The following is a 144179-nucleotide window of genomic DNA, read 5'->3' as shown; positions in this document are numbered from 1 at the left end:
GAACAGCGGGAACAGACAGATGTGCGACACAGTCTACAGAGGAAGAGGAGGAGGAGGACTCTATGATCTCACATATGTCACAAAAGATGCTAACAGGAAAAAAAATCTTGTCACTGATAGGTGTGAAAGCAAAGTGTTTTAGTACATCTAAAGCGACCAAGGGGGAGCTTTTTAATGGTTACACGCTCATCTTCTCTCCACACTAATCTCAACTGCTGTTTCCTCCCAATTAACAGACTTTGTGTTGCTGAAGAGGCCTCTGAACACCAACTCCACACATAGATGACTACTACTACTACTAATGTGATAAAAAGGAATGACTTATCGATTTTAGGAAAACCTGTTTTAAACCCAAAGCCAGCTCAATTCATGGAAAAGATGCCATAAGCAACATTGTGTAACAATCTTTGACCTTCAACTGAAGTTTTGTGAAAACAGAGTCCTATTTAGTCAAACATCTCAAGTTGTGAAGGTTTGAAATGTTTATGGCAACAGCAGAACACTGCTTGTGTTTGGCCTCAAAGCCCTACCCTCATCAGTCTTTGCACTTCTGATTTACATGTTGGTGTCTGAGGAGTGATGAGGTAATGCCAGGAGCCCAATGCAGGTGGATGCTGGGTTGGTGGCGAAGCTCAAAGTTTGAGCTCAGTAGTGGTGCAGGGCAGCAGTGGCAAAGAGAGCAAAGGAGGAATCCTGGAATCTGTCAGAGTAAAGCCTTGTTTTCAGGAGAACAGCCTCTTGGGAATGTCTGTCCTTTGAATTAAAAAAAATAATCTGCATGCATTTGACAACGCAAAAACGCTGGAGCATGCCAGACAGGTAGTTGGCAGTATAACCTTGTAATGAAACACCACTGAAGAACACTACATGCCTGTGCATAAAGCAAGCGGCAACCTCCAGTCTAAAAATATGAGTCCATTGCGGAAGTGCTAAAAACTGCAGTTCATCAAGGATCCGCTTGAGGCTGGCTCCGGAAGTACCGGAAACCACATACACACCAATTCAAAAAAGCAGATCTTTACAGCAGAAATAAACATGTTTACAGCCTGGTACAAAAGACGAGTGAAGTCTGGATAGCTCATTTCTCAATCGGCATTCACTGTACGGGGGTGAATTTTTTTCTAACTCTGCAATTTCAAAGATATTAACATTAAGAGTCTTCCAATGAGAGGCACAGCTGACTTGATTGACTAGCGGGAACACTGTAGCTGTTGGCGAGGAGGCTCAAAGCCCGCCTCTTACATCACAATTGCTCGACAGCAGCAATATGGCCGCAGCCGCCGATTGGCCTCAAAACAGCGCTTCAGAAACAGATGGGTGACGTCACGGATCCTACGTCCATATTTTATACAGTCTATGGTAGTCCCCCATTGTTGTTATTATCCTCCTACTCGCACATGGCTATTTGACTGGGACCGTAGTATGTATGTATGAATGAGGCTGTAACATCACTGCTTTGTGTAGCGCTTGTTTACATGGCAATGGAGCGATTCCAAAAACTTCCAAATCTGGAATCCCTTCTTTTCCTAAAGTGAACAGCCGAAACACAACAATAGTTTCAAAAGAGAGGAACGTGAGAGTGTCAAGTGTGGGGTCAGTACAGCACAAGTTGCCTGCCTGAAATAGCTTGAAGGCATGGCTCCATGTATTGATGTTTCACTGTGTTTCAGCCAACATTTGTTTCTATGTATAATCTGCATCTCTTTATTATCTGCTTTATTCCATGCTTTATTTTTGATATCACTGGTGTTCTTTTGTTGTTCTTGTTGTTACAGGAAGCACTTTGTGCGTGTGTGTTTTTTTAAACCAATGTACAAATAAAGCTAATGTTAAGATGGTGTGCATATCTTTTGTACTGGAGAGGGTTTATTGGTTATCCAGGCTCTTCTTGGCTGCTAACATTGTTTATACATGCAGATTGAAGAAGCAACTTTGAGATGCTGCTCTGTGCCGGCACCCTGGGTGGACTTGCATAATTAAATGAATTGACTAAAAGGGATGCAATGAATATCCCAACACAGTGTCAGGTCAGACTTGCACGCAAAATTAAAGCCAGGGGCCAAAGAGGGTAAACATTAATTTATCTGAAGAGGGAAAGCAGAGGAAAGCATTCAGGACGATGTTTCCCTTCATGTGTACATTATTTTCATCCTTGTTCGGTGCAGAATAACTTGATTTGATCGTTTATACACGAGCTGCTTTATTTAATTACGTGCTTGTGTTAGCTTGAAACGAGATATGTTAGCAGTGTTGTGTTGCTGCTTTTCCTTTTTACATGTGGGAATATGCTGTATAAACAAATATAAACACAACAATTACAGTTTACCAAACAAACGACTCTTGCTTTTTCTCGTTTTCTGCTGCTTCTGCACACAAACACAAACAAACCTACCTGAGGAGCATGTGGTGCTAAACTGGAGGCTAATTAAGTGACAGACAACAGCCCGCGGGGGAGGCATTCTGGGAATCATTTCACCAACTGCATCACAACAGCAACTGCAGCAACAGCATCATACAACCCTGCTCCAAAAAAAAGTTAGAACTCTGTGAAATGTTGATCAAAACACAGATTGGTGGTTTGTAAAATCACTTAAATCGCATGTAATTGAAAGTATTGAAAAGACAACACAGCTAATATTGAAACTGAAAATATTTTGTTTATGAAAATATATGCACCTAATACAGATATAAATGTTTCCTCTTTGCATGATTCAGTTTTAAACTGTGTTTGTTGATGCAGTGATTTTAAGCCCATTCAGTGATTCACACTATAGAGTCATTTCTGGTTTTAATGCCTGAAGGTCACAGCCATCTTGGAATTCTTTGCAAATTATTATTATTATTTTTTTAACAGAAGAACAGTAGTCAGGATTTGTTGAACTATTTACTCACACAGTTTCTTACAGAGTGGTGAACCTCTTCCTATGTTTACTTTATTGAAAGACAGCCCTTTCTCTACCCAGTCATGTTACTAACCTGTTAAAAATTTACTTTATGGGGCGCTGGTGGCCTAGCAGTCTAAGCGCCCGGAGAGGCTATAGTCCTCATCACAGAGGTCGCCGGTTTGACTCCCAGCTGCGACCATTTGCTGGATGTCTTCCCCCACTCTATACTCCCCACATTTCCTGTCTCTCTTCAGCTGTCCTATAAATAAAGGCAAAAAAAAGCCCAAAAATAACTTTGGCAATAACTGATGGCATCCAATTCAAAATGTTTTACTTTCAAATATTTCATATCGTGCCCTTGCACAATTTTTATTTAAATTTGGGGTTTAAATGGTTTGCAAACAGTGTTACAATGTTACAATGTTACAATATCATTTAGCAGATGCTTTTATCCAAAGCGACGTACATACGAGAACAAGAACAACACAAGCCAAGATCTAGACAAGAGGAAACAAGGTCAGTAAGAGTAACAAAGTGCTTCAAGTCAATTTGGGTGCAGGTCTGCCAAGCAGTGTAAAGGCAATGCACATTTTTTTTTTTTTTGTAAAATAAGGAACATCTACAATGAAGCAACCAAACAATTTAAAACCTTCCATTATCATCATCAACAATTAACTTGTCATCACCATAACAAATACCAAAGTACCAAGTAACCACCTAAAACTGTTTTTATTCCCATACTCATAGCATGATTTAATTTTTAAACATATTTTGAAGAAACCATTCTCAAATTCCTGCTCTTCTCTGGGAATCTGTGTTCAGCTCTGGAGTGACCCAGCACTTTGTACTTTGGTAATTATTGTGGTGATGTTAATTGTTGATGATGATAACGGAAAGTCTTAAATGGTTTGGTTGCTTCATTGTAGATGTTCCTTATTTTACAAAAAAAAAAAAAATTTAAATCCTTATTTACTTTTGTGCATTGCCTTTACACTGCTTGGCAGTACCTGCACCCAAATGGACTTGAAGCACTTTGTTCCTCTTACTGATCTTGTTTCCTCGTCTAGATCTTGCCTTGTTTTATTCTTGTTCTCGTATGTGCGTCGCTTTGGATAAAAGCGTCTGCTAAATTACATTGTAACATTGTAAATATCAGGTATTGTGTGAGACAAAGTCACCTTTACCTTTATGTTTCTTCTAATTACTGTTATCTGAGTATAAAAAAGTGAGCTATTGTCCAGTGAGACAAAGACAGAAACCAGAAGCACAGCAGAATGCGACAAACTGCATCCTGGGTGCTTGACTAATTTTCATGCTATCTGAAGAGTTCCTTGATTCAGTCCGGTCTAATGTATTCACTTCATTAAATCAAATGTGGTCCAGTCAATATGAGCAGGTTTGCATAAAAGATGTGATTAACTTGCAGATGACACCTTGCGCCTTGACACCATGCCAGCTACACATTTCATCCTCCGTGTTTGTGTATCTAAAATGACCCAAACACTGCAGTATGTTCTGGGCTGTGATTGATAATGACCCCTTCTGTGGGGGTAACATGGTGCTCCATCTGTAGCTGGAAGCAATAGTTGCCAACATGTTCTAAAAGGCTTGTTTCTCAGAGCTCTACAAGAAGGTACATTTGCATTGTTGGCCTGAGGATGCCTGTGCATTGTCATGTAAATTATCTTTTGTAAAGGTGTAAATCTGAATAAAGAAACAGGAAAATCAACCAGATCCAGAGCTCTTACTTTTGCAGAGCCATTGACTTGAGGAGCATCTGCATAAGAAATGTGTGGAGGTTAAGAAAACTTCTGGATCACCATCTATTGTTAAAGTCACACCCTATACACCATATTCACCACGGCCATACAGATCAGGAGAGAGGTGTCGAACTTGCTATTGCGCATCTCCATCTCCGATTTCGAAGCCCCCATACTGTAAGTGTCCCATTAACAGTCACTCTAGGAGATTGGCAAGATTGACTCTCTAAAGCTTTTCCCTTTGTGTTTTTAATGTATAGCACTATTGTTGGCTTTGTAAGAAGCTATGAAAAAAAGACAAGCCATCCAAACCATGCAGCATTTAAATTAGGAAAAAGTGAATGCATCATCAGAAGTCAAATTCAATCACAGAGGATGTAAAAAATAATAACAATGCACATGCAGGTCCAAATGGAAGGTTGTTGTTTTTGACGCTAAACTGAAGAGGCTCTATTGTGAATGAGGCATGCCTCTTATTGCTGAGCAGAGCCCCTGCGTGTCAGGCAGAGGTGGGGCACTGTCCCTAGAGTCCACTATCACAGCAGGTTAACCGGGCACTGCTTTTCTAAGGACTGATTGCTCGGCCCCCCACAGCTCGAGGTAAACTGACAATTTTCCATCAGCAGGGAACACAGCTTTATTAGTAAAATCAGGGGGGAGGGCGGGAGGTAAGAGAGAAAAGTGAAATCAAGTTTACAGAAAAGTGCACCTGTAAGGTAGAGGAGAAATGCACAGGGAGGTAGACTATAATCTGTAAATTAATTGTTGGTTAGTATTGAATACACCAGAATTTATTCCAATGACTCATATAATCATGCAAGCACTTAAAAGCATTCATGCACGATTTATTTTTTACAAGCTCTAAAAACCAGTGATGTAGATGGCTTCAGAGGCTAAAGTCATTGTAGTAACAGTCTCTGGTCTGACTCACGGCCTCAACACTTAACTGACTGCTTCCCCTGCTCTCTATTCACCACATGTTCCGTCTCTCTTTAGCTGTTCTATCTTCTAAAAGCAAAATGACGAATAAACAAGGACATGTAAAGCTGTCAAAAGGGGGATGTTTATGGAATAGCCACATATGAGATTGAGGATATAGAGTTGTTATACTGGAACCCTTACAAGAAAAAAGGAGGAGGGGTTTGACCTCACAAAACCAAGTAACTGTTGAGAAATTCAGTTCATGATTTTGACTCATTTTCATACAAAATATATGATGGCCAACAGGGGAAGACCTTCCCCACTGGCCTCAGTGATCTTCAGATAGATTTAAGAGAGGTACTCACTACAAGATAGTCAGGTTGATTTTGGGCCCCTTTCAACAAAAGTTAGTTAAATCCAGATATTTTGGTGGTGCCAAAGATCCACCCCAGCCATACTCATTTGAGATCTTAAACATTAAACATGTTCAAGAATTTTAATTAGACGTCTTTTTTTGTGGAGGGAACCCAGAGGACTGCTGAACTTTGTGTATGGTCATGTGAAAAAGCCAATCTGGAAGCAAGCTAACTGAAGGAGGACGCACAATCAAGGGGCAACCTCCGGTCTAAAAATATGAGTCGAATGCAGAAGTGCTAAAAACTGCAGTTCATTGAGGATCCGCTTGAGGCTGGCTCTGGAAGTACCGGAAACCACATACACACCAATTCAAAGAAGCCGATCTTTACAGCAGAAATAAACATGTTTACAGCCTGGTACAAAAGATGAGTGTTGTCTGGATAGCTCATTTCTCGATCGGCACACACTGTAGGGTGGTGAATTTTTTTCTAACCTGGCAGTTTTGAAGATATTGAGATTACTAGTCTTCCAATGAGAGGCACAGCTGACTGCAGAAACACTGTAGCTGTTGGCTAGGAGGCTCAAAGCCCGCCTCTTTACATCACAAGTGCAAGACAGCAGCAATATGGTTATCGCCGACGATTGGCCTCAAAACAACGTTTCAGAAACAGATGGGTGACGTCACGGATACTACGTCCATATTTTATACAGTCTATGAGCACAATCAACGCAGTCATGGCAACGACAATAAACATAAAGCTAGATGTACGTCAGAAACGGAGGACCAACTTGTTGATTTTTGGCAACCTCACAAGTGTTTATACAGTGTGTTCTGTAAAACACACAACAGTCAAAGTGACAAGGAGAGACAGAATTTGCTTCCACAATTGATGTACCAGATTGGTAAGCAGCTAGCAACATTTAGCTTGACAATCATCCCCTTGTCCAACATGTTTGTTTACTGTAATATCACATTTGAAAGCAAAATATTTTGCAAGATTTCCAGTTTTGGAGCTGGGACTTGCTGGTGAAAGAATCAGTTAGCTGTGATGGTTATATTATGGCTGTCAACACTATAAGAACAAAACAGTTAAATCTTGAGATATCACACATTTTCAAAATTCTGTCAGGATTTTAAAAGTCTTTCAGTGTGGGCAAGGCTTGAGAGAAACATGCTGCAATTGCTCAAATCCGTGCAAATAGAACACATTCAGAAGTCAGTAACACACAATGTTGGTAACTGATTGCAAACAAATATCATCTTATGTAAAGCCAAACGTGTAGCTAACATGCTGCAAAAACACAAACAATTCAAAAAGAAACAAGAAATCGACTGCAGAAATAAAACGGTCAACGTTAGTCCTCCAGGCCTGTAGGGGGCACTTGAGTAAAAACACTGTTTTTTAATGGGACAAATATAAAGATCAGACACTGAATTTATCACAAAAAAATTGCGATGATTAGCCGTTTTGTTGATATGACATCCATTGTGAGCCTCAGACAAAGGATCTATTGAAGTTTTTTGGACAAGTTTTCCTCAGGAGCTCTTGGGTAACTTACAAAGTAGCCAGACAAGACTTTGAGAGACATGTTTGAATCCAGAGACGTGCTTGAATGTCACACAGGAGAAGACTTCCTGACAGGTGGGGAAAACATTCACCTGAATAAAAAACTGCAACCCTTAGCTGTATCAGAGATGAGACAGACTCTCCAAACAGCAAATCAATATCATCCCAGGGCTGCATTTGAATTTCCAATAGCCAACTCCGCCAAATATATTACATTTCTAAACAAAACACAAGCTAAAGCTATCAGAGCACCAAAAAAAACAAAGAGAGAGAAAAACTTAGAGGGCAAACAAGCAGCACCTTATGGTTTTCAAGGTCTCCATTTGTTTTTCCATGTACCTCTGTCAGGTTCGGAGAGAGGAGCGAGCAGTGGAGAGGATGGTGAGCTGGAGAGGGTTAAAAGGCCATGGCTGGGATTATAGCACAAGTAAGGACCCCATACTGTGGCCTGACATGCCGACCAGCTTACAGTGCATTTTTCTCTGACAATGCAGGGTCACACACGGTCAGAAAGCATGACATGTTTTCACACACATGTTGAAAGACGAGGGAGATGCATGATGTCAAATTGTCTCTTTTCATTGAGGTTACTTGTTAGCATTATAAATATGCTTTTTTAAGACTAAAGTCATGCTGCAAGGTCAGAATCTGGTTGTGGAAAAAGGGGTTTTATTTGGTCCATTCTTGTGACATGTGACCTTAAAAGACAGTTAACATTCAAACAGTTTAATGTGAATGACTTTGTTCACTATAGGACACCCCAGAGACGGTCTGTCACATGCATCGCAGCCAATCAGAGCAACAAAACATATGACGTGGTCGGCATGCCGCCACTAAGGAGTAAACAGCAAAACGCAAGCAGGATAGCCAGCTGTTGCAATATCAATACACGATTCTTGCTCTTGTTTGTGCAGCATGAATATCAGCAGTGACCAGCTGCACATAACTTTTTAACAGCTATACGAGGTGCCTCATATATGACACAACGTCACATCTCAAGCACTGCATTAACAGGAGAGAGGAACGGAAGGGCCTCTCTCTCTTTCTCTCGCTCTCTGATTGGCGGCAGGTTATCAGATCAGAAAGGAAGAGAGTGAAAAGAGATTGTCTAGTTCATCGATCGCAGATGACAATCTAATGTAGCTTATATAAATAGAGAAAAAAGAGAATGAAGAAATGATTGAAAATATACTTGGGTTTGAAGTGGTGGCACCAACATTGTGGAACGCTCTTCCTGTAAATATTCGTTCAGCTGTCTCTGTTGTCGCCTTTAAAAAACTCTTAAAGACACATTTATTTAAACAGGCCTTCGACTCACCTTGTACAGACTAATGTTTTAATTATGCTATTGTCTGTTTTCTTTTACTGTTTTATGATTTCATTTTAATGTTCATGATTTCATTTTAAATTGAATATTTTTCCAGCACTTTGTGATTTTAGTCTATGAAAGGTGCTATACTAAATAGAATTTACTTTCTTACTTACCTACCTACCTACCTACTCACTCACTCACTCACCTACCTACCTACCTACCTACCTACCTACCTACCTACCCACTCACTCACTCACTCACTCACTCACTCACTCACTCACCTACCTACCTACCTACTCACTCACTCACTCACTCACTCACCTACCTACCTACCTACCTACCTACTCACTCACTCACTTAATTACTTACCTACCTACCTACCTACCTACCTACTCACTCACTCACTCACCTACCTACCTACCTACCTACCTACCTACCTACTCACTCACTCACCTACCTACCTACCTACCTACCTACCTACCTACCTACCTACCTACCTACCTACCTACCTACTCACTCACTCACTCACTCACTCACTCACTCACTCACTCACTCACTCACTCACTCACTCACTCACTCACTCACTCACTCACTCACTCACTCACTCACCTACCTACCTACCTACCTACCTACCTACCTACCTACTTACTTACTTACTTACTTACTTACTTACTTACTTACTCACTTAATTACTTACCTACCTACCTACCTACCTACCTACCTACTCACTCACTCACTCACCTACCTACCTACCTACCTACCTACCTACTCACTCACTCACCTACCTACCTACCTACCTACCTACCTACCTACCTACCTACTCACTCACTCACCTACCTACCTACCTACCTACCTACCTACCTACCTACCTACCCACTCACTCACTCACTCACTCACTCACTCACTCACTCACTCACTCACTCACTCACTCACTCACTCACTCACTCACTCACTCACTCACTCACTCACTCACTCACTCACTCACTCACTCACTCACTCACTCACTCACTCACTCACCCACCCACCCACCCACCCACTTACTTACTTACTTACTTACTTACTTACTTACTTACTTACTTACTTACTTACTTACTTACTTACTTACTTACTTACTTACTTACTTACTTACTTACTTACTTACTTACTTACATCATAATGGCTATGTTTACTTGAGACTTTTAATTCCTCTTTAATTCAGAATAAAAATTACATCCTCTTTAAAAATATTAAAAATGACCTTGTAAACACCTAATTCCGAATTAAACTTAAATCCGATGTAAGTGTCTGGTTTATTCTGATTTTAAATCCGAATTGAATAATTCCTGTCCTGTCGCGATGACGCACATATTCCACGCTGGTGGGCACATATTCCAGGATGGCTGCCCGAAGCAAGCGTTGGACTCGAGCCAAGACTATTTATTTAATAGGAGCTTTAGAAGAAATGGATATCATGAAAAGAGTTGATGGACGGAAGCATAAAAATGTTAATCGAGGGACTTGTCACTTGAGTGGTCTTCCATGTTGTAACCGATAATAAAAGAAGCAGGAACTGGAGTTTGTTTTCTGCCGGTAAACGTAAATACGTCACGCCTGCCCCTGTCCAATCAGAACCCTTCCCAACCCTCAGACCTTGAGCGGAATTGAATAAAGACGATTTAACGTGTTTTCCATGTACACCTCAATTCGGAATGACTATTTCCATGTAAACGCGAAGGAGAATACTTTAATTCCGAATTATTTAATTCTGAATAATTAATTCTGAATTTAAAAAAAACATGTAACCATGGCCATTGTCTATATTTGTGGGAAACAGTGCAATACTCGGCCCGTGGGCGATGCTAATACAGGATGTAAACAGGTGAAGAGCCGCTGTTTGACTATTTCTAGGATTGGCAGCTTAGAATCGAGTATGTAATAAAAAGCCAGCCAAAGTAGCTGGAAATGTAAAACTGAAATGACAGAGGCTTATAGACATTTAGATCACAATATGATCATGTCAATGCAATACCGGGAAGTGTGAAAACTTTTCATATAATGTGCAATATCCTATATTATTACTGTATTTATATTATCTTTTATACATATTTTATACCTGTTTTTATTTTATTTTTATTTATCACATGCACCTTCACGAGCAGCGCTTCTAATTTCATTGTACACCTGACAATGACAAATAAAGGCTATTATATTCTATATCAAGAATTTAGCCGGATACTTAGAAAACACAGTAACACTATTTGGATGATTACTGTTTCATGTATATGACTCAATGATACAGTTGGAAGGCCGTTTTGGATTTAGGTTCAAAGGCTTCAGAGGTCAGTGTGACATGCCAGCCTCTTGTCTACAAACTTTGTGGTTCAATGTGGAACACTTTAAATCAGAAAACGTCCTAAGATGTCACATCCATAGTGTGAGGAGATAAACATAAAAATGCAGCATTCACCAATCATACCTTAGTGCCTTTAAAATGATCCTTCAGTGTACATTGAGCACGACACTCCCTAGTCTGTTAATGAGAGGCCACTGTGCATGAGGACATGGCGAGGGCCGGGTGGTAGTTAGCGATCAGCATGGGAGCTAGCTAATCCTGCCACTGATGAACTCATCTGTCTGTCTGTCCACTCCACGCTCAGACATGTGCTAACATGCCATAATCGTCATAATTCTACTCCAACTCCAGGGTCTGCCGCCTCTGCCACCTGATTAGGGCCTAAGTCCCGAAGGTATCAGTGTTAAAGCTTTGGTAATTCCACCCTTAGCTTCACACCCGCCTGTCAATAGCCTTTCCATTAAGAATGGTAAATCTGAGGCAGAGAGAGAGGAGTGTAGTGTGAAAGCAAACAGAGGGGAGAGGGGCTGTTATTTCAGACAGGCTCTGATAAAATCAGGGATTTTTTTTTTCAAAAACATGTCATCTACATTTCTGCCACATGCAGCATAGGATTGTCTTTTAACAACAGCCAGCAATGACACTTTCCAAATATTCAACACAAGGGGGAATTTCTCATTCAATCTGAGTGAACTGTTTTCCTTTAAAAAAAAAAAAAAAAAAAGGAAAGAAGCCCCCCTGAAAGTCTATTTTTTTTCCACCAGGCGTGAAAATATCGGTCATGAAAACCACTCTTTTCATGTAATTCCCCATCCTCCTGCTTTACTGTAATCGCCTGTCAGCAGTATGTCTGATTTATTTCTCAGGTGTTGGTGGGACAGGGGCTCCCGCACGGCACTCCTGGACCCATAGAGAGGGTGTTCCAGAGGGGAGAGCCAAGCCTCAGTTCCCTCAGCTCAGGAGACTGTAGGTGGGAAATAAACTTAGCCAACACCGCTGAAACGGGGCACAGCGCACCCATCAACGCCTTCTTTGCAGGTGAGCGGAGAAAAACAGGAGACAGGAGGGGATGTCAGCCTGCAGCGGAGCGCTGAGAGGAGCCACGTGTGATGCAGCTTTTTGGAGTCATGTTTATATTCATGTTGTGTGAGACAAATATGGATCCTTCAAAAATATATGCAGAAGCCTGACACTGAGAGGAGTAAAAGCACACTGACGAATGTGTCACTTTTTTACATTTTCCTACACTGTGACAGACACGAGACACACTATCTGTCAGTGTTACAGTGCATCTCATTGTTTAACCTCAGACTTAGGAACTGTCCTTCCTGTAACAAACAGAGAGATAAAATAGACCCGCCAAACTTTTACTTAATACATTTGCATTATTTTGGGGTCTATATCCAACTCTGAAATGTGCAACACAGTTTCAACAAATTACAGTCATTCGCTCTTTTAATCAGTTTAGCACCAAATTAAACTCCCATATCACATCAGCTCAGCCTGACTTCATTGATTTTACTCCTGGGTTGTCAGGGACTTTTCTAGACTTCATCCTGGTGCAGCCCACCTAGAAAAAGCCCTGACATTTTCAGGAGCTTTGTGCATGTGTGAACAGAGCTTTGGCTTGTAAAGCTTGGAACTGTCACTGTGAACAGTGGCGAAGCTTGAAATTATAAGTGCAGAGATTTGACTTACAAAATGTAACCCAACTTGGCGCCCCTTCACAGATGGTTACTTTTTTAGGGAGAGCTCTAATTATTTACTTTGCAGGTTAAATACCTCACACCCAAAGACAAGATCAAAATTAATGCATTTGCATTTTTAAATGTCTGCTCAAAGAAAACGTGTCAACACTATTGTTTGCTTTCCTGGGGTGAAAGAGGAGGTCCTTTGACTTTGTTTGGTTAACTTATCAGGGCCAAATGGCAGAGATTAAATCAGAGGTTGTTTAAAAAGATGCTTAATTCAACAAAACACCCCTCTTTATTTTGTCATTTGTTGTTTTGTCTTCTGCAACTTGTTGGCTGCCGTCTACTGACTTAAAAAAACATAAAGCAACCCATGTATGAGTTGCCTCTTCACAATGCTCTGAGAGCACCATCTAAGGAGTGTTGCACCCTGTATAACAAGGCCTTATTGTGTTATATTGCTGTCAAATGAATCAATGCGAAGAAAAACACAGACACACTGTGAACCTAACTGTATAGACCGGTCTGGGCATTGACATGTCAAGTGCTAACTGACTGCCTGCCAATACACTCACTGACCAGAAAGGTCTCGTACTGTCAGGGGACTTGGAGGTATAAGGGAGGAGAGTGAGGGAGAGAAAAAAATGGAAGTGAAAGTCAATCAAATTAGCTCCTTCCAGTCCACTCGAGTGAAGAAGAAGAAGGAGAAGAAGAAGGAGAAGAGGAGGAGGAGGCTGGAGAATAGAGCGCTCTTCATACAGAACTGACAATGTCTATGGGGTGCAATCTGAGCAGCACCCCGCAGAGAAAGGCTAGCAAAGATAAACCTGGAACAACTGCATGAACTCTTTGGATTTCCAGAGACATAAAGCACATTAAGTAGTAGAATATATAGTTTGTGACAGTCTGGATACTGGATAAGATGGAGATGGGAGATAAAAAAGTTTGTCAGAGCTGATTTGCATGTGACAAACCCTACACTGGCGCGTTATTTGTTTGTCTCCCCCAGTGAATGGAACCCTCTGGAGAGACGCAGACAGAGAAAATGCTGTTAAGATCAGAGTGATAATGACTTACAGAATGAGAGTCTGCATCACGGGGACCGCGACTGGTTTTGATCCCTGTCCTCTTTCATTTCTGTCTCATTAGACAAAACCTGTGGAAGTCAGACAGCCTTTTACCACCGATGTGCTTTAAGACATTAAACATTCAACACAGTCACGTCACAACACATCACAAATTAAATCATCTCAAAGTGACGGGAGATCTTTTTTTTTTTCTGAAAACTCGCCGTTTTTCCTTTAGATTGAGCTCATGTCAAAGGGTTGTCTTGTAAGATTTTAGAAGAAAATCAATAAACAGTGTGTGAAAAGAGGAGAAAACAGAGCAGGTGACAGATGGCTGGGAGGCTAGTGTGTGTGTGTGTGTGTGTGTGTGTGTGTGTGTGTATGTGTGTAACAGGAGTAGTAGGGGACATATTCAACTCATTCTGGTGTCATGTCATATAAATCTTTTTGAATATGAGCGCTGACTTTTGTCGTCAGATCACTCCTGAAGTGAATTTGAGTGACAGCTGAGGGGGGCGGGAACAACGTGCTAGCACCTAGGTTCACTAGCATGAATAGTTATGCAAAAAAAGGTACTTCTGAAACTTTCTAATGTGTCACAATGAATATTCAGACACAAAGATCAATGACTGGAAGCTTACTTGCAGTGATCGCTTTTTTTCATCTTCCTAACTTTTAAACAGTGACTTTGAAGTTTGTTCTCACTGTCGGGAGCTAATCAAAAACACAATGAAAAGCACAAATGTGCAATTTAATCGGTTGTCATGTTAGCTGTTTAAATAAAGAGTTAGATTGTCTACTATGATCATTTTTAAAAAAGATGGTTGAATGAGAAAAAGTGATGTCAAAACAAGACATTCGTATACAACAGGGACCAGTGGGGGAAAAAATTGAACTAAGCCAGAGGGGAAGAGCAATATGTGACATTACAGTAACACATTTGTGAGAATAAAGCAGCACATTTTAGTGATTATAAGATAAAAAATGTGTGAGGAAAAACTCAGAAAAGGTTTGTCAGAGAATCTCATTTTCGCACATCAGATGCCACTGCCGTGCATGTTGCCTGCCTTGCTCAACCTCATTAAAATGTACTTTTCAATTTAGTACTTTTTAATGAAAATTAATCAAAAACTAACTTCATCATTAATTTCACTTTAAGAAGACCTACCACATGACGCCTCACTTCGTGTGCATCCCATTTACTGCCTGTGTTAGTGATGTCACTAGGATGCCCCAAAGTGAAGCAGCGTGGTTTGTACTGAATCTACTTCACAAGTTTGTTTTTTTCATACATTTTCAGCTTTGGAATCTCACAAACATCCTTGTTTTTCCTGCAGAAGTTATTCAACCTTGTATCATTATAATTAATGGAAATGTTCAGTTTAATGTGAATTATAAAAAATAAACTGGCTAATGTTTTAACTATGTTCCGTCTAATGTTATTCTATCTTCCATGGGATTGGTGTGACTATTTTCTTTTCAGCTGTATATATGTCTGTGAAGGTTCCCAGTCATCCAGGTCATGGTAATTCAAAGCTTGATCCATACCAGTCCAGTTGCCTTACGGATCAAGCTTTGAATTTCAGCTGTATAATTAATGGTAGATGTATTTTCCAATCTTTTCCGTACACTCAAAGTGCGTTCTCACTGCTCATCACATTCACCCATTCACCCCACATTCATACACTGATAGCAAAGGCTGCTATAGTATGGTGGTATTAACTTGTTACACTCACATGCATTCAAATATGTCACCAGGAGCAATTTGGGGTTCCTGGTCTTATCTAAGGACAAGTCAACATAAAGGATAAACCCACTTTTGAGCCACAGCCGCCCCTCATTATTAAAACAATAACATCATCTTTCAATCACTATTTCATGTCAAATTGTTTATGCATGGTAGAGAAGTTATGAGCGGGATAATGTATAGTGAACGGGTTGTTATATGGATTAGAATTCTGACATGGCGAGCAGGACCCTGATGAGTTCGGAAGGGGTCTTGTCCCACCCTGAATGCTTGGCATCGTGCACGCCCTGTTGGGATTCTGGTTTGCATAACCACCCGTTCACTATACATTATCCTTTACTTACTTTAAGGTACAAAAACATCAGAAGGGCCAGACATAATTATCTGACTATTGCCTTTATTTTTAGCCAGGTCCCACTGTTAAAGCAAGGCTGATTTAAAGGGGACAAAGCTGCTTAAATATTTAAGTAGATAAAGTTATATGAATAACAATAATAATAACAATGGCAAAGAGGTCTAACAGAGCTAAGTGCCGTGTTTTTTCTTTGATTTCTATGGTAGACCAGAATAATGTGGTGCTAATTGGCCTCCTGCTCTTGAACATGACTCTGTCTTAGGAAGTTATCCTTATTGGACGTGGCCTTAATGATGTTGATTGTACCCTGGATGCTTTTTTTCCCAGCTTTAAATATGAAACACAAAATGGCCATGAGGAATGTTCCAAGACTTGCCGGCATTCCTATAAAACAGAGAACACACACCACCCAGTCACCTCTCTGCACTGAAGGTGTCCCTTAGGGCATGGTTCTGGTCTGTTTGAAGATCAAAGCGGCTGAGGTAAAACAGCATGTTTACAGGTGTTAGGAAATTGAAAATTTCCTCGGCTGAGTGTGGTTTTCAATGGAGGAGGAAGTCGAGCTTCTTATGTGTGTGGTGGTGTCTGTGTTAGAGGGTTGCTATGCTTTTTTTTTTTTTTTTACTGTATTTACCTTCTGCAATCTCAGGTCACCTTCCCAAATGTTGCAGATGCTGTATGCATGGACAATATGTGCAGGATTCTTTCCAAAAGGTGACGATATTTGAATCTTTGTGCATAGTATCTATTTGTGTTGTGCTTGCATACAGTAGGTCTAGCATGGTACACCTGCACCTGCGTGGAGGAGCAGAAAAGACTCACCTGAAAACACCTTTTTTGGGAGCACATTACCCTTTGTGACAAACAAACAACATTTGGCATGCTGTTGTTTAGGAGGCATAATGAGAACCTCCCTGCAAAAGCAACAACACAGGTGGATGCTGAGTTTGAGAGATTATTTGAACACTTTCGGGGAGGAGACAACAACAACAATGAGCGCACCTCAGTCAAACTGGAGTATGTCATTTACTCTGCACCTCTCCACTTTTGTGCTTCTCTGTGTGCATGAGACGAGCAGCCATGCCAAGCTTTTCTGCATGAAAGGGAGAGTGTTTAGCTTTTGAGGCTATTTGTGCGTCTGACTCTGTGGTGTTTGTGTCCGATGGGAGGTGCCTGAGCCAGCTTCCTTAAAGGAGTAGGGGGTTTTGTTTGTTTCTGCGCCTTGCCAGGAGAAGTGACAGCCATTCCGGCTTCTTTCACAGAAAACACATTCATCTGTGTGAGAAAGGCGGCCGCTCAGCTCACATGAAAGGCCAACAGGGGCTGAGCTGCACAGGAAGGCAGACTGTACATGGACTTCAGTGCAAACACAACACAGGGCAGGTCACAGACAGACAGACAGAGATAAGGGAGGGGGGGACAGAAAGAAAGAAAGAAAGAAAGAAAGAAAGAAAGAAAGAAAGAAAGAAAGAAAGAAAGAGAGTCTGACAAACAGTATATTGAAATAAAACTGCTATTAAAACATAAACATAAGGTTAAAATGTTGGTGTTTTTGTGTTTTTATTTAAATAACATCATTTTTATAATATATCTTTACTAACTACATAAACTATATCTGTCTTCATCCTGTGCTTACTTCTGTGAATGGGTAAAAGTCCTTCTAGCAGCCTCTTTTGTGCGTAAATTAAGAAAATAATCACGTGACATATTGGTGGCATATAGATACAATATTTTACTCGATACTTTTAATTGATATCTAATTATATCGACATTTTCTTTTAAGTTTTTATCAAGAAAATATGCTGGATTATTCTTGTGTTTACTTGTTTATGTAAGTAATACTTCGTTTAATGTTTATAATCAGTTTTTTAAGGGGTGGACATCATAGACACGCTGTGTGAGGTGACGCTGAGTTTCTATTAATAACACAGGGCGGTAGGTAAAGGGCCTCATTCATTTCATTAGGGCAGCTCAAATTCAATTAGAGGATGTGGCGTTTGTTTTAAAAGTTTTCTTTCAAAACATGGCCGCGGACAAACTCCTTAAGAGTGACTCTGTTATTTCTGTTCCTACTGAGGGGGTCCGGTTGGGAAGTATCACGGACAAAAATGACTACAAAAGATAAGATTATGAGGTTTTCAAATAAAGGTAAATATTTTTTAACGTCAGTGATAAATGTGAGTGAGTGGCATATTTCTTAATATCGCGGTGATTCGTGGTGAGATAGGCAGAACGAGAAAAAACAGTTTAAAACACTTCATCTAACTTAATCTGTACTTCGTGTGTCAATACAACAAATAAGTGCGTTCAGGTAAACTGGGAAACTTTACATCACATTTATTAATATGACGCTCTTACTAAATACATTTAAATAAAGTGCAACAATTCAAGTAGGCTAATACAAACGAGATTACTGCAACTCAGTCAAGTTTTAAATCTACGGAACTCTCATCTGTGCTGTTTCACATTTAATTTTTTAATATTTTAAATCTCTTGAATATTAAGATTTCATTATTCAGGTAAGTTAAAAAATTAAGTTATGTCATTTATGAAGGCTTTTCAGTATATTTTTTTAGAAAAAGTTATGAATTTGGATTTTATAGTTTTCTATGTTTGCGTAAAAAAGGATCAAAAAGTTTTAAATATTCTCAGCACGTAAATTGTTACGTAAAACGTTATTGATTTATCTTACTAAGCCTAATTGCGCTGTGGTAATACTTCTCCTGTGTAGTTACTCCTGCATATTCTTCTCCATTCATTTTTTTCTACTCCTCTCTTTTGATGTGTTTCATTTCGCAGCTCAGTGGGCCACCTGTCCCTCCTCAAATGCGGCCTGCGTCATTACAACCCTCACTTTGTGCCATATGACCCATCAAAGACAGTTTAATTTGACCCGTGACGCAGCTGTGAAGAAAAGGTAAAAACAGGTGAAGGAAGCTCCGTCACCTGGCTTCATATAAATAAAGAACAGATATGAATTAAACTAGAGTTTGCCTTTAAGGCCTTTCGGGAACACATGCGTAAAAACAACAACACTGCATATTTAATGACTGACTGAGGAGGTAACTTAGGCCTGAAGCGTTCCTTGTGTTTAAAACGCATTTGTAAAAAGGTGAAGTATGACAAAATACACATTTTACAAAAAGTAATAAAAAATGAATGTATAGGGTTTAGTGTGTCAGGGAAAATAAAACGATACGTGTGCATGAGTGCGCACGCTTGTGTAGTCAGGAGCAAGACAGGGAGAGAGAGTATGTGTGTATGAGGAAGTCAATTCTTAATCAATAATTATCGAAACACAAAGAAATCGCACTAATCACACACTGATCTGACTCAGTGCAGCACCTCACTTGACCTGGAATGATTGACAGCTGTCCTGTTGCTGCGGTTACACACTAACAAGTCCAACCACGTACACACTCGCGCACTGCTTTCATTCCCCCGGAGGCCTCCGATCATCTCTGTTTCCTCAACTTCCGCCTAATCAAATCAACACAGAAAAAAAAATATCAACGTGTAAAGAAGACCACGACGAAGCTATATTTACACACGTATGTCCTCAATATGGACACGACGGAAACTGTCAAGTGGTGTTGATCAAAAATGTGTCCCCTATTATACTGCCCTCCTCCCCCTCCTCTCCCTCTCTCTCATACTTACACTCACAAACACACACAAGCGGGGGCGCAACACTCATCTTTCCTGACTCAGTGGTAAATATAGGTGGGTGCCATAACACATCCAGTCACCCTACAATGTTATACAAATAAATGTTGGTCATCTCCTTCTTCGCTGAAGTTTTCTTGAAGCATCCTGACATGCATCCAGGTTCAAGTTAAAAGCTGCTGTTTCCCTGGTGATCTTCTCTTGCACCCTAGATAAAGGGATGCGAGTATAAAGAAAGGAGAGGTGGTGTGATTTGTGCAAAAAGAGGTATTTGGCGTTTAATGTTCAGAGGCTCTGATGTGGTCGAATGTGACAAATTAAACACGCACTGAAAATGGTGTACAAGCATTGTTTTGCTAATGTGAGCAGGTTTTACGCACGTGTTCTGCAGCCCGCGCGCGAAAACGCCACTCTGATTGTACTGATACAGTACAAGTCCAATTGCGCAGTGATTGAACTTATTCAATGACCTTTAAGATTTCCCTCTGGCCTTAAGAGACCAAGTGTGACCCCGGAAAAAACATCCACTCTAACCTGCCTCACAGGCCCATAGAGGCAGACAGGAGGAGTGTATAAAGCTTCCTTACGGTACAGACAACACTGTAGCCTACAAGGAGCTGGAAGGAGAAAAAAGAAGAAGGAGAAAAAAAACTCTTCCTCCTTCTTCTTCGCGGATCAATATCAGCGCAGCTGGAGCCGAACAGGAACCGGCATCGACGCACTGTGGAGCTGACCTTTCCCACTCCCCACAACTCATCCCTTCCTTCGCCGGAGAGGTCAGCGGGCCGGCCAACGCAGGGGCCTTTAAGACGCGATTTCTAATATTCATTAAAGGTGTAAACAGAACAGTTTTACGTACATGGAATTTAAACAATGAACCTCTCATTGTTCGCTTTTTTTTTACTTTTGTCATAAAATATTTCATGCTGCCGTCTTTAGATGTCAGTGTGTGAGAGGAAGGGCCAAACAAAGCTGGAAAAGAAAACAGACATCATGTTTTAGTAGGTTCTAATAGATTTCACTTTCAAATATTACTGCCTGGTTGTAATCAGCATCGCCTCCCTGGAGATTAACATTTTATTTACATCCTTCTGTCAGCCAACTAATGTGAGCAGCTTTCGGACCAGGAGACGACGTTGCTCACACACACATACACACACGCACACACACACACACACACACACACACTCACTCACAAAGTGCCACTTGCTGCTGCACAGTGCAGACCCGGCCTGCAGCGGATTTTCACCATCACAAAGTAGTCCCCCTACGTGATTTTCAATGTTCCTCTTCTCATACAACAATTATAACAGCAACTTAGTGATGCAGGAGATTGCACACTTATTGCAGCGGCAATACCTTACAGACACAACAAATACTCAGCTGTTAAAAGTTGTATCTTCAGTATGTGTCATTTAGTGCTTTTACTCACTCTGCCCACTCGGACTGTGATATTCAACAAACAGCCACAGTTTTGGAAATCTATATGACGGCAATCTCCACCATCTCCCCTCTCAAAACGTCCGATCAAAATCACAAAATAAGAAAGAAGAACGCCTCCAGCGTCTTTACAACAACCGAAAGGAAAAATACAAACACATGGCCTCCTCAGAGAGGATCTCACAAAGTATAAGCCGAGTCAAGTTCAAGTTCACCAACTCCTGAGCACTGGAGTGTCCAGGCCGTGTGTGTGTGTGTGTGTGTGTGTGTGTGTGTATGGAGGGGGAGGGGAGGGGATGCGTTCACGGGCTGCAGATACACTCAGCACTGAGCTGTGGAAATATAAAGTGACAGGATATGATAAAGTGGAAAAGAAGAAGTTGCTGTTCTATGTGAGAAAACACGTTTGCAGGCTTGCAAGTAGCGAGCTTGCATGCTATGGGGAATAGAAATGCATTGTTTGTTGAGATTTTCATTGAAACTCTCAGGTTCAAGCTGAAAATTATGATATTTAACTAGTTAGAGCTTTTATTTTCCTTTGAGTGTTTTTTCACTGTAAGATAAAATTATTCTTATGTTCGCAATGTTGGCATAACTCCCCAAATGTCTCATATTCTCAGCACCACAGCAGCCATATTTTCTTTACAGCCTGTATGCTTTGCAAAGTGTAAAAGTAAAACACCACCAAGTCCCTCAGCCGAAAAATACAACAATTCAGTTTTAATAATGTATCTGAGGTTTTGCATTAGAAATTGAGCCTGATATATAACAGGCATCCCTGAAATTACCTCTTACTTAAAAAAAATATGCCTCAAAAACCAACCAAACTGCAACCAGCATCCACCAAAATAAGAGCATGAGAAATCAAAGCAATCTGTAGCACTTGCAACACCTTTTATTATATTTGTATGCAGTAAAATTCTTATCACAATAAGGAAGAAAACACCTCTGAAAACTTTGAACAAAAGCACAGAACGAAACAACTGCCCATGTTTAGCTCATCATTGTACATATTTATAGTAAAGAAACATTCTTTATAAATACTGTTTCATCTGTAGCAAGTAAATACCATAATTTAATTACAAATGGATAAATATGGCAGTTGATATTTACAAAAAAAAGGAAGGAAGGGTGTAGTTACAGGAAAAAAAAATCCAACGGCACAATGTTTATTTCCTCACAATCTTCCAGATAGTATTTCACAAACTTGCAAAGCACGAAAACATCACAAGTTAAGCCCAGCAAACTAAAAATATACATTCACAAGCATAATATTGTGGTGTGTTGGAGTTAAATGTTAACTTTGGCACTCTTTCCAGTTTATAGATGTTTAGTATAGTACAATCAGTTTGCCTTAGGATCACAATATTCAACTTTATAGTACAATTTTTATGGTAATATGTGCACTAAGAGTCCAGTTAGAGAAATAGCTACCATTGAAGGAACATCTATACACCAAAGACTGACAAACTAGCACGACCAATGGGAATGTGGGCTTTTAGGAATTATATACAATATGAAACACACCTCACTATTTTACATACTCTCCTCTGTTGGTAATCGCCTTCCTCCCCGGTGAGCAAAAAAAAAAGAAAAGGTTTGTGTGTCTTCTGTCCCCCCACCCTACCCAAAAAAAGCATCTCCTGCTGGATGGTCCAGTGCTGTGAAATGAGTGTGTGTGGCTTCAATTCAGCTCAGTCCTACACATACCATTCACTGAAATTGGAAGATAGGCCACTGTGGCTGGTGGTGTTGTGCACAGCTGAGGCAGGGGACAGGGTGGTGTTGCTTTGGGTCTCGGTGGTGGGAGACACCAGGCCCGGAGGTGTGGAGGACTCGTAGCCGGAGCTGGCTGCTGGTGAGGAGTCTGATGCTGGTGGAGTGGCTTCATGGACCTGGGAAGAAAATAAACACAATTAATAATCACAATTAAATATAAAGCTTTTTTTTAAACAAAGATAGAAATAATCCTATATGTGCAGCACAGAGGCCTCTACACACAGAACAATTCCTGGATAACAATATTTACCTTCATGTGTTTCCGTAGGGAGCTGGGATGTGTGTAGGACTTGTCACACATTTTGCAAAGATATGGCTTGTCCGACGTGTGCACGTGCATGTGTTTCTTTCGGTCGCTGCTGTTTGCAAACCTCCTGTCACAGCCTTCAAACTCGCACTGGAACGGCTTCTCTCCTGCAGGAAAAAAAATCCAAGAAGAAGAGGAAGAGTCAGATTTTGTAGAGAGACGCTGCCTCAGGCAGTAAGAGCAAGGAGCTGTGCACGTTATTGAATACGTTATATTGAAATATTAAAGTTAACTCTGGTGCTATAATTCCTGGAAAATCACAGCAACAAATTTAAAACAATGAATTCTGGTATTTATAATGTATGATTCAAACTTTAAGTCGTATTTTGATGCAGCACAGGGGGGTTGCTACGTCTTCTTTAGCCTATATAAATAATGCGCATAGTGATTTGGAGGGGGCAGGGACAGAGAGGGGACACAGGCCGTCCTCAGTAGGCCCACAGAAGGCGAGCCATTTGCTGGGAGACAATAAAAATCTAATTAGCACCTGACCAATTTCATGGCACGGCACCAGAATGTATCTCCCAAGAAAGTAGGTCCAAATGTGAAAGGCTGGTGATGGCCCTGTCTAGCACCTTAGATTCTATCAAAGGGGACGCATCAGATAACAAAAGGCATTCTTTACGCATAAACACCAGTGCTTGTGCTGGTGATTTGCTGGGCTAAACCTAAGCAAACAACTCCAAAACAAACTGGTTTTACAAATCGATCAGAAAATAATCCTACAAAGGCCAAAGGAGGGAAATATGAATGAAAATAAAAAAGCTAAAGTGGGTTGTTAAAACGCACTATCACGATCGTGCATCATTAAACCGTTTGATAAGATTTACTACCACCCTGTCTACTCCACGGTGCACGCAACGCGCTCTAACTCTCCTCTTTGGCACGTTTTAAAAGTTTATTCTGCAAAATAAAACACCAACGGGCCTTGTGAAATTGTTTTCTAGCCATTCGGAGAGTGTTTTACGCAAAAGGAATTCTGAAAATGTTTCCAGTGTGGGCGAAATAATTCCGTCTATCCAAACTGGTTTCCTGTTCGTGCTGCATGTTATCCTAATTCTACTTTGTTTCCACAAATACTTCTCTGCTTTAGCAGCCTGAAATAGCATCTGATAATTAGATCCTTATTTGTGTTTGCTCTTGGCAAAGCGCATGTTTACAGCAGCGAAGTAAACGAACATGTAGGCTTAGTAACAACAATGCCAGCCCTCTTACTATTTAAAGAAAAATTAATCAAAGGTTTAACAGGGTTTTTATAATTACCTGTGTGTGTTCTTTTGTGGATCTTCAAGTTTTCTGACCGTGCGAACACCTTCCCGCAGCCGGGGAACGGGCACGGAAAAGGCTTCTCCCCGGTGTGCACCCGAATGTGATTCACCAGTTTGTATTTTGCCTTGAACGGTTTGCTCTCCCGGGCGCAGTCCTCCCAGAAGCAGACGTGGTTGGTCTGCTCCGGTCCGCCGACGTGCTCCACGGAGACGTGCGTGACCAGCTCGTGCATGGTGCTAAAAGTTTTGTTGCAGCACTTCTTGGGGTTGCTGAGCTGCTCGGGGTCGATCCACTTGCAGATGAGCTCCTGCTTGATGCACTGTTGCCTCATGTAGCGGAAAAAGGCACCGGGGTGGTGGTGGGCTGCCATATTCATTCCCATATTCATATTCATGGAGCCGTACTGGTTGTGCAGCTGCGCGGCCGAGTAGGGGTCGGTCCTCGGGCTGGAGACCTGGTGGTACTGGTCGGAGCGTCCGAAAACTTCTCCCGGTAGTCCGAGCCTCATTTGGCCGTTCAGGACGTTTGGGGAGCCGTGGGAGCCATGCTGGTCGTGGATCCCCGGGAACAAAATGTGGCCTTGCGTGTCTGTGTGGGAGTGATGAAGGGATCCCGCCGTGGGGCCAAAAATAGTATGTTGGCCGCTCGCCGGAGAGGATTCTCCGAAGCCACGGCTGCGAAAGAGAAAGTCCCTGGTTGAGTTAAAAGGAGAACTCGCATACGACGTGACATGGGCGGCATGAGCCCCCAGAGCCGCAGCGGGGTAGCCCGGCGCCTGTGTGGTGAAGGCAGAGCTCTGTCCCGGGGAGAGATCATGGTTGAGCTTAAACGCACCCATGTGTGCGGAGTCCACAAAGCTGTTCTGTGCCAAACTCAAGTCTCTGTCCTGCATCTCGCTCGCTGAGTGATGCCTGGCGAAGGACCCCACTCCCAGTCCGGGGAACTGGTGACCAGCATCCAGTAACATATTGTCAGTCAGGGGAAAATGTTTGTTTCAAATCAGTTGTAGTGAGCAAGTTAAAAAGAGCAAAAAAATCAAATGTTGTTGCTGGTGGGCAGCGGTTCAACTTCCAGCCTTGGAAACACCATATCAGGCGGGATTCAAAACGCAGCTCCGCTCATCAGGAAAGACAAAATCAGCTCGGATTATCGAATATACTTCTATTAACTTGTGCGTAAAAAAAATCCAAATGTGACGAAGTGAAGAGTTTCCCTCTGCTCTCCTCTCTCAAATTCGTTCAAATGCACCCAAAGAATTAAATAATTATCTTACTGGGTGTCCTCTGCGCGCATAGAGCGAGAGTTCGTTGGAGCATCTCAGAAATCGCTGCTCCGATTGGGTATGTATTTATGTCTCTGGCTCGCCTGTGTTTATCGCGGAGGGTCCCTGTTTCTCCGTGGACTGGCTCTACCTCTTCTTCCGCCCCCTTTAACTGGAGTCCGTGCATTCATTGCGCGCAGTCTCATTGGCCACTGCGCCTCATCAATCCCAGGTGCCCCTCCAATAGCAGGTAGCGCTCGGGCGACTTAATAGTCCAACGCCATTTTCCACTAATAATTACCGCCTACTTTTAGGAGAAGATTTAGGGGGGGTGTACGAGCGAGAGGATCACGACGAAAGAGGAGAGGACGTGGTTTTGTTGTTTATATTCCGTGGGTGCCAAGTTGTAGTGGGTATAAAAGATAAATATGTGGAATTTGATGTGAAGTTAAGAGATTTTTTAGATCAGGAAGGGAAGATAAAGTAGATTAGGATGGAGGACTGTAGTGGTGGTTTTGGGTGTTTACGTAATGCAAATATAAAACAACAGCTTTGTGTGTTTTACGTGTAAAAAAAAAGAGGACTCTCCTTCCCTAAACACAGAGCCATGCTTTTCCAAATCAACCAAAATGGTGCCCAAAATGGCACCAAAAGCGTAAAATGTTTTTTACGCACAGCTTCAGAAAGGACGAGTTTAAAATGGATTGTGGTCACCCTCATTCTTTTAAACCATTATACATTTGTTGAATATTTCTGCATATTTTAACGTAATAGAGTTAAAAAGAAAAATCTTAAATCTTTTTGGCAAAAACATGCCAAGAGGATTTGATGCACTCTGCCAAACAGAATGTCTCATTTTCAGGACACAATGTCCTGAAGGAACAACTCTCCTATTTCATTTTTTACATTAATTTTAAGTACAAAATAAAAAGTCATATAAAAAAATTAAATGAAATAAAATAAATCATACGTATCCTTAATTGTGCTCTATGGGAGAATCCATAACATACTGAATATATCAATAAATTAAAGAATCACCAGATCTGTCCAAACTGATTCCCCACAGCTGAAACAGCATTTGTGGCTCCATATGGACTCCAGCGGTTTGTTCACTGCAGTGTAGAGCCACAACTGGGCCTTTAGTGGTGCCCACACACACACACACACACACACACACACACACACACACACACACACACACACACACACCACACACACGCCATACACACGAGTACTTGAACACACACATGCACACACATGCTGGTAACCGCTGCAGTGGCTGCTGTTGGTTCTCTTTTTTAATGGTTCCATATGTTGCTGGTTCTGCTTCTTCCTCGGTGGTTCTCACGTTCACCACAGCAAATTAGGCGACATGTTCTGGTGGCGGAGTGCGCTTAAGTTAACCATGAGTGACCCGTGAGGTCGAGGTCTCCTCGACTGAGAATCATGAAGGTTTTTGCGCACTATAAGTTGTTTATATGAGGTTTGATTAAGACGTTATGCTGCTGTCCGTACTAAAGGTTGTTTCATCCTACAAGAAAACAAAAGACTACCACCATATTTTTACACAGTTCTCTTCGTGGTAATTCATTTTTGCACAATACTTGCAACCACACGTACAACTGCAAGAGGGAACCCGTTTTTAACAAAGATTTGCCTCACTTACTGGCAATTTTCCATGACAAGCATGCACTCAATCTGCGTTTCGAATGGGGACATACAGGCCACACTCCACAGCTGCTCACTCACGCTCAAGTCAAAAGAAGTTTACTCACATTTCCACCAAATCAGACTCCCAAAAGTCCTGCTCCCAAACACGATTCATGGTCTGTCTCAACTCTCCGGTGCTCTCTATGAAGTGAAAAATATCTTTGTCAAAGCGAGGGAAACGTTTTAACAAACTTTTTTCTTTCTTGTAATAGTGCGTCTCTTAGCCCAGAGTGGGACAGGCTGTGCGTTGTGTGTGCCATTCTTCCAAGTCCTATTTCAACCCGCACCACAGGAAACTGCAGGAGCTGATCCAAGTTCAAAGTCACGTCTGCCGACCCCTATAAGAAGTTCTTTATTTCTGTGGAAAAGCACAAAACCTTCCCCAGATAGGGAGGAAAGAGAAAGAAAATTAAAAAGAGGGGAAAATCTACCGGGTATAGAGGCACATGGCTGCGAGTTTTTTCCTCCTGAAAGGGGGTCTAGGCTATTGAAAATCCCCCAAAGACCACGATTTCAACAGGTTCTAGGAGCAGATATGCACACAGGGACCAAGCCAACAGATGTTCAATATAAATAACAGAAATAAAATGTGATCTGAAGTTGTGAATGTGACATAAAGATGATCAGTTAAGTCATACAGGAGGCATTCCCAGTGCGTAATAAGGGCCCCAAAGGCGTATTTCTCCTCTCTGTTATCTGACAGTATCAATATGTTGACGCACTGGAAGGTTACTTGTGTGGCTTCCGTGACCTTGTGTTTCATGGATGTTTGACCTCTGACCCGTTAAGACCACATATGTTGGCCCCTTGACTCCTTTTGGTAAAATAACCCTGTTTATGACAAAGCGTCTTTGTTTTAAAGAGAGAGAGAGAGAGAGGGGGGGGGGGGGGGGGGGGGGGGGGGGAGAGAGAGAGAGAGAGAGAGAGAGAGGAGAGAGAGAGAGAGAGAGAGAGAGAGAGAGAGGTTTAAGATGTCCCCCTCTTCCGTTTGAGGCATCGACAGCTTTGATATCATTTGGAAGATATAAGTCAATAAAAATTAACCCTTTCCTTCCAGAAAGTCAATCTCAAGCTCCTTTCATAAGAATAAAAAATGCGTAAATTTGGCAGCCACGGTGACCACGTGGTATAACTTTTTTGGCAAATATTGCACGTGCATGAGGTGGACATATTTTCTAAAATGATAACACTTCACTAATTGTGTAAAAGTTCTCTTCTAAGGTTGCGTGTAATTTAATGTGTTCGAATCAGGGGCCCCTGAACAAATCATAAACAATGCTCCCACTGCTGCTCAGTGCTGGTTTATGGCTTCCCAGAAGCTTCCATTGGAGCACAATTTATTGAACTAAATCCCGAGCCTATAAACGCTGCACACACGTGGCCAAAGGTGATTTTCCCTCCTCTTTTTTTTTTTTTTTTTTTTTACTTTTCAGTAACTTTTAAATTCTTATGGAGATAATAAAACGTCACTTCTTGCGCACAGAGGTGAAAAAGAAGCTGCTGTTATTCAAACAAGTCAACTTGAATGCACCAAAATGCATTTAAGTCAAATAATATCTTCCAACTTAATACTCACACACCTAAATTACCTTTTTATTATTTACTTTTTAGACGTGACAGGTATTTTCTTTACATTTTTAGATCGTGTTGATTAAACAGCCTCTGTTACTGATTGTGACATGCTCATAAATCATCTGAGGGGCACGTGCAACAGGCCTATAACATGTACAGCCTTTCTCTGTAACATGATGGAAATCAATTATAAACCTGTACATGAGTTTTTTATGTTTACTGATAAATATTTTTATATTCAGAGGTCAGCTCATGTTAAAGTCACACTAACTTCACGCACAGGTTTTGGTGTCGTGATGCATTGCTGTCAGATCGATTGTGAAGGTGGGTGAATGAAGACATATCAGTGACAGATTCACGTCCTGCTGTCAACAGGAGGGACTCCTCAGATGGCGTGATCCGTCACACTGAACTTACACACACTTTGACGACCCCAAGTTTGAACCAAGGTTAGAGAAAAGGTGGGAAGAAAATCCATGACACTTTTTTTTAAAAGACCTGCCAAAATATTTAATTTAATATAATTTTACGCTCCGCTGTTACGCACGTCTCAGGGAACTATAACACAATTAATGTCAGCATACACTTTATCGTATTTAATCTAAGGGAAGTTATTTTAATTTGAATTTTTATTGGGGTATAGTAAGATTTTTCTGAGCAAGTTAAATTTCAGATATTTTTATTGGTTTTCCCAAACTTAGACTGTCAGGACAAAACTGCAATTTAAATTACGAAAACAATGCATGTTATTTTTTACAAACATGGAAAAAATGAAGTAAGCCTTAACATAAATTGATATCAATAATGAAAAGGAAAAAACAGGTAAGAAATAAGGAAATAAAAAATAATAATAACATTGAAACGTAGACGCAAATCAGCTTTACTTTTTTGACTAGTTCAGTTTTTTTTCATAATTTTTTTAGAAAAACATTTTTTAACTGAGCAATGTAGCTTTTTACATGTGTGCTATTTTTTTTTAAATGTATTTAATTTTTTCAAACACTGTTGCCCTGTCTTTTGGAGCTGCATTTTTTCCAAAGGATTCATATGAATGAAAATGCTTCCCTCACCAAATAAATAAACTCTACGCATCTGTTTTTGTGTCCTAATACATGATCACACTGTCCACATCTTTCCGTCACATCATCCATCCAACGGACCCCGTTTTTATTTCCTTCATCTAAGTGTCTGCATCAAATCAGCATTGCGACACCTGGGCGAATCAAAGCAGAGGCGCAGTTCTGTGTCCGTCTCACAAACCGACATGTCGGTCATCCACATGGACCCGCACCGGTCAGCACAGAGCCGCACAAACAGATCCGCCGCTAACTTTGTGAGTACAACTTTTTGGAGTCAACAGCGATAAAGAGAGTGAGGGGGCGGAACCCTGCTGAGCCCCTGCGCTGAACGACAGCCAATCGCTTCGTTCTCCTAACTGCCAGTCACCGAAATCCGTCCAATACCCGCAGTGCCATTTCTAAACTGTATTCCCCACTGTGTCCTCCAACTGTTGTATGTTCTGCCAATCGCTTGAGGACAGAGTGGGAAAAGGAGCAAGCAGAGTTAGAAGCCGGACAAAAGAACTTATAGAGCCCTTATATACATATTTTCCTAATGTTTTAGAGCGCGTGGTGTGGTGAAAAAGTAGTACGCTGAGTGCGGATGGACTTGTCAGTGTAGTTATGGAGCCCCCTTTAAGCAAGAGGAACCCGGCGATAAGATTAGCGGATTTGGCAGCGACTCAACCCCTTCCTCATCAGAATATGACAGGCTTCCCGGGGCTAGGGGGGCATCACCCTCTCTCCCACCATGCCCACCTCCACCCTGGGGAGCTGGGCAACGACCCCGGAGTGGCACTCACTCCATTTGGACCAGAGCACATGGCACAGACAAATGCTCTCAAACTTAGCCCATCTCAGCACATTCAGAGCCATCCCGAAGCCCAGACCGCGGCATCTTTCACTTCTGCTCAGACCACAGTTGGTTTCCCCGTGGCTCACCCCCACTCAGGCTACTCAAGCAGCAGGGACTTCATCCTCAGGAGAGAACTCTCAGCCTCTGCTATGCATGCACTTGGCGACCAGCATAGTTCCGCCTCCTCCCCTCATCACCATGGCATGTTCATCTCCCCAACAGGTGCTTATGGGCACGCGGAAAGTGGGGCCCATTCACTTTTCACTGGACTTCACGACCAAGCGTCCCCAGGTGCCCACCACCACCATGCCCTCAACGGGCAGATGCGCCTGGGTATACCGGGGGACATCTACGGCAGGCCGGAGCACTTCGGGCACAGGCCAGAGCACTATGGACCCTCTTCTCTCCACAGCTATAACTCCATGAACCTCAATGTGAACATCGCTTCTGCTCCTCACGGAGCGGCGGGGGCGTTTTTGAGATACATGCGGCAGCCCATAAAGCAAGAGCTAATCTGCAAATGGATCGACCAGGAGCTGAATCAGAAGAAGCCCTGCTCGAAAACTTACAGCACCATGCACGAGCTGGTCAACCACGTCACGGTGGAGCATGTCGGGGGACCGGAGCAGAGCGTCCACGTCTGTTATTGGGAGGAATGTCCGCGGGAAGGGAAGGCTTTCAAAGCGAAGTACAAACTGATAAACCATATCAGAGTTCACACGGGAGAAAAGCCCTTCCCGTGTCCTTTCCCGGGCTGTGGAAAAGTGTTCGCTCGCTCGGAGAATTTAAAGATTCACAAGAGGACTCACACAGGTCAGTACTTCGCAATGTGTCAAACTTTTACAACGCCATGTGAAAAATATCACGCCATCAATCAGAGAGCATTATAATCTGTCCGAGTAGATCTTGTTTGCTGTCAAACAGACACAGAGCGATCGTGCGTAATTGCGCATACAAGCTGGCAAAAAAAGTTTTATTCAGTGACGCATTGGCACAGTGAGGAAACGTGTTTCATTTCCTTTCTGAAATTCAAACTGTTTTACTCGCTGAGACGGCTGCAGTAGGCGTGAGAGGATTAAGGCATATGATTTGTAAAACGTGCTTACGTACGTGCAGGACAGCGCTGGCACACGCGTAAATGTAATTATCCTCAGGCGTAGGACGGTTAGAAGCCGAATATCAGTTTCTGTACCCGCGAGGCAATACTTGTAGTTTTGTTTGTATATGCACGAGCCACAATTGTTGGTTTTAAACATTTGTTTCCGGTGAAACGTCCAGGGGTTGAGATTTAGACGAAAACTTCTGTCTGTGAGGAAAAGAAACCCTGTCCAAAAATACCGTGCAGGCAAAACAAGTGCAACGAGCTGGCATGCTGGTGAGAGCTGCAGTGTGGAAAGGTCGAGACAGCGAGTTTAGCAAGCAAACTTTCGACCGTGTTGCACTTTCATGAGTGTTGAGTGTTTTTGGGTTGTTTTGCATACATTATGAGACGTGTTTTGGCTGAGAGAGGGCTTCATTTTGGCCTCGTGCCATTTGTATCAATAGGCCTCTACACCTCAGCGATGATGTAAAATCCCCGGGGAAATTAAATAAGTCATCTTATAAACTTTAAGTTCCCAGAAAGTCCACCTGTTTATTATTTCTTATTTATAAAGCACTTCACAATCAGATTTAAAGTTATTATGCACAACTGCAGGCTTTAATTGTTAAAAATCAGCATTTTTTTCTATCTAACGTCACAAAAAGTGTTTGTGTATGATGAGCTGTAACCACCACGGTGCATAAACTGCTCCCGGTGGTCTCCAGAGAACCTCCCCTCCTTCCTCTCTCTCGCTCCCAACATACACACATACATGTAGCCATAAGGCCTTAAGGCATGTTACACGTGTTCACACAGGAAAATGCTTTGGACAAGTGGGTGTGGAGGAGTGTGGCTCTGTGGTGCATGTTTGGTGAGTAAGCTGTGGCGGAGAGGAAGCCCCAGAGGAGAGGTGCAGACTCCTGCTCTGAGAAGTTAATGAGAAATCCCCTCTTATGTGAGGAAGTTGTTTATGGTGGAAGAAGTTCTTAAATGGTTTTGGGAGGTAGATTAATTTCAACTCTTTTATTTTGAAAGGTTGAAGTGTAAATTATGTCCATGAGCGTTTTAATGACATTTGTGTAAGGCGGTGACATTTTTGCACGTGACACTAACTGCATCTGTTTCTCATTTCTTCAAAGGGGAGAAACCTTTCAAGTGCGAGTTCGACGGCTGCGACAGAAAATTCGCCAACAGCAGCGACCGAAAGAAGCACTCCCACGTGCACACCAGCGACAAGCCTTACTACTGCAAAGTGCGCGGCTGTGACAAGTCCTACACACACCCGAGCTCGCTGCGAAAGCACATGAAGGTGCACTGCAAGTCCCCGCCACCCCCATCCACCAACGTCACCTACATCTCCTCCACGAACCCCCTCGGAGACCCCCTTTCGCCCAACTCGGAGCCGCATAGGAACCGCTCCTCCAACCTCTCCCCCCAGGTCACCAACCTGAACGAGTGGTACGTGTGCCAGGGGAGCGGGGGCCCCAACCACCTCCACACCCCCTCCAGCGATGTGCCAACGTCAGAGTCAGACGACGAGGACTCTTACAGGAACTCAGACCCGAGGACGATGCTCTGATAACCCTGTTTACAACCACGTGACTGTCAGACTTGTAGTTGACCCGGTAAAGTGTGCAGATCCATCCTGGCCCGAGCGCCTGGGGTATTGATCGGTTATTTTCACTGTAGTAATAATGAACGACTGTGCTAAACGCAGAGCATTTACTATTGTAGTTGATGCAAAGCAGGCCTAATTACAGGAGGAAGAATTTTTAAAAGGGTGACCCCTTGACCCCCTTAAACTGTGGCTGAAAACCACCAAAATAAAACCCCTTTCTCAGAGTGTGGCTAGAAACTATCAATATAAAAATCACATTAGAGCCAAAATTAGATAACTTTGTATTTTGTGGATGCAATGCAGGTCTAATTATGAGAGACAGAATTTTTAAGAGGTGACCCCTGACCCTCTTAAGCTTTGTCTGAAAACTGCCAAAACAAATATTAAACTATGGCCAAAAACTTGCAATGTAAAAAGTCACAAGTACGGAAGCCCTGAGCAGACATGCAGCCAGACATATTACATACTGACAAGTTTTCCCCTGATAAAAAAGTTCATTTCAGTTGTTTTCAATTCAATTTTCTTATCTTGTGATTTCAGAGCTAATTTCTCCCATTATTACTATTATCATCTCCAAGGCTCGAGATGACCAAGCATCATTTCTTATGAAAATAGTAGTTTTCTACAGATCTAGAAAAAAAAAAATCTCTTCACAGTGATGGGCCTGACTATGATATACCGTGCTGCCTATTTCTGTTTGTTTTGTGCTTTTGCATCTCTGAGATCACAGGCTATGACCATCTGATGTCAAAGTGCAAAAACTAATGAAATGAACTCATTATCACAGGAAACAGAGTAAATATTATGCAGGGATACTTGTCCGCTTAGCTTCCGTAGAAAGGGCGAAAATTAGAAAATTCAGAGTTCAAGTGGGTGCAATGCAGGCCTAATTACAGGATGGCAATTTTTTTCAAGGTGACACCTGTCCTTTAACAAAATGGTGTTAAAGTCTGCCAAAATAAAACACCTTTCGCTAAATGTGGCCGAGAAGTGTCAAAATAAAAACCACATAGAGCGAAAATTAGATCCATCAGTATTTTTACGGTGAATGCAGGCCTAATTTATGGGAGGGAAAAAAAATATCAGAATTGACAAATGTTCTTTCTTAAAATGTTTTTAAAAAACTGCCAAAACCCCACCCACTCAAGTCAAACATTTCTGGAAACTGTCAAAATAAAACTCACATCTGAGGTAAATATAAATAAACTTTTCTTGTAGGTGACAAGCAGGCCTGATTTTAGGATGAAGAAATACAAGAGGTGATCCATGACCTTTTTTTTAATATTGGGCAAGAAAAACGCTAAACTAAAACCGCTTTCCTGATTTTTTGCAGGATGTTCTTTCAAAACAAAACTCATATTAGTAGAAAAATAAAACAACTGTTCTTGTTGGCTCACTATAGGCCTGAGGAGTTATAAGAGGCGACCACACACATCTCATAAAGTGTGGATGAAAAACAGTAGAAAATAAGCTTTTTAAATAAATTTGGGCTTAAATATCAAAATAAAAGCCCCATCAGGGCTGTTAATAGATTTTTTGCTCTTTACATGGTTGAAATTCAGGCCTGATTACACAAATAGGGATAAACAAGACGTGACCCTTGACCTTTACAAAAATTGTGATCTTTTTGGAAATATGACCACTACAATGAAATACTTTCTTTTAAAATGTGGCTGAAAAAATGTTCAAATAAAACTCAAATTAGAGCTTGAAATTTATGGCGAAAAATCCAAATGACCAAAAAATGTTTAAAGTGAGACTCCTTCGAATCAAACTCCTGAAAATGAAAAATGTTTTCCTACAGGAGCAATATGCAGGCTTTAATTACCTGCATGACTTAAGGCTGAAATGACATATTTCATGTGACCTCCCATCATCCCCTTTGCAGTTTAATAACCTGCCTGCTATCAATCTCTGTCATATTCCAGACATTTAAGGAAACAAATGGTACCGCTTTAACCCCATGAATGGCAACAAATGTTAGAGGACAGAATGTGGATTTTTTTTTTCTTAATAATTTTGATGAGAATTTTTTTTTGTTAAGTTGTGGTACAAACTTTGATAAGGAAAACAGAAAAAAATGAGGAGGCAAACATTTTAGTGTCTTAAGGGTTCTCTTCAACCTTTTCAGATTTATACAATACATGTGTTGGGATGGAATTTTGTAATATTTAAGAACTATTTAAGACTATATTTTATGCAAAATACACAAGTGTAATGCTCGTTACAGAGTACGAGTACGTCCCCCGAGACCCTAAATGTCTACACTGACAGGCTTTGACCCTGGACCATTTGTATATATGTAATTGTACTGATGCTTGTGAATGTTGTGTAGTTTTAATTACGAGGAAAAAAATGTTGTTTTGTACATTGTAATTTATTTGCTGGTATCAGTGTTGTACTGGAATTACAGGAACACCAAAGAATAATAATATCAGTTTTGGTGATGCATAATACCCTGCTGATGTTTTTTTTCTAATTAATGTTAATTTTTTTCACATTTTTTTATTTTGTAATCGTGGTCTGTAAAAGAAGCAAACATTGACTTGAATAGGCTGTGTAATGTGAAAAGTCCTTTTCTCGCATGCCTTTTTGTAGTGATCTGTCTTTCTGTTTCTGAGATGCATGGTGCCGTTACATGATGGATAAAAAAAGGAGACTCAGTTATGATTGTGCAGACCCTTGATGTTCAAAATTAAATTTGCAATATAAATTTCATGCTAAAATTAATAAAAAAAAAACAGGACTTATATGGTTAATAATTCAAATGTGTCACATTTTGATGATTTATGGGTGAATTTAATGGAACGGGAGTTTTGAAAGGACAAGAATGCTGGTCACAGAAATTTAAATAGACTTAGGTGGCTTGTAGTTGGACATGATTTGTGAAATTATTCATGTTTTTGACGGGAAATGCAACAAAACATCAATGTCATTCCCTCTTCAGATGAGAAAGCAGATGAGTTCACTTCCTGTGCAGACATTAGCAGAAAATATCAGCCTGTTATCTCAGAAATAGGCCTGTCGGGCCAAGGAGGCTTCTATAAACTAATCAGCGAGCTAATGGGAAAACTTATAGCCCCCTGATGGCGCAACCTCTGAAAGGCTCGACAGCACAAAGCAGCCGAGGCATGAATCATTCATGGGAAAAATAAAAGATAAAAAGATATGTGACAATGCGCAGGGCCTTGTATGGAGTGTAGAAAACAAGTTCCCCCTCTTATTTCCTCCATTAAAACGCACAATCTCACTTTCAAAGAGTTGCCTGTCCAGTCTATAGAATTAAAATTGACCAACGCGAGTCTTGCACCACTTCAAAGGCTGCAGCTTCACAGAGGAAGGCCGGCCGCTTTGACAGTCTTCATGGTGCGTTAGGATTTCTATGGCGATTGGAGAGCGAGACGCGCACATTTGAATGTGTCTGCTTGGAAAAACACTAACTGCCACTAAATGAAGTCTAATCAAAGATCAGGATGCACCTTCTGCTGGAAGTGTGTGTTTGCAACAAACACACCGCTGGCAGGTAGATGACACACAAGTTGCAGATTCTTTAGCTGCACCTGTCTTGCATTAAGTGCGCAAATCCAAAAGAGAGAAAAAATACAAGTTGTGCCCTTGCAAAATAAAAAAAGGGGAGGAAGAAAACACAGAATAGAAAAAATATGGGGCTGTTTTTTGCTGAATCAATTCAGACACTTGACTCAGGAGGATGTTGAGACATTGGCCATAAAATGCAAACACAAAATCACCACAGGAGTGTAAAAAATCTCATTTTTAAACATAATTTACAGCCCCAAAAAAAGCACTTCAGCAGTATTTAGAGGCTTTAAAAGGAGGCAACAACTGCCCGTTTGTTCAGCTGTATTTTATGGGTTTTATCAATTTAACAGCTGTCCTTTAAACATTTCTAAAAACACTTTCTGCTTCATTCAGAGTGGGCCTCCTCTCCTTGTATACGCAGACTTTTACAGGATAAAGAGCTGAAGAGTAGCCTGCTCTTGTAAGGTCCTGTTTGGCAACAAGAGCTCAATGAATGTTACAAAATAAACACGATGAAAAATCACCAGAGACAGTTCCTCGGGTATTAAAAGGGAGGGAGACTTAATAAAAAGGAGTGAAGCAGTCACCCTTCAGTGAGAAACGCTTTGAAGTCCAACTTATTATCTGAGAAATACTTTTGGGTTGTCCTAACGACGCTGCTGAATGGGAAAGGCGCTCCTTTGTCAGCGATTTGTTCTCCTTTAGTGGGATGCCCGTGGAAATCACTTACATGGGCCACCTTAACACACTGCCTGCAAATCAGTAACCGGCGGAGTCAGACATGCAGACGCCACTTTGGAGAGGACAAAGCGAGAAGTCGCAGTGAAAACGCCGCAGCTTCTCAATTGCGCCCTTTAAAGGGGTTGAAAGATAATTTCTCAGACGAGCGTAGAGGCAAAACAAACGCACCCTTGTCAGACTTTACAAGCATTATCCATCTCCTGAATGCTGCGGGCACAATGCGCACGAAGATGGCTTGTGAAGTGATCATTTTGGGCACAAAAGTTAAGAGGCTCTGGGAGAAATGCAGGTCACTTGATCCGAGCACCTGCGCCCGGAGACGGCGGTGACTGCGCATGGATCTCTGGAGCAGGAAAATGTGCAGTTTTTGGTGTCAGTAAGAAATTAAACACCCTTCAGAAATACATATATTTTTTTCCAAATACTTGACTTTGGTTTTAAATGTTTATGGGCAAGGTAGCAGGTGTGTAGGAAAAAAAAAATCAGAACCCCCACTACCCTCCAGATATGAAATGTAGCAGAACAGCAGCACCTTGTGACAGCTTTCTCGCTCAGGTCCAACATTTAATCCCACTTCTCTTATTCCAAAAAAAATGGGAAGTGAATACTAAAAAGTGGGTGACACACTAAAGCAGAGACCTTAGAATAGAAAAGAGGAGTACAGCAGACGCACTTGGTGTATTTTTCTACCATTTAAGTAAAGTTATGTCTCAATATGATGAGCACTGTACTCATACAGGGGCCATGTTTCCGATGAAAAAAAGTAGTTCATTTTATTATCAAGGGAAAACCAGTTAGTCTTAATTTTATGATACACAATTTGGTATTTTTTAATCAGCTGCATCTTTCCTTCCTAATCATCTGAATGAATACCGTTAACATGAAGGAAGCTTTTAATTTGGTGAGAAATAATCAGTAAACTGTAAAACTAAGCTCTTTGAGGAGTTGAATTTTTCAGGACTGATTAGCCAGTGTTTCGCAAAATTATGAGTCCAATAACTTGAATGTGTACACACCTGTTTCTAAACTTTCTCACAGTGTGAAGTCTCTGTTCTCAACATTCTTCCTCGTCTTACAAACACACTCCTTTAACAGCCACATATTTGCAAGCCAGGCATTGTGCCAACTTTGTCCCTCCATACTCTCCCTACCTGACTTGACTACTGTCTTAAGTTCATGACCAAGACAGAAAACTAGAGTCCGGCTCTTCTTGCAGCCTCTCGAGTCTTTACTCCAGGAAAGGCTGCTTCCTGAGCTGGGTTTTTTTGCGAGCGCACACCCTGTGCTTTTATTCCGTTTTGTGCAATACATGCTCTTCAGCCTGTAAGAGGAAACTCGGTAGAAAGTTACAGCATCGACACAAAACTTTGGAATTTTTCAAGGACGGGTTTTTTCCTCACTGGTTCATGGATTGTGGAAGCTGAGACGGGGAAGCTGAACATTCTTTACCCGGGTTTGACGCTCGGACTCTCGGACATGAGCAGAGGGGAACGCCGCTCCTCTCCAGCCCAACTTCAGCAGCTGTGGTTTCACCTATTAGCCCCGGTGTCTCTCCCCAAGGAGCGCGAGAGTTCAACATCTGACAGTTAGCTCGCTGGGGGGTTCATCAACTGACCTGTACTTGGTTTTACTTTCATAGCAACTTCATTAAATCAATTACCTACTGGGCACGTCAGGGTTTTTGTATTTTTAATGACAAAATATGTTTTTTAATCCACATTCTCAGCCTCTCTTCTAGGGAAACCTGAAGACATGATGGTGTCTTGCTGGTTTGGATGCTTCTATAATTAAATATAATCATAACCTGTGCAGCACACTGTGGGAATAGGTCTATTCTACTTTGACATTTGGACAGTGTTGTTTCTCACCTCCTATTTCAAGCTAAGTGGCATTGAGACAGAATGTCAGCAGACACACAATCACTGTTTTTCCATCTTCTGACAAAGTTTAATCTTTCCAGGTTTCACTAAGTAAAAAAAATAGTGAAGTATATACTTTGTTGTAAGTTAAAGCACTACTAAAAAATGTTCACCCCAAAAGATCTGAACTACTTTTAAATAAATCTAAAATATATTTATGCTTTTAATTTGAAAACAATGACAGTGAAGAGGCAGAAAAGAAAGAAAAGAGCATTTGAGAATAGAAAAAAATGTGAAAAGAGGAAAATTAAGTCAAATAATCTGGAACATTACAAAAAGTAGGTGCCAAAAGGATGGCCTCCTTCAGGAATAAATATCTGCAGAATAAAAAAATCATGCTTGAAAACTTTGCATTATTTTACATGGCAGAAGACGACACCGATATGTAAAGGTTTGGATCATACAACTTAAATCCTGCAGTGAATGGTTTCTATAATCAAATTTTAATGTAGGAGTGGTTCATTACATTCAATTGGAAGAATTTCCTCTTTGAGAAATAGTGGATATTTGAATCAGCTGAAACTCTCCATGAACCATATTTATAACATGTTAAACAACCTGGTTACTCTCCTTGTTTGTCCCTCTGTTGTCACGAGTATCACAGCTCCTCTGCAGTCTCGCTCTGCTGTTCAGAGGAGCAGCCTGATACATCACTCAGAACCTGACATAATATCTAGTGGCTCAGTAACATCTGTGGGGGTAGAGACTTGGTGCCGGTCCAAAAAGCCCCATCCCAGGACTGGGAGCCACTCCAAGGCAGTAGGTGAGGAGAGCAAGGTCGTCCACGGACAACCGCATGAGCCGGGCCCTGCTACCTGGCCCTCGCACAGCCCAGCGGCCAGAGAAGTAGAAAGTAAAAAACGCAGATAAGCGTGCAAAGCATGCTGCCCCGGTTGTCTCTTAGTGAATGACAGGGCTTTCCTAAAAGGCTCTAAATGCAGGATGTAGGCTTCAGCGTACTTGGAAAGTGGGGCTGGAGAGGTGGAGGTGGAGGTGGAGGGAAATGGTGAACTGTATACTCTATCAAAGAGAAGCAGATGGACTTTTTAGTGTAGGATATTTCTGATTTGTGCCCAGGGATGAGGCTGCTTACAAGGTATTTTAGGGTGGACTAACAGAAACAGAATCATCCCTGGCACATGAAAATTTTCCGCCATGACTCTGAATCTGTCTCAGTTATTCTAAAAGACTTGTTTTCCTTAGTTAAGGGCTGTGTTGGGAGTACATGAGCCAACAAAAACACCTCAACATCAGATTTAAACTACATAATTTAGTCTACTTAACATATACCACTGAAGATAAGTTGATTTATACTAACCTGGGATTAAAATGCTGGGCTGTATATAAGCGATTATCTTCCCCACAACCATCACCATAAATTCAAATCCATGAATCTCCCTTACATTTCAGCCCAACATATCTCAAAACCTATCAATTATTGGTCAAAATGGTTCAAAAGCATGGTCCCAATCCACAGTTTTAATCCACTACCACAAGCCTTTGGCTCGTCCTTCTCTACACCACCTCCTCCATTGTGGGCAAAGATTGGTATCAGTGCCAGATTTGTGCAGAACTATCACGCCTACAACATCAGAGGGGTGGGCCTTGAATGTTTCTGGTTTTATTGCAGTAAAGGTCAGCATTAAGAGGAGGGAATCACTCTATCACAGCTGGAGAGAAGGGGGTGGAGGAAAGGAAAGTGTCCAGGTGAGGAGAGATGGGACTCAAGAGTCAGTCTTGGTAATAGAAAAAGACAAGACGTGCCAACAAGAGATAAAGGGTTGACTCGTGCTCGGGCTTTCTCCTCATGGTTTGGCCTCTAATGTCCATCTTGGGTGAACTGGTGAAGCTGGTTACCAATCATCCTGAGCTTCCAGACTCCCTGTAGGAGCTCTAATCCAATGTGATAAGCCAATGCACAGTAGAAGTCTCCAGTGTGGAGACCACCACTGCCTTCTCAGCCATGCAGCGCCAAGACCTCCCTCTGACTTCATGGAGGTGTCTGCGAACATCACAAGCCCCACACCCATTCTCTTTAACCAACCTGGGTTTGGAAGCAGCAGATATGGCTCTGGATGGGCAGAAGAAAATGTGGTGTCTTGATGTTTTCCAACTGACCAGGGATAAGCCAGGAGCGGATATATGGCTGGATAGGCAATGAGATTGAGATATGGGGTCTCCATCTGACCAAGCTTCAAAGGAGATGTGGCGTTGGGCTTGCCGAGGCCCCAGATGAGGCTTAAAACAGAAATGATTGAATAGCAAGATGACCTATGGTTTAAATGATACCCACAAATCAGATCTCCATCCACTTTTCCATTACTGACCTTGCTTTGTACTGCAGAAAAGTGGTGTTCAAGAAATTCTGTTCCTGAAACAGAAGCATGTTGAATCAGAGAAATGGAAGCCTTCCGCCTCATTGAAGGACATAAGCAGCACGATTATTAGCCTGAGCTCTTCTTCGTGCTGTGAAGATGCTGATGACAGCCATAATGTGTCTGCGTGTCCCACAGGACACTTAGCTCTGGACTGTCCCAATCACAAGACTAATTGTATAATTAGGCCAGCTCCGTTGGGGATGGGGCACCTTTTGGCCCTTTGCAGACATTTGCCATGCTAAATGACAGTATATCGCACAAAACTATCAAAGCTTATCCATCTTTGTGACACTAAACCTTGAGAGATGGCAACATTTTATTAACGTGAGTGATAGTTTGGTGAAAAGCTAAAAACATACGATGGAACTCCCTGGAAGGCTGGATTTCTCATCCCAGGTCATTAAATACTGAGGCTCTGTCGTGGCCTTGTGGCATCTTATTTACAAACATTTCTATTATAATTGTTTTTATAACTACAGCTCTGTATTATCTTTTATATCATTGCTGTGATTACAACCCCCCTGTCCATCTGTTTGTTTGTCTCCACCCCTCTTTATTCCTCTTTTCATGGCAGATGGATTTCCACCAAAGAGTCTGGTTCTACCAAAGTTTTTGCCTGTTGAAAGAAAGTTCTTCCTTTCCAATGCTGTTGTACTTGAGCATAGATGTTGATCATTTGTGTTGGCTTGCTCCAAATAATATCACTACGAGTAAAGTCTAAACCGGTGCTGTGCTGCAAAGGGTCCTTAAATAACTTCTGATCTGATTTTGACTGGTTTGATAAAAGTCTTTGATTGACAAGGTGCTCTTTAATGCCTCCAATACTGATGCTATTTTGTCCCTTTCAGCGCACCATCTAGCAGCACCTTTCTGCTTCCTGATGCTACCAAAGACTAAGACCTTTTTATTTGCCACTGCCTTCCTATCTTAACTTATTTTAACTCACTTTAAATGCAAATTTTAATGTCATTTTTAATATATTCTAATTTTCCTATTCTTTTCTGTTTTATTATATTTGTCATTTTAATTATGTTCACTTATGCTTGTCTGAATGCTACCAATGCTTTTAATCTTTTAACGTAAAGCACATTGAGTTGCCCTCGTGTATGAAATGCGCGATACAAATAAAGCTTCCTTGCCTTGCCTACCATGATGGAAAATGATGACACCACTGCGCTTTTGAATGGCAAATTTCATCATTTGACAAAACTCCCAGACGGCTCAGTTGACTAGTCAAAGGTGATATGCAATTTTTAGTCATATATAATTAAAGTATCACCAAAGTACTACAAGTATGAGCTGCTACCTAAGAACTAAGCATACAGGTGCAGCTAATCAGACTGATGTAAGTGGGAAACCCATCACAAAGCTGACTATCCTGGCAATCCTGTGGATCAAACTAATTCAAAGAAGTTCACTACAGCGCTTATTAAATGAGTGGCAACTGACTGTGGACAATATTGTGGAACACTCAGACCTAAGGGACGATCTCAAGTTGGCATGTATAATCTAACAATTTAAAATTGACTTATAACCTGTTTTGAAATACAAAATAATTGATTTATATACTTTTAATTAAAAATGCATTTTATTGCAATTAACTTTAGAAACTCAGTGATCAATCCTGTTTTTACAATATAGACAACCCCTTAAAATAACTTTTTTTTCCCATAGAAACAACTTAGAAAAAGTTCCTTTGTTTTGAAGTCTTCACACTGTCATCAACAGCTGGTTCTCTGAATGTTAAATGTAACTGCAGAAAGGTTTAAGCAAAATGTAATAAATGCTCAGAGCATCTTGAACTGACGCTAAAAGGAACCTCATGCGTCTGTATGACACGCATTATCAAAGCATCATAATTTGACCCCTGGGGAATAAGAAGGCTGATTATTGTGTCATAAATATCATGTTTAAGCTGAGTTTATTTGCTTAGTTTAACCTTTTTTTTCCACTTAATTTTATCTAAGCGTCCTTTTTACATTTTAAAAGAGACGTCTGAATTTAAACTAGAAACAGTTTTCCTGTGGACCGTAGGAAAAGCAGCCAGCGGATTATGTATTCATCAGTTCAGTGGGAGGCTGCAGAGTGGTGCTTTTCCATCACAAGTGAAATGGTCCTGAGGAGAAATGTAAGTGCCCCTCCTCTGTACGGACACTGAGAGTCCTTATTTCCCTACTACAGCCCCTCCTTAGATTTTCAGCATCACCATGCACATCATTATCGTTGTCAAAAGTTGCGCGCGGAGTATGAACTCTCGGTGACGGGGGCTGCCCGGAGGGGGAGCACGAAGAAGAGGAAGGAGGAGGACGGAGGGAGGGTGATGCGCAGGTGTCGGCTGCTTCAATTCTGACCGGCCGTGGCGAGGTTAGGACACCTCTCCATCCAGGAGGGCCCCATAGGTGCCCTCATTACGCAGGCTCCTGAAGCACCGAACCGCGCGCGCATGGAGAGGAGAGGTGCGGCTCCTTTGCCTCTCCCACCTGGCCTCTGTCTGTCTGTCACAGCCCCTATAGGGAGGACTCCCCATATGAATTATAATAAGCATAATAATAACAACCCCGTGGATGCAGGAGGACTGAGAAGGTGTTGTAATGACGAATTAGGCAAGCATCATTTCCACAACAAGTCTGAGATGTCACCGAAACTGAGTCATCACTTAAAAGTTAGACTTCCTCGCGCTAATCTACCTGCAAGTGTTTCAATAATGACTGAATCCGCTCCAAGAAGAGTTGAAACAATCAAATTGTTCTAACCTTTCTGGCGCAATCACTGCTTCAGACCCTCCTCTCCGCGTTTCGTGACGCACGCCCGGGAAGTATGAAGTTTCTCCAAACTTCCCCGCTGCACACTGTGACCGAGATTCAAAGGGCAAGTGGTGCTTCATTAACCGTATCCCCATTTACTTTAGATCCCCCCTGAGTCTGAGAGCGAGCGGATTAATGTCAATTACCTGTCATTTTGCAACACCTTCAATATGTCATGGCGGCTCGGGCTGAATGGAATTAATGTCGCTTTTTCCACCCAGAAACACTTTACAAATACAGCTGATGCGTTGATTTTATTACAGTCCTTATTAAATTTGTCGCAAAAGCGTGATTTAATTTCCTTATATTCTAACATTTACGGTATTTGCTCTGTGTTTCGAGCGAAAGGGTGAAGATTAATTCGGAAATATTATTTTTTTTGGGGAACTTGCTTTAAAAATCTGCGTGAGCTCATGTGTGTGGGGGAGGATTTGAGAACGGCTGATTAAAAGTTAAGACTGAACGTCATCTCTTTTCCGTTAAAATGTCTAATCTGCTTAAATCATTTGAACAAACCACTGACTAATTAAACTTTAAATGACCTAAAATTGAGAGTAATTATTTCTTAAACCATCATGAGCTGGCTTGTTGGATTACACCAAGTTTAAACTATTAAACAGGGTAATTAACACAGACTAGTATGAAGTTTTAATAGTGTAGATTCTTCCTGATACAGACTAATAACTGTCACAGCCCTCTATAGATGGGATTTCCCTCTAATAATAGGCTGCTATGCGTGAAGCGCGCGCTAAACAAGAAGCCAGAGTCCCGCACAAAGAAAACACCATCAAGCTCGAGGACCAATGAGGGGTTTCTTTCACTTTTCAATCACTGCTCGTCGTGGCCCGGGATTAAGAGAGGGCTCTTGACTCTCTCTTTCACACAAAACCAAGAGTGCTTGTCAGCAACTCGAAGCAGAAAAGGAAGAGAATAATACGTGAGTCCAGGGTTATCGTGTTTAATTGGATTAGGTGGTGTCATGTTGAAGTCTGGAGCATGACAAACAGACAGAGAGGCGACTGGGACATTTGTATAAATCTGTGCCCTGATTGGGGAATATTAAAACAAACAAATGCAATAAAACAGAAGGTTTTTTTTGTTGTTTTATCCAGAGGGGGAATTCATTCTAAACGTCCCAAATCATTCATAAAAAACAGTGCGTGTCGTGGTGTGCCTCCACACAAAAAGAAGTGAAACACGCTGAGGCGCAGGAGAGCTGGTTTATATTGTTAGGATTGTGTTGTTGTTGGCTGTGTGCTGCGCTCATCTGTGCGTCAAGCAGCGGCAGCAATAACAAGGTGCGCGCAGCTGTGCGTGCAGGTGCGCGGCCTCCACCTGCTCAACAGCACAGAGAGAGGGAGAGAGAATGGAGCAGAAAAAAAACACAGAGAAAGGAGGAGGTGGAGGCAGATCAAACGCGTGGTTTTCGATTGTAAAGAGAAGTGGGGAATCATCAACGAATTGTATATTAGTTTTATGAGCTGTTTAATGCGCAAAATGAAGGAGTTGGCAGCATTTTGAACGAGGTCAAGAGTTAAAGAGAAAAATGTTTAATAATGATTTTGAGTTTGGAGCATGAACTTGTATTATGGCGTTACCAGCGAACTTCTCAGTGTTCCAACAATTTAATCCCGTGTCTTGCACCAGTTTGTTCTTTAAAAAAATCGAATCAGTGACTGGAAGGACAGGAGTCGGGTTGGATGAAGTACTTAGGAGGCATTTTCCTAAAACCCTCCCATATTGATACCGTCCAGGTGTAAAATGGAAGAACAGAGAGAGGCTGTATACGCATAATTTTTCCACGAAAAAAAGTTGGCCTAAGGATTTCTGCTTACATCAGAATTTCTTTCCATGTTTTTAATCACACTTAAATCCAACACGAATCATTCGTTGACTCTACATCTCTATGAATAATTACCCCCAGAGGAAGGTGTGAGATCTGATCTGCGTTCATGTCTGTGTGGCTGCAGACCTGCCTGCTTTATGAGCTGCTGTCTCTTTTTTTTTCCTCTTCTTTTAAGCCGTCTGCGTCGCCGCGTAAACTTTCTATTGGTCTGTGTTGTCTGGTGCGTTCAGGGACATCAGAGGACAAACAAACACATAAACAAGACAGTTATAGTAGGTGTGGTTCCTAAATTGATCACAGGGGCCGACTACGTGTCTTAAATGTGACGTAAACGCTGCCTCCAAAGCTTTCCCATTCATCCACTTTTTAATCAAAGTAATTAAATTCTGACACACCTGACGCGGTTTTGTTTGTGTAGCAACCTGCAACTCTAATGCTGTAATCCTCAGGAAATTAGGCTCCCATTTATTAAGTGGTAGACGTGTGCTGCACTAAAGTTACAGTCAAGTAAAGTCGACACTCCAGAGAGTTACATCTGACGACAGATGGATACTTGATTTAAGAAAATGAAAAAGTTGCAGAGACTTTTTGCCGCTCTGTAACGACTCTCATTACCATGTCACCCCTCTTCTCCCCCCTCCCTCCTCCTCCTCCTCCCAGACACCCTTCCTCACTCCTGGCAACAGCAGACAAAGCAGGCGGGTTTTAGTGGTCTCCGCCGGGGCCGGGCAGCCTTTGATCTGAGCCCGTTAAGGAGAAGGAGTCTGGGGGGAGTGAGACCCGGAGGAGGAGGTAAAGTCACCTTAAAATAATTTTACCTACATTTTTTAAAAAACATTTTATAACATTTTAATCAACATTTTTGTGCTTCGTTTGATTTACATAGACAATACTGCTAAAAAAGAGGGGATGATGTTGCAGACTGAGGTGTACTTCATTTCTGTTAATGTGCTATTTGTCTTCACAGAGCAGGTACACAGGCCCCGGGCAGCATGGACTTTAAGAAATAGGGACCTCCATGAGATTAAATCTGCAAGAAGGCATGAAGGGGCCTTCCACTGCACAGAGGCCTGCAGGTTTGATGGGTTGAATTAAAAGAGAAAGAAGCCTCCATGCCCATGATATTTAACACAGACCTTTACTGGGGAGGCTGCAGCTATAGACGACCACATTTTACATCCCTAAAAAATCGTCCAAATATTATCCTGATTGGCAACAAAATACCACCAAAATGAACAAAACTTAATGGTAGAAAATATATTTCTGCATCAAAATTATTTCTATTAAAGCGATGCAAGCAGGCCAAGAGGGGCTACAAAATAAAAGCCAAATAATAATCTTAATTTGAGAGTTCACATCTCAGCTGCTGATTCTCGCCTCGCCGCTCGTCCCGTCTCCCTGACAGGTTCACTCTGATTCAGACAAAAGGTCTGCTCTTAAATGAAGTTAGTGATGGTCCACATGTGCAAGATCAGTCAGGCAGTGCAGACAGGCCGACGAGCTCTATTTTAGAGCATGCAAAAAAGCACAAGAAGAGGAAGAGGGGGCTGCACATGCGCCTGATTGCAGCGCGGAATAAAAAGGGAAAGGGAGTTTCATGGAGAAATAAAAGGCAGAATTGATAGTGTGGACTTGAACGCCTCACTGTCTTTGCAGCAAATGTGCAAATGACGAAAAATGCAATCAGAAGTAGATTAACATGATGAGATCGTGATTTGAATTAATGAGCATTTTAAGGCCCTGAAGTCCAAGTTATTAAAACAGGCATCTTATTTTGAAATTTCGTTAAAAGGTGCAGGTTTTTTAGCAGGTAATTGTTTTATATTCGACTTCTAAGTGTTTTAAGTGTGTAAAAAAAAGTATTTTCAGTTCAATTTAAAACGGAATATTATTCTTTTTGAAAGAAAAATAATAATAATGGGAAAATAAACCTTTTTTTTTTGCAGTTTTATTCTGAAAATTGTGACCTCATTCTGGAAATTTCTCAGCAGATCGCCCTCCTTAAATGTTTCTTATTTCAGTTATATTAAAATAAAAAGTCCTAAATATAGAAGAAAAGCTAATTAGCTCAAGCTAAATGTGTCATGTTGATCAGCCATGAACACGGTTTATTTTAAAGCATCTGAGCTAATAGGTTTACTCTTCTCAAACTGTGCTGCAGCTAGAATAACGAGGCATTTTACTGCTCCAGAATCATCTTCTTTTTGCTGCAATTACTTGGCCATATATTGTCATTAGAAGTCTATTAAAACATCAAGTCATTATTTGGGCATCCCCGGGAGGAGGGAATTAGAATAAAACCATCTCTGCCACACGGGTCCCATTTAGATGAATGGAAAAATATGTAAAGCATTTCGTTTTAATTTTCCTCTGACGGTGTTTTGCATACACGCGCTGTCCCTCATCATTTATGAAAGCAATCTCCAGTAGCACATTAGCGGCCTGTGAAACACTGCTCGCAGCCTAATTGATTCCCGTCACTAGTTTTGTGAGGTTATAATCGTGTTAATTGTAATTTACTCTCTCAGGGAATAGAAGGAGAGATGTGTTTAAAGAAGAAGCGGCGCGCGCGAGGAGGAGATTATATCAGCTGTACGCATAATAGAAACGTCATGTAGAATTACACAGAGGAGGAAGACACGGAGGCATTCCTGCAATCAAAAGAGATGTCAGTGAGATCCTTTGCTTTCTCGCTTTACAACGTTACTACAGCGCAAAGTCGTGCAAAGCGAGCTCTACACAGACACAAAGTTTGTCTCACCTCCACACTCAAGATGAGAGGGATGCTGGTTCAAGTAACACATAAGGGAGTGATTATTGAAAAGCAACAAAAAGAAAAGATAATATTTGTGGCACAGAATCACTAAGAGGGCTGTTTTGTTTTGCCAAACTTGCCAAATGATTTCCTCATCCTCCTCTGAAGAGTTGCCCTTTTTGCTTCATCCCTGCATGATGCCTTTTCTGCTTCCTCTGCTCAGAGATGTTTCCTCCTTCCTCACTGTCTCTCTTTCTCTCTCTCTCTGTGTGTGTGTGTGTGTGTGTGTGTGTGTGTGTGTGTGTCTCTGTCTGCAGGACACCTGTTGGTGCAGAGCAGACAGGAGAAGCTGAGTTGTCCCTTCAGAGCGGCCTCTTTCAGCACTAAAGTCACCTGGTGAGCCTGTGTTCCACTCAGAGTGCGGCATATTCACAGCAAAGGACTCTCTGTGGCCTGTTACGCTGCTGTACTGTAGTCTGACTAAAGAGGGACAGTCAAAGCGGCTTTAATTGAACACATTTGAATTCAAATGTCATTTGAAAATATAAAATGTTCAAAATCTCTGACCTCAAGAATACCCAGTTAGCAACCTCTCTATAGGATACAAGCTGTACATGCTAATGTGATTTAATTGATGCCTCTAAAATATACTCTGCTTTTATGAAGCTTAAACTTTTCCCACTTGAGTGTCAGAAAAATATTTGTTTACTTGAAGTCAAAGTGTGCAGTAGTGTGTTTTATTCTGAAGGGTGTTTTTACATTTTGCTCCCTTATGTCTGTAATTTATAATAAAGACACTTGATATACAAAAAAATCACGCTGCAAAGCTGCAAACTACTCCTGCAAAAAATAAAACCGTTAGGAGACATTCAAGCTCTTCTGACGCCGTCAATCAAAACTAAACATTATCATAAATTTTCAAAAGGAAGAATTTGCACAAGAGCACTTGCATAAGCTATTATAAGATTGCACAAATGTGCTTAATTAACAGGTCTTTGAATGTGCACAAATGGATACCATGTTTTGCATCAGACACTATGGTAGAACTGTCAGACAGCTCTTTATTTGCATTTAATTAATTTAACAATCAAAAGATTGCATGTTCAAAGAAAGTCAGCATCTTTTTGTGCACTTTTTTCAGATTAGATCACAACCAAAAAATCACATCCACGATCGTTTAAAAACTCACACTCCCGTTTAATGACACAGCACAAATCCAGAAACATTCCCAAATTGAAGCGATCAGTGCAGGCCTGCAGAATCTGTAACTGACGAGTAGACGACACATCTCTGGTCCAGCATTGATTTTAAAGATCAGCAGCAGCTCCACCCAAACAATGTTTGTGGAAAGTCAAACATAATGGCAGTTTTGTAGAGTATAATAGTAGTAGTTGGTGAAAACAAACAAACAAGCTGAACGTGAATCACCGACAGAAACAAAAAGTGAGCCAGGGGTGAGAGAACTATGTGGCCGAGTGCCAACGAGACAGCTTACTGTTGGGGTCTTTGGCTGGGCGCAGGAGTGGTTTCGATCTTTTTTGTCTGGCCTGGCCCTGGCACCGACCGCCGTCCTGCCCCAGACACAATAGCTCATACAGTACGATAGAGAGAGGGAGGGAAAAAGAGAGGGAGAGAGAGAGAGAGGGATGAGTGGACGAGGAGGGGTAGGGGAGGTGTGGTGCCTTTCATTACCATGGTCACCAATGGCACTATTAACCATTCAACACCCCCCCAATTATCCTCCCATCCGCAGTCAGAGAGACAAAGCCTCGGTCCTGGTCTGCTGGAGCAACATGGCCACTAATCTGTCTCACTCCAACATCACACCCACTTCACCCACTTCACTTCACTGTCTGTGGAAGTCAGATGAGCTCGAAGGCTACACAGAGCCTGCATTGTGTACTTACCTCGTACTCACTTACTGTCGACAGTGTTTTATGCTTTTTTCTACAAAAGGTGCTTCAAACCACTTACACCCCGGCGGGATAAATAAAGTTGCTTGAATTTGAATACTTTAACATGTGACAGCTTTAAAAGGACTTCAAAGAACTTCTCTGGGAGTTTAGTCTGTTGTTCTGTTTTACAAAGTGACCATCAAAGCTGTGCGGTAGAGGGACTACTTTTTGTGATGCTAATAAAAAGGTGTAGTTATATAAGATGTTTGTATATGATCATGAGCAGAGGTTCAACATTTCCTTTCCAACATTAGAGGTACAAACTGAGGTGTAGGAATGGGAGACGTTCAAGAAATCAAATACTGTGTATATTTCCAGAGGAGTTTTGTTGATGTGATGGAAGATAATTTTTATGCAGCATTTTGATTTTTGTTTTTTCTGTGTGTTCCTCTCAGGCTCTGTTTTGTGTCATCCATTGGAGGAGGGGCGTGTTGTAATTTTCAGTTAGTCTCACTCTTTTATTCAGTGTGTCACAAAAATAGTGTATCAGTGTGTTGTTTTCTTGTAATATCTACGTCCATGTATGTGGATATTTGTTGCAGTTCTGCTTGTATTTGCAATGATACTTAAAGTTTATCAAAAAAACATGCAAACGGGGCGCTACTGGCCTAGCGGTCTAAGCGCCCCACATACAGAGGCTGCAGTCCTCGTCACAGAGGTCGCCGGTTCGATTCCTGACCGCTCGACCATCTCCTGCATGTCTTCCCACACTCTCTACTCCCAACATTTCCTGTCTCTCTTCAGCTGTCCTAAAAAATAAAGGCAAAAAGGCCAAAAATATAACTTTAAAAAAAACAAACATGCATTTCATTTTTGTTCTGACTGTATCCATTTGTGTCATCATGCCAGTGTTTTTTTTTTCCTGTGTTCATTTTTAGTCTCTTGTCTTTCTGCTTAATGTGTCCTAAAACTTGGATTTTTCAGTTATATCCATGTACAAGCCCTGAATCATGAGTATTCGTTGCAGCTCTGCCTGTAGTTGCTTCAATCAAATAAGTGTCAGTCATAACAAACAAAGAAACAGGTAAGTGTAATGTAGAAGCAGTAGCAGGAAATTCAACTTAGAGTTTGTGCTGAATGAGAGATCAGTAGTGGAACAGTGCCGCAGCGTGTGCATGTATGCACTGTTTATTTTTCGCGCAGGTCATGGTGAGTCAGACGCCGCACGCCCTCTCCATCAAGACCACAGGCCCGCAGCTGCCACAGAGCGAGCTGCACGTCTTTACTAAGCAGACTGACACACAAAAAAAAGCTAAATGGTGAGTTTACGCACTTCCATTTGGGTTTTTTTTATCCTTTAAAGTGACTGAGACTTTGATGTTTGGGAGTCAGGGCCTGAGCAGGGGGGGCTGAGGCCTTGACTGGAGGGACTGGGGCCTAATGAATAGATCCGACAACAGTGGCTTGTTGTGTTTGTTTACCCTTTTCGCCCAGCTGCCTGGACCGTGGAGATGGGAGAGCATTCATCATGACCTGGGACACACACTGAAGACTGACATGATGGCGCACACACACTGAAGAGTGTGCCAAGAAAGTGCCCACACAGGGAAATAAACCTCGACACACACTCCAAGACGCGGATGTCTGCTGTTTTCGGCTCGCTGTGTGCAGATTTTTTAAGTGTTGCAGACTTCTGAAAGGCATACTTCCAGATAATCATCCCCTCCGGAAATGTCATGACAATCACATGAATTTAACAAAAGCATTTCAAAAATCCAAAAAAACTTCTATTTTAACCCCAATGTTCACCACAGTGACAGTTCTAATGCCTTAAAAGTGCTCTTAATGTTCATGGAACCTGCAACATTTCCAGTGTCCTTTGACCTCTCCTGTCAGGGTTGAGTCGTGTCGTTCCTCATGGTTCTTCTCGCTGGTCGTGTCATTGCTGCGGCACCACGTCGGAGAGCGAGAGGATGTTCCGTGCCTGCTTCACAGAGGGCATGTCTATCATGCTGCCACGGAAGGTGAACGCACCCTGAACAGGTTTACAAACAGAGGTGAGGACAGGAGGAGAAATATTAGACTGGATCTACAAGGAAAATGTGATTTAAATAGTCTTGGGTGTTAGACAGGAAGTAGAGAACTATACAAAGACCACAAACATCACTTAAATACAATATTTCAAAGACAAGTTTTTTTCTCTGTGAGCTGATGTAGCATAAAAATTAGATTTTGGGACTTTGATTTCTGTTTTAATCCAGAGTTTACAGCACCACCGACAAAAATATGTATTGCAATGAACAGGATGTAGCAGAAGAAAATGTAACCCTGTAAAAAACATTTTGGTTTGAACATTTTCTGGTAAAAAAAAATACTTCTTCAAGCCAGGAAAATGCAGTCCATAGCTGGAGTTGAGAATTATGAAAAACAAGCACCTGTCGTGTTGAAAGACAAAGACACTGACCCTGCTTGCTTTTCAAACCCTCACTCACTCACACACACACACACACAGGGAAAAATACACACACACACACACACACAGCGCAGCAGAGGGATGGGTAGGATATGAATCCCTCGGGCGATGCTTAGCAGGAGCGGCCTGGCAGTGAGAGAGGTGTGGGCAGATTGTGTATTACCTCAGCAGATAGCCCACAGAGCTCAACACACAGGATCCAACCATGCACTAAATTAGGAACAATAATATTGTACACTTAATTGGCCCAACCCCCCCACCACCATCCCTCCTCCTACACCAGGGGTGTACAGTATGTATTCTCTGGAAGCACAGAGGTGTGTCAGAGGGTACACAAAGGATCCAGGCTGAGTCTCAGAGCAGAGGACCTCTGACAGCCCAACATAGTGTCACAGGATGTTGTGTCACAGTCACATTAGTATGAGAAAGTTAAACAAAACCTCTTCTAGTTCATGCAAAGTCTATCAGTCACTCTCACATTTAATTCTGTTTTAGGATTCTATATTTCTTGCTGTTTCACGATGAAAGTGACGTTCAAACTGAGGTGATAGTTTGTACAAATATTGACTGAAATGCAGAAAAAATCCCCCAAACTATGAAAAGAAAGATGGATGAGGAGTGTTTGCTTTTGCATATAAAATTGTCTTCAAGTCAAATATGTTAATATAACTTCTTTCAGTGAAACATTGCTGGCTGAACTCCTGTAGAGTCTAAGAAAGATCCAAGTACGGCTATCAATGTGAGATAAAAAAAAACAACTAAGAGACTGAAACTATTTTTTTAACCTCTAAATAAGGTGCTTTAAATTTTGAACTGGGATGCTTAACGTTACCTTTCCCTCCTTTTGGTGCTGGTCAAAAGCAGCAATGAGCTCTTTGGCCCACTCGACCCTCTCCGGACTGGGGGAGAACTCCTCCTGCACAGCCTGGATCTGCCCTGGGTGGATCACCTGCTTACCTGCACACACACAAACACACATAGACACACACACACACAGTTAGAGAAGGAAAGGAAAAAAAGAGAAATATGCTAATGTTAACAGCGGGCTAGCTTTGGCTCCAAATGAAATTAAATTTGAGAGCTACTTGAGTCCAAAAACAATTCTTCTACTTGTTGGCACAGAGCTATCAATAAGCGAGTTTGTGCCAATTACCTGCCTTGATTATAACAACAGCACTCTGTCTCTCCTTTCTGTCTTTATTCTTTTATTATTTCTAAAGGAAACTGTTGGAGAAACAGTCATACAGAACTGGTGGGTGAATTTTGAAGACTGACGGCTGGCATTGTTTCAATGAGCGAGGAATGGCAGCGCAGAGAGGAGAGGAGAAAATACTGAGGAAGAAATTGTGTGTTGGTGTGTCGGTGTCAGGCGGGTGAGATGGTCGGCACGGGAGCAGAGGATGTTGGCAATTATGACATTTATCAAGTGTCTTCTGTCGACATGCAGCCCTGCTGTCAAACAGGAACGTTTCTAAACGCTTGGTTAGATTTCATGAAACATACACGGACAAATTCACCGTTACATGGGACAGAAAATCACAGAAAATAAATACAAATATGTGTCGACAAATTAAATATTTAAAAAATGTCTTAATGGGTGTGTAAGTATATTTTTCATGCATCTGAAACTCAGAATATTCAGTTTTAAGATCAGCAAATATGCAGAAAATCCTCATTTGAATACATTTTCATGAACAGAATTTGTGCAACTGTTTACTGTCAGCGCTCGAGTCACCACATCCAACAGAAACACAAGCTTAACACAGAGTTAAAGCTCTGTCTGACACAGTCCTCACCCACCCGCCCCTCACGAACCCCACTCCCTCTCTGTTAAATGTGGGCTAACGCCGCAGACATAATCCCGTGTACATTTGCAGATCAAACTTGTAGCGATAAGTTAAGGTTATGAAGCGTCTGCTGAGAACGACGACTCAGCTGCAGACAGCAGGAACTCGACACTTCGGGGGCTTAGCTGTGTCGCCGACAACAAATCCTTCAAGGTGGCCGAGCGGGCGGGCTGCACGAGCATAAAAAGAAAAAAAAACATTTTAGGGGAGAGGAAGAGAGGAAAGGAGGACAGGAGAGGAGAGGGGGAGGAGAGAACCCACTCCCTTCATCCAGCTCTGCTCACCCCAGTTAACCTCATAGAGACACACACTGCAGTTACACAATCAATGCGCTGTACTGTACATGAAGGCTGGGACAATTACTGATGAGGGAACATTATCTATTAAAGTGAGACTTGTAACAAGAGCTGCAACATATCTTTATTTTAGGAGTCCATCAATCTGCCGATTATAGTTTTTGATGAATTGTTTAGTCTATAAAATATCCAAAAGCTGAGAAAATCACATCTCAGAGTCAGACGAAATGTCTTCACACAGTTTCTAAATGTGGCTTTGTAATGTTTTATGTTTTATGTCATATACTGTTGATGAAATGTGTTTTATTGCTTTGGACTACATGTTATTTTCAGATCGTCCTGCCCAGGGATCACAGATGTAAATCAACAATACAGCTAACTCTGGCCTGACAGTTAAGTTATTCACGGCCCCTGTTAAATAAGCCAATATACGTCATTGCAGCCCAAGATATTGAATTTACAGAGTGACAAAAAGCAGCAAATTCTTGCATTTAAAAAGCTGCAACCACAAACTATTAGAAAACAAAACATAAGGTGAGTTAATTTTCTTTCAGTTGATTTATTGTTGTGGATTTACGAGTACATGAATACAAAATATAAGAAATATGGTGTTTTTTTGTGTCCCTGCAAATGCATGAATACCTGCATGTGTGTGTGTGTGTGTGTGTGTGTGTGTGTGTGTGTGTGTGTGTGTGTGTGTGTGTGTGTGTGTGTGTGTGTGTGTGTGTGTATTTGTAAATCTAGAGGCAGAGATTGAGTTATTCAGTTGGAGCCTGCAGACTGCCCAGGGCCATGCTAGAGATGTGTTTGAATGTGTGTGAAAAAGTGTGTATTTGTATATTTCTCTGTGTCTGTGCGCCACATTGTCCACAATAAAAAGTGTATTTTAGTTCTCCTTCTTTTCCTTTGCTGATTTTATGAATCTGTTTTTGACGCACCAAGCTCTGTGTGAATGTGTGTGTGTGTTTTTGCCTGTATTTGTATTCCTTTGAGGAGTAGAGTCTGCATTGCCTCCTCTACCACCTGTTTACCTCTGGTCTGAAGACATAGCAGCATGTTTCCATGCTGAAATCTGCAGGCTCAAAGAAATAGTGTGTCTCTTTCTGTGTATGTTTGGCATGTGCGTGCGTGTGTGAGTGTGTGAGTGTGTGTGTGTGTGTGTGTGTGTGTGTGTGTGTAGGACAACAGGAGAATGACAGCACAGACAGACAGGGTGACTCAGGTGCCCTCAGTAACAACCCATTGGTTCCCCTAAAATGCATCATTCATGCCCTCCAGCCAATCGTGGCCTGCCATGTGGTGCTGGCATCTCATTGGAGGATTGCTATTTAGCAAAGTGCTCTCAGGCGAATGATGGGCAGGGTCCCGGGGATGGAAGTGAAATGTGGACCCTGAAAGCAGAGAATTTTGTGGAACCATTTCTCTATTTCTGGGAGGCAAACATTTTCAGAGGGATCATTGAGTCACAGCAGCAACACGTAGTTTACAGCACATAAAACAAGGAGCTTGTAAAGGAAAGACGCTGCTCAATTAAATCCCCAAAATTAATGACCTTCCCACTAAACAGATTTGATCCCTAAATTCTGCCTTCACACTGACCTGTTTACCATTAAGAAGCACCGGGTGGCTGTGTTTGACCGGTGTGTTCTGTGCTAATGGGTGCTGGTTGCGGCTTAGGCACTGCCAAGGTCAATTACTGCACAGGTAGAGGCTTTTGGCTGCACCGTATTATTGCCTAAGCACACTCGGGCCAGTAATAGCTACTAGCTAAGATTATACAGAGTGCCCACGGCTTGTAAGCCACTAATCCAGTGCTTTGACTGGTTCTGTTCCATATCAAATCAACCATTTATTTCATCAAGCGGCTGCTCCCGACCTTTAATCTGTTACTCCATGCAAACCAAACACCTCCAGTTTACCAATGATTTGTACTTGCCAAAAACAATCATCCTTCTAATTCACACAAGTGCCAACACCCAAAACATCCCGTTGTTTTTGTAACATATGCATTCATTAGGAGGACCCTTGACCTCATTGTGACATCTAAACCATTCCTAAATGTAGAACTGCAAAAATCTCCTTAAAATTATATTTTCAGCTGAACATTTCTGCTTTGATCACAGACATACAAGCATACACACAAACGCTTGCATGAACCAGCAGCACCAGAGAATAGAGGTGGCAAATGAGGTCACCTGGAAAATAAGTTGCAGAAGCTCTGCTACACGGTGGTTCAATGACGTGAGGTGCAGGTAACGTGTGTCGAGGGGAGTGCAACATGGAGAGCTTGCTGAGAGGTCTGCAGGTTGGCAGTGCCAAAAAAAAACAAAAAAGGAAGAGCGTCGTCGCCTGAATTTATTTATTTTTTAAAGCTGACTTCTTCCATTTACTGGCCACAAATTTGGAAGGAGAAACATTTAAACAGGGTGAATCTCTTGGTCAATGGGGCAAAAGCTGCATGTCAGATTTTGAAAGATTCAGCCTTCATGGGATGAAAATACCAGAGCAAATATATACGTGTTGCATCGGAGGAATAATGAATGAATTCGGTAAAAAAAAAAAAAGGCTGTCCTGCCTTCTGTGTTTCTGTGGTCTGTTACGTGCCGTCTGCAGGGCACAGACACACACACATTCTGAAGGCGAGCGTTGCCTGGCTACAGACACACACAGAGGGCTTTTAAAGTAGAGGCTACCACTCTCTGCTAAATTTAATCACACTTGCAGGTACACACATGGACACAAAACCATTTATCACTGGATCACCAGAAATGTCCAAAAAGTCATTTTTTCAGCTGAGACGTTCACGACTCAGACGAATATAACTGATTTGACGCATGAAGTAAAGCAGCCAGTTTTAAAGCACTGTCACATGTTCGCTTTCAGGTGCAAATCTAATTATAAGGAACAATAAAAGTACAACACTGTCAAATGAAATTCCAGGTAATAGTCAGAATCTTGACTCCAATGTTTTTTTTAAATCATCTAGAATCTCACTTGGAGCTTGGAGCTTGGAATTCTGTTTGTGTGCCAAAAGGATAAGTGAAGAATATGTGTGGAACAAATAAAAAGCAACCACTGAGGGGTATTTGTTGCATTTTGGACTCTGAGTGGTTTTATTTGAGGACATGAGGCAGATTAGAAACCCAGATAGCAGTGGCTGTACCTGTAAATCCCATGAGAGCTCCCTCCCTGGCCTGTCGCCTCAGCCCCTCCAAGTCTTTGTAGTCGATGTACACCAGGTCGATAGCCTGCAGCCCAAACGCTTTGGTGGTCACAACCACCTTCTGCCTGGCATAAAGGAGCTCCCTGGCATCTTTAGTGCGCGTTGCACCTGGAGGACATATAGAAAAAGGGTCATACAGCACGCAGGTCACATGGGAGTTAACATCTCAGAGTGAGAAAGCATGAAGTAAGAAGTGCAGATGAGGTTTGATTGAGTTGTGTTTATAACTAAGACAAAAACACAAAGTATGTAAATATATCAATCTCTCTTTCTCTTTTGATGGAAATGAAAACTACAGAGATAAATCTGGCTTTATTTCCAAATCACTCTAATATTTCTTCCTTTATAAGCAGTCTAGCTAACTTCCTGACTATTTGAGGCATTCTGATTGAGGAAATAATAGACTTGTTAGATGAAATGTATATTCATCTCCTCCTACACAAAGGCCACACTTTCAAAAATCATCTCCTGTTTCAATAAAGCATAAAACATTTAAGAGAAGATTCATTCGCACACACTTCTCCTGCATTTCTTTCATCAGTTATGCAAAATACCGGTGAGGTATGCAATCAAACTTTTAAAAGTGATTTAAAAAATGTAATACAATGTTGATTTTCTCAATTGCAGAAAAAGAGGAGGAAAGAATCACACATCTGATGTCTGCAAAATACTGAGAAAATAAAGAGGGTGTGACAGTCACCTATGCTGGCACAGAAGTCATCGGAGCCGAACACCACACCGTCATGGTGGAGACCAGCTGCTGGAGCGAGGCGACGGATTTCCTCACACACTGCCTGGAAAGAATGCAGAACACCAAAGAACAAGCAGGCTGAAGTTACAAAGATTTACTCTCTTGCATTTTTTTTCTCTAACACTCTCAATTAAACTCAACATGTCTACAGTTGTTTAAATGATTTGGTTTTCATTTTATTCAGCTTATTTTTTTCAGCTAAAAGCATCCAAAACAGCAATCTGTGTGCAACATTCTCTCAATGAAGTGTGCAAATAAACACATTCATGATTTTATTCCATCTTCATTTCCAAAAGGTACAATGTTTATGTATTGAACCACCTGCAGGAACACACTGTGCATAGTAAACTGCAAACAAACAGACAGGAGTTTTACAGATGCCTCTTGATTTTTTGTGCCACCAAAGACAGTGGGTGAAGTAGTGGCTGGTTTGAGGGACGTGCAATTAATCAAAGTTCCACTGTTGTTGCAATATGAGCAGAGTCTGAATTTATTGAAATATATAAGAAAAAATGTGGAGCTTTCTCACTTGGTATGTGTATTTTATTTTACCTGTTGGGTGGAGGCCTGAGTTTAATGTCTGTGCTTTCAAACCATTTAAATGCAGTCAAATGAAGCCCAAGCTATTAATCAGAAACCCTACAATAAACTGGTGCCAGTTTGGTGGTGCAAAATAGCGCTTTTAGGATGCTGTTTGGAATCAGGAGGGACATGTGGCAAACACAGAAAATGTAGCTTTTTTTAAATTATTCTTATTATTTTTTTATTTGATAGGACAGCTGAAGAGAGACAGGAAATGTGGGGAGCAGAGAGCGGGGGAATACATGCAGGAAATGGCAGAACGGCCGGGAATCGAACCGGCGACCCCTGCAACGAGGACTCTAGCCTCTGTATGTGTATGTGGGGGCGCTTAGACCGCCCAGCCACCAGCGCCCCAGAAAGTGTAACTTTAACCTGCTCTCTTTAAAGCTCCAGTAAGGAACTTTTTGTGTGTGTTGATTTTGGCGCCCCCTGTGCACAAAGCAGTATCTGTTTTCTCTAATGATTTTCCCCTTTGTATTTTGTGTTTCTTTGGACAGTCAAATGTATCACACAGGGAGAATCTTTGCAGGAGGAAATGTTAAAAAAATCGGTTTTTGCAGGGTGTTATAAACCACTTGTCCGACCCTTCCCTGTCAGTGATTTTAAGCATTCAATTAATATATATATGGTCGATCTTGTTGCTGATGGTGTTGTTTGCTTTTGAATTATATACAAAAACATCAGGATGAATTCCAGTTTGTTTCACACCAGAGAAAAACTCCTTACAGGAGCTTTAATTTTTGCGTATTTATCACACTGAGCATCCCACATTATTCTCACACCCTGCAGGCCTAGTTATCAGTCCACAAAACTTCAAGCACCACAGTTTCTGTGTCTTTGAGAGACAGGGCTGAAAAGTGATGCATTTAAACCAATGACTCAGATTCAACAGATGGAGCCTTGATCATTTAAAAACACGTTTCCTGATTCTGTTTTTTTCTCATTATCCATGTTAAGTTGAAAGTAAGCTCCAGTTACATCAGTTATCAAAGCATTAGGTAAACACTTTTTTTTTCTTTTTGCAGATTTGATGGAATCTGTTTGTTTTCTCAATAGAGATGAAATGCAGTTCTAAGGCAGGTATCATATTTGTGCCTGCTCTGCAAATGTCACGCCAAGATGAGACAAGCCCCTTTGTTAAGACAACAGCACTGGATACAACTCTAATTGCATGTCAGTGTACTTAAAAATCTGGAATGTGATTGTCTGAGGAGAAAAGAATGAAACAATAAGAACATGTCTTCTGCTTTTGTTGGCCTCCAAATTAATTTCACCACTAGCTGTGCCTCAGAGTTTTTTTTTTTTCCTCTTGCTTGAAACCGGGGGTTCAGTCTGGGCAAAGATACAGGGTGTTCTCAAGAAAAGCACACAGAGGCACCCCCTGCCATCAAAACACACACACACATGCTCACACTAACAACCACAAAACACAGACACGGAATCAGAGTGGAGAACCAAAAAAAAAAGACAAATCAAAAGGAGGAAGGACAGCTTGTTTCTCCCCAAATGCCCAAAACCGTGCCCCTTTTTCCCCGTGTAGCTGAAGGTCGTGCTGCACTGAAACAGGAAGTGCTTTGATGCTTGCCAAAATATCATTAAGAACTTTCCTACTATGATGATATTAAAACAGTTCTAATTAAAAAATGTCAGCATGTCTGGAGAGGGAACGAGAGGGACACACAGACGAAGAAGAAAAAAAGGAAACAGGAAAAAAAAAAGGCTTGTTTTGAGAGACTGTCCGAATGCTTTGAATCCCTTTCATTTTGGACATGTGGAGCGCTCGGCTCGCTGACGGAGGCTTTAATCTGAAGTGAACAACGGACAAACAGAAAAAATGTCTTACGCAGGCACTTTTTTGGGGGGGTGCTTGTTTGTAATTTACCTTAAAATTGAGCAGGCCCACAGCGGTTTCCACAAAGGTGACCAGGCGGATGGGTTCTGTCAGCGGCCGTCCTTTCAAGTTGTGCTGAAACCTGTCAACAAACTAAACACACAGGGACAATCTCATGCTCCACTCATTAACAACAACCTACTTTTCCTGTAAATAGGACACAATAAACCTCATGTAATCAGAATGAATTCATTTGCAGGCTTTACTGTGTACAGTTTGAGCTTTGTCGGAGCACTTTTATTCTCTGCTCCATTACGATGCTCAGTTTCGATGCTTTTGATTCCACGTTATATTTCACAAAATGCAATTCTCTTTAAGGAAACATTATGTTCTTTTAGCGTGTATTCCTGCTTAGGTACGTGCATGTGTAGTAAAGTGCTTCTTCTACTTCATAAATGCATTATATGCATAAGAAAAACAGGAAAACCCATACTGAGAAACTGAGTTATTGTGTCAGAGTGAATCTAAAACTGCAAGAAAAAAATTTAAGCAGTAGAACCACATAAATGATATGTCACATCTTTCAAAATCCACTGTGGGGTAAGACAGACAGATAGGAGAAAAAAAGGAATCTTATGGAGCAAAAAACTCACTTTTGATACGAATCTTGACACCTTTATTACCTGCACCGTTCCCATTTGAGTCCTTATTCAGAAACACATCTATGAGGGGGTTCAAACAGCGGAGGGAGCGAGCGCAGGAGAGCAGCAACAAAAGCAGGTGAAATGAAATATTTTACATTATCACCAGGGTTCCCCCCTTCGTCTGAAGTCTTCCTTCTCTACCTTCTTTAACAGGCTCCGCACTACTACAGCATGTGTTCCCCTGAGAACGTGCACACATGGAAATGTGCACACGCACACACACGCACGTGCATACACACGGCAACCAAAGAAGAAACAAAATACTGAAAAAAGGGGAGAAGAAACAAGATTTGGGATGTCTTTGAGTGTGTTTTACTCCTACATTATTCTGCTCTGCACCCCTTCCTTCCATAGCAGGGAACAGAGAGGCTGGAGCAACAATCAGAGTGTGATGTGACACTTTGCTGAGGCCTTTATTCTGCACGACTCCTGCTAATATGCAAGCTCACCTAAGTAGGGCTTTAAAACCAAGTTTAATTCTTTGAAGACCAAAGCGATTCAATTTTTTCCAACAGACCAGTTCACAGCTAGCCCTGGACTGCCAGTGGGGTTGCCCAAATTCCAAAATCTATCATCTGGAAACACACAAAAGCCCCCTCCGTCAGATATTTCCTTTCAAAGCCAGTCAAAAAAAAAAAGGAAAAAAAGAGGAGAGGGCGCAAAAGCTCAGAGTAGAAATCTGTCTAACCTCATGTCCCCCCTTCCTCTCCTTTTTCTCGCTCCCTATTTGACACACCAGGGAAAAGACAGATATAAATAACCTCAGGTACAGCAATGCTATTTTCCCAAATGAAGAGCAAAATAACCCCGGTGCTCGCACTCACCACTCTTGTTCTCCCCCGAAAAAAAAAACTGAAAGAGAGGGCCTCCATTGAAGGATTTCAGGAAAAAATAGGGGCAATTTTAATCATCTCTCCATTCAATCTCAGTTGGATAAATCATATCTGAGAGATTTGCATAAATACAAACCATCAAAGACTTTTCATCTTCAAAGAGGTTTTCAAGACCCAATAGGCTTTGTACTGTAATCATCTGAGGTCACAACCCTGTGGGAGCAAGGCTGCTATGGCAACATAAAAACTAACGCTGGGGGCTTAGCATAATATCCCCCCTCCTTCGCAAACACAGGAAGGGGTGGGGCTGGGGGGTCCGAGAGGAAAGTGTGAAAAGAGGGTGTAGATAAACCTATTTTGGTGACAGAGGAAACCAGATATGGGGAAACCTAGCTGATATTACAAACAGAGATTACACCGAGACACTGCGCCGCGCAAACCCGAACAAGGCTATAGCACGCGGGAAGGCTGTTTGGATTGTGCTGAAAGAAAACACGAGTAGATGAAGAGCCTCCAAGCCTCTCTGATTACATGTTTCTGTCTGTCTCTATTCTCCTCTTCAGCTATTATACACTTGGAGGGCCTGATTTAGCTGCACAGGAGCGACTATAGAGTTCGCTCATTGTTCCTCAGGCGCGTACAGCAGCCATTAGCTGTCAATGGCTCTCAAAACTAGCACCCTTTAAGATGTTTGAATTGGGGAAAAGAAGAGGAAAAAAGAAGAAATAACACCTCTTCTTGCCATTCAAAGCCACGCTACAAACAAGCCCTCTGACAATTTTCGCCACCCAATCATGAAAAGAGAAGGAGGGCGAGATGGAGCAAGAGAAAGGAGGCTATAGTGGGACAAGTTTCAATTAATTTTCTTCAAAAGGGGGCCAGATTAAATGTTTCCGGCCTGCTGAAGTGTTCATTTCACAGAGGGGAAGCGGAGAAAGGGATGAGGGGAGGGGACGGGAGGAGGAGTAGAGGAGGAGGAGCGGGACAGGGTGCGATTCTTTCGGTCCCACTGCACACCAAATAGTGTGGTGGGCAAAGAATGCACACGGCTCCGAATCTGTGTGAGAATTGTCCCCGGACAAAAGGAGGGAGTTACGCCTGTTAAAGCCCAATAAGGCCTGTCAGTCACACAAGAGCTGGGGGAGAGGAGGAAGGCAGAGCTAAAGGTTTCGACACAAAGGGAAACAAGCAAGTCCATCTTTTAGCGACAAATCAGTCTGGAGGATCCTGCGCTAATATCAATAAAAAGGGAGAAAAATAAACAAGTGAGGGATTTACTGCGCTCGCCTTACAAGAGGGGAGAGAAACAGACACATGCTTACAACGCAGGCAGATGAATGCAAACACTGACACAGAGGAAATGTGTGAAGAAGACAGGACGAGTAAGAGGACAGCGGTGGGATGAGACCAGCAAACATGAGTGAAAGAAGGTCCAATCCAGAGCTGCAGAACTCACTCTGCTTCAGGACAGCCTGCTGCTGCAGGAACACCCTGACAAACACGCTGGAAATCCAAAGTGCAAACAGATTCACGGTGCACTCAGCACTCAGAGAGCTTTTTGGCGACAAAGCTGAAGAATGGCAAGAAAAATGTACATGAGACGGATACAACAGCTCTTAACGCCCGTCCCTCTGCACATTAATTACAACACTAATTCTAAAACACTTGGGACGCCGGGACGAATGTTACTATAAACAATTACCCAATATTCAATTAAAATAGTGCTAAGACACCATATCAAATGTTGAAATTGAAATTGATTTCCCCAACATGTTTAAAAAATGTTGGGGTTTCAGCTGCTCAACAGTTCAGGGTCGTTTTGCTCAAATATGCAGGGTCTTGCATGAAAAAGGCATCGTCTAGATCAGGGGTTCCCAAACTTTTCGGCCCAAGACCCCCAAAATATAGGTGCCAAAGACATTGCGACCCCCACTGTCCCTCAAAGTGATTAAATGTAGCTTCATACTTAGTCACCTACATGCACATGTGGCTGTGTTTCCTATGCTGTTATGAATTAATCGCTGCTGCTGCTGATTTTGTTAATTAACTGTAAACTAACCCTAACCTTAAGGGTCATCTAAAGAAAGGCAGAAACTAATGAAAAAATGTATTTACAAGATTTTATTTCGAAATGAATTCATTTTTTTAAATATATTTACAGTAGTTGCAGTATATGAAATTTTAGATTACTTGAAAAAATTAAAATAAATCTCATGACCCCCAATTAGAGTCTGGCGACCCCCCAAGGGGTCCCCCGACCCCCACTTTTAGAACCCCTGGTCCAGATAGCAGCATATGTTGCTCTTAAAACTGTATGTGTGGTTCAGCATTAACTGTGCCATCTCAGATGTGTAAGCTACCCATGTCAAGGGCACTTATGCATCCTTGTTCCATCACTGATGCTGGCCTTAGAAATGTGTGCTGATAACAAGCCAGGTGGCCCCTCCCCTCTAGAGCAAAGGACTGATTTCCGTCCATGATTTCTAAAAAGAATGTCAGATTTTGACTCATCAGTCTACAGGACACTTTCATCAGTCCATATCAAATGGGCTTGGGCTCAGGGAAGTTGCATTTGTGGACCATGTTTATTCATGGTTTATATACAGCATTATTCTAAAACTGTTGAATATTTGCTCAGGCAGTCTCTCACAGGATGGTCAACCCCCTCTCATCTTGACCACTGAGAGACTCGGCCTCCCTGGGCCGCCCTTTTTATATCCAGTCATGTCACTGACCTGTTGCAAATTAACCTAAGTTGTTGGGAGATGTTGCTCCAGGCGTTGTTTTCTTTTCTTTTTTTAGCATTACATAACTTTTTTGTGTTTTGTTTTCCCTGTCCCAATGTTATTAAAACGTGCTGCTGGCATCAAATCTAAAATGAGCATCCATTTCTCATGAAACAGTAACATTTTAAAGTTTGATATGATGTCTTTGCATTATTTCAATTTAAATGTAAAGTTTAAATGATTTGCAAACCACCAAAATGTGTTTTTAATCAACATTTTAAACTGTGCCCTGACTTTGCAGGGCGTAACAGACTTCATTCCCCTCTTACTTTTGTGAAAGCAGCAGTGGTAGAAGTGACTGGGCCGAGGCAAAGAATTAGAGAACACCTGTCACCAATTATACTTGGAAGAAAGAAAGGGCAGCAGGAAGTATATGTGTTCTAATTAAAACCACTAGTTAAAAACTTCCTGCCCTTTTCCAAAGAACGTGTGTGTGTGTGTGTGTGTGTGTCTGTGTGTGTGTTTGCACATGTGTGTGTGTGTCATACATACAGAAACATATAATAAATCAGCCAATTAAAAATGCTTAAGCAAGCTGCTGGCCTACGTCTACCAAAAGGAGAGCTAAAACAGGTAAAAAAAATGTGACGGATTCAAGCAGAAATAAGTTTTGAACTGGGAGGAAATAAAGCACCTTTGAACTGTTTTAGGACACAAAAAGTGCAGGAGGCAGACAGTAACCTGTTTCCTCCCGCTAAGTGAAGCATATGGAGCTGATCAGAAAGGCCTACATTAATGATGTCACTGTCTCCTGACCTTTGAGGACCTGACATCCGTACAGCGCCCCTTTATAGAAAGCCAGAGGGATGGCAGAGCACTGATGAATTGCTCTTAACTGGGGCACAGGTCCAGTTTTTTAGGGACAAAATGCTCAAAATAATTCATAAGAAGAAATAATGGTGAGGAAAAAGAGCAGAAATAACTTCCAACATACTTATTACCCATTGCAATTACCCATAACAACATGCTAAAAAGCCTTTTGGTAGATTTTTATTCATGGTATCTGTCTGGCTGAGTATTTAAAGTCTGATTAAATTAATTCCCAGACACTACATAGAGTCTACAGCAGTAGTAGTTGTAAGTCCAGCAGTGGCAGAAGGCACCATTGTGTTGTTACAGAAAGCTATCGGGCTTCTGAAGCTAATCCGAAGAAATGTCATCCGTTTCTTGAGCAGCAGCCAAGAAAAACACTCATTCTGTCCCTGAGTCCTGCCACAGGGATCGATTCCCTCTTTTACTGGGATGTGGAAAAGTTTGTTATGATTGCTTTGAAGATTCCTGTGGTTTCTTCTTACTGCACGACTTTGAGTAGGATCACCAGAGTGTTTTTAAAAGACACCCAGAGGTAAAAGAGAGAAATGTCACGGGTATACTGAGCCCCGTTTAGTTTTTTGCATGTGTTGCAACTTTGTGTTTTGTTGTGTTTTTTTTGCAGGATGTGATCAAACTTAGTTCTAAAAACACTTCCTATGACTCCTTTTGACTTGGAAAAAAACACAGGACCACTTGCATGGTGTCCAATATTTGTAACTTACCCACTGCACCTCCTGCGTGTCCTCCACTTTGGGCAACATGATGGCAGGAGGGAGGACCTCAGCCTGCAGGATGACCTGTAGGTCAGCTTCAGCTAAACCACTGGACACCGAGTTCACCCTCACACACTTCTCTGTCCGGCCCAGGTCCAGTTCTGCTAGCATCCTGGGTATGGTCTCCCTTGCTTCTGTCTAGACCAATGGAAAACAGAGACAATAAAAACAACAAATTAGTACCAGAGACATTGACGGTTCAAAGAGAAACACTGTAAAACTGGGACAGTAACTTTGAGTGATGACTTCCTTAACTAGAAAAATAGAAGAGAAGGAAAATGTTTTGTCGCCCTGTATTTCATTTTCAACAAATGCATGGATACAAATCAGTTCTATTACCAAAAGAGGTAGTAAACTGTAGATTGTTGAACAGTGCAATAAAAGTCCAATTTCCTTCAAGGAAATGTTGCCACATAAATGATATTGACTGTTAAGTATGATCACAAGAACACATTTTGTATTAAGAACTCAAATTATGCGAGATCAAGAAAGGTGATAGACAAATTATCCCACAGCCTGAATAAATGATATCAATAAAAAGCATTTACACAAAAACACATCACTCTCATACGAGTACACACATCTATATGCAGTACAGTACACCACAAAATCATTAATAAAACAGAGCTTGCACGCCTCTTTCAATGCAGGCTTTGTGTGAGCCGAGGAGGAAGAGACATGAGGAGGATGGGAAAATCAAAGCCGAGCCTACAGTCCAAACTTCTATCAGTAACACAGTAGCACACGCCTCTATATTCAAACCAGATGCTGGGACACGAGAACAGAGGGGAAGAGGGATGTAAAGGGGAGAGAAGTCCGGCCGGTGAGAGGGAGTGAGAGGCTCTCTGGGAGAAATGTGGTCTGAGTTAAAGCAGCGTGAGGAAACGGTAGCTTAGGAGTTGTCAGGTCAGATCAGAGGCTGGAGCCTTTGAGGGCTTCTATGTGTGTGTGTATGTGTGTGTCATAGAAATGTTTAAATTGTGATTGCATTTCTGTTTTCTATTTATAAAACTTTAAAAGGAACTCTGACTCCATAACAATCAAATGATGACAAAACATGTCAGAGTTTGATCGTAGGTCCACATGACGGCGTGGTAAAAACAGAGACTCTTTTATAATGGTTTAAAGCTCCTGTGAGGAACTTTCTGTTTGCGTTGATTTTGGCGCCCCCTGTGGACAAAGCACTACTTATTCAGTCCTGTACATGTGTCCGCAAACTCTCATCCTGCCAATTTTGAACAGTGGGACATTCTCATTGTGAATATTTGGCCTGATAAGAAGGAGAAAAAGCCGCTTTGACATCCTGCTGTTAATTTCTCTACCTGGCTGACACCTACCCATCAGCAGAAGTTAAAGACATTAAGAAACATTATAAAAAATAATCCATCTTGTCAATTCTGGCCCTCTTCTGCTTTGGTAGGTTAATTGGAGCTATCAGTATCAATTTTAGTTTGTTTTATAACAGGCTGAAAAATCCTCTCAGGAGCTTTAAAAGAGTTTCTTTAAACTTCTGTAGGTGTACCATTAAGTATTTGAACATAAGATAAGATAAAATAAACGTTATTGTCCCCGGGGGGAAATTTGTCATGGACATAAGTGCAGTGCTGCTCACAGACAATACATTCATTCAACATACCAACATACAATAACATGCCCACTGTCAAGATAAGAAACCATGTCACTGAGGCACACCAATAATACTATAAATAACAATAAAAAGCAATATCTTATGAACATTAGTGCAGAGTAAGTGAACCCTCATACACATACTAGAGCATTATGTTGGTTCAGACTGTTTGTTGAGTAGAGTGATGGAAGTAGGGAGCTACTTCATTGGTCCAAAAGAGAGTAGATTAAAGCTCTTGTGAGAAACTTTTGGTTTGTGTTCATTTTGGCGCCCCCTGTGGACAAAGTGGTACCTTTTTTTCTGAATTTTTTTCTGAACATAAGTAAGTTGTGAAATTTTTTTTAAAGGCGCTGTGAGGAGTTCTTAACTGGTTTTGAAATAGTCACATTCTTCCACTTACTGTTGAAGTTAAGACAGAGAAACTGTACAACCAGGGCTTTGCTAGGTAAAAAAGCAAAAGGTTTGTGAACAGGATTCACCTTTTGTAAGCTAACGAAAGGTAATAAATCTGAGTTTTCAAGTTTTGTCATGAAGTTAATAATTTTGTGTATCTACAAATGAATAAATGATCTCATCACTGCATCCTGCAAAAAGTTGTCTTGTACAAAAAATAGTTTCAAAAGGGAGATTCAAATGCACGTGTTTGCAAGAGCCAAATCTTTACGACGGTGGGTGATGGTGCTCATGGAAAATGCAGTCTCATTATCACAGAAAACACCACCGATTTCAACCAAAGGTGTCACCATATTCAAAACAACATGAAAACTCCTTACTGTGCCTTTAACAAAACATCTTAACCTGGTTCCTTTTAACAGTCGTGTGCCGTAAATCATCCTTCATCGACCTTTGAGGCATCAATAACAATAACATAAAAATCATCTGTCTTGTCACTGATGGACTCCTTTTCTTTAGTGGGTCTTAAAGAGACATCACTATCAATTTCAGTCTGTTTCATTATCAGATAAAAGCTCCTCACAGGAGCTTTAAACGCTGTTTTTATATGTATAGATTACAAATCTTGAATAACACCATGAGATTAAGCTCCATACTTGATGGTAATCTGATGCTGAAAATGCTCTACACTTACTGTAAGTAAACATCTGAGTTGAATATCTAAAGAGGCCAATCATTATGAGACAGATCATTGTAGTAATGTGCATGAAAGAGAAACTGTAGACAGATATAACACGGAGAGCCCATACATCACAATCTCTTGTAAAAACCAAAGTAAACCTAGCTTATGGGGACCTCTCAAGGGTCACGGGACAGCTTCAGAGACAAAACAGGCCTCGCTCTGATCTCCTGGAATGCAGAACTGTACTTGATATTACTAACGCCCCTCCAGTATCAATAAAATATGGTATCAAAGTACATATCAAAGATTTGCTCACATTTAATAGGGGTCATGAGCGGGCTGGACTGCTGCGTGTAATCTATGTCTGTCTTTGCTTCACTGAATGAGACAAGAGGGATTGTCACGCCGTATGATGAGTGCGCTGTGATCTTTGACTCTTACTCAAGTTTTGCTGTAACCTCTCTGTAACTCTCTGTAACTGGCAGCTTTCATAAGCTCAGATAGACCCCTAACTGTATCTTGGTAACTTAAAACGGATGGAGCGATTTACGCAGCCATAATTCAGTGTTCATAAACCTGCTACTTGGTGGATAAAATTCTGTCTGTGCTCGGAGAGGATCATGATGACTAGAGGAAAATCGATCTGTGAGAACTGTTTGCTGCCTCATAGGAGAGGAGTCACATTGATCCCTGACCAAACTAAATAAATAGCGATGTAGAGATGATCAAAAAGAATGGTTTATAACACTCACAGAGCAAGTAGGCGGCAGAGGGCTTTGAGTATAAACTGTAACCAGACACTGCTCATTGCAAGGACTGTCTCTTGCGCTTTCTTACTTTTTTCTGTAACAAGACACCAGGAATAGCTCAGAAGATGGCCAGGTCACTCTGCACCACCCTTTCTTTTATCCATATCTCCCTCTAAAGTGAAAGAGAGATTATTCTGCCAGACACCTTGACCCCTATGGGCTCTGCTACTCTGAGCTTGAATAAAGCCCTTTGAAAAGCAGATATTTTACATTAATGGACAGCCATCCAACAAGTTGCTTCAAAGCTCCCTCCCCAATCACCTGGTGTCCCACAGAGCGCTCGCCCCGACGTCAGCTCCATCTCTTCTTTGATTCCCTCCATTGCGCTCATCATTAGACACTGACACACAGGCGGGCGGGCGGGCGAGCAGTCGGCCGGAGCAGGCAGGGCCGCCGAACACATAGACGCACACAAGAAGCTTTTTCAAGTGCAGAGAGGCTGACCTTCCAGAGAGCGAGGTCAGCTCCTTAACACACAGCCTGAGCCTTGACGCTGAGGATCCTACAGAGTGCAGTGTATACGTGACACAGCGTGGCTACTGCCTTGTAGACACCACATCAAGAACCAGAGTGTCCAAACTGATGTGTGTACAGTCCACACTGCTTTCCTCTCCAGCAGCAGATCATGGATGTCCAGCGAAGCCGTCATGCAGTTTGAGACAAAACGTCAAACATCGCCTCTGGACAAACTCTAGGTGTGGACGTTCACACACTGTCCCTTTATTCAATTTAAATTAGAGCTGTACTGAACTGTACTTTTGCACTAAAGAAGAATGAGGAGGGTACATAATACAGGGTACATATAATCAAAATGGATGAGCCTACATATCAAGAGTCTTGGTTGACAGTTTGTTGAGCCTACAATGTTTGTCTATGTCTGTGGAAATGCAGGAAGGTGCTGTTGAAAAGAATTTCTCCAAGAGGACAATAAAGTCCAAAGTCTAAAGTCTAAAGTCTAAACTTAGGCTTAATTTGGGGGTGTGGCTTATGTGACTGACAGGTGAGCATGTTGTAGCCATTTGCCAGGTGGCTAGGCTATGGCCTCAAATCTTCACTTTGCCAGTTTCTAGTTTAGTGGAGCTGGATTTGTTGGAGTCAGGATTTACAATATGGCGACTGCCATCTTTCGGCCTCATATTGCCTCTTCAAAAACCAATGGGCTGTCTCTGAGCGTATGTCCATGTTTTCTACCGTATATGGCCACGCCTATTTAATTTGCAACCCCCTGGCCGAATCATATATCAATCCAATATATGAAAAAAGAACTGAACAGCACAAAGAGTGTGCACAAAAGGAGCTTGTGAGTGAGCCATTGTACTCCATTCTTTTCTTTGTCGAGAGTTGCACATGCCCCGATCAGAACGAAGGTTCGCAGAAGAAGTCGTATCAAAACATTCAGTCCATGCTTTGTCGCCTAGCTTTCAAAAATGAGTTATGTCCACACTAAAGTGAAAAATATTCAGTGAAAACTGACATTATAACCCTGCTCGGACTGCAAAGTATGTGTTTGTAACAAGTGCGCTGCAGTGATTAAAAAATTATTATGTTCAGAGGCAAAACTCTTGACTTTCTGGGACCAGCTCTCCTGCAGTTTCCAAAGCAGACTTACAACCCTGGTGTGGTCCTGCACAGAGAGCCACAGCAGTTTCCCACCATGTGCCATGGATCTCAGAAAAGACAAAGTGGCCATTCACAGACTCCAAAGTAGTGAGAGAATCCGTGCTGTCTATTATGGATGAAGTGTTAGAGGAGGCCAAAATTAAAGCTAGTATGGCATCTGCTGTTAAAAATGTCCCTCTGTCTGACACTTCAACCATTCACATGGTTGAGATTCTGGCTTCACATGAACTGAAAGGGCAGACATGTCTACAACAGTTGATGAATACACTTCAAAAGTGAATTAATAAGAAATGTTCATTTAAGTTTGCCGAAAGCACAAAAAGAAAAGAAAATTTTAAATGCTGCAGCAAATGTCTGGCCCGCTTAACTGTCCTGGTTCTTAAATCTGGCCCAGTTGACAGTGTAATAGAACAGACTTACATTTTAAGACTAAAGACTAGAAGCGTGTTGTTTTCACTTTTTTATCTGTGCTTTTTTTACTGAAAACTGATGGTAAATCATCAAGCAATCTAATTTAGGTTAATGAGGGATGTAAAAAATGCAGTGCTGACTTGTGGGTAAGTTAAGGGGACATGGGATCACAATGTATTGAAGTTACATTTCTGTTTGCAAAGAAGAAAAAGACAGAAAAAACATAAAGCTATTTAGCTCAATTGTTTGTTACACCGTTAGCTAACGTTAGCATCTCTAACCCTGACTGGGTTTGGTATTTACTCGGTCAGGCCTTGCTATCAGGCCCGTTCCAGCTTCTTTTCTTGATATTAATAAAAGCTGATCTTGGTCATGACCACATCACTCCAGTGTATCTCATTCTAGGACACAACTAACCTCAAGAAGCCTCAAGGAGGTTCCACTATTTTTTGAGGTTTTCAACTGAAGCAAGAGCAGTTGTTGAGATTTGCTGGAGATGACTTCCAGGATGAGACTTTCTCCTCCTAGTGCCATTTGGTGTTTATAGTCTGACTTACAACTTGAAAATAAAAAGGATTTGGAGTTGATTGTTGACGTTCATGACCAGATTGTTAGGTTTTCTTGTTAACAGAGCTGACGGGTTCAACAATTTTAATTGTTGTGTTCATACTGTGTTTGGCCTTTAGTAGTCTGGACTAAAAAAATCACAGCATGGCATGAAATGTGTTTAAAAGAAGGCTTAAGAAGGGGTAGAATAGTTTGTATGGTCAAATAAAAAATGTTGGGGTACAGTATCTTTAACCGGAGAATAAAAGCCTAGAGTTAGTCACTTGCTTCTTTAAAAATATTCTAAAAAACTGATGCATTATCAAAAACAAGTCACGTGTACAGTACACACCTTATTACTGACACCATCAGTGCATTCAAGTATTACAGTGCTGTGTTTTTTCTTTTTTATGAAAATAATATTTGTTAGGTTTTGAATAAAAATAGAGAGAAATCATGAGTCACAATGACAGTACTTCTTGTTTTTTCGTCTTTTTTTTACCTTTTGAGAGCTGGCGTTTTAGACCCTGCTGTGAAACTCGCGCTGCCATTTAAAATGAGCTGTTGAGTATCTCAGGTGAAGGCTGCCTGCCTGAAGTGTGACTGTGTACACATTTGTTCCTCTGTCTTTGTCAGTATATGTGTGTGTGTGTGTGTGTTGGGTAATGTGTGCGTGTGTGTGTGTTGGCAGGTTTCAAGTCATCCTGGATGGGGTTTGACAAGTGACACGCTGCACTCCAGAAAGCAGGAGTGAGATGACTGACTAATTCAGGCTCCACTGATAACTGAGACGTAGCAGCAGCACATTCAGGCCTTCACTCTTGTCAGTTGGAGGCAAACCGTGTTATCCGTTTTCCTGTCAGGGCATCCAACAAGACATAACTAGCAGGATAGAAAAGGGGGGATTTGTAAATCATGTAACCTGCTTGTCATTGTTGGTCAAAACTGACAGCCTGAAGTGGAAAAACAGCTAGTTATTACACAGTATTTGTTCACTTTAATTGGCCATGAAAGACTCTCATTACAGCGCTTTGGTTACAGTTCATTACAAGTTGCATTGCAATGTTTGTGGGGAATTAATTCCCAAGGCTATGGAGCCAGTTTGAAGGGGAACATGAGAAGGTAAGGCTCATCATTGGGTACTTTTGAAAACATACAGAGAATTATCTTAATTAAAATGATTTACTTAATTAGGTTCATTAGTGATTATGCATCAGTTTGTTTGCTAATGATTTATGTCTCATTTGCAACTCCCAGTACAGCTGTCTCCAGCAACAAAGTCAGCCCAATTTACTGTTCGTCCGACTAACACAGGACTAATTATGCTTAACATTATGTCTCTCTTTTAGCGAACTAATGATTGATTTATTAAGGTCTGTAAGCAACTTACTTTGGGCTTCATTAGTGAGCTCCAGTGCATGTAGGAGCTGGAGGGCATGCTCAAATCATAACTGTTAGATTTATTAAATCTAGGCAGCAGAGTAAAGGCTCCAGTGCCCTCTAACTCTAAACAACATGAAGTTTGTTGGTGATTTTTTTTTTAAATGTATCCAGTTTGCATGAAAGGACAGGGCAAAAGGTTGACAGGAGTTATGGGTTGGGAAGCAAGAAATAAAAAGAAATTGGTTATACTTATCACTGATAGAATTTGAATCAAATAATTCATATTGTTAAGGACAAATTAGAACAAGCAAAATGGGCGTTGTTTGTTTTCTTCTTCTTTAAAATGATTTTTGGGGTTCAAATGCTAGTTCATTCTGTAGCCTGTACTCTGTAGATTTAATTTCACAATTGTAATTCAAAGTACAAGCAGGGTCCTCTGCAGGTTGAGCCATGGTTTGTGCCGAGACACGATGAGGTACTAACAAGGATTTCAGCACCGCAATTTGTTTGAAAACTTAGTAAAATGTGTGAATGTCCAAGACCTAAATAAATACATTTTTTTAAACCGGATAATATATGGTGCTGACATCAAAGTGTCAGATAATACAACTTTCTTTCTTAATTTTGATTAATTTTTATTTTATTTTAGAGGTGAAAGGAGGAATGGATGATTATTGAGACAGCATTTTTCCAAAGAAATCTCTCAGCAGTTGTTGAATTTCCGTCAATGCAAAGACGTAATTTTGCTGAGTAACTCTGATTACGAAGGTGGCAAGACTCTTGGATGCTGACGTAGTTTATTGATACCTTACATCTGAGTGTTTGAGTAGAACACACTTCATCTCCATCATCAAAAGCTAAAATTGCAACTTCTGGCAATGTATGATTAAGTCACTGATCATATCGATGCACCCACTAATCTATGTATGTAACCACAGTATTGGGATTGCCTGCTGTGTGTTTGTTGTCTGTTAGTATGTTGTTTTTGTATCTCGTCTGTTGCCACTTCATTGGGAAAATGGGCCCCCTATTAAAAACTTTAAGTAGCTTCCTTGGGGTCACCCCTTCCCACACATCCATTCATTGTGAAAATGTTTACTGAATATATATAGATGTACATTTGTGATGATGTGTGTGAATAAACTAAACTAAACTAAACTAAACTAAACTAAACTCAACTCAACTCAACTAAACTAAACAAAACAGTCACTAACAGTGAGGAGCAGTGAGTTTGTATGCTGCTTCCAATCACTTAGCTTTTGTCATTGGTGACTAGGATACACTGCAAGACATTCTTTTAAATCAACAATCTCAAACCTGCCTGTAAAAACTGCGTGTGAATGTGTGACAGAAGCAGATATCCTGGTGAAATCTGGTCTAAACATGTTAAATCAACATCTAGAAATAGAAGTTAAAAAGTCCTAACTTTCGAACCAATTTTTAGTGTCTTTCCAATGCTGGCCACTGAGAGTTATTGTTATTATTTTCTAACATCTATTTAATGGTAAGATGTCACTGGGCTGTGTAGGCTGCTAAATGTTCCTTTCCAGGAGCTGTCCTCTCTTATGATTCAGCACATCCTTCATGACTCAGGTTGATAAATATAGAAGTCTTTCTGCAGTGCTACTGCAGGAAGTATGAAGAAAGCATCTCTATTGGAATTAAAACAACAGGTGAGACTTCAAGTAAAGTACCTTCCTTAAAAGTATAAAGTAAGGGTGACAGTATGGGAGGAAATAATGTTTGAAAAGCTTCCTGCTTTTATGCACACCTGCAAAACTCTACAAGAAATAACCTTATTATCAAAGCACCACAACAGGATTCCCAAGACAGCCACTTTAAATAAATTAAATAAAGCCAAAACATATGACAGAGCCTGCTGCATCATTAAGGAGCTAAGCCAAGATTATGTAGACCACATGCACAAATGAGTCAAGGAAATTGTGAAAACATGTTAAGAAGGCACCACTTAAGATGCACACAGAGCTCTGTAGAATCTGTCTTAGGTTTTCCTACTACAGTGGAACTGAATCTGCTGATGTACGATGAAGAAAAGATCCAGAACCTGTTATCGATTTGGTGTCATTACCACTTTATGACGTAGCTGCTCATCAGGTGAAGTAGGTGTAAAATCACAACAAGTAAACTGCAAAAACATGTCCTGAGGCAACGTGACAAGCTGAGGTAATTGCGTTATCAGAGCGGTGACAAACCCTGAGTGCATTTTGTGATATTTTCCAACAGATAACAGTGTCAAAAAGCTAGCTGGGCTCTGACGACTTTGTGTTGCAGTTTTAACCAACGATTAAAATGAGGGCGAGAGTTCCAGTGCTGCTTGTTTTTCCCCCTCTCCTGCACCAACATCTGCACCATTCCTTTCCACCTCCTCCCATCCTTTCATGTTTTCCTCTCCTCGTCGCCTTCTCCATCATCACTCCTCCAACTGGGGTTACTCTCAAAGTGTTACGTTGCGAAGCCCACGTAGCACAGAGCGGTGCGGGCTGCGTCTCCGCCAGTGAAAACACAAGAGTGTAACAGGATAAAGAGAGAAGAAGAGAGGGCCTCTCTGTTCTCCGTGTCTCAGCATTTTCCGATCCCTCGCTCGACCTCAGTACACGCCTAACCCCGGGTATCTTGGGAAGCTTGGATGTAACCTATGACATGTACAGATATCTAGAAAAACAGTTTTACTTTTTTGGATCCCTCTATTTTTCATGTTCTCCAACAACAGGCGACCCTTTCCTACCCTAAGCAATGAAGGCTAATCGCAGCGCTGTCATCACTCGCCGATGCACCCTGACCTCATGTTGGCCTATCATGCCCTCCCAAAGGACTCCAATCGATACCTGACACATAACACACAACACACACACAGCGACAGTCAGTGAGGTTTGGAATCGAGGGACTTTCTGATCTGGCGGGGACAGGGTCTATTTTCTGGCTGAGCGGCTCACATCCCATTTGTGAGTCTTGGCAGCCAGACTGGGAGTTTCTCTCGAGTCTCCTGGGTCCTCAGAGATGTTGAGCACACAAGTATACAAAACACACACATACACACAGGAACATGCATATACACGGCTGACACACACTAAAAACAAATGTTCAGTATTCATAATTCAACGGGCTAACATTATTTCCCAGGAGCTCTTTCTGTCAAGAGTTTAGTCATTTGAATCCACTTAAATGGAGAGCAGATCTTTCAGTGTCCTCTGGAATAACACAGTGAGCATTGAGCAGAGGTCATGTATCAGTTGGCAGTTGGCTGCATAATTTATGTTAAGTTGAAAATCTCTAGTGTCAGACACAGTTCATGCATAGAGCATAGCTCGTACACTGGATGCAACACTAACAGAAAAAGGGTAATAGACCGTAATAATGTCATCCACTCTACCATGTGCCATCTATTCTTCGCTCAGCTGCTCTTACTGCCACCACCAAGGTCTGACTGTGGACCAGTGGCTAGTGGTGTTGGGGGAAAAAGGGGAAAATTTGCACTTTTCGTGATGGCATAAGGTTAAAAAGTCAGTGATAACACTTAACTTTATGATTTAACTCTTCCACATATAAAAGGAGCATCAGTTTGTCACTCATTGCAAAGAGGTAGAGCTGTGGTGAGGTTTTAGCTTCTTGGTAAACAGCTACAACTCACCCACCTGACTGTCAACTTAGCTGGACTCCTTATTATGCAAGTTTATGTATAACTCTGACCCTTTATATCATTAACATATATGTTGTTAAAAAGTTCAGCCCTGATTTGTGATATACAGAATTATTATTATTTTATTGACTTGTTTTTTTTAAGGTTACTGTGAGGATTATTATTATTATTATTATTATTATTATTATTATTATTATTATTATTATTATCCTAATTACTATTTATACAATTATTTATATTTATTGTTGTTGTTGTTGTTGTTGTTGTTATTATTATTATTATTATTATTATTATTATTACTATTTTCTTATTTTTGTTTTAATCATTACAATCTTAATATTATTATTATTTTGTGTGTTTATATTTACTTATTTTTAATTGTGCACTACCTCTCTATTTATTCATTTATCTTTACTTTTGGTGTATGGACTAGGTATTTTCTAAATCTTGTTTGTTTTTTTGTCTCTGAGTCTGATGGCTGCATTGTTATTTTGTGATGTTGGCTGAGTCTAATAAAAACGACCAAAGCCTATTTTCAAACCAGGCTGCAAACGCGTCACATGTTGAGGTAAGAATCGTCATTTTATCACAGGACCTGTTGAGGACACCTTAGCTTTTGGAGCCAGCCTCAAGTGGACACTCAAGGAACTGCAGCCTTTTGCACTTTGGCATTGGCTTCACTATTCAACAGCTGGAGTTGCAGCTTGTTAGAAGCTAGCCCACTAAAAGAGATTTAGCAATACCATTTTCACAGTGGGAGCTACAATCAAGTGATCACATGATCTTGTCACTCTTGTTCAGTCTTACATCACAATACAGCACTTCCTCTATTTATTAAATAATTAGAGGGAGTGCTGTACGTATGTTTCTGTGATATACAACAATGTATGCAGTGGCAGGGTTGTCAAACGATTTGTTTTCAAATTGTAATTTATCAGTTAATTCCAGGAGTTAATTGCAACTTTAACACATGTTTAAAATTCAATTATTTTGCATTAAGTCTATATTGACAAACTGAATCAATTGTTACCAGTTTCTTGATTTGGAAATCAAATAAATTCCTATTGTGCAAGTGCTGTAGTTACAACTTTGATTTAGTTTCATCTACAGCTCTGTGGTGATTTGCACACTCCAAAATAGTGATTTGCTGGCTTTTGTGAAGCAGTTTCCCACTGACATCAGTCTGATTAGCTGCACCTGAATGTACGGCACTTAGAAGATTGCTCAAACACAAAGTGCTTCTGTGATTTTCTAATTCCCTTTGACACATAGTGCATATTACTTTTGACAAGAGCCGTCTGAGAGTTTATTAAAGTGAAATGTACGACTCATAAGCCCAGTGGTGTCGTTATTTTCCAGCATGACATCAGCGGGAAGCAGGAAGACTCAACTACAGTGTGTCAAATGGGACAAAAAATGGACGCAATTTACGAAAAAAATATGATGTTAACTTTGGAACTCAATCACATTGTGATTAACCCATTCACACCCACAGCCCATGTGTATAGTGTGAACATTTTCTGGCCCATCTCTTCAGTAAGTACTCTTGGTAGAATCTTTTTCATGCTGTAAAAACTAGTTTGTTTTTTTCCAGGTAGCAGTAATACAACTGCCCATTACTGGAAGTAAACTGTGTGATTTTATTAAATATCTAGTTCTGATCAAATTCCTGTGATTCTGCTAATAGCAAGAACTCAAACAAAGAATAAACTTTCATTTTTGCATTAATTAAACACTACATGTAACTGTGTTGGTGACTAGAATCACATTAATGTACTCATAAAACTGTAAAACCCAAGAGTTAAAGGGTTCTGGCTTCAGCATGGCTCCAATAAACAGGTACAGAGAGGGTTGATCATATCAGTACAAGATATTTTGAGGTTGTTTATAGTAAATCAATTAATTTTAAGGACTAATAAGTGCTCCTTCTCTGCACCAACTGATAGTGAAAGCAGAACACTGGTCCTCTGTCACGCTTGACTGATGTACAGTGAGCTGCTGACTGTAACAGTTTGTGTATGTGCTCGCCTGCATGTGCCTCCGTTTGTGTGTGACTGTGTCTACATGTGCACACTTCCCTGTGTGCATGTTTGTGTTCTGCATTTCGTGTCTACTCGTGTGTGTTTGCAGGCGCGTGCTGGTGCGCGAGAGGTGCTCCCCGTCGTGTCGGCCGCGCCACCATGCCATCTGGAGAGGAAATCGAGTGTGAAGTACAGTATAGTTTGGGACCAAGCTCCGTGGCAGCGGCTCAGCAGTTAGTTCATTAGTTCCAAACTTCCAGGGATTAGGAGAGATTCTCTGCGGCAGGGAGGCAGGGGCGGTCAGGGAGGATGGAGGGACCCATGTGGGGAAAGGAGAGGGAGAGGGGGGAGAGAAACACCAGGAGGAAAACTGGACCATAGGGCACGAGGAGAGAGAGAACATGAGAGCGAGAGATAAACAATCTTAACCCTGAGGACCCTGGCAAAGGGGAGAGAGGGACAATGAAAGAACAAGACAGCGAGGGAGAAAGAGGAGGAGAGAGGACAGGTGTAGCCGTCAGTTCCGCTCCGGGGTTTCAACCTGCCCTCCCTCTTCCTCCACCCCACTGATCATACAGATATGATGATATGTGTAAGAGTGTTAGAGCAGTCAGCCTTGTCTTCCCTCCCCTCTCTCCTCCTCCCTTTCTCCCCTCTGGGTTTGTGGTGACAGTTAGCAAGCTCTGGGAGGCTCCTACCCTTTACTCCTTCTCTCATCTCCCTGCCTCTTAAGCAGCCAGTGTTACTGCCAAGATGGAGCGCAGAGATTTTTAGGAGTCAAAGCGGCAGGCAATTAAAGCGGGCACTCCTGGATTTCAGTTATCAAGGGGAGGGGGGCGGACTGACCTTCATAGCTTACCTTTTTGTCATGAATATCTTTCTTTGTTTTAAGGTGAAGGTGACAGATAATGAAAAGAATACATTAATGAACACATAATAGGAGGGTGGTTGTGGGCAGTAGCCCCATTTAAGGCCTATCCAAGCATACCCGGTAACTAACCTCGAATTTCACCTGTAAACCCAATGTTGCAGAACCGTAACAGGGGCTTCTGAGTGGTATTTAGCAAGCTCTGGCTCTAATTTCCCCCTAGAAAAAAAGACAAGTATTTTGAGACCATTGTTGAAGCCTGGCTTCTCTTGGCACACACACAGAGCCGACTGTGTGGTTGTCATGGTGAATATAATCACAGCTACAGTATTCACTGCAGAAATTGTCAGGGCAAACACACTTACAACGTTAAAAGTAATCTCTCCCTCTTTCACAGTTCAGTTGGTTTTCATAATGTTCATATTTTAATCTGACATAATGAAAAGGACAGGTAAGGTACTTACTTTATGAAAAATGATCTCACCATAAATGACTTTCTGAAGCTCTTGCGTCAACACATATCCTTACAATCCAGTTTTGAATTCACTGATGCAAGCACATTTAAATGTGTCAGTAACATGTAGGGATGTATCGATATGATGTGATACATACAATCAAGACATCATAACATGATTCGGTGACGATACGATACAGTTCACCCCTCCATCTCAAGGGGGTTTTATTACGGGGCTGACAGGACAAAGTCCAGGTAAAGTTGAGGCTGTGTTCACAGCTCAACATTTTAGGAGTACTGTGAATTTGTGAATACAGTTGTTAAATGTTAGAGCAATAAAAGTACAATTCAGATCTTGGAAGCAGGATTTCTGCTTTTGTAGCGCTGGAATTTAATCAGGTATAAATAAAATTTGATATTAAGCAGTATCATACCAAAGTTTAAATTTTGGTATTTTGACAACCCCATGTTATACGAGAACAAATTCTAAAAGGAAATGCATTTGTGTTCTGTCAACCCATGAAGAATTGCAACCATGGCTGAAACATCTCCTGTTTTAAACCTCTTCACTGTCTTCATATGGTAAATTAGCCCAAGTATATTTGTCTTAATTTCCAATTAACCACTCACCTCGTTTAGAGCTTGCCAGTGACTGAAATTTTTAGATAACAGCCCCTATGTACTTAATAATGAATACAAATAAAAAGATATGTCTAAATGTAATTTCCCTGAAATCTGGCCTACAAGCTGCACCGGTTTATTAGATGCAGTCTGTTTCTAGGAGGCTCCAGAGGGTAAAAGATTTGAACTGTGTTTCTGCATGAAGACTTCCTGTGCACTCAGCAACATGCAGTCTCTGTGCAGATGTGTAGCTCTATCTAGTACCATCTGTCATCACCACCCTGCCACCTGTTGGGTGGTTGAGCACAGGCTATGGTAGTATTGATAGTTGTGAGGTTTGGACAGACCCACTGCCTTCAACCAGTTTGCTGTGATTGCACCACCCTCCTCCGCTTGTCACTAGTTGTCTTAAATAGTGTACAACCCTCTTCTTTAAATGCATGAATATGACCTAATGAGGAAGAAGACCGTTAAAAAGTGACTGGTCGACCAAGCTATGTATTCATCATGCTTTGCACAGCGAAGCGGTTGTCTGTACATAGAATGCAGCTCACTTTTAAGATGGTAAAAGGCATTAAAAGTGCATCTGAGGGTCTGGTTTTGCCTACTTGTTAATCTTGCATGCTCCATATACAGAGGCTGTGGTCCTCGAGGCAGGCGGCCCGTGTTTGATTCCAACCTGCGGCCCCTTTGCCTCATGCATAGACTGTGTAAATAATGGACATAGTATCCGTGACGTCACTATCTGTTTCTGAAGAGCTGTTTTGAGGTCAATCGTCGGCAGGAACCATATTGGAAATGCTGAACGCAACCTAACTGCTGTTGAGCTAGTGTGAGGCAAAGAGGCGGGCTTTGAGCTTCGTAGCCAACAGCAACAGTGTTCCCACCTGTCAATCAAGTCAGCTGTGCCTCTCATAATGGAAAACTTGTAATCTTAATATCTCCTAATCTGCCGCGTTATAAAAAAATTCACCCTGTGCAGTGTGTGCTGCTTATTTCATGTTTATTTCTGCTGTAAAGATCGGCTTTATGAACTGGTGTGTATGTGGTTTCCGGCACCTCCAGAGCCAGCCTCAAGTGGACCCTCAAGAAACTGCAGTTTTTAACATTTCTGCATCGGCTTCAATTCTCGCAGCCACAGGTTGCTGCTTGGCCTCATGTCATTCCCCACTCTCTTCCAGTTTCCTTATCTAGCCACTGTCCTATCCTCTCTCTGAATAAAGGTGTGGAAAAAATATATGGCAAAGGTGGAAATCAATGTCTAAAACATGCCTTGGCAGTATTCTCCTTACCTTACAGACAGACACACAAGGACACACTAGAAGCACTGTTTATCCAACAAGGAAGAACTAGCATCTTAAGCAGAGGTATAACTGGACAACAACACCCACAGGTTTCAAATCGCTTCAGAGGAGAAAGAAGCAGAGTGTGTAGGAAGTAAAGAAAGGGTGCCAGTAGGAAAGGTGCAGATTTTTATTGAGTGAATACGCATTTCTTGTATTACACAGTATGACCTGTCTGACACATAATGGGATATAGGATTCCTGCTAACTGTCAGACTCTTAAAGAGCAAACATGGACTTGTGGTGCCGTAAAAATGGCTGAAATCTGCCCTCATGCCATGCTTTTTATTGTGTAGTGCTGACGTAGCCGGATCAAAGAAGAAAGTAGTCATCGGATTATTAGGAAAGAGGAATAATAGAATTTCCCAGAATTTGTTGTTGTTGTTTTTTTTAAGTGCATTACTCAGAATGCCAAGACAGAGAGGTAAACCTGTGGAGACTGAGAGTGGGGAAACAATCTGGAGCTGATATTTCCTCTTTACTTTTATCAGCACAAACCACTGCCTAATGCTATCCTCAACAGATACAACACACTGGATAATTTCAATCAAAAGAATGCATTTAAAAAAGAAACATTAAATAATACTAGATTAAAAATAAAGTTGATAGTTGCATCTGAAAAAGCTGGTAACGTCTATTGACTTGTGTGAAATGAGTGAGGAGAAATAAGGAAGCTGGAGGAGGATACTGTCCTTGAAACAAGATAGAGACATGAGCCCGTCACATGCTGACAACTCAAGAGTCCAGCGTCTGAATTCTCCAACAGTCTTAATGGATGCATCAGTGCTGCATTCCTCTCCACATTTCTCCCTCTTCCACATAATAAAGACAGGAGCTCTGACATCCACCAGCTTCATCACAGGGTCACATTTTTTAGCCTGTCAGTCACACAGGCCATCATCTCATTGTCTTCTACAGGAACAGCCTCCAGCTAAATCAATCATCTTTATTATCATGACTTAAAAACCTTTGTTGGTTAACTTCTTACCCAGGCCCCCTTCTTTACCGCGCTCTCCAATCACAATTTCATGGGCAGTTCAGCTGGGCCAATGGGGAGGCGGAGTGGGCGGGAAGAGAATGCTTTTAACCTGCTGCATCTGGTGCTTTCCCGCTGCTCGCCCAGTGGGACATGGTCACCTTGTTTTAAAAGGACTCCCATAGGGGGCCACCGCTGCCTTTATCCCATCATAATGGGGTGAAATGTGCTTGTTTTAAACATCTCACTTAGGTAGTTTTCCTTTCAGTGATTAAGACCGAGCACCTGTCTGAAGGAGGCAGACAGAATAAAAAACCCCGAACAGCTGTGCAGGAGAGTTGGTGACCCACAAAGGTGCCTTTAATTCTACATCTGTGGATTTGTGTACCTTTTTGCTGAGGGCTACACCGTCCTCGCAGTCCAAGACTGCGCAGTCGACATCCAGCGAGGCCAGCTTCCTCAATTTTCGCTCATCATTGCCAGGGCAGTAGAGAACGGCCCTGCGGGGTACGTAGCGCAGCGAGGGGCCTGCAGAGTGATGGTGATGACGCCATGCTTCGGTACACAACTGCCAAGCTGCGGGCAGGAGCCAGCCGCTCTCCCTGTCAACACAAATATATACAAACATAAGCACACAGCAGCACACAGACATATACATACCTTTGTGTGCACATCAGAAATAGACACAGCACCCAGACAGAACTAGCATGAATCCACAAACACATGTCTTTGGTGCATACATTACTCATGAGCACACACAGCATCCATACAGGGCTAAGGGCAATGAATAATTAAAAGGTTGTTTCTGCATTCATCTTCATAATATCTACAGTGCTTATATTATATGTGCAGATGAGGAAGGAGGCCTCCTCTTCCAGCAGACCAAAGAGAAAGTCTGGAAGCATTTCATTTCGGGGAGTTCTGTTTGCCCTTCAGCTGTCTATTGAAGTGGATGAGAGACGTTGACCTGAGCTTTGGCGCTCTTTGTTGGGAACAAACTCACCCAAACACTGAGCCACTCATATGCTAATGTTACCACACTGCTGAATATGTAGGCAGGGCAGAAAGTGAATGAAGGGGGGAGTCAATAGTGGTTGGAGCTGAGTCATGGAAAAGGTTAAGTGTAAAACAATGAGTCAGTACTATTTTAGGCGATTCATGTGTTTGAGTAAGACGAAAATCTAACAAGTTTCTTATTCCAGCTTCTTAGATGTGAATAATTCCAGATTCAATTCCAGATCTTTGCGTTGTCAACAAAACAAGACATTCAAGACATCCTATTAGATTAAATGAAACAAGGATTAACATTTTTCACCATTTTCTAACACTGAATGGACCAAACAACAAGTTGGTTCCTCCCAACTATGAAAAGTAGGTATTTTCTTCCTGTAGTGGTCAGACTCTATAACCAATAACATATATATATGTGTGTAAGATATGCTTATTTTTTACCTCTTTAATTTTAATTTTATTTGCTAATAGCTTTTTATTAATTGTTACTTTATAGGCTTTGTTTGCTTTATATATTTATTTACTTTGTTACTGTGACACTTGAATTTCCCCGTTGTGGGACAAGTAAAGGACTATCTTATCTTATCTTATCTCTTAAAATAAACATTAATGTTCACTAGTGGATGAATGATAAAAGGGTAAAAAAACACATTCAGAACCACAAAGAGCAGAAGCTTTTTTAGTGCCATTGTATTTGCCGTGTCAATCCACAATTGCTAAATTGAGATGATATGCAGTGAAAAAGTAATAAAATGCCTCAAGTGATTGTTTGGAAATTTTTAGAGAATTTTAGCTTTAAAAGTAGGGTTGTAATGATTCATCTGCTACATCGATGTATCGATTTCTATTCCTATGATCAGACTACATGTTAGCCTTCCGGACCACATATATCGTTTTTCAGAGGGCATTTCACTAGTTTTTATTTCCCTGGTTTTATCCATAGTTTTTTTATCTGACCTTCACTGCTGCTTTTACTTGTTTTATTTAACCACAGTGTCTTTTAACAAGTGTCTGCATTTTACCATCTGTTTTCAAACCTGTTTTTATTCTTACTGCTTTTTTAATATGTCCTGTAGCACTTTGAGATTTGTCCAGAATGTAAAGCGCATGATAAATAAAATGCATTATTATCATTATTATTAATTGTTTAAAAAGGTAATAAATGGATTGTATCGATACTAGGAAATAACTCATTGGATTTAAGCTCAGCAGACTTTATATGGATGTTTGTTTTTTTGCACTTTTAATGATAAAGACGTTAAACGTTACTCAATTCAGGCTGCCTGTCTGTGACGTCATCGCCACGCGCCAGCAAACAAGAACACATAGCATGGCGGATGGCAGAGGAGAAGCCGGCGAGCGAGAGATTATCAAGCCACCATTGCGGTCCAGTGTGTGGAAACACTTTGGCTTTTGCAAAGACGGAGATGTTCTAAATAAGTCGCTCGCTGTTTGTAGGATATGTAAAGGTCAAGTAAAGCACGACATCACAAATCATGATACGAATCGAATCGTTGTTAAAAAAAATCATTACACCCCTATTTACAAGGGAAACAAATGAGTTAGGAAAATCTAAGGATACGGGAAAAGGGAGGGAATTGATTTCCAAGGTACACCAATAACTACAATAAAGGAAACTTTCTTATAGTTCTCAAAATGTGAGTAGTTTTAATTTGTCTGCATCATGTAAATCATGTGCAATGCTTCTCTTGATCTTAAGTGGAGCTCACAGTACAGTAGCCTCTTTCCCATTACGATTACATTACATTAAACCCCTCAAAGGCGTAACATTGGTGTTCCAGTATGTGATTCTACATCGCATTACAACATCGCAAAAGTAGGAGAGGCACTGCTTGTGAATTGACATGCACACAGCGCTGTTCTGTTCTGTCCATGCCGGCTCAGACGTTCCACATTGCAGATGAGTCGAAACAGTGGCGTAAATATGCCGCCTTGAAATAGCATTATGCAAGAACCTACTGAGTGATCACTATTTTTGTAGCAGTAAAATGTGCTTCAACATAGTACTTTCCTTCAGCCTAACAACCTTCTACATCCACTTCCTCATATCTCTGCAAGCACCCTGTATGTGTCAAAGGTTCACACACAAAGTAACAAAAACAGAGTTAAATGTGTTTGTCTCCCTCCTCATACACAAACACAGGCATGCACACGCCCACTCAATTGTGTACACAAATAACGACTTTCTTGCCCACACTTCACACTAATTATTTGTTCCACCAATCTCTGAAACAATTAGCCCAGATGACCGGCTAAATGTTGAGGATTAGATATATCCAATTACAGCACGAGACAGCTTCTTTCTTCAACAACTCTTGCTGGGTAACAGACACCGTTCAAGGGATCATATGTGTAGATAGTGTCCTTCTCTGCCTACGGAAACAAGAGAAAGAAAGGAAGAGGAGGGGGGTTCCTTATTCTGTTGAAAGAGGGGGCTGAATTATTCTCTTTTCTTGTCTTTTGCTCTTTAAAAGGAGCTAAAGTCACTTCAATAGCCACTTAATCCTGTCTACTACGCTTCCACACGCCCTCCAGTCCCAATCAGGCCTAATCTGCTCTGAGATGTAGCAGTCTGTGGCTGGTGGAAACCAATTCAGGTTACTTCCTGTATTTTAGTGCTTCAAGGTAAATACTGTAGAGCCTTTTTCACACTGGGAACAGGATTCAGTTGGCTTGGAGAGAAAATGTAGCAAAGGTTGGAGGGAGCTAATAGTTGTTATGTAGACAAAAAAGCAAAAAGGCTTTAATCGACTAAAAAAGAGAGAAAGGAAAAAAAAGAAAAGAGCAAAATTGTTTCAAACAATGGGGAAGAATGTGAGTGGGAGTGCTGAGAGGAGGGGTCAGTTAATACCTAATTGAAATCAATCTATTTTCTGCATATTGCTCAGGGGGATATGTAAAGCAGCCATACTTAGTGCACACTTAAAAGGAAAACATTATATTACTCATTTTTATTACATTATATTATACACATAAAGAGCAAAGACCGATTTCACAGACTTTAACTATCTTTTAAAAACTTGGTATATAAAAATTTTGCAAAAACTGAGCACACTGTCATGCTGTGTAACTATTTGGTTCACAGTAGGGGCAGTAGTGGGTCTTTGAACTGGCTGCCACCCATCATAAAAAAGAGGGAAGATGAAGAAGGAGTAGCAGCAGAAGAAGAGGATGATCAGTAAGCTAGCTAGCTAGTTTGCAAGTTTGGGAGTGTTGGGGGTTTTGTAAAAAAAGATGGGGTGTTTGTGTACAACATGTAACGCTGAATCAAACACAGAAGAAGACAATGTTTTCCACTTAATTAGAAGTTTTTATCACAGAGCTGGTGATGCATATCAAACAAAATGTTGTACACCATTAGAAATTGATGATGACATGTAATTAGTACAATGGGTTTAATGGTAAATTTATGAAGTAATGTATCGCTCCAGCCTAGTCTCGCCTATCCCTTATTTGACAGTTATGTGGCATTGTTCTTTTTTTTAAATTGTCCTTAAATGTTGCAATAACATTGTAATATATTGTAGTTTTCTTTGGCCCAAATGTGAACAAAAAAAGCAGAAAACCAGTTTTATTTATGCTAAAGCATTTGGTTGAAATAAGTTGAAATTATTAATTAATTATTAAAAGTATCATGCTGAATGTTGTCACTGAACTATTTACTTATCTCTTTTAGCCAAATGCCATAATCCATAATTAAATGCTTTTTAATTTATATTTTTTGTATTTTTATGCAAAAGCTACTTATTGAGGTCATGTTCTAATTAGAAAATGGGACTTTAAACTAGAGAGGAAAGTGACATTCTGTTTGATTATTCATAATTTTATGTATTATCAGAGATAGAGTTTAGGTTTTGCATGGAAAACCAATGCTGAGACTTTTCAACAAACTTCTACCATCTACTCAAAAAGGTGACCTGATGAAGTCTTACCACTGTTAAGCTGTGGGGCCTTACAAGGACTCATTTTTCCCACTGTGTCAGCATTGTTTCTACTTTTCTACAGAAACCACAAATCCTACGTTTTGGCGCAGCATTCTGTTCCTTTTGTCAATCATCACTGCGTTTGAAATATTATCTAAATTACAGAGCTGAATCATTCTTCTTAAACCGAGTCCAATGAGGAGTTATTTTTTGAGTGTTTTCCCTTGGATCCATATTGATTTCAACAATGGTACAATGGCTGTGTTCCACTGTTGCAAATTGCTTTTGAACATTCAACATTTTTAAGTTCCCGATGGCTGCTTAGACTGTGTGGATGATTGTGAAATAGCCTTACATATCCTTAGAATGATATCTACTTTATACCTCATCTCTATACACTATCTAGAATGGCTTACAATTAATACAATTAAAAAACATGAAGGTGGCGATTAAGCCTAGTCAATACAACACAAATTTGACCACAACTAGAGGTAGGTTAATGTTTTTGAAGCTATTTTTGGACCATTTAGCCTGTATTAGATTGAACAACTGAAGAGAGGCAGGAAATATGGAGGGCAGTGAATGGGGCAGCAAAGTCAGCTAGCATTGCTATGTGACAGATTCAATATGAGACGACGCAACCATAGACTGTATAAAATATGGACGTAGTATCCGTGACGTCACCCATCTGTTCCTAAGAGCTGTTTTGAAGCAAATCGACGGCAGCAGCCATATTGGTAATGCGGAACTCAACTAGGCAGAGTGTGACGTAGTGTGAGCCTCTTAGCCAATGGCTGTGTGTTCCCGACTGGGAGTCACATCAGTCATGTCCTTATTTGGGCAAAACTCATAATCTTAATATCTTCTTAACAATCACGTTAGAAAAAAATTCACCCCCCATACAGTGTGTGCCATTAGAGAGATTAGCGCTGTAGGGCGAAGCCGTTTTTTGAACCAGGCTGTAAACATGTTTATTAATGCTGCAAAGATCGTCTTTTTCCCATTCATATCTATGTGGTTTCCGGTGTTTCTGCAGCCAGCCTCAAGCGGATTTTCGATGTATTGCAGTTTATATCACTTCCGCATTGGCTTCATCGTTTGAGACCGGAGTTTGCCGCTTGGACGCAACAAGTTTTGTCATCAGTCTCTGATATCAGCCAAAATGTCATATCAACTATTGGCAAGTACGCCAGATGTACTGCTCCTGTTTCAATAAATTATTAGCCGGTTCAAAATTCAACAGGTTTCAGGAGCAGTATCATGTGACAATAAAAAAAAAACCCAAAAAACAATGTGGTTCCAGAGGTATTTTAGCGTCTGTCAAAGCTAGTACTATATTGCAGGAATCAGTGTTTTCCCACCAGTTCTATGTTATGTTTTGTTTGCTTTTCACCGGTATTGGAGGGGAGTTGGTGGATACTCAGTACTATCAGAATCAGTGTCAGGAAGGAAAAAACATGTATTTTCAGCATCAGGGTTTGCCAAATGATGGATTAAATGGTAAGAAGGTGACCTTACGGAGGGATGAAGACAGTGTTGTCGAGACACGATCGAGCACAGCTTTGGTGACCTTAACAGCCATCTCACCGAGCTTCTCAGAGGGCATGTCATGGGAAACGTTTCCTTTTGGTTTCCAAAAGTCTTGCAGGACTTTTGGAACCAAATCCATGACCACCTCCTGAGAGCCAAGCTGTTTGGCGACAGTAGCCTTCTGAAGCTGCTCCACAAGGATCCCGGCATACACCCATGCTTTGTTGATGATCTAAGGGTGCTTGAAGGAGGCAGGCATGGCGTCTGGTGAGTTGAGGAGTCTTCTTGCTTCAAACTTGATGTCTCTCTTCAGCATGCTTGTGTTAATCTCCCAAGCCAGGTGGAGGAGAGGCAAAATCCTCCATCTCAAACTCCCACAGCTGTGCTCGCAGAGTCGTCTTACTGTCCTCCGGCAACAGGTCGATCATGGCCTCAGAGGGAAGCTGGTTGCTCTGCTGAAGACGAAGGAGTTCAGCCACGAAAGCGACCTTGGCTTTGTAGGATTGAACATGCCAGAAGATCTGCTTGGCACACTTGTAAATTGGTGTGTCAAACAACACCTTGATGGTTTTGTAGATATCACTACTTCCTTCAATGAACAGGAAAATACAACACAGTAGTTCAAAAAAAAAATTCTAAAGAGGAAGAGTATTTTTTGTCAGAACTTTCCTCCAGGGAAAATTACACCCCCGAAAACAACATACTCTATTACTAACTCCTTCTCCGTTCTTTTTTAACGTGAAAGGTTATGATAACACAAAGCTGTGTGGCTAAATTAGCAGCTGTAAAGTGGTGGGATCTGGCCACAGTGAAGGTTTACTGGTCTGAGATCAGAGGTAAGTGTGTGTAAGTGGGTTTATATGGTGCTGGATGGGACTGGTTCTCATTAGCAGGGAGGTAGAAGTAGACCTAGGCCCAATGGCACTGAAGGGGGGAGGATGAGGGAAGGGAAGAGAGGAGGAATGTGGTCAGAAGGTGGTGAAATCCATTTTAAGACTAGATGTAAGCCTTCAAGTGACTGCAGACAACCAACAGCACAGTTTGGATCTGCTGTCTAGTGAGTAATTAACACTAAAAGCCAAAAAAGATTTTCTCCAAGGTTCATTTTTTTGTCTACAGTGTGGAAATTTTCCCTGCTGGCTTGGTGGTATGCAGATTTGTGTCTGTCTTCCTCCAACACCAGAGAGTATCTTGGACAAAGCAGTTCACTGCTATAGAACTATTAACTGATCTTCAATCCAGCAGAACAGTCTCTGATGATCTGACACTCACTGTAAGCGTCCGACTACAATAAATCCACCTTGAACCAGGTATCCTTGAACTACACATCTTATCTTCAACACTTTCAGACAACACTGATGTACACTTCTGCCGTCATTCGGCTCCTGTTTAACGCCCTGGTTTCATCCTCTTATTTCTGAAATCCCTTGTCATGTAATCCAGACAGGTTCACCAATTTTTTCTCAAGGTAACAGGTAAAAGCATGTCATTAAGAAATGTCAAACTAAGAAGGGATGTAGGAGTTCACGCTCATAAACATACATAATCTGAAATACTTGTGTCTCATCTCAATCATGTCTCTGGTATTTTGGGGGTTCAATTATATATAATGACAATGACAGCTGAGATCCGCGACCCCAAATGGGATAAGCGTTACAGGTAATGGATAATGGAATTATATATAAATGTTCAAGTTCACTCCAGAGCTGTTCATTATTTTAAGGATTTCATATGTTTAATTCATTTTTGAGTTGATATAAAACAGTAGCTTTCAGAAGTGAGAATCTCTGGACTACACAGCATCTCAACTTCAACTGGGACAATTTGAGACAGTTGTCCAAAGAAAACCAACTTTCTACTTCTTGTAAGAAACACCATAGACTGTATAAAACATGGATGTTGCCTCTGTGACGTCACCCATTTATTTCTGGAGGAGAGTTTTGAAGCCTATTGTCGGCTGTTTCCATCCTGGAAACGCTGACTCAACCTAACTTTAAGTTGACCTAGCTTGAGGCAGGCATTTAGCCTCTTGCTACAGTGTGCCCGCCTGTCAGTTAAGTGAGCCATGCTCATAATTATGCAAAACTTAAAAGTTTAATACCTTCAAAATACAATGAGTTATAAAAAAATGTTACCCCTGTACAGTGTTTTCCGAAATTAGCCTTTCAGACCTAAACTTTTTTTTTAACCAGGCTGTAAACCATAGACTGTATAAAATATGGACTTGTATCCGTGACGTCACCCACCTGTTTCTGAAGCACTGTTTTGAGGCCAATTGGTGGCGGCAGCCATATTGCTGCTGTCAAGCAATTGTGACGTAACGAGGTGGACTTTGAGCCTCAGCTGTGCCTCTCATTGGAAAACTCGTAATCTCAATATCTTCGAAATTACTACGTTAGAAAAAAATTCACCCCCCTCACAGTGTGTGCCGATCGAGAAATGAGCTATCCAGACTACACTCGTCTTTTGTACCAGGCTGTAAACATGTTTATTTCTGCTGTAAAGATCAGCTTTTTTAATTGGTGTGTATGTGGTTTCCGGTACTTCCAGAGCCAGACTCAAGCTGATCCTTGATTAACTGCAGTTTTTAACACTTCTGCATCCATATTTTTAGATCGGAGGTTGCTGCTTGCTGTAAACATGTTTATTTTTGCTGTAAAGATCAGCTTTTTCGAATGGGTGTGTATCAAGCGGTAACCTATGGTCTTAAAATAGGAAGCCCATGCGGAAGTGCTAAAAAATGCAGTTCATCAAGTGTCCGCTTGAGGCCGGCTGCAGAAACACCAGAAACCACGATATTTGCAACAATAATAAACATGTTTACAGCCTGGTTAAAAAATGAGTTTAGTCTGCCCATTTAAGGACATAGCTGACTTGACTAACTGGCAGGCGCCCTATAGCTGTTAGCAAAAAGGCTACAAGCCCGCCCCTTTACCTCACACTAACTCGACAGACGTTAGGTTGAGTTCAGCATTTCCAATATGGCACCCGCCAACAATCGGTTTCAAAATAGGGCTTCAGAAATAGATGGGTGACGTCACTGATACGACGTCCATTACTTATACAGTCTATGGTGTGTATGTGGTTTCTCTGTGCTTCTGCATCCAGCCTCAAGCAGACACTCAATGAACTGCACTTAAAGACTTCTATATTGACTTCATATTTTAAGACCGGTGGTTGCCGCTTGGCAAACACCCAGGATCCAAATATGTTCAAACAGTAAATGCTACAACAACCATGGACACGGCCTTTGTTGGTCGAGAGTCTAAGACATCAGGTTAGTTGGATAAATTAAAAAAACTCAATAGTTTGCCTCTAGTTTCTCACTGTTGTGATTCCATTTGGCACAACCACGTGCTTACTATTCATTATCCCCATTGCTTAACATGATGTAACAAGATGTCATCGATAAGAAGTCAAGCAATTGCCAATGCCAAGTCTTATACAAATAAAAGTAAAAGTAAAGTTCTTCATGAGCACTAAAAATGACATCTGCTGTTTGCAGTCCACCAGTAATTATTGTGTGATGATATTTGTTATTAACAAGTCCACTAGCATGACAATATGATCCCTGTTTCCTTACACTCTGCTGGCCTCCACCTGGCATCATAATAACCTAATTCAGGTAGTAATATTCATCCTACCACATGAATTATTGCAGATAACAAGAGGGCCACTCCAAAACAGACCCCGGACACGGCCTCCCTCTCAATATGTAGATTTTCACAATTATCTCCAGCATGGCGGTGCAAGCAGAAGCTGTGTCTAAAATGCACAAAATTAAAGATCTGTGTTTCGGGTCCATGATAATCAGCTGCTCCTTAATATGCAAACTACATTTGGAGGTCTGTGGTGCTCAAGATTCCAGATTAAATTTGGTGAAAATGAAGATGAATAAATGAGTGGGGCAGAAATCAATGTTTCAGACTCCCTGTACGTAGACAGCTGTCAGCAGGTGGGAAATAAAATGGTCAAGGAGTCATCAATATTTACCCAGCTTTGTGTCCACCTGCCTGTCTGACACTTTTTTTTTGTTTTTCAGAATGAAGAAGAGAGCTGAAGCATTCCCCACACATGCTCCTCTGCCCAGCGTGATGCTGTACGTGTTGGTTTTCTTTTTTTCCACACTGCCTCGGGTCTGAAGACACAATTGGTTGGCAGAGAAATGCTGAAAAATTAACCAGAGACACCAAAGATAGGGAAAGGAAAGAATCAAACAGTTTTCTTCTACTCTTTCTCTCCACTGCCCCCCTGCTTTTTGGCTTGCCCTCCAGCAAGTTGGAGCTCAGGGTGAGCAGTGTGCTCCCCTCTGGAAGAGATCAGCTGGGGGTGACAGAGTTTACCGGGGTTTGGTCTCTGACAAAAGTTTACTGGGTGTGCAAACATTTTATCGTGATGGCTGAATTGACTGTACTGGACTATTCCATCGACTAGTTTGACCATCAATAAATGCAAAACTATTATCATTCATTAGAAAAATCAGACTACGAATTATAGACCAACAAAATAACTATGAAGAAATGTATTTATTGGGATAAACCCCTTGAGATGTGCCATCTCGTTTTAGAGGGGGTCCCAGAACTAACTATGAGGCCTAGATTAACATTTGAGACACTGGCGTGCTGCTACAGATCAACTTTTATAGCCATTTAAAAACACACCACACACACAGTAGTCTTGAACTAAACCTAGCATGACAGGTTGGGTGCAGAGATTGGGGCATAGCTCCCTTCCTCTGATTATATCACCACTGGACCCACATCTTCCTCTTCTCGCTTTAAAAAGCTAATTCAATGTCCCTCCTCCATCAACAATACCCTTTACTCCTCCTCCCATCCATGCCTTCTCCCCCTTTCCGGTCTCATTAGTTTGGGTTTTATGCCTTAATCTACACAATGAGGATGAAGTCATGGCGGTTATCTTCAGCAGCCAATGTCTGCCTACCTGTAATCCTTCTCAAAGTCCCCGGCTTTCTCCCAGCTCACAAATCGGCACACAATGCTTTTATGCAAGGCCTCTGCAGTAATGCGCGGGAACGACAGTGGACTTTTTTCTCCTCTTTTCTCATCCCTCAATATAAAACTAGTTAAACCCCACTTCTACACAGAAGACTAGGGATGTCTTTATCTAGGTCTCAGGACGGGGAAAAGTCAGAATGTAAGGGACACCAGAAATGTTTGTAATCGTTACAAGCTGGGTTTGATGGAGGTTGTATTTTTTCATTTTATAGACAAGTGCATTGATGTCTGTTGTTATGGTTGTGTAGCTCATCCAAATATACAGTAAAGGCTAATTTAATTTGAAATAACCAAATCAATATCACACGCAAGTGAAACGTGGACAGATTAATAAATAACATGAAAAATCAATGAATTTATCATTAAAAGTTAATTGAGAGGGGAGCTTGAAAAGGTCAAACAAGTCACTCCATTCGAGGAGGGCATAAGGGGGTTAGCTTTTAACTTAGCATTTTTATTGACTCTGGCAAAACAAAATGAGCGGGCTCTGTAGGATTGTGCACTCTGCATTGGCCATTCAGGCCTTCAGAGCCCCATTGTACTACTTTGAAGAGAATGAAAGGAAACCCCACTGGTGGAAATGCAGTGGAACAGCCCCACAACAGGCCACAACTGTTCCCTTATGCATGAAAGGCAGGGACATAAAAGACAAGATGGACTTCTGAGGTAGGGCCAAAAACAAAGGCAACAAAAGTGCTGATCACGAGGGGATGACACGACTCGTCTCGGCAGAAGGGGCAGGGAGAAAAGGAGCAGGGGACAATAGCACTCCCGGCCAAATGACATGTTGAAGAATTGAAAAATCCACACAAGAAGTGTCTTCTCAATTCACTAAACCCACAAGAGCTGGGTGACTGTCGGCTGGCCTTGGTCAGCCTGAGGGGGGTGGACTTTAACAGCCCACAGCCTTTCTCCTCCTAACTTTCTTTCCCAAATCTTTCCCCGTTTTGGCAAACAACTTGGCAAGGGCAGGGACTGACTGGGGTGATGGCTTTAGTGTGCACACACCAAACCGAAACCAAACCAAACCTAATCAAAGCGTGGTGGGTTCCGCTCCCGCAGCTTCCGTTTTGATCTGTTGGCTGTGTGTGTGTCTGATCTGTTTCTGTTTGTGCTCTAAACACAATTATACCACTGCCTAACCTCCATGGAAACAGTCGGACGGACGAAAACATGTTTGCTCTCACAAAAAGCATCCTTGTTTTTTAGGGACACAGTGTAAAGACCGCTGATATTTGCACCAATGTTTTAGAAGTCAAACCAAATAATGCTTCGTTAATAAGAGCACTTCCTGCTGATTTTTTTTACCCTGTTGGGTTCTAGGCTGGGAACCACCACGACTCCCTTTTTTTTTAAGCAAGTCTGGAGGTCTCTTTTGGGGTATGTGATACCTCAATACATGGTTTGACTTACTTTGAAATCTTCAAAAAATCTTCTTCCGCAACTACCCTTGTATCCAGGAAAATCTGGAGTTGTTCAGATAGTGTGTGAAAAAGCAATCTATCAGTTATAGCTTTAAGGCTGTATTCTTTTGATAGTAGCATAATCAAGATAGTGCACAAAAGAAGTAAATCAGTTCTAGGTTTAGCAGGGATGAACATTGGGATGTCCCTTCCACTTGTGCATACCTGCTCTTTTGTTTCCCCTATTTTTAGTGGGCAGGGTTTCGCCGTACCTGGGAGTGACTGGCCAGTCTCCCAGGTGTATATTAGATCAGGCAATCCACCCGCTCTCTCCATCTCTCATTCGCCAGGACTCTCCATGTGGCACCATGGTTCTGTTTAGCTGGCCTCGGCCATCTTTGTTATTTTCACACCTTACAACCTGCTCCACAACAACAGCTGATGCAGTGATTTACTGACACACTTGTTAACCAGGTCATGGCATAAGATTGGGATTTTTTTATTATTGTTATGCATTCTGATAATATAATTTAATCTGATGAAACAACGGATAAAAGTAGGAATAGAATATTAGGAAATGTGCATCTTTACATGCTAAATATTACCCCTTCTTGCCCTCAAGTGTAAATGAACTACATAATTTAAAAATCTCAAAAACGTAATTAAAAAAAAGTTTGTAACTGTAATGGTGTCTGCCATTAGGAGCAGGTTATTATTGTTTTCAGTATCAACTTAAGAGAATCCCTAATGTTCAGAAAGGACTCTGTAGACAAAGTAGGGGGCTGCTAGTTGAGCTGCCGCTCACCTGAAGCCTGCGTAGACCTGTGTCTATGTAGAAGCCATTGCAAGTAGCCTGATGTGCACCTCCTCAAACATATAACTACTAATGAAAACGAGGCAGACCGCAAGCCTTGTGATTGGTCCACTGGGTAGCATCAAATTCAGGGATTGCCATACATTGTATCCCCTCTCTTTTCTTCTTTGCAATAATTGCCAACTAAGGCATAGCTACTGCAAAGAGTCAATGCAGAAATATAAACAAAGTGCTAAGACATTTTTGGGTAAGGATTCCAGACCATTCGACAGTGAATGTATTAACCTTAAAGCAGGCTCGAAAATATACAGCTGTCATAAATAACAGATCTACAAATACTTCAGTCTTGGTGACAGAATTCCCAACTGGGAAATATGGCTTCAGAGCATCTCTAAAGTGTTAAAGAATATCTGCTTTGTTTGGCTTGCACCAATAAACCCATTTTGAAACAAACATTTTGATATCATGCGCTGCTTAAAGATGTTTTTTTACCTGTTAAAAAAATAAAAGAACCTGCAGAGGCTTCTTAAGTACTTGTTGAAAGGCAAAAGCCAAACAGTGCACTCCACAGGTGAAGCCCTCCTCCACACTGGCCTGAGGCCTATCCCACAATTCTTCACACATACCCACGGGCCCTTTCACTGGCTATCACCCTGTCTGATTAATGGATCAATGTGGTAATTGATTAGTGAGGAGGAGGTGGGAATAAGAACATAGGTCAAACGTCAATAATGTCCCCGTGACAAAAGGTGGAAGACGTAAAATGTACCAGTGATAGCCTGCAGCCAGACCTCTACCCATCAAAGCCCTGGCAGGGCAAACATAAAGGCCCCAGCCCATTCTCCAGCCTGCCCTGCCCTCCCTCCCCCATGCTCCCTTTCTCTTGGTAATGCTGTCTGTTAAAGTGACAGGAACCATTCTGGGAGCTGCTTGTCAGCTCACCTTCATAAAACAAGCCATAAAGCAGCAAATAACAGGCTTATATGGCTTCATTATTCTGGCTATGTAGGGCCACAGCCCTGGGCTGAGAGTTTGGGGGGGGGAGTTGTGTTGGATGTGGAGAGGCGGGGAGAATCTTGGCAGGACAGCGTGGTTCTCGTGGAGGTTTGTTGTCCCAACGGCTGTCACCATGTCCATGTTTGCTCAGGATAGAGAACCACTTAACCCCCTTCAACCCTGTATTCTCCTGAAATCTAAAGCAGGACAAACAGCAGTACAACTCGCCTCGGAGGTCCTCTGTCAGCTCAGATGTCTTTAACTGTTTCTCTCTTTCTTAATTATGGACTATGTGCCCTGCGACACTTCACAATAGCTGCCAAAGGTAAATGATAATAACCTGAGTCTTCTGTCAAATATCCTCCAAAACCAAGCTCATATACCCGGATGGTGTATCCGACAAGTTAAGGGTCTGGAGATGAGGCGAGCACGGCCAGATGGAGCATGCATCTGCGACAGTAAACCTTTGGCCGTGGCAGGGCTGGACGTGAGAGAGATTCTCATTTATTTCATGCAAATATCTTTGGGGCTGTTTCACAACCTGACAGTGGGGGCTGAGAGGTGGTCAATATCTGAGGGTTGTGTCTCCAAAACAGTTCCCCTGTTTTCCAGTGTTAGCCACGGGTGCCTGGCAAAGACGCAGGCAGTGAATGTGTGTGCAAGTGTGCTTACCAGCCCATAGCACAAATAAGGAGAGCCAACAAAATCCATCACCAATGTGCAAAATATAAGGCAGAGACCCTTTTGGTGTACATGTGATGACCCTAGATATAAGGAAAGGGGATAGCTACAAAATCTACATAAATGGCGATGACAAACTTTGTCCACTGTTACACCGTACGGATATCTCACCCAGTAGAAATGACAACAACCTGTTGGTCTAGTGTTTTACCTGGACGTTAATTAAACCCCTAAATTACACAACCTATTCCCTCTACAAGGCATTGCTTTAGGTTAAAAAAGAGGGGGTGAAAGTCTTAATTTTAAAAGAGAAAAAATGTCAACTACACTGATAGAGGTAGCTCAGCTATCAGCCCCCTCATCAAACATTCTCTGTCCACCTTATATGAATTGAAAGACACAGATTCTTATCCTTAAACGTCTTCCCTTCACGCCTGAAGTGGTTTTAATCCCAAGAGTAGTTTGTCATAAAGAGCAGATGACATCAAATGGAATTCAGCTATCAGTTAAAGCCACAATGAACTTTAAAGGAACCCTTAAACCAAGTGGCAGCTCGGTGCGCAGCCCTTTAGGATGTTGTGTTTATTGAAAAATTGAAATTTTATGTGAAACTGCTGATCTGAGAGTATGCATGATTTTTTTTTTCACTGCATTCAAAAACTCTCTTGCTCACCCTTACCAGTAGTCAGTGAAGATACAGTGGCCTCGGAGGACTAGAAGCTCCTGCAACACATGAATTCTATCAACTTAAATCATTTTACACAAACTTACTACCAATTGTCTGCTTTTTCATCTTCTAATAGGAGCAGCGGCCTACCCCGTAAAACAGAAATGTGTGTGGCCCTTACAAGTTTATTCGTTCTGAGCTTTTGCCATCACTGCCCCAACTCTCTGGAACTCTCTCCCTCCAAACATCCTCAACTCTGACTTACTCCAATCATTTCAAAAAACCACCTCAAGACCTACCTGTTCAAAAAAGCATACAACACATACTACTCCTGCCCCACCTCTGTCCTTGTTCTGTTTTATTCATTTGCTTTATTTTTTTAAAATCTTTTATTACTATTTTTCTGTAAAGCGACTTTAAGTACCAAGGAAAGCTCTATACAAAACCTATCAATTGTTATTAGTTATTGAGCTACTGTAGAAACATGGCACGGCAGATAGCAGCCCCCATGGAGAATATTTAAAAGGCTCATTTCAAGTCAGCAAAAAAACATATATTCAGGTGGTCATATACTAATTTACACACATCATATTACATTTCTACAAAGTATGTTCCACTAAATATCACCCACTGTCCTTTAAAAGAAATAGACTGCCCTAGAAATGCATGATAGACAATTTCTGCAACATATTTAAGCCCTTTGCCAGTTTTATAGTTATCCTCATAGAGACAAATAAAACAAATAATACAGTGTGATAAGAATGGAGATTTATCAATGTAGGAAAATGTAATCAAGATTGTTTCTTTGCCATGCTGCCCAGCCCTCATTGGGCCTCTATTTGGGTTTGACGCTTTCACAAAAACTATAAATAGCCTGCTGATATTAGCAAGTCAAATACATTGCATAGAAAGCTTCAGAACATCTGGTGTGTAAGCTTACTCTATTTTCACCAATAGTAACTGTCCCTTTATGTGCTTATCTGTCATCCACTCAGTCCCAATTGTGTTCAGATCAGTCACTTATCTCTTTTGCAAAGCTGTGAGGCGGCAGTACAAGCGCCATCTCTGTGATCATTGTATAGTTAATTGTCACCTCCATCAACATTAGCACTCTCTTACATGCTAACCAGAGGGGGAGGAAGGGGGGGAAGCTGACTGCACGCTCTATTCTGAGGCTGACACTTGTTCTCTGAGGGGCGGTTTTTTGGTGTCAGGATTACAGTGCATGGGAGAAAGGAGGGCGGAGGAGAGGTGGGGAGCTTTCTTCACAACTCATGTCACTGACGTCTGTGTGTAATGGCAGCAGAGGGAGGAAGAGAGGCAGGGAGACAGGGAGCTTGGTGAGGATTGATTGGTGTTTACTTTTAAGCAGCCTCTCAACCAATGGCAAAACAACCAATGGGACCATCTTCTCACTATGAAGTCACATGACCACACACAGGTCACATGGAAAGAAACACACACAAGGTTGGGAAAGGTTCAATGCATAGACAGTGACAAACACGCACACACACACACAAATATATCCGTTACATACATTTGGCACTGGTCCAGATTGATTCAAATGTGTCGCCATTGAACCATATGGATACACACATCCGCGGCTAATCTAACAAACACTGCAGCACACACACACATGTATTCTGGCCGGCACACAGACACACGTATCCGGACTGTAAAACAGCATTGCCATCTTGAGCCCCATGGATCAGTGGGGCCATCTGACACTGTGGAGCCTGAATGCATTAAGACCAACAAGGTGGTCGGTCGCACTTTCCATCTCAGCTAACACAGTTACATAACCCTCCATAATATGAATGCGTTAACAGCATTAGTGCTGCAGGTGAGAACACATGCATAATAGATCATGTTACTCCTGGATGTCACATAAGCTTATTTAGTTCATTAGTTTAAGTAGAGCAGCTGATACACGCAAAGCCAACTGTCATGTGAGAGCATGATGGAGGATGCAGTAAAATGTACTCACTGATTTTGAGGATGCTTTCCCTCATGAGGCAAGAGAGCTCAAACTTTTTTTTTACTTAGGATTGAAAAAAAATACATTAAAATAATTGATTATATTTTTGAATGTAGGAAATTTCCACTCAAGCATTTTAAAAATGACAAATCTTAGTTTTTTTTATTTATAAAATGTAATTCAAGGATGCTGCTTTTAGGCTCTGGGAAACTGTGATGAGTGTTTGGCACAACTTTAATAGCAAGCAATAGCAATTTTATTTATAAAGCACATTTCATTACACGTAAGTTCAATGTGCTTTACATGAAGAATTAGAAATGAATAAAAAAATCCAAATAGATTAATAAAAACAGAAAAACAATAGACACAGCAATTAAACAAACAGCAGTTGTTGCTGCACATGCATCCAGTCACAACAAGCATTATATTATGCATGAGAAAATAAATATGTTTTGAGTCTTTTTTTAAAAGTGGAGACAGTTGTTATGGACCTGAGATCAGCAGGCAGTTTGTTCCAGAGAGTAGGACCACAGTAACTAAAGGCCCCTTCACTGGACTTTGATTTGACTCTGGGTACATTTAAAAGACGTCCACCTGCTGACCTAAGGATCCTAGTCAGGTAATGCTTTGATAGACTCAATGGTTAATCAGTTAACATAAAAATAATGTGCAGATTGATATATAGTGAAAGGAATTGTTCCTCATACCCCTAAAGTGTAACAGAGAGAATCATGGCTGCTCGACTCTACAGGTGTCAAAGGAAGAAAAATGAATAAACAGAAGGAGGACGGGGATGAAGGAAGGGTTGATGATAAAAAGCAGATGTATTGGTTGAGTCTGAATTAGAGGAATAGAGAAAAGGCAAAAGGACTGACAGGCATGGTTTCATGGACAAGCTACAAAAACGGTCTTTTAACCCGCACTAGATGGAACAATCTGGGCCGGGCTGTGTTTGGACGAGCCCTGGATATGGATGTGACTGGGACAGTAGATCAGATGGTACATCAGACTATTTGGATATTTGGCCTTCGATGTGATATGTACTGCGTCTGATCTCTCGCCCCCACCCATCCACCCGCACCGGGCCCAGACACAAACACGCCCCCGTACCCCTCCTCGGACCTTGCAACAAAAAAAAAAAAAAAAAGGTCTGACAGATGGGTGTACTGGAAAGATCCACTCAGGAGACCAAAACATACTAAGGCGCTGTCTGTCTGACGTTTGGATTTGGAGAGGGAACGACGACCAGAGACAAACACGGGACAGAGAAAAAGGGGACATCTGTGGCATTTGTCTTATTTCCTCTCTGGTGGGACATGATGTGTCATGAGTGAGCTCTGAGTCTTTTGGATCATATTCCGTTTAATTAATGAACCCCCTCAAACACACACAAACACACTCACACATACAGTCAAATTCCAGCTCACAGCTCCTCCATGTCTGCCCTGTAAGTTGCCTGTGCCCCCAAGTGGTTGGAAATGAAAACTGCATCTGATTTCAACTTGTGAAATAACCACTTCAGCAGTAGAGATCATTAAAAAACAGTCACTTAACCTAAATTTGACTTTTAGCTTAATCTTTCAACAGTCATGCACTATTGCATTGTTGAAGAAGCACCTTTCTGAAATTACCATATTACAAAGAGGGCTTCTTTCACACCATCGACAGAGAAAATCCTCCTTTTTGAACCTCAAACATCATAATACAACCCTGGTTCATATAAAAACAAAACAAATGAAGCAGATATTTCTCACAATGAAGAGGGTGTTATTCTTCTTTAATGGCCAATTACTTCAGATTAACTTCCTCCTCACAATATGTGAATGGAAATACTCCTGAATGCAGGATGTTACAGGATATCAGAATGAGAGCTCAGTGGACTAATAACGCAACAAAAAAAACTATCAAGCTTAAAAACACCGTAACTAACACCCTCTAATCACTCCTGCCACCTCTCTTGTCGTAAATACGTGAGAACAAAACAATAAAAAAATATGGCAGACTTTTTAAGTCCCAACCCTGGTGCCACTTTTCCCCCTTTGTTTCGGAGCCAACAAAGGTCTGTCCCAACCATCATTTGTGTCCGTTGTCAGTTTGATGGTCAGACTTTTTAAGGAGGAATTTTAAGTAATAAAGCTGATGCTCCCTATAGTGTTGTAATGACAGACGCTTCATTCTTTCAACCAACAGGGATGCCTTTTGCCCTCGACTTCTGCCCAGCCCCAAGCCTTTAATTAAGACTGGCTTAGGCCCGATTGATCCTGACACACCAGGAAGTTTCTTGAAAATCTGACTGCCAAAACCATGGAAGTATTATATAGGCCACAACCCCCCATAGCAGCCCACAGCCCCTCCCCACACCCCACATAAAAAGGATTGTAAGCTGAAAGCCCCTCTAGTCAATCCATGGGACCTTACATGATTGAGGTATGCCTACATGTTCTATATTAACCCTTAACTAATACATTTTTCCCTATCCTTTGATGCCTTTCTAACTCCATACCCGCCTCTTGTAGATCTTTAACACATATATTAATTTTTTTTGTTTGTTTGTTTGCACAGAGAAATACTTTACGACTCTTATTCAATTTCAACTTGTGCAAAGTAGGCTGTATATAAGTTTAATCCTCACAGGACCTCCTATCAGTGCTCAAAAGTTAAAGTGCAATGATGTCCACAAAACATCACATCTTTCAAACAACACACTTCCTTTAGCCAAGGCTATGATGCAAATGGGAAGCTGGGACCGTCAGAGCACTGGTGTTCTGCGGGTGTTGATCCCCACATGGAGAGAGTTCTTGAACACGCCACAACACAGCCAGTTATGAGTCAGTCACCCCCATGAACATGTAAGAGCACCACAAACCAGGCCTTCGTTTCATCCCGTACAAGTATTTAAAAGAACCACAATTTATTCACAGATTACTGACGGGCCTTTTTTGGTGGCTTTTGAAAAGATAGCTTGATTAATCTTGTGCACATGTCAGGTTTGGGGGAGGAAACATAAATCTCTGAGTAAGGACACTTTTAGCACTGGCCTCTTTAGGTCTGAATCAGATTTTTTGCTAAATTGCCAAGTCAGTGAAAATCTCTGTTGTTCACCCCGAGTCTTCACAGTGTGACAGACCTTCCATATAAGGCTCGGACTAGTCCAGGGGGGAGGAGAGGCCCTGACCAGCTGGAGGAGGATTCAAACCAACCAGCAGAGCCGGTACACCCAGGATGGACTGAACAAAGGTGAAAAATTAAACTGGTCCAAAACTTTTCCTGAAATAAGATTTTTTTTAAATGCAATACTTCTCATCTTGCTTAGTGTTACAGTACAACAGTTGGTCTAATGATGAAATGAACATGTGATATTCATACTGACTTCGACAGATTTTAATGGATTAAACATTCAGAAACTCAAACGCAGAGCCAGAAAAGAGAACGTGGAAAGTGACGAGGACAAAGAGCAAGACCCAACCCTTGGCCTATTCCTCTATTAAGGGAGTGGTGTGAGTGGGTGTGGGCGATAACCAATGCCCCTTCCTTCCTTTACAGGGAGGATCATGGAAACTCAATCTAACTTGTTTGGCACAAACGCATTCCAGGACCGGACGGAAATCATGCATTAAAGCTCCCAATATGACAGCTACCTTTGAAAACCCAGAAGCTTTAGATCAGTAAAGAGATATGTACTCTGTCAAGAATGAGTCCCCTTTACAGTAAAAATCAAAAGGCAGCTAAGGTTTCATTAACATGAAGTCACTGTAAATATGGAACCATTTACACAAGTTTAAAGGGATGTCATTGATAATCTCACCTTTAATTTTGCTCTGTTATGAAATGAGATGAAAGGTGCAAAAAGTGGTAATTTTACTGAATTCAGTGAAGAGTCATGTGAATCAACAGTCCAACAGTGAAACTACATCTTTCTGAACAACAGCTAAGGACCAAGTGCTTGTGCTTGAGACCTGATACTACTTATTCACATCTGAAGACCACAATTGAACGCCAGTTGAATGAGGGGTGCAGCCCATATGCAATCCTAGGTCAGCAAACTCCTATATTACATTTCAGCCTTTGTCTCAAACAGAACATCTCATGCTCTTTAGACACATGGCTTTCAACTAACTTGAGAGTTAACCCATACTTCAAACTATAAAAGGCTCATGTAAAATGCTCTCTGTGCCATGGTTTGACACACTTCTACAAACAGCTCAAGTCTGCTTGGGATGGTGGTAAGGCACAACAGATGGGTCAAACAACACAAGACTTCTGTCAGATTTTCATGTTTATTATCTAACCAAATTTACCAAACTGATACTTTTGGTGTAATCTCTTGTTGGAAGGAAAATGAAGGATACCGACTAAATTTTGTTTATGAGACACAGTGATACAGTAGTATTCGTAGGGAAGTTCCAAAGCAATTAATTTCTTAGTTATTTAAACTGAAATTAAATTTCCAAGTAGCCAAAAAGTCTGAAGGTAAGAAAACACTCAGAAAACACTCAAAATTGAGCAAAATCTATTTAACATGGCTAAAAAATAGAACCACAGCATCTGTAGGTAAATCATGTGGTGTTTTGTTGAGTGTGGCTACCATTAGAAGAGCTAGCATGGACAGGCTTTGTTCCTTCTGGCAGGTTAATATCCATATGCCTGTGATAGTTACGCATTGTGCTGGTGGTTATATGCCAATTTAACCACACATGGCCTTCATGCAACTATACCTCCATTTTCTAGGTCAAAGTAACCATGACACACTACAGGATGCCATCTTTCCACTGTGCTTGTTTACATCCAGGTAGTGGAGCATTATTGCAGTGTGGCAGTGGCCATTAACTGGAGCTATGGCTCTGGCTGGTGGTGGGTGGCTGCACAACCGTTGAACATTTTAGGCCTACAATAATAAAGAATGATTAGACTAGTAATTCTAGTACAAGGGTGGCAAAGTTTTCATTTCAAATCCCATTGCATTCGTAGACCTAAAATGATGATGCTCTGGTCGCATGTTGCTGTTGTTTTAAGCGCGACATATTTCTTCAGATGGGTACAGATTGGGGCAAGTTGAATGTAGAGTTGTTCTGACACTGGCTAGAGTCTCTGATGCTGTCTTAAATGTTGCCCTGGGTATTGGCAAGTACTACCTCCAATGCACCGCTTGCATATGATAACCAATCGGCCCCCAAAATCGGCCTGATGTGTCTCAAGAAGACCCTAAACGGCGCTTTCTATGTCCTGATCAAAAAGTCAAAGATCAGTATTTAACAACCAGAGATGAGAACATGTTGGGGTTTCACTCTCCTGTACTGAACTTGGAGCGTGGAGCTTAACTGAAGGGTCGCACTGACATTATTCTCAATGAAGATTCCTGTAAACAGCAGCTCCGTCAAAGCCAAAAGTCAGGAGTACAGTATCGCAGGTCTGCTGCTGGAATCCAGGTATCAATAGGAGGCATCAGGTACAGGAAGTCATTAAGAAGATTCCATACAGAGGTTTCCTGAACACTGCAGAATGGGTGTTGGCATATTGTTGCTGGAAATGTCTGCCGACTGACACAGGGCATGATGGTTGACACGCTGCAGATTGTTTTGACTGGACCGGAGCCTAATGACCAAAGTGTTTTTTTAAATGTTAGGACCAATTTCTATAATCCACTCAAAAATAGGGGCTTTCATTGTATTAAAAGGTGCTAAGGATTCACACCCATTGAAAAAAGTTGGAGTGATTCTTAAACATTGTTAAGATATCTAAAAATCTTTAGATGATAAAATATTGTAACTGAAACTTGAAGTTCAGAAGGGCTCATAGTCCCTCTTTAGAGGTCCTGCAGTAAAGCTGGACTTCAAAAGAACCTTATCACTGTCACATTCTCTTGGAAGAGATCACAGTAATGGAGACCGGATGCACAAGCTTACACTAGGTTAGGCTAACACAAGGAGGAGTGAAGAAATGCTTTGAATGTTGGCTTGTAAAGGGAAGAGCTCCTGAATAGGCCTCCCGACCTTCCCACTACACTTCCTTCCCGAGAAGTAAAAGGAATGCTGTGTCAGGTTTTAGAAATTAGTTGGGACGTGCTTTTTAGCTTTCCCTTAGAAGCTCACCATCCAATCAAAGCTGTCCATGTTCCCAGGGGCTGCTATGAAGTGACAGAGTTTGAATCTGAAACATTTTTGTCATATTAAACTCCTTTTTTAAAACTCTTCACAGACAGCTTTTTGGATGTACTGTGCATGCAAAATCTGCAAAGCATAGGAGTTAGGTGTTCTAAATAAAAGTATTCACAAAAAAAGGCTCATGACTATTTTCTGTATTGATCAATATCCATATCATGCAGTTTTTTAAATTCAATAATACTGCCTGTTTTACAGTAATTAGGGACACATTAAAACTAACTTTGTACACATTTTGCAGTTGCCAATATCATATTTTAGGTCTTTATCTTCAGTACAACAATAAAGTAGTGTCATGTGTCTCTTCTATGCCTTTCAGCCAACATAGCAAGTTCAGGGAATGCTAGCTGAGCTGCTTCAGCTTTCCCTGAGAACCCAGTCTGTATTTAGTAGGGTTGAGAGTTGAGTTTTTTGGGAGTGGTTGCAATTTATTTTAAAGAAAAACTGACTTGATAGAAAAAAAACAGTAAAACATTTAAATTAAGTAGGCATAGGATGACCAGTGAGGGGGCTAAGGGAGCTGCCAAAACATCAGCTCAGCCCGAGTTAGCTTGTGTTTGGTGAATTTTTTTTCTGTGTCCATCACAATTATTTTCTTCATTATTAAAGCTCCTGTGCGAATCTTTGGCTCATGTTGATTTTGGCGCCCCCCTGTGGACAAAGTGGTCTTTGCTGACTTTGTCCTGCACGTGTGGTTAGCATTTCTTAACTAAAACATCTCATCTTGTCCTCTTTTGACAGTCAAACCTATCACTTATCGAGAATCATTGCCTTGGAGCATGTTCAAAAAGACAGTATCAGCGGCGTGCAGTTAATCACTTGGTCTTACACCTACCACCAATCAGTGGCTTCAGACCTTAGAAATAACTTTAAATAAATTGTCCCTCTTCATGTTTATGATCTTATTTGATTTTTTAGGTCATAAAGACACATTAATATTAATTTCAGTTTATTTTACAACCAGGTTAAAACTCCACACAGGAGCTTTAAGAAAAACTGACCTGATAAAACAATAAAATATTTGAATAAATCAGACATAGGAGGCCCAGTGAGGAGGCTGATAGCTGAGCTGCTACTAAAATAACTGATGTCATACTATATTTTTTCCCTTTTTCTTTGAGGATAACAGCAGTGCTTGTGGATTATCTTTAGTGCTCTTTAATAAAGCATGCCCCCTTTCAACCACTAGGTTGTTAGGTTAAGCTGTAAATAGATACACAAGTTGCACTCATGCAATTTTAAGTGACAGGTTAGGTTGAGTTTGCAACCCCCACAGGTTGCAAACTGAATAAAAAGACTTCAGCAGCAGGAATACTACAGTCTTAAAGCAACTGAAACATGAATGTGATCTGGAATCTAAGAAGGAATGTGTACAACCTTTTTCAGTCACATTCAGTCAACATTTTTGTTAGTTTGTTGGATAACATTTCCCCACTACCTTTGTGTATCAAAACTGTTATATACCATGCAGAGACACCCATAATGCAACCCTGCTCTGCAGTGACTTGTCAACTACTCCATAGGCGATTCGTTATGAATTAGGCAGCTGATCTAAAGCTCTGTGTTTGAACACAGCACTGATATTTTACATTTACTGCTCAAGTGTTTAACATCAGCTTCTGCAGACGTCGGTAACATCCTTTATTACTCTCCGAAAACAAAACCTGGAATGTTTCAGAAGCTCTAATTTAATCAAGTAATGGAGCGATTCTATATCACCTGAAAAACAACTACAAGTACATTGAATATGTATGCATGCATTGTCTTCTCTCCATGTCATCTCTCCTGCACTCACTTGCCTCCATCCTTGCTATGGCTACCTCCGTCTAACGCAAGGTCCCCACTTTGACTGTGGCTTCATCCTGTATTTTCCAATTATCACCTTTTAAAGGCCAGCTGGGTGCATTCCAAACCATCAGGGGGCAATTCCATTTGCATTGCTCTGAGACAAAGTCATGCCCAAGTACTTTCGTGCTAAAGTTCATAACAGACTAAAAGGCACACGAAAAGCTGCGGCCAAAAAGTCTCCAGTACCTCGAGAACCAAACTGAGAAATGGAGTTTCCACTTTAGTAATCATGGGATTAAGAATACTTTGAGAGAGTGAGGAGAACTTGAGAGTCTGACAGAGTCGAGGTTAAGCGGGAACAACATCCCTGGCCTTAAAGCTGGGGTTGGTAGTCAGATTTAGATACACTTATTGTTATAGTGGTTAAAATTATCTTTATGTTCAGATGGCAATCAATACATAATGTGTTCTTAAAAAAGAGCGGGAAAAAAGCCGGTATCTACAGCTGGAGTAAACCTGGGGAAACACCAACCAATCCCTGCCTTTGGGAGCCAAATTCTGAAACCAATCAAATCCCGTCCTGCCGTTCTGCCCGCCTCCTGTGCGTACATTTCATGTTTGTTTGTATTTTTAACTTTCACTATGATAATGTTTTGGTGTTTTCTTACCGCTGAGTGAGACATGAGTTAGGGATGGGTACGATTACTCGAGTACTCGCCATTGACCCCATTATTCCAATAGCATTTTGTTACTCGCGCACCTGGCAACATAACTTGAACTCATCTGTGACCAGGTGCTTTTTGTTCTCGCCTAACTGAATATACTAGGTAGGAAAATAATTAACAGGATATAAACGTATGACTTCTCCGGCCACAGCTTCAGCTTTTGTACACACAGAGCCAGATTTCAGCAAAAACAAATGTTTTACGGCAGCTACGGAAACTCTCTAGGAACATATTATTCCAGCGAAAGCAAAAGCACAACAAACGCAGAACCATCTGTGACACCTCCGACATGTCAGTTAAAAAATGTATGTCTGGAAGTACTTCGAAATATCAATGAAGTTAATGTGCAGTGCAAGATATATGGCGTTAAACTACTACTAGTTTGATGCTCGTGCATGTGAGCGGGGTCGTCATTTTGGAGGAGCTCTGAGGTGAGGGGGGGAGGGGTTAGACAGAGTCCGCCGGAAATGCTACATTCAAATTCATGCTAGTTTTCCGTGACTACCAACCCTAGCTTTAAAGTAACAAGTTTGCCTCATGAAGTCGACCAGAAGCTAGACTCAAACTTTTTCATTTCAGACTGATCAATGCAACTCTCCTGTGAGTGTTTGACTCTGTTTACGATTAGAGCTCATTATGCTAATTTTATTCTTCTTTTTCCATTAACTCGATTTTTAAGCAGCTCCAGGAATATTTTACATCTATTTTATTTTGGTAAAGTTTTACTTTATGCCTGTTCCCATTCACTGCAATCAAAAGGGGGGCTTTCACTCTTTTGAAATGACCAATGCGTAGATGTGTGCGTGTGTGTGTTGTTTGGAAGCTAAGAGGGAGGGATGTTCCATTTGCTTTGCACATTAATGAATGCCTCCTCTGCCTGCCTTTAGGCTCTCTTTCTTAATGCTGGATCTGTTCACTGGTGTAAACCTGTGTTTGATTTCTTCTCTCCTCTCCCTCTCAGAACTGCATATAGCAGCATTTAGCTGTGAATTAATTTTCATGTTTGGATATACCCTGCTGAGGTGTGATGCCGGTGGCGCATAATCAAAATCCGCAACACTACATATGGGTGGAGAGGCCTTGTGGGTATTTTCACAGTGCAGATCTGTAGCGGGGCGGGGAGACTAAAAAAGAAAGAGGGGTCAACGGGAAATAGACAAAACAGGAGTCAGCGATGGGACAATGGATATAAAACACAAAAGAATAAATCCATTGTCTTATAGAGGCAGAGGATAACTTCTGCAGAGTGGTGTGCAGCTGTGTGTGTGTGTTTGTGATAATGCGCATGCCTCTTACCATGGGACAAGACACGCACCCACAGCCACAGCTCAAACACCAGCAGCCCTTAACATGGTGTGTCTAATGCTCCTATTTAGTGTTTGGGGTGCAGCGGCGCGTGGCCTGAGGTTTTTGGGAGGGGAGCGTGGATCGCACCTAGCCTGACAGCTGTGGCCCAAACTGGAGACAAAAGCCTGAGGAAGTACCGCATCATCGAAGATGGGACAAAAAAGGCCATGCCAATTTGCTTGTGGTCTGGCCAATACTGCGGTCTGTTTCAGCGCATGAAGGCCACTTTTCATGCTCAGAAACACAGCAAGCTGAAACTGGGATGGCTTAGAACAGATTCCATGTAGAAGGGACAAGGTTAGATGTTGTCCATGTAGATCAAAAAGCTGCAACACAAACTACAAATTCAAAACAGACTTCATTTCAAACAAACAAACAGAAAGAACATAGGCTACCTTTTGTGCACCAGTCTTTTCTTTGGAGTTTATTTGTAATCCTTTGATAGGAGGGAGTCTCTTTGTCAATCGGGACACATCAAAGATAAACCAACTTACCATGCTGCTTGTGTTTGTGTGTCTGAGTGTGCATGTCTGTATCCTAGCCTTTAACATCACAGCAAGGCATGCTTTTAATCTATTGATTTAATAAGCTTAGGTAGCGGGCTGTTGGCTAAACAAATGAACTAGTGGTGAGGGGACACGCAAAAAAAAAAGAAACTGGTATGCGTGAGGTGAATAGCTAATGGAGTTTACAGTAGATGACAAGCTTCCTTCCTGTGAAAAACAATGCATTCTTTAAAACATTTCATTTTTCACTCACAGGGGGACACACCTGAAAACCGGAGATGAAACACAGCCAAAGCTGCAACACAATTCTTCAGTGAGGGGAGGATCGAATTAAAACTAAATTAAACCTACATGTGTTGAGCTCCTGGGGTAAATTTCATAAACACTAACCCTTTATTATCATGCGCAGAGGTGTCGCCATTCAGAGCTTTCGCTAATAGAAGCAAAAGAGATAATAATTACTTGTTTGTTGCCAAATCAGCTATTAGGTGATAATTAGGCCTCAGTGAGAATTAGAACTCTTTCAAATGGTTTGTTTGATCTGAACATGTGTTCCCAGATGGATGTCTGAATATTCTGCATTCATTATTTTCCGAAAATAAAAGGCCAATCAAGCGTTTGCGAAGCTGGATCAGATGGTTAAATATGCAGTTTTACCCCGACTGAAAACAAGTCCTACACAGCGCTCTGAGTTATAACTGTGTGCTTTACTTGGAGGCCCGGCGAGGCAGATGAGACACCGGTAAATGTGATCTGCTGCTCATTGGTTACTCGCAAAAGGCCGGTGCATCCATTCCTGGTGTTCATATCAATGACTGGGTCTGCTGTGAAATGGAAAACTAAATATTTAGAATACATTTTCACAGCAAAATAGGAAAACCATCCAACCCTCGCATGAAAAGAACTTCCTTTATTACGCCCATGTGTCCACATACACACACACAAGGACGTCAGGGGATTTAAAAGGGCTCAAAAATATCCACTGGTTTAAATTAGACCGTCAAACAGCCAGCTGCTGATTTGTTTCCTGAGTGTGTGTATGTGCGTGTGTGTGTGCAGAGGTTTGAGGGAGAGGGCCGAGCAGGTTTCTGACCTCCCACGGGTGCAGCAGAGTGAGTGCAGCGGTGTCAGTTCACTAAAACAACAATGTGGGTAACAGTGGGTATTTCACTACAGAGAGGAGAACCCACAAACAAGCCCCCACAAACCCACAGTAAATAAGCTCACCCATGTGATACAATTATGATCATTTGGGAGTATAATTTTAAGTTTGATATGCAAAGGCATGTGAATCTTATTCTGAAAATCTCAGGTCTTACCAGTATCTTAGCCGATATAATGAATATCTGAGCTGGAGTGAAAAGAAATGACACTCAAGAGTCTACCTTCTTCAGTTCACCTTCAACCACATAAAAAATATTTAACATTATTATGTAAGGGATGTAATGTATAGGGATGGGCAATGAATATTCAAATATTCGTTCACTTAGTAAAAATCGAAGAGTTAAGGCTGATTTATACTTCTGCGTTGAATCAACGGCATACCCTATGCCGGGGGTCCGCGTAGCTCCCGTACCTACGCCGAGGCCTACGCACGTAGCTGATGTGCGACTCCTCCAAAATGTAACTTCCCGTAGAGCCGACGCGGGCCGCAAGCCCTGTGATTGGTCCGCTCGGCGGCTTTGTCTTTCCCGCATTTACAACACTTCCGGGATCTCGGACATCGGCCGCACATCGGCTGTGTATTTCATCTCCTCCTCTCTATTCTTCATGTAATCATGTCTGTATGATAAACAGCAACATGTATCAGCTGTAGATTAACATAACACGCTCTGAAACTCTGTGGAAAAGTAAACAGAGATCGTAGCGGGACCGGAAGCAGGCGGCCGGCTATCAGAGAGACCGCACTGCCCTCAGGCGTTTCGGCGGAGAATTGCTGCGCGACACGGAAACACCGACGCACAAGTATGTGGGGCTCATGTCCGCGTCAGCCCCTGCTGCGTCGGGGAGACGCAGAAGTATAAATCAGCCTTTACTTCGAATATTTTCTTATTTTAAAAGTAAAATTTTTCCTCTTTTACACCGGTGCCTGGTTGTAATATGGTATTCCCACAAGATGGTGGCTTAAGAGCGTCTTGAAGCTTTTTGCTAACCATATTAAAGCTGCTGTTGGTAGTCGTAATATAAACATCAGTTCGGAGAGAGATTTCAAATGTCAACACTACCCCTCCCCAATCTGCTCACGTAACCCCGCCCACAAAAGATCGTTGTGCACTTTCTATGAGGAAGTAGTGGCTTTCCAGCTAATCAGGGCGACGTAGTTAGGCCACCACTCGACCAATCAGGACAGAGGGTCAGGGAGTAGCTCTGATTGGTCCGTGATAACGGGAACAAGGGGAATAATAACATTGCTTTCTATATATAGGCATTGGAAAACACAGAGATCTCGCAATAGTCTCAAACTACTTCACTTACCGATGGGTATTATGACCTTTTCTCCAAACCTAGCAGAAAAAAAGTAACGTTTTTGACACCAGTCCTACAAACAGCAGCTTTAAGTAACAGAAGAAGAAGAAGAAGAATGCAAACTGCATTAAATAGAAAAAGAAGAAGCAAACATTAGCGACAGATGCAGCAATTTTCCCAGTTTCTGAATGTCACACCATTACACATGTATTTCCAGAGACTAAGCACGGCTGTAGAATGTAAGCTAAAACGGTTAGCTTTAAGACGCTACATAGCCACCGTCTGGCGGGAATACCCTATCAGGCACCGGTGAAAACGATGAGAAATTTTACTTTTAAAACGAGAAACTATTGCCAATCCCTACTTGCTATGGAATTTTAATCAATCAGATCCGAGCCTCAGATACGCAATGTCAACCTATTCTAGTATGAACTAGGAATGGGCAATGATTTTTCGAATATTCGAATAGTCTTTCACTTTGTTAAAATCGAACAGTTACTTCGAATATTTTCTCATTTTAAAAGTACAATCTTCATCGTGTTTACCGGTGCCTGGTTGTAATACAGTATACCCGCCAGACGGGGGCTATAGAGCGTCTTAAAACTGAAGAAGAAGAAAGCATTAGCGACAGTCGCAGCGATTTTCTCCGTTTTCAAATCTCACACCACTACACATGTATTTCCAGAGACTGAGCATGGCTGTAAAATGTACACATACACGCTACACTGATTCACAGAAACACTGACATAAAGGCAGAGACAGACGCTGTCAGTGCTGTTACTAGCAGCACCTCATCCTGCTGCTGGTTAATGTGACTGCCACACAAAGGGGCTGTTAGTGGGAAAGATATGTGTGTGTGTGTCGAATAGATGCCAATGATTATTGAATAGTATTTTGGCTTGAAATGCCCATCCCTAGTACGAACCGACATCTGCTCAGTTGTGGTGCTCTGCTACCTGTGCTGTAGACAGTGCTGAGAGCATTGTAAAAGAATAAATTGGAACTTTTTTCAAGTTCACTGAACATTTTTTTCTGCATCAAATGTTTCAAGACAGAAGTTTTTATCTGGACGTCAGGGCATGACACATAAAAGGTTGAGGCTTTCTAATGTGGGCTGAGAAACTCTAACAAAGCACAGTTTCTGTAGAGAGAAACAATATTTCAAAAATCTGTCCTGCTTCTCCTACTGCTTCCAAATCACTATTTCTTTTTTTTCTTTTTATTTGATAGGACAGCTGAATAGAGACAGGAAATGTGGGGAGTAGAGAGTGGGGGAAGACATGTAGGACGTGGTCGCCGCCGGGAATCGAACCGGCGACCTCTGCAACGAGGACTGTAGCCTCTGTATGTGGGGCGCTTCGACCGCTAGGCCACCAGCGCCCCAGATCACTATTTCCATATTCTTCAGGGCTGATTTCGTCTGCCCAGCATGTATGCATGAAGCTGACATCATAATATTTAACTACCTGTCAACCTTATTGACCTGTTATAATGTAAAGCCAGTCTATATTCTGTTATTACTCCTTAATATCATCATGCAGTTGCAAAGAGTCTGGCATGAGGAAAAAAGAGCAAGCCCTCCATAGTGAGAGTGGCTGTGTCCTTAGAGGACATTACAGCAGGCTTTATCTTGTTGTGCCAGACAGTTCAGTAGTAAACACCCTGGCAGAGGGCCTCGTAGTAAACTCTGATGGAACCACAGTGCAGTAGCCGTCCTGGCACGCGGATATGGGTCATTCTAGGCTGTCCTCTCCCTCACCCCGGCACCAGAGCCCAAACCCTGATGAGATTAGCCGGCCAGCCAGGCGCTCAGTGGTGGTAAAACACAAACACCACTGATTACGTGGACATTAAAGTCAGATCCCCTCACACTTCAGCTCGGATCCCCTTGTGCAGGGTCACAAGCGGGTTAGTGTGGCAACTGTGCCGCCAGTCCCAACACTACTACAGCCTCCGTCAGTGTGCGTACCATGAAACCTGGTAGATCCGAAACAAGCTTATAATTACCCTGTGATGTAATCTAAGACACTTTGACTTTCAATGCATGAAAACACAGCCACGTGTGTTGCAGTCCTTCACAAGATGGCTCTTCCATGTCCAAAATCCATGAATGCTACCTTTAATTTGCTTGTTTGCAAAAAAATGAAAAGTCAAACTGGTTGACATTTCCTCCAAGTGACTAGTTTGGTGGCTAAAGTGAAAGAATGGAGCGCCTTGGCCGCCGCTTCTCTGTGTTAAATCGCTGCTAAAAAATGGGATTAGTCAGGTTGGAATGCCCGGGTAATCACTCATTCAGCAGCAGCCAGAGGAAAAGGCCTCCTTAAGAAGAAGGGGTGGGTTTTATATAACTGAGAGCTTTGATTACTGCGCCGTCTTAAAAACCGCATCCGATGAGTAAAAGACATGCACTGGTCCTCCCCCACGTTTACTGGGCAAGTCGCCCTCCTGGGTTCCTGTAAATAAGTGATGTCACAGCGCTTAATGATGCCCAGACTAGACTCTGAGGGGGAAAAAATACAAACTACCAGCTTCAGCAATACTTTGAGCAAGCTGCCCAACTGCCGTGTCAACAAAGAATTAGTTTTGCATGCTGCATCCCTTCAGCTGATGATGCAACTGAAGTTTGGAGAAGGGAAGGGAAGGGAAGGGAGGGAAGACAATCCCTCTCTCGCTCTAAGTAGCCAGTAACCCCACAGGAAAGAAACATCGTGCCCGTCTTTGACAGACTGCTCTGTCACTTGTGAAGATGCATAGATGTACAAGGAAAAAAAAGAGACACTTTCTCTGGGCTTCCTCCAGCTTCTCCCTGACACAGACTGGTAGTGACAGTTGTTTCCAGTTGCTACATATAAAAAGGCCCATCATAAAGTCCCCGGCTAGAGGAAACAGGATAAGCGCTTGAGCCAAGGCAGTAAAAAGCTCTCTGGGAACTTGAAAGCCACACAAATGAAGTCTGCGTCTGCCATCTGGAAACAATAAACAAACAAAACCCAGCAGCCAAACAAACACCACGAACGGGAGAGGAGAGGGAGAAGAAGAGAGGGAGAAATGGGAGCAAAGCTTGAGAGTGTGAATGAGTGATGGGGAGAGGAGGGTGTCAATGTTAAAAACGTGTGCGGCATGCATCATTAGCAGACACTGATGGGAAGACAGACACAGAGACAAGCCTTTGTATAAAACCTGCTTTGATGCCGGGGAGATGGCCCCGCTGTTTGAATGTGTGTGGTACCACTGAAACCTGGTTCTAATGAAGTACAGTGCTAACAGGAGGGCCGCCTGTCTGCAACTTGTGCCAATGATGTGATGGGAAGCTCTAAAGCTTGTTCCAAACAGGGAAAAATACCAAAAAGGGAAGCAGCCAACTCTTCTCTTTATGCCTACTTAAATTAGAAATATGATTTTTTGATAATACTTTATGAATTCACAGAGGCAGTCACAAAACACCGTTGTGTGTGGTATCACTTTTTCATCCACTGTGGACGAGTCATGAGAGACTTTGTTATGGACAGATCCAAGTTGTTTCTTACGGCACAGGAGCTCAGAAAGACGAAGGTATCATTGGAGAAATAATGCCAGGGAGATAAAACGAAAAGAACATGGATTTACCCTGAGAGCTCAGGGACCAAAACTACTTATGAAATACAAAATATAAAGTAATCTGTAGCACTGAAATGCAGTGACATATGCACAAAGTCATGATGGGTTCATGACACCCTTCTCACAAGGGGATATCTGGCCTTATTATATGAGTAAGGGAAGCAAAGATGTTCAAATATATTGAATATTGTGGGTAAAGTTTGGACAGAAGCTTCTTTAAGACACAAGGACACAAGTCAGATGGTGTTACTCAAAGGATGTGAATAATCTCCATATATTCAGGGACAAACTGCTATTCACTGAACACTAATCATGGTATTCAAGACTCATAACCAGAACCATTAAGGGTCTCTTCTAGAGTCACATTCTGTGTTTAGAAAACAGTACATGGCGGTTGCAGACGCCTTCGGCACCAAGTAAAAAATCTATTTCTAGAGAGGAGCTAATAGGGGGTGCCGGTGGCCTAGCGGTCTAAGCGCCCCACGTATCGAGGCTATTGCTCAGTCCTTGTTGCACAGGTTGCCGGTTCGACTCCCTGCAGGTCAACCATCTGCTGAATGTCTTCCCCCACTCTCTACTACCCATGTTTCCTGTCTCTCTGTCCTGTCAATAAAGAAGAAAAATCGCCCAGCCCTAAAAGTTAATAAGCTATGTCATTTTGGATATTTGTAAATTGAATATTTAAATAGAAGACTTTAACTTGGAGGATCCAAAAAGGCTAATCTTGTCACATCTGGAATAAGTGGATTGCAACTCCCTGTGGTCCCTTCACGAACCAAAACTACTTATGAAATACAAAATATAAAGTAATCTGTAGCACTGAAATGCATTGACATATGCACAAAGTCATGATGGGTTCATGACATCCTTCTCACAAGGGGTTATCTGGCCTTATGATGTGAGTACGAGAAGCTAAGATGTTCAAATATCTTTAATATTGTGGGTAAAATTGGGACAGAAGCTTCTTTAAGACACAAGGACACAAGTCAGATGGTGCCGCTCAATGGACGTGAATAATCTCCATATATTCTGGGACAAACTGAGTTTATTGGAATGCTATTTACTAAACACTAATCATGGTACTCAAGACTCAGATAACCAGAACCATTAAGGGTCTCTTCTAGAGTCACATTCTGTGTTTAGAAAACAGTACATGGTGGTTGCAGGCACCTTCGGCACCAAGTAAAAAAATCTATTTCTAGAAAGTAGCTAATAGGGGGCGCCGGTGGCCTAGCGGTCTAAGCGCCCCACGTATCGAGGCTATTGCTCAGTCCTTGTTGCACAGGTTGCCGGTTCGACTCCCTGCAGGTCAACCATCTGCTGAATGTCTTCCCACACTCTCTACTACCCATGTTTCCTGTCTCTCTGTCCTGTCAATAAAGACGAAAAATCGCCCAGCCCTAAAAGTTAATAAGCTATGTCATTTTGGATATTTTTTAATTGCATATTTAAAGCTAGGGTTGGTAGTCTCGGAAAACCAGCATGAATTTGAATGTAGCTTTTCCTCAGGACTACGTCTAACCCCTCCCCTCCTCCCTCGGAGCTCCTCCAAAACGACGCCCCCCTGCTCACATGCACGAGCGCCGCTGATTCTCGACCATATGATCGTGACTGATTCAAAACCGGTCCTCACCAAAACATTATCATAGTGAAAGTTAAAAACACAAACAAACATGGCTGCTGTTAGTACTCACAACTATCATGCTAGCATTATCCAGTTGTACCGGTGACACGATATCAGGAGAAAAGTTATAACACATATATAATACTGTAACAACTCTACTGTTTGTTAAACGTGTTCAGTGTAGATGTTCTTAATTCCTACAGTGTTGACGGTCAGTGAAGGCATAAGGAGAGGTGTAGAGTGTGCGAGTGGGAGAGAGGAGAGGAGAAGTTCTTCATTCATTCAAACATTGATTGTTGCTTTGTTGGTTGGCGTGATCACGGCCGACAGTGACCGGTTATTAAAACTCAACGTGTTCACGAATCGGCTCGTCATCACTACAGCATCCGGACGGATGCTACAATAAACATATATTTTCTGTAGGACTTACTGAACGTCATTAATTATTCTGCTTGTTGGTGAGAGCTTTTTAGACTCTGATCCGGACTACAGTCCTGAGCAAAGCACCTCATCAGGTCAGAGGGGACAGGCCCGAGGACGAGCGAGAGGGGCAGTCAGTAGAGTCAGGGGAAGTAGAGGCAGGAGACGGGGACTCGGAGGAGTGCACGCCAGGGAAATGTACGCGCAGGAGGAGGGCAGAACGGCTGGACGGGATTTGATTGGTTTAAAATTTGGGGAGCCAAAAAACGGTGATTGGTTGGTGTTTTCCCAGGTTTACTCCGGCTGTGGATAGCAGTTTTTTTTCACTCTTTTTTAGGAACACATCATGTAATGATTGCCATCAGGACATAAAGATCATTTTAACCAGTATGACAAAAAGTGTATCTAAATTTGATTACCAACCCCAGCTTTAAATAGAAGACTTTAACTTTGAGGATCCAAAAAGGCTAATCTTGTCACATCTGGAATAAGTGGATTGCGACTCCCTGTGGTCCCCTCCTCTCTTTGAGAGAAAAAGTAGAACTGTACGTTTCCCCGGTTCTTATGTGAACGGTTATTACACTGTGTGTGAAGTGAAAGCAGGCATTGTTATATATGTTGAATACTTACTGCTAGGGTGAATAGTGGCTTTAATGTAAATGTCAAGAATGAAAAAGGGTTGTATTCAACTGAAAAAGAAAAAGGAGGACTGACAGATTTTGTGGAGGTAGAGTTGACTCACACAGACCATGTGGCTAAAACTAGTACTTTCTGTGCTCATGCTTTTAAATTGAGTTAAAAGACAGGAATGAACTTAAAGGTACCAGTGTTGTGTATTTTGTTTTTTAATATAGAAAAAGTGAACTTCATGTATCAGCAGAATGTCATGTATATTAAATCATAACACTAGCTGTGATTGCATAAAACAGAAGCTTTACATTAGTTATGTAACAAATCTTAAATATGTTTAATTCAGAAAAACATGAAGAGAGAAAATATGGACAGCTGTTCAGTTGAACATTGCAATCAATCAATATTTGACCTGATGACAGACATTATCAACAAAGAATGTGCCAATGCACTGATTTCAGTGGCTGATGTTTATCTACAGTTTATCTTAATGCATCTTATTGTTATCTTGGAACACCTAAGTGCTGATTCAGAGAAGAGGGATTACCATTGAGCGGATGTCACCTGTTGAACAAACCCAGATTTGTTTTCATGATGAAACGTGAAGGAACATGTCGGCAGTGTGGAGTAAATACACTGTCTCTGAGAAAGATCAGCGGCATGTGGTTTGTAAGACCCAGTGACATTTAAGGAGGGACTTAAAAGGGGGGCAAGAGTGACTGCTAGCAATATTATAATACATGGAATCGCATGAATCATTTGTAAAACAGAAAGAAGTAATGGAATATAACATCCTTATCAGAATCGGCTTTCAGCTTATTTGTTATTTAAAACCTGGGTATCCACCCTGATTTTTACAATCAGTGCATCTCTGTGTGGCTTACATGTTTAAAACCATTGACAGTTATTCTTTACTTAAGTTCACAAACAATTTATTAGGGTTGCAAAGGGATGGAAAATTTCCGGTAAATTTCCATGGGAAGTTAAACTGGGGAATTTTGGAAATATTCCAAATTGGAAACTTTCCTTGGGAATAATGGGAATTGAGGGTAATTCAATGGAAAGGTATCATATCCAAGCATAAATATTTGTTTTGTTATAAGCAGACATCTATCCAAAATAATACAATTAAAACAGATTTATTTGTAAGTAGAACTTTATCAAGTGTTAAATATTTCATTGAACAATCAATTCTTTCATTAAAGAACAAAAATATGAATGTTGAGTTAAATATTACTCATCCCCGCGACCCACAGGCTCAAATGTGTGGCTTCAATAGTCTTGTGTTTCATCTGTGCATGTGATGGAGGAATGCACAGTGCATGTAGGGGGCGTGGTCTCTATAGCCCTGCAGTAAGCAGTGAGCTATGTGCATGTGATTGAGGAATAGCATAATATTTAACTGTAATTGCATGAAATCTGGTTGTTTTAGTCAGGATTAAGCTAAAATATATTTTCCCCAACTACATTTAAGTCCCTTCAATTAGGAATCTGAGCCAACCTTCAATTAAGTAAATTCCTGGTTTATTCACGTTTATTCCCATGAAAAGTTTCCAACTTTGAAAATTCCTGGAATTTTGCAACCCTACAATTTATCAATTAGTGATCTATCATAAAGTTTGAATGCTTAATTAGAATTCATTGTCATGAGCTCATTTGACTCACTTTAGCTTGTTCGGCTTATCTTTTCTTCAGTTACATCTCATGTAGCTGCTGGTATCCTTAATACAATGTTATTCTGTTTACATAGGGTTTTGCTCTCACTGGAAACAATAGATTTAATCTATTATTAGTTTTCACTGAGCTGATGTGAAGGATACTGATTCTTTTAGATAGGCCTGTGATATTGTCTTGAATGCTACCAAATTTAACTGAAGCAAAATTGAGTCAATGCCAACATTGTGGCTTCAGCAAACACCCTATGGTCACCAAAGAGTCAATTTAATACTACGAAGACTAAATTCACTCTCTCATGAGATGAATTTGTGAGATGGAACTTCAGTATGTGATCTCTGCTCTAGCACCAAGTGATCTCAAAGTCCTCCTCACAGAGCACACTGTCAATACTGACACCGAGGGGTTACACCAAGAACTGCAGCCATGAGGCCTCAGCATTGACCCATGCACTGTTACAGATAGTTCAACCTATAGGTGTGCATGTGCTTTTAAAACAAACATGTCTAGGTAGAATGGCAGGCAAAGACAACCCCACACACACATGCACAAACATACACACACAAGCACAAACAACCTGCCTGCTGGGCCCTGTTAACAAACACTCTGCTATAAAAGCAGGGCTCTAACTCATTAGGGTGCTGTGGATCAGACAGGAAATGCTCGGTAAATTACACCTCATCGCCCTGGAACTACCCGACCATCACCATGGCAATGGGCCAACCTCAGTGCCGTGAGAAGACCAACACACCCTCATGGAGGCAGATTAAAAAGGGGGACGAGACAGGACACATTTTACCCCATGTAAACCAAACTAAAAATTATGATAAAGTGTCGCTAACGCAAATGTTCTCTCGCAGGTTTCCGAGGTGTAAGCTGATCCCGAATCTGTATCTTTTTAACAGCCACAACAAACCCCTTTGGCCTTTTGACAGCCGAGCTGACTCCAGGTCTGGAAGCAATATCCTGCCCACACACACAAACCTGACTGCTGCCCAATTAATGCTACATGGGCTAAACTGTACCAGCCCAACACACTCTTTATTAGAAATTGTGAGTCATCATGCCTACAGTAAATGCTCTAATACAGGTCAATAAATGGATCAACACTGGCTGCAGGTTATCAGGACAACCGAGGGGAAGCTGTGTGGTCTTTTCCGAGGAGGTCTGAGATTAATATTATAAAAAAATGAAGGCTATTTAATTACAAGTAAATAGATGAAGGAATTTGTTCTGCTGCTACTGATAAACGTATCTATAGCTTTAGAAAATAAAACAGATTTTAGATTTAGTTCTAATTTGATTAAAAGCTTGTATCTGGATTTAGTTTTCTGATAAGCTTCTTGAATCCAGCATTTCTGACAGTGCTAACAGGAAGCAGGTCTTTGGTGAAAGATGAGATTTTTGTTGTTTGTAGATTCTTATTTTTTCTCAGGTTGAGCTTATTTGCATAATTTGATTAAAATGTACAACAAAGATCAAATTGTGTACGGTCTATCAGTTTATAGAGACTTTTTAGGAGTTGGGCTATCCCCTTTAAAGGGATATTTTAGTTTTTTTGAACTGGGGTTGTATGATACCTGCTTGTTGATCCAAACAGCTGATCGGCGTGTATCCGTGCTCATGCAGTGGAAGAACACCGGTCTGTGAGGTGCGTCCGAAAATAGTGCCAAAACAAAAGGGGTTTCTGACGGCAAACTGAAGAGCTCCAATTTTTTCTACTGGTTCATGGATTTTTTATTTTATTTATTTAACCTTTATTTTACCAGGAATAGTCCCATTGAGATACAAAGTCTCTTTTTCAAGGGAGTCCTGGCCAAGACAGCAGCATTAAAAGTTCACAAATAGAACAGGACAAAACATACAGTGGCAAGTAACTATTACATTGATTTATAAATTAGCAGTGTTAAGCTTTGAAACATGTGCACAAGCTGATCAGATCATCCTTTATCCTAGTTTTGAAATCCTCCAATCGAATTAAACAGTCCAGTTTCAGGCAACCCTGAAGCTCAAACCAAGAAGACGGAGCAAAGACATTAAAAGCACTTTTACCAAAGACAGAGCGAGTCCGAGGAATGCCAAAAATAATTTGTCCATGGGACCGAAGATGACAGCCACTGTGATGAGTGCCTGGACCATATTTTCTACACTTTGGCGAAATTAAGATAATTGTAGCCTAGCTTGCCGGCCGGTCCTCTGGGAATTTCCTCATTAAAAGGGGAAGAGCTCACCGGCACGCATTGTGGCTAGCAGGAGCAATAGTGTACTGTAACTCATACGACCCCACTTCAAAAAAACTGAAATATCCCTTTAAGATTACTAAGAGTTGGGTGCTGGTGGCCTAGCGGTCTAAGCGCCCCACATACAGAGGCTATAGTCCTCGTCGCAGGGGTTGCCGGTTCAATTCCCGGCCGGCCAACCATTTCCTGCATGTCTTCCCCCACTCTCTACTCCCCACATTTCTTGTCTCTCTTCAGTCCTATACAATAAAGGCAAAAAGGCCAAAAAATATAACTTTGAAAAAAAAAAAAAGATTACTAAGAGTTACAGGCAGAGTGATATTATTTCCCACAGTGCATGGTCAGACTCAAGAAACAGATTCACCACAGAGCTGATCAAAAATTAACTTCAAATATCTGTAAACTGTGACTTGTCATGTAAGGACATTTCTCTGGCTGTGCAAAAGGACAAAAGACTTCTCGAGTCAGTCAAGAGCAGCAAAAAGTATCCATGGAAAAAGTACATTTGGTGAGTCATACTCCTCTTTTGCATTAAATTTTTCTTTTGCCTGTTTTTTTTTATCTAAAGAGCCAAATTGTGGTTTCTTTGAGGTGTATTCACATGAAGTTAAATAACGATACAGTAAGGATAAAAAGGGAATATACACACTTTCTGCATTTGTTTACTTGTACTACAGTTGTGGTGGTGGTCATTAAATATGTTAGAAATGCACAGCAGAAGTTGTCTCTGTGTTCTTCCTTTACCCACATCCTGATTTAATAAAGTGTATTAGGTTAAAATACAAACTCTCCAAAGGTTATAACACAACAACTGAATGAGTTTAATACCGAAGTATCTAGCTACCCACAGCTGTGTCACAATTTCTTGACACCCTGCACTTAAAAAAGGATCATTTCATCACTTCGCTTGTATTGCTTCACATCTGTATAAAGCAAAAACACAAGTTTCCCTCTCGTGTTATCACTAAAAACAGTGACTATTTCTCCAGCTTCTCTTTCGATCCGACCACCACGTTCAAACTCTAACCACATAAACCACCCGTTAGCCAAATCCACCCCACGTTTCTCCAACAAAATTCTTTTGTTGCATTGTTCACACATATACTCCCCGGCAGTGTTTTTACAGATGCGGGTCCATGTGCGCTCTGGGGTCCGGAGAAGTCCCTCTCTGCAGCCAGAGATGTGCTGTTGATCAAAGGCTTCAGTGCTGAAGCAGAGACATTTGTTTTGGTTGTGTTTTTTTCTTCTTTCTTTCTTAGGGGATACAGGGTTACATATCCATCTGTTGGCCGCATGGATCCACCTTGGTCAGCGCTGCCTGGGACAAGTGTAGGCCTCTTCTCTGCCATCACACACACACACACTGCTCCCTCAAGCACGTTTACTCAGCTGGTCGCCACGCCGGCCCGCCAGAGCTTTGTTTTCACACAGCAACATGTGTTACTTAATGCTCTGTAACACATTTCAAAGGCAGGACTAGCTGGGTCAACAACAGGTAATAGAGCGATTTATTGATTTACTGGCGAAGTGCAAAAGAAGGCCCGTCTTTAGCTGCTGAATACATCCACAGGCAGAGAAGTCAGGGCAAAGACTGAGCAGTTTAACATTAATGTAGTTTTGACAGAAGAAATAGTCCCCTGCTTGGCTTTGGCACTGCATCTGCAAGAAGATAGCCTCCCTTTTTTTTCAAATGTGGCAATTCAGGAAGACTTTTGATGCCACCAAAAAGACAGACAAGATAAAACCATTAAAGAGTCCAAGAAAGTCAAAGCCTTAAGGGTTTATGGTTTCTTGGCCAACCTGCTCGCTCTCCCTGGCTTAAGAATTTGGTAACACAGTCCCCTTGGTTGTTTTCCTGCCTGATTGGATTATGGCCACACACCTCCAGCTCAGCTCCCACCACCAATCAATGAGGAAATGAGGTGTCAACACACTGGTGTTTATTCAGCACTCATTTATTTTTCTACCGGAAGCCAAAGCTAGCTGAAGCACAGAAGACACCAGATGATGGAGGGGGATTTTCTTTTCAGCATTTAGAATGTAGCGCTTTCTTTTAATAGCATTAGAAACAAAAGGGGGTCGTGGAGCACATGAGTCAATTACGCTGACAAATAATAATCTCCTTGGTTTTATTTTGCTTTCTTTAATTGCAGCTCCTCCTTTATTAGAGGATGATTTTAAATGGAAATGAGCTCATTTGCTCTGTAATGACTAACGCATTTATAATGACACTTTACACTAATATTAAGAGTGTATAGGATTACTAAATACTGTCTTTTCTCCTTTCTAATCTCTTTTACAACCGAGAAGACGGGGCTTTTAAACGTCAGGCTGTGCGTCCATATGACCAAGCTAAAAGAGCCGGTAATGGAAAGACACCAGGAAGTCGGTAATGCTTCCAGTCAGCATGAAGTGCCATCAAAATAAAATTCTGCACAGTAGCTGCTGCTTTAAAACAACTGGGGCAATTGAAATTTCCCCCTCCCAATTTATGCCAAATGCCACTTTATAAACATTCTAGCACAACTGCCAAGTGTCTGCACTGCTTTATGCCCTTTCTCTTAATTGAAAACGTTATGGGGGTGCATTACACTTGGGGTTTTTATAAGCTGTGCTATAAAGCCCTAGCAGGCCCTGAGAGGGGAAACTGCCCATTAACTTATAAGGTCCAGGCCTTGGCTCTCTTAATTGACAACCTCTAGGCTACTTTCATCACTTGTCGACTTCATAGCGGCGGCCAATGCTTCCTCCAGGATGCTGTTGCATCTTTGACACGAGGGTGTTTGTGACAAAGAGCAGTCTGCCGCCAATGCCAGGGCGAGGGCTCTAGGCTGTCCATAAAACAAGCACACACATTCCTCTCCTGGTTCCAGCCATCTGAGAGGGCTGCGTTTAACCATGTAGGTACTGCTTCCCAGAAACTACAGCTTAAATTCAATATGAAGCTCATTACAAGGACCTAGACTTTTATATGCTTATTCTAAGTGCAAGTTGCTTCCATTATATTTAAAAAACACTTTCTAAAACGTACTTTTAACTTAAGACACTCATTAAAAACAAAGGAAAATGTGATGTGCATATAAGCTGTTGAAACATGGATCGTTCTGAATTAATACATGTTTTATTTATAATCTGCTCAGGCTATCACTTTTCTTGATTTAGACACACACAAACACTCATATAATACACACACACACACACACACACTAGACTGGCGTGACAGTCACTTCACACTCTGATTTGGCAGGATCATCAGCTTTGTGCCTCTGGAAATTCATGTGCCCTGAATTAGAGCCACATGTCACAACCTAGCTGACGAGTGAAGACACATAACTAGCATACTAAACCGTCTTAAGTAAATTCACACTGTTGGAAGCTCCTCATTGAACCTTGTATGTGACATGTGGCAATTTACTGAGACAGAGGAGCTCAAGGTTTATTACACTGATGACTATTTGGTGCTGAGTCTCATGATATAATGTTGTGGAACCGCCAACATTCAACTCATGTGAGGGGTTGTACTAAAGAAGTACTTCAGTGATTTAGGATTGTACAACAAAAGAGCTGGGGGATTTGTATGACGTGGATTTTAAAAGGACAGGTTACAAACAAAAACAGCATCAGCTGAACACTAAATGTAGCCCCTAATATTGATCAGGCTCAAGTGACAACCTCCGGTCTCAAAATATGAAGCCCATAAACTGCAGTTCACTCAGCGTCCACTTGAGGCTGGCTGCAGAAACACCGGAAACCACATACACACCAATTCAAAAAGGCGATCTTTGCAGCATTAATAAACATGTTTACAGCCTGGTTCAAAAAACGGCTTTGTTCTGTATAGCTAATTTCTCTATCGGCACACACTGTACGGGGGGTGAATTTTTTATAACGCAACAGTTCAGAAGATATTACGATTAACGAGTTTTGCCCAAATAAGGACATGACTGACTTGCCTGACAGACGGGAACACTGTACGGCTCAAACCCCGCCTCTTTACCTCACACTAGCTTGACAGCAGTTTGGTTGATTTCAGCATTTCCAATATGGCTCCCACCGACAATTGGCTTCAAAACAGCGCTTCAGAAACAGATGGACACTACGTCCATTTATCATACAGTCTATGGTCAGGCTCCCACATTTGATAACACTGTGAGACAACTAAGACTTGTCTTCCATTAGAGAGCTTGCAATACTATTTTTAGTTACAACACAACATGATAAAACCTCATTAGACCATAGCTGGTTCATCATGGTTTACAGCAATAATGGGATTTTTAGCCACAAAAGCTATGTTGATGAGCTACGTTTTACATTTTGTCACATTTTCCACCATCTGGTTAGTTCTATTTGTCTCATTATGGTTTAGGACCAAATTAAAGACATGCCAACAAGTACAAGCTGTACTTTGTCTTAAGGGATATTTTTACAAACAAGTCTGCTCACATACTAAACTAAGATGGTAAGCAGTGTTTACCCTGCTAAACATCAGCAAGGTAACAGTCACTGTGAGTCATGTGCACTAGTTATTAGCTCTTCAGACTGCTGTGCCAAAGAACAGCCTCACAGAGCTGCTAGCATGGCTTCCTCTAAGTATTCTTTGATATATTTCACAACAATGATATTTAATTCGTTGGAGTAAAAATGGAAAACACAGAAAGAAAATGGACAATTAACTGATATAAAGTTATAGATATATAAACATGCAGGATGTATTCTTTAAAATGTGGAAAAGCTGAGGGATCTCTCCCCTACCATACAAGTGCACCACTGACCTTTGCTTCAAGGAATAGAGAAAAATACTTGTCTACATGTTCATTTATATTGTTGAACTGGTTTAATATTTGCAGTACTGTAAGCCACATAAGTGATACTTTCATTACATTCTCAAAATTTCCATTATAACTCTGTTATCCTAGAATCTGATTATGAAAATGAAAGCCTGTAAAATATGTGTGTAGGACTGTAAAGTACAAGAAAAATAATTGCTCTATCAATGAGTTCCCGGAGTTAAGGAATTCAGATCTTAACTACAGATTTAACAGTACAATAATCTGTAAAGCATGAAAATCTGAGGATCCTTTGATTATTATTTTCTAACATTGAAAAGAAAAATTCTCAAGAAAATTAAGTACTTTGGATAGTAAAGGGATGTGTTTTACTGAATAGAGGAATCCCTAAAACTACAACTTCCAACACCTTTCTCTTAAAAATAAACAAAATTACATATTGTAACTTTATTATGGATTTGAATTAAAATCTTCTAGAATTAAATTGTGTTAGTTTAAGCAAGGTGTACCAAACAATTTTGCAACTGTGGGTTTATCTCATTAATGAATAATACATGAAAATTAGTAAATACAGAAAGGCAACCACTCGTACTATGACAGCAGTTTCTGTGTGTATCAACATACTGCTTAACTCTGATATAAGAAAAAAGTAGCCATTTTCCAGAGTGATATATCATAGGTATCAGGTCAGAAAATGTCATAAAGAACTGTCTGGTGTAAAGACATCCTGGAGGATTGTCTTTACAGTGAGGGTGCTGAGAATGTCTTCCCTTTTCTTTCAGGATGTGGTAAAGATATTGTGTCAAAACTAACGCATTAGCACACAATTATGTGTAGCCTATCAGTAAGATACTTGAATATGATTTCAGGGTTCCCACTCTTTTCCAGAGATCATTTTCCAGGACATTTTCAGTGATGATCAAGCTGGTATGACAGTCTAAATTGAGTTCCTAATTTAGTTACTAAATAGTCTAATATATTCCTCTCAGTGGAAGTCTACGTTGAAAGACGTGCAGTCTATGGCTATCCATGAGATCATCTCCTACATGCTTAAAAATGGTGGCAAATTAATTGAACAATGCAACCACAGATGTACAGCACTTCACTTTATTAGTGCAACCAAGTAACAATGATGGCCAACTCTCATCTCAGCTTTCTCTTTTCTCAAAAAATATAAAATTAGCTAAGTAAAAAACAAAAGAGCCAGCAAAGGACTCTAGAAGCTGTCTTACTGAGACAAATAAATAATAATAACAATCAGAGGATCAGTGCATAAATTGACCGAAATAGAACAAAAATGTCCACAAAAGGTGAATGGGGATGTGTATTTTTTAACCTTGTCAGGTCACACCAAGTCATGTTGGAATAATTTTCCAGGACAATCTGTGATTTTCCAGGACTTTTTACTTTTTCTCCCACTTTCCAGGTGTTTTCCAGTACTGGAAAACTGGTCGACTGTTTTCCAGGTTTTCCAGGACGCGTGGGAACCCTGAGATTTGGAGAGTGACAAGTAAGCTAACACCCATAGTCTTTCTGCTTAACTAAGCTAACCACCTAGCAAATGAATGACAGCACTATTCCTTTTCTTTTCTTTTCTACCCCATGGAGAGAAAGCAGGCAGGTGCATTTTGAAAATATCGACTATCCCTTTAAGTTAGGTGTATTGACTTGTTGAGTGTTTGAATACAGGATGTTTTAAATCAATACTACAGAACAGGTAGTATTATTCATTGCCTCCTTAATAAGACAATTCCAATATAACATTGAATTTTAAATCTTTTTTTCATTATGACCATAAATGACAGATAATATGCACTTAAAGCAAGATTCAAACACATGAGAGGCATCAACTACACATCACATTAGAGTAGAGAGGGGTAAAACAAGCTATCTTCAGTAGCTTTGTTATAATGTAACAGGTAATAAGATAGATACACCTTACACCTGCACAGCAGCACCATCCAATCAGCATTAAGTAAGGCTGACAATGCAATCTAATGACAAGTAAACACCAATGCATTTGACTCTGCTTTTTCACAGCAGGTAGCCCTGAACCTTTCTTCAACAATTACCTAAATTTTGAGTGTTTTTGGTAACATATGCATCAAGCATTGCCTCTTCACTCACAGCAAATGAGGCAGGGGTCACAGCTATGCTACAAGGCAAGACAAGCTAACTTACTAACCTTACTTCAAGACGTAACAAACAGGAAACTACGAGATAGTTTAAACTCCTGCCTTCTGGCTCATACATTGACGAAGCCATAGAAATGTTATCGAGGGAAAACAGTTGCCAAATGATGCACTTCTTCACAGCAAAACATATAAACAAACCATACAAGTGACATATCAATAACAGCGCTACCGTGACTTTGAGGGAAGCATTTCGACCCAAAATGGCGCAGTTAGGTTTTTACCAGCTGAGTTTTCCACATGAGAAACAGCACAGTGAGCAGAAACAAGGAATAAAGCGTGTAAATTGACTTACTTTGGGACAAGTCGTTTCACTCCTCTGGTTATGTGCGCCGCCATGTTTCTTTGGGTGACGCGCCAAAAGAGTAAGGCTGTGATTGGCTGTGGAAGAAGTCCACTCCTGCTCGGCGGGCTCCGTGATTGGCTGACGAGTGGAGAGAGGGCGTGCTCTGGAGGACTCCGAGCACATGGGATTGTAAACAGGGAAGAAGAAGAAGTGGGACGGCACTGCTGCAGGAGAAAGAGGGGAAAGGGGAGGGAAGAGGAAGACGAGAAGAAGAAGACAGTAATGAAGTGGATAGTAATGATAAAACTTCAGTGATTTAAAAGAAAGCTCATATTTTAAATAAATAAATAAAATTGAATAAAAATAAAAATGTACAGCCTGCCAACAGTGATTTATGATTGTTGTTGTCTAAGCTACAGTATAAATATTGTCTTTGTTGCATACAATAACTCACTGGTCTGTCTTGTATAGGGTTGCCCACTTTCTCACTACTAAATAAGGGACAGGTGCCATGGTGGTGTGAGCATGATGTGTGAATTCAGCGTATATTCATAATCTGATTCAACTGGAAATGCAGAAAGTGTGTATATTCCCTTTAATCCTTCCTGTATCATTATGTAACTTCATGTGAATACACCTCAAAGAAACCACAATTTGGCTCTTTACATCAAAAAAACAGGCAAAATAAAAATTTAATGCAAAAGAGGAGTATGACTCACCAAATTTACTTTTTGCATGGATACTTTTTGCTGCTCCTGACTGACTCAAGCAGTCTTTTGTCCTTTTGCACAGCCAGAGAGAAGTCCTTACATGACAAGTCACAGTTTACAGATATTTGAAGTTAATTTTTGATCAGCTCTGTGCTGCATCTGTTTCTTGAGTCTGACTGTTTAATGGCCATCAGAGAGAAAATCCTCTCCACACTTTTTTGCAGGACTTGGCACATTTGAGGGGGCCTGTGATTGGATGACAGGTGGTGTGATTGGCACATGATCTGCCGTTTTATCTGATCTAGGTAGAGTTCAGTCTGCTGTATTTACAAGAGTTAATAGTCAATATACGGGACAATTGAGGTCCTGTATGAAACAAACCAATTTAGCCTAATATACGGGATGTCCCGGCTAATACGGGACAGTTGGCAACCCATAGTCTTGTATAACTTTGGTGTCCTGCTCTATGAGACAGAAGGGACTGAGCCAGGTTGACGCTTGAAAGGGAGAGACAGAAATAAAAGGGAAACAGAGATTTGAGTACAAGGCACGTCACCCCAGGAGTTCTCCCTCACAGCAGTGGTGAATTACGACTACTACCATCAGCCAGGTCCAAGTGTGGAGCACGACTGACACGCAATATTTGCCATGATTAAGTCAGCAGGGGATTTGCTCCAAATGTCAGCATTCAGAGAGCGGTCATTGGGTTGTGGGTGTATTTAAACCTGAATGTGCTGCTTGACATATTTTATTTTATGAAGGTTGTAGGGCCAAATGTACTGGGCATTAGATCTTGAGTACAAACCATATCTGGCTCTTGAAATTCCTGCTTTCACATTACTAATCATTACAAAGCAAAAATATATTATATTATATTATATTATATTATATTATATTATATTATATTATATTATATTATATTATATTATGGGCTAGTATGTCATTGAAACCAAGGGTTTCCCAGTTTTTGAAATTGACCACAAAGTCCACATCCATGGCTTAAACAGAGGTATCTTTCAATGTGTACAATGCAGTGTTTTCCAGTATCAGGCTCATGCCCCTCAGTGGGTCACAGGACAAAGCCATGCCATTCCTTTGAACATGATGGACAAAAATAACCTATATATATATATTTTTTTTTTAGATTTGCTAATCTTAAAAAATAACATTCATGCAATCTTAGAAGTTATCATCACTCTTTGGTTAAAATATTTACTATTTATTGACATACATGAGGTCAGATGTTCATCATTCTGTTCCACTTTTGAGATCACAATTCAAAATAGTTGCTAACCACGGACAATCTGACTATTATGGTCAATTTGGTACATGATGTTTTATGTTTTTTCAATCCCTCCAAAAGACTGACAACCCAAAAGCAGAAATATGGCGTATCATCCTCAGAAATTACTCTTGAAAATGGCGATTTACAGTCCATCTAAAAATACATATGTCTGTAGTGTCTCTGTTTCATCCATGGTCCGGTGTGAAAACTTGGATTATTCCAGATAGATTTTATCCCTCAACAAAGGGGGCTTATATGCGCATCCATTCCTACATGGGATAAAAAAAATGCAATAGAGTTGGAAAATTCCATCCATGGGTTACTTGGAAACTACTTCTCTCCCTCCCCCCTCCGTTCATCGAACACAATTGTTGTCTACTAATCCAGTTTTGATAGCATTTGGCACACTTTCTTTGGATCACAGCAAGATGCTCAACTTCCATTCTGGTCTCCCCTAGGAACCTCTGAGCCCAAGAAAGCAGCCGACACCAGGTCGCGCCAGAGCAGGGGGGTTCTCTGTGTCCTCATAGAGCAGAGAAAATTATTTTTTGATTCAAGTCACCCCTTTGCCACATGCACACACATACATACACACACATACACACAGAGAGAGATTGTCAGTCTGGTTGTTAATTCCAGATATATGCCGAATATGTGTTTATTCTTGTCAATCTGTTATGTTGTTAAATGTTGCAATCACCTAATGACCCCCCTGTAAGGCAGTAGAATATAAAATATTATGTCAAAGGCAGAAGCTTTTTGCCTTTGTCCCCCCTCTGCACTCCCTGATCCAAATGGACAATGCATCACTAGGCCTTGATGCCTCAGAAGTCTGGGTTCATTAAAATCTTGAATGAGTGCCAAAGCTGTAGTCATAGATAAAAGGAATATGAAAGGATAACGAAATTTATGGATGGCAAGTCACCACCTCACCCTGGCATTTATAATAAACAAATGGTTTCTGTTTCCAATTTAAATTTCTCATTATACTGTGACTTTTGGAAAATGTGTTTTGATTTACCAACATTTTATCTGAAAAACGGTATAATTGATTAGATTTACATGGCTCTGATTTTAATGCTGATCGCCTGCCTGGCCCGACAGCCCACCCCCCTCCTCCTCCACCCTGGGCCCAACACTCACCAAAAAGGAAGGATCTAAACAGCTCCTGAGGCACATTCAAATCATAGAAAACAAACCTACATATCAAACAGTTTTTTTACTGATAAAATAATTGGCTTTAACCAGCATAGAATCCAATTCATCCCTTTGACAGAAACTTCTGTGAGGCCACCAAACAAAAATGGTGAGATAGACTTCACAGCCCGGGTGAGATGGACATCAATGCGCTGTGCCAGCAATGGCTATATTAACCCATGGCTAAATCCCATCACACAAATGTCAGTGTATCCGTTCTGAAACCATGACATTTAGATCCAAGGTCTCCATTGTGGTTTTAGAGGGAGCTGATGTTTGTCCATTCTTTGCATCCATCAAAACCGCACACAAACACACACACAGACTCACAACCAACTGCACTCTACACACAGAAAGGTTAAAGATCATAAGGCTTTAAATATCCCGTTTTATTGCATAATACATTATGTAACTTTCCACTTTTGCTAATTCAGGAATTCACACAATACAATGTTTTATTGCATCTTTTAAATGCCCAATATGAACGATTTAATAAGAAAAAAAAATATGATTTTGATTCATGACAATGGATCTATTCATACCATAATGGATTACATGATATTTTTCTGTTAGGTGACTGAATTTACAAAAACAGACCTATTTTGAGCTTCCTGTTTAAAAATAGTTAAAGCTCCTGTGAGAGACTTTCTGTTTCTGTCATTTTTGGCGCCCCCTCTTACCTACCACTGATCTTCTCCTGTGCATATGCAATATATGTTTCAGACAAAATATCATCATCAGTAGAATGTATCACTCATCATGAATATTTGCTTTGGAAAGAGTAAAAGAAGGGGTTTTCCTTTAGCTCCCTGTAAATTCTCTAATCTGACAGTAACCCCTCACAGCAAATGCAGGCATCACAAATTACATGATAGGAACCTCTTGCTAATGATCTTGTTTGCTTTTGTAGGTCATAAAGAGGCATCACTGTCAATTTCAGTCTGTTTCATAATCAGATAAAAACTCCTCACTGGAGCTCTAAGACTATTCCTAGTTTTTATGATGTGAAAAGAATACAAATACTCACCTGTAACTCTAGCACACCCATTCAGGAGGTCATAATAATAATAATAATACATTTTATTTGTAACACACTTTTTATTTCAAGAAATCTCAAAGTGCTACAGGCACACAGTAAAAAAGAGGGAATAAAGTTGAACATTTCTTAAAAAGAGTACTTAAAATAAGTTTATTAGCTTCTTTAAAGAGGAAGGTCTTTAAATGTTTCTTAAGGAGGTGTCCTAATCCCTCCACTTATCAGAGTCAAATCTTAAATCACTGTCTTATATTTCACAATTATGGCTCAGCCTGACTCTGTAGTAGCTTGTTTTCGTTATAGTAGCATGAATGAATAAGAACTTGGCTGCTGAGGGATGTGATGCAGAGAAAAATAATGATGTTTGTTAAATATGGCTCCTCTGATAACTTCAAGAAAACATAGACTAGTCAAGCTGAACCTTTCTCTCATCTTAATGCGACTATAGATAAGATAAGCCACATTTACTTATCATTCATTCATGACTTCACTGCACTATAACACTGTATATCTATTTTTTTATATGATGATTATTTGTATAGGGGCAAGTATGAAGCAAGTAAACTGATGACACACACTTAAATTTGCAATGCCTGTCCCTGGGTGTGTCTTTAAAATATATGCAAATCAACTATAAACACACAGAGGACTGTACAAAACAAACACAACAATAAAAGAGAACATGGGGAACAAAGTATCCTTAAATAGAACAAAGTAGGGCAGAAAGCAAGAGATCATACACTGTGACAACTAATTATTTCTTGCATATTTATCACCATTTATTTTGTTTTATTACACATCATTGGAGAGTTATAATTTTAAGTTTTTAGCATTTTCACACTTCAGGAAATTATTTACATTTCAGTTAGTTATGTATCTCCTCTATATGCATGTTTAAGGATGCACACAAACATCCTGATTGGGCTATGGAGTGGATTACTGCCAAAAATAAAATGAAAAAAATAATAAATCTCTTTCCCTCTATTTAATTTTTTTTCACAGTTGTATGGCTTTCCTGTTCACAAAAAAAGGATCAAATAAAATAATGTATTGGAAAGAATTTTTTTTTTTTTATGCAGCATGTGTGCACCTTTATTTTCATATTTAGCTCTTATTTTGAAAAATAAAAGTAAAAACCATAATGCACTGTACTCATACCCAGCAGCTTTAACATGTCTTGAATCATTTGACTTACTCCCAAATTACCCGGCACATCCTCCCTAAACATCACCACCATCAGCACAACCCACGAGGACAGGCCCAATCTGATGCATCAGGACCACTCAGGAGTCATGACCATTGAAGAGCAAAAGCCACGTTCAAGAGCAGGACAATGTGTCATAAAGCTCTCATGTTAAGACTACAACACCTATAAGCCACTTTGCTGCGGATCACGAGATGTTTAATTATTGCCTTCTTACATTAGCTCTTACAGATCTGCCCCCTCGGGCATCAGTTTGGGGGTCAGGCTGAGGGGTGGTGGGGCGGCGAGGGGGCCGAGACTGGTGGAGATGGTGAGTAGGAATAAAAACCCATCATTACAAGATCTCTTTCTTTCTATCTCTACTCCCTCTTTCTCCTACTACGGCAGTCCAGATCAGGAATTACAAATGATATCATGACAATTTTTCACGCTCTTCAAACCAGTGATGTTTTACCGACTCATTTGCTATGATACCTTGTTACAGATCCAGCTGTGAATCAGGGACGTGTCATGGGGCTAGAAGCTCACCGCCTGCTGAGCCTGGCCAATGACCTGGAAGGCAATAGGGGATGCCAGTGCCTGCAGCATGTGCTGCACTGACAAAGCAGCAGGGCACCGTCAAAAACCCTCTCATACAAACTTTGCAGATCACTCCGTTTTTAACAGATGAGTAAGCACTGGTGCTGACTTTTTTTTTTCTCTGCCCTTACACAAGGTTTATGGATTTCCCTTCTCGAGTCTGTGGCTCAGGCTGACGTGAAGCAAAACCCTTGCCCACAAGGGGAATAGTGTAGTGGTGGATCTTGGATCGAGGGATGCAGATAGCATGTGGCAGGGTCACTGCGCAGGTTAAGCAACAATTCAGTCGAGTGCCTGTAAAGGAAGTGGAGTACGGTTGGAAAAGACCAGCGCACCAGCTAGAGAGGCCACACAATCCAGATTAAACTTTGGCCTTTGAAGGTACAGTACAAAATCCACTCTACACTTTCTATAGTGTGTGCTTATGGACTTAAAGGAGCATCATTTTTATAGTCCTCACCTTTTCTTACACCACTTGATCACAATTTGTGAGCGTTTTAGAGACATTGCTCCAAAAACACATCAATCCCAAACAATGCGGTGTAATCCAATGAGACAAAGCTTAATCCATTCATTAATTTTTGCATTCTTCAACAGGAATTCAATGAGGTTAAGGTTGTTTGGGTTTCCAGATGAGAGCCCTCACGCAATCCCAGGCCCCGATGACTTCTGCATTACTAGAATGATGCGGCCGGGACTGATGGAGCTGAGCGTGTCAGGAGGTATTAGCCTTCACAGCCCAAAGCTGGTGGACAAAACCCGACTGCGCCCCCTGACCCAATCCACCGGCAAGCTACTGACCCAGCAATCATGAGGGAAACAGACAGAGAGGGAAGGATGGAGAGCTTTAAAGTAAAAGGAAATGTTAGGGGGTGCAAAAGGAGAGAAATTAAATGTACACACATTGAGGTTGAGAAGAAAAGAGGAGAAAAGGACAAATATGGAGGATATGACTTTTTCTGCATATTAACCAAATCACAGGAAATGGTTTTAAGGGCTTTTTTCCCGTTCGGTTCACTCTGATTCCTCCTCTCTCACTTCATTTAACTGAATTAATGAGCAGGTCCAGCCAGAGCTCAGAATATTAGCTTCTTGGGCATCCGTTATTTTGATGAGGGATGGAGCTTTTGTTGTTGAGTCACTATGTGGATTTTACAACAAATGGACGTTTACTTTGGCTTAAAATGGAAAGATTTGAGTGGATAAAATCTGAGCTGTAAGATCCAGAAAACATGGAAACCATTGTGTAAAACTGTTAAATCTAGGATCTATAAATTCTGGTGTGGGAGGTGTAAGTTTATGAATGAATGTTCCTGTAGTACTCCTCTCAGCATTCTGACGCAGAGCAAACACAGTGGGATGGTGGCCTCGCAACACGACACTGGCGGGCCGAGAAACACCTACATCAGAGAGGACCTAAAGCTGTGTACACATAGTTCACCTTAGGACAGACCTGCTCACAGCACAATGTCAGCGCCGGACTCCCTCTGTGCACTCTGTTGAATGCATCTCTGTGAAGGTACAGTAGACAGGGGTGTTCCCATTGCATGCTGGGGGCTATATCATTCACTTTCTACACTGTATAGCAGAGAAAGCTGGTTTAAAATCTGCTGCTTTTATTCAACAGTGAAACCCAGCAGCAGGAATATCCCTGCTTATTTCCATATGTTGCACATCCCATCTGATTTATGAAATGATATGAGTTCATTCATTATTCATATTGGTAGTGGAGTTATTACCATTTCCCCATCAGGCTTGCCACTGACACCATAAACATTATGAAATCACAGTTCGCCCAAGGCGCTGGTGCCGCTGCTGTGAAAAGTGGTCACAATTGACTAGTTAGCACAGGCATGCAGTACACTGGAGACAAGCACTAAATGCCATACAAGTGACCCGTGAATTTTTAATACAAGCAAAGTGGTGACAATAAGACAAGTGACAGGGAAGAAAAATGACTGGGACTGAATGTTACTGAGGCGTGCTCTGCTTTAAACTCCGGGCCCAGTTCTGCTAAAGAGGTAGTTCAGGTTATTTTGAGTTGGGTTGTATGAGGTACTTATGAATAGACAGTCTATTAGCTGTAGTACAAAGTGTTTAGAGTAGCACCTGACAGGAGGAGCCTGGCGCAGGACTGATGTAGAAGCTTAGCTATCCACTGCTGTTAACAGAGGCTAAGCATCATGTAAACGTGTGATGTGTTAAAGGCCAGTTTACATAAAGTAGTATCAATTTAAATGTCCATTACATTTAGAATGTGTTGCATTTATAGTTCATTTGGCACTTTTGTTCTCAACTATCCAATTGCTTCAGTCCCATCAGTTGGGGTAGAAGTTTATGGACAAGACAACAAAAATAAATCAAAGGAGGAATCATGACAGAATATCTGCAGAGAAAGAGAGAGGGGAGTGAAGTTGAGAGAAATTTTAACTTGTATGGAGTGTTTTCTCATCGTTGTATAAATAACCCAAAAAAGTTAATCATTGTAAATGTATGCAATATTTTCGAATCTTTGTATGCTTCTTCTTGCTGCCAGACAGCCCTTTCATTTGAGGCTACTCTTTCATAATACAATATCTGTGTTCCTATTTAACCTGCACACTGTATTACATCAGCTGTTTAAGACGGCTGTTTATGGATGAAATTACAAATACAAGAAAATAGATTATGATCGATATTTTTCATTTCATTTCATTTATTTATTTATTGAGTTGGGACAATGCACATTAACCAACATTAATGCATTGAGCATCAATGTAAATGCGCCGGACTTAGCACAGATGCTAAATTTCATCCGTAGTCCCGTAGATATGATGAAATGCTGTTCAAAACAGAGACTTTGGAACATTTGTTTTAACCACATTACAAGAAGGGAGCTTTTGTAGATAAAGGAAACCCCCTGTGGTTGTTTCACTCATTCATTTATGAAACTGCATGGTGGTTTGATTCCGCAGTCCTCTTCAGTAAGTTTCTAGCTGTCTAATTTTGCATTGTTAGGGCCTGTTTCCTCTGATGGCTTTTGGTTGTGGTATCAGTTTCCATTCTTGATATGAAACCAATGGATTGTGGTGTTTTCAGTTCTCAGCTTACTATGTCAGCTGTGTTTAGTTGCAGCGCACACACTGTCCATCACTGACCAATCAATATAAAGGAGAAGCCAGACTTCTGATATCAATTTTGTCTACATTAGAACAATGGCAGAGGTCCGTTTGGAGGAGAAACTAACCGCACTTGATATTTTGAGGGAACAGTTTTAAGCTCTGGAGTTGCTGCTAATGTTGCAGGATTTCTATGAATAGTCTTTACATTTTTATTTTGTAAAGTTCCATTAAATAAAAGTGAATATGAAACAAACAGACCATTTTAAAACAGACCCAACCATCAATATTAGGGGAAGTGGAAGTGCTGCTGGACAACATCTGAAACCTAGTACCAAGAAGCGCTGATGGGAAGCGCTCTGAGGTTGTGGGCGCTCTGAGGTTGTGGGCGCTCTGAGGTTGTGGGCGCTGCCAGTGCAAAATATGCTGATAGTGGACACAGGCCCTTACTCTGAGATCCTGTTCAGAAAAACAATCACAGCAGACAGATAGATGTCTCAGTGGAGTTTTGATGTGATGACATGGGTATAAAATCAATCATCAGGATGGTGAGAGGGACTCTGTGTTCTCCAAACAGAGGTATCACTGACAACCATCTACTGTAGGTCAATCTGGACTATCCCTTTAAGTTTTACAGGAGAAAAACTACAGCCAGCTGCAGCCCAGGTCCAGACTGTATTGTACACTCATTAAACAGTTTCTGTATTTTGATTTTAAAGATAAATTCTTCAAACATGAGTAAGAATTTCACAGCACAGCAGACTTAGTTGTGAG

General features: G+C 41.2%; 3 protein-coding genes across 4 annotated transcripts; 1 reads left to right on the top strand and 2 right to left on the bottom strand.

Moving 5' to 3' along the window:
• Positions 1–22254: 22254 nt before the first annotated feature.
• Positions 22255–26319, bottom strand: zic2a (zic family member 2 (odd-paired homolog, Drosophila), a). The gene is made up of 3 exons (XM_034693328.1): positions 24451–26319; positions 23131–23294; positions 22255–22996 (listed from the first exon to the last, which is right to left on the bottom strand). Exons 1-3 carry the CDS (start codon positions 25421–25423, stop codon positions 22802–22804), a joined length of 1332 nt encoding a protein of 443 aa, XP_034549219.1. The 5' UTR covers positions 25424–26319; the 3' UTR covers positions 22255–22801.
• Positions 26320–30523: 4204 nt separating this feature from the next.
• On the top strand, positions 30524–36377 carry zic5 (zic family member 5 (odd-paired homolog, Drosophila)). The gene is made up of 2 exons (XM_034693308.1): positions 30524–31726; positions 33134–36377. Exons 1-2 carry the CDS (start codon positions 30682–30684, stop codon positions 33571–33573), a joined length of 1485 nt encoding a protein of 494 aa, XP_034549199.1. The 5' UTR covers positions 30524–30681; the 3' UTR covers positions 33574–36377.
• A 14391-nt stretch (positions 36378–50768) lies between these two features.
• Positions 50769–134788, bottom strand: clybl (citrate lyase beta like). 2 transcript variants are annotated; one of them, XM_034694479.1, is made up of 9 exons: positions 134751–134788; positions 134306–134520; positions 86203–86416; positions 68352–68540; positions 62545–62646; positions 60030–60123; positions 59270–59437; positions 54796–54920; positions 50769–53525 (listed from the first exon to the last, which is right to left on the bottom strand). In XM_034694479.1, exons 2-9 carry the CDS (start codon positions 134347–134349, stop codon positions 53430–53432), a joined length of 1032 nt encoding a protein of 343 aa, XP_034550370.1. In that variant the 5' UTR covers positions 134350–134520; positions 134751–134788; the 3' UTR covers positions 50769–53429. The 2 variants fall into 2 exon arrangements, with proteins under 2 accessions (XP_034550370.1, XP_034550371.1); XM_034694480.1 differs by lacking the exons at positions 134306–134520; positions 134751–134788 and adding an exon at positions 134183–134254 and having other exon boundaries at positions 52557–53525.
• Between the last annotated feature and the right edge of the window lie 9391 nt (positions 134789–144179).

This window comes from Notolabrus celidotus, chromosome 10 (assembly GCF_009762535.1).
Source record: "Notolabrus celidotus isolate fNotCel1 chromosome 10, fNotCel1.pri, whole genome shotgun sequence".
NCBI classification, from domain to species: domain Eukaryota; kingdom Metazoa; phylum Chordata; class Actinopteri; order Labriformes; family Labridae; genus Notolabrus; species Notolabrus celidotus.
The sequence above is the reverse complement of the archived record's forward strand: the minus strand, read 5'-3'. Positions and strand labels throughout refer to the sequence as shown.

Bases quoted from the DNA above. Each gene is read 5' to 3' on its own strand.
- zic5 (XM_034693308.1), top strand. From the start codon at position 30,682: ATGGAGCCCCCTTTAAGCAAGAGGAACCCGGCGATAAGATTAGCGGAT. The intron at 31,727-33,133 runs GTCAGTACTTCG...ATTTCTTCAAAG, and splicing joins TCACAAGAGGACTCACACAG to GGGAGAAACCTTTCAAGTGC.
- clybl (XM_034694479.1), bottom strand. From the start codon at position 134,349: ATGGCGGCGCACATAACCAGAGGAGTGAAACGACTTGTCCCAAA. The intron at 68,541-86,202 runs GTACACAAATCC...CCATTGGTCTAG, and splicing joins GTGTAGCCCTCAGCAAAAAG to ACAGAAGCAAGGGAGACCAT. The intron at 59,438-60,029 runs GTGACTGTCACA...TATGTCCTCCAG, and splicing joins TGACTTCTGTGCCAGCATAG to GTGCAACGCGCACTAAAGAT.
- zic2a (XM_034693328.1), bottom strand. From the start codon at position 25,423: ATGTTACTGGATGCTGGTCACCAGTTCCCCGGACTGGGAGTGGGGTCC. The intron at 23,295-24,450 runs GTAATTATAAAA...TTTTTCCTGCAG, and splicing joins CCACAAAAGAACACACACAG to GAGAGAAGCCGTTCCAGTGC. The intron at 22,997-23,130 runs GTAAATATTGTT...TTTTCTTCCCAG, and splicing joins CCCTACGGAAACACATGAAG to GTCCATGAAGCCACTCCACC.